The sequence below is a fragment of the Haliotis cracherodii genome, unplaced genomic scaffold (assembly GCF_022045235.1).
Source record: "Haliotis cracherodii isolate W230 unplaced genomic scaffold, xgHalCrac1.p SCAF_21, whole genome shotgun sequence".
NCBI lineage: Eukaryota > Metazoa > Mollusca > Gastropoda > Lepetellida > Haliotidae > Haliotis > Haliotis cracherodii.
Window position 1 is genome coordinate 12,807,130 of NW_027266277.1, and position 144,179 is coordinate 12,951,308.

A 144,179-nucleotide genomic window follows, 5' to 3' on the forward strand; every position below is an offset into this window, starting at 1 on the left:
CTAATAGATAACAGATGCAATATTTATTCCCAATAACAGTGTTCAGTTTCCACATGTTAATGTCACTGTGCTGACTTATAGTGGATTATGAGTAGATTGCTGTATATGCCGTCACGCACAAAACTAACACATAGCCATTTGTTAATCTTTTGTATAAACACTTTACCATGCATCCATTCTCCTACCACTGCCACGTTCGACTAACGGGATCGGGTGGTCAGGCTCGCTGACTTGGTTGGTGCTTGTCATCGTATCCCAGTTGCGTGGATCGATGCTCGTGATGTCCATCACTGGATTGTCTGGTCCAGACTCGATTATTTACAGACCGCCGCCGTCATATAGCTGAAATATTGCCGAGTTCGGCGTTAAACAACAAACAAACAAGCAAAACAAAAAAATCATCTATCCGCTCTTAATTAAATCTGTCACAACTGACGTCACTTACATGTATCTAATTATAACAGGATTCATTTGTATATGTCGATTTGTGTATGCCGCGACATACCAAAATACGTTAAAAGATGGTAGTTATTGTGGCTCGGAATCAGTATACTGTGTCTGAGTGGGGGTTTCATGTTAAACTGCGGCATGGTATCTCAATGGGCTAGCAGTTTAAAATAAATTTATCTCGTAAACGTTGTGCATGTAGAATAAAGAATGTTTTGGCGTTGTTTTACTTGTAATCTGACCCATCAGCTTCTTAAAACAATTAACCTGTAACACGTTACAGTTGAACACGGTAGTATCGAACTCTGATGTGTCGAATTTTCGGTTGAGTCGAAATTCGTTGATGCGGGACACTATTGATAGGACCAGTACGATCTGGATTAACGGAATATCACTGTAAGTCATTCGCACAGTACCTGATTCGATAAAGGCGACGAGGAACGATTTAAAATAACTACATACATGTAGATTAAATACCAGATCATATCTAGGTATATTTATTTGCAACACCAACATGACCCAGGAGCAATACACACACCCAGCGCACCAAGTGAGATTGTAAGGCGCTTCTATAAGTGACACTGTATCATTTACGGTAAACAGGCCCAAGTTTATAAATAAGCTAGACCATAAAGTTAAACAAAGCTATGATAGCAAATGGAATCAGAATATTATCGTTATAGAAGGTAGGTAGTATACACTGGAAAATGGAAGATGGCTGGAGTGTAGACGAATATGACGTTTCGATGACACTTGACCAGTGAGTGAGTGAGTTGGGTTTAACGCCACTTTTAACAGTATTCCAGTTATATCACGGCGTGTCTGCTTAATGTGGGAGAAAAGCCCGAAGTGATGCAGGTCTCAGACGTTTACCACTTCGATGAAACCAACGAGCACGGCTATGGTGCTGACAAACCTAGAAACATAATCGGAGCGAACCGGGATTCGAACCCACAATCATAGGTTTCTGGCGTGCCCAAGGGACGCAACTCTGCACAGCGAATCGCGGCGCCTTAGACGACTGGGCCACCCGTGCCCCCCTTGACCAGTGAAGTATATGACAACAGTGAGCTGGTTCACGTGCAGGGAACCGCGCAGGAAGCTGCAGTGGACGTAATACCTTGATAAGAGTCAGTGAGTAAGTGAGTGAGTGAGTGAGTTACGCCGCTTTTAGCAATATTCCCGCAATATCACGGCGGTAGACACCAGATATGGGCTTCACACATTGTACTCATGTCGGGATTCGAACCCGGGTCATGGGCTTGACGAGCGAACGCTTTAACCACAAGGCTACCCCACCGCCCCTGAAATATCCCTATAATATGCTTGGAGACTGTTCGGCTACTTCCGGGTTCTTTTTCGAGGACCTATTATGTGAATATGTATAATCTACTGTATGAACTCAATGATACCATTGGAGTGTTTGCACCTACTGATTTGAGTGTGCTAGGTCGAAGAATAGTGAGGTGAAATGACCGGAAGTAAGACCAATGGCCGGCACTTCCGGAACTGCCGGAAGTGGATGCCCTTCGGCTGGCTACCTGACCGCCCCACCTTGATAAGAAGCATCAACACGGGGCCAACGTCACTTTTGAATGTTGAATAAAATATTTGTGTTTCGAATGGGGAACTATTGTTTCAAAACGCCAATCGAAAAGACGTTGCAATCACGTGCACCCATATGCTACCGGTGACGTGCCAAAGTTAACCTAATTCTGTGTCACAAGACTCTGTCGATCTTTGTGCCTTTGTGTCTTCGGATCAAATGTAGACGCATAAAATGTCCCCCTCTCATTATTGTTAGGAAATGTCAAACATAAACGTTGGAATTCAAACTGAAATATTACTCAGTGCGGCGTTAAACAACAAACAAACAGTGTTTAGGCAACTGTTTTCATCCTAGTAACGTTTTCATAACGTTCGTAATTTTTTTATCAAATCTAATTTTGAAGTGTATAGTTTCATTTGCCCTGCACTTTATATTTACCAATAACTCGTTCATCCAGAAATTCAGTACTTCCGGATGAACGGGGCTTCACTGTAAATACCTTGACAGTTATTCACATGGAGTCCGTCCTTTCAAACGCTTGAATCGATTTGCCGTAGAAGATGATTTCTCATGTCAGAGGACCTCACGCACAGTCACTGTGTTCTTTAAATCTTTCTTGTGTTCATCCCCAACGGAGTGAAAAGTCTCAAATCAGCTGAAAATGACTGATTGCCTGTAACATATCTCAAAAGACCATGGAGTCTCGTTGATTCCTCGAGCTGGAGGACCACTCGTGTCATTCCGAGGCAAGCCGAATTGCTTCTTGTTGGTTACTGAAAGGTGCGAGCTATTAAATATGCCATCTTTAAGATTCCCTAGAAAATGTTATAATGTGATGCTTCTCTACAATAGCCATGGGAAACAAAATTGGACATCAAAAGTTAAAAACATGTTATACGTATGTGGATATTGGTTATATTTGGTTAGAGCAACAGGTAGATATGCCACGGCATTTCTTCTCCCGTTTGACACATACCTTAAAAGATCCAAAAAAGGCATGGTTCTTTGTCCAGTTCTAGAAAAGAAAATTACTACACTACATTTAAGACTTTAAGAACCTTATCTATTAAGTGTAAATTTACATAAGTTTAGAACTGCTCCTTCTCGATTTCGTTGTGGCTCACATGATCTATGTGTTGAAAACAGGCAGCTATAAAGGTATTGCAAGAGAACATAGACTTTGTAGGATTTGTAAAACTGATTGTATTGAAGATGAATATCACTTTTTATGTGTATGTCCAGTGTATAAAGATTTAAGAGCAAAATATCTAAATAACTATTTCTACCGCAAACCATACGGTAACACATTTTGTAAATTAATGACTTGTGATTGTACAGAAACTATTAGAAAATTATCAATGATTGTTTATCATGCTACGAAACTATGAAAATGTATGATTTGTAACACGACCGAGACAATGTACTTTGGCCTCATAAGTACTATGAATAAAAATTGATTGATAGAGTGAGTGGTGACTAATGCTGTCATTCGTGACCAACTCGTGTTATTCCGGGACAAGCCGAATAGCGACTCGTGCCCCTCTCATGGCCATTTTTGCGACCGGGTTCCGTCTTAGCGCAAACGGGCATACCTGAAACAATTGTCAACTCGTTGCGTAATGGTTCACATATATTTCCACATATATTATATATTTAAATTTAAAGCACATCTGCTTTTAGCAATATTCCAACAATATCACGGGGAGGGGTACCAGCTTCACAACTTGTACCCATGTTGGGAATCGAACCCGGGTCTTGGGCTTGACGAGCGAACGTTTTATCCACTAGACTACCCCACCGCCCTAAAAAACAAACAAACAATATATATTGCTGAGTGGAATATTGCTGAGTGCGGCGTTAAACAACAAACAAAACAAAAAAACTCGATACAATTATGTAAATAAAACAAATCACGAAAACCCAACTGAAGGAAAAGAACGTTAAGGGGGGATAACCCTTGACTCATACGTTCATGTGGTCTTTGTTGAACAACGGGGTCAGACAAACCATCACCCGAGCGTGTAATGACTAAGACAGATAGATGGAGTGTTGCGCGTCCCCGATGACCAGGATAACCCGATGACCCATCCAGCAGTCACCCTTTCACATTTAACGCATCTTATTCAAGGATTTCACAAGACAAGGTGGGATTTGGGCACATTGCGGCCGACTGGAAATGTCACATTATAAAGTTACGGAAAGGTTTGGAAAGTTCAGATAGTTGAAAAACATGGCTGTTGTCGTTTTTATTTAAAATTAAATGTTTTCAATCAGTAAAAACGTTCTGGTGTCGCTGTTACGTCCGGTCCATCACTGGATTGCCTGCTCAGGGTTCAATTGTTTACAGGTGGCCGTCGTTCGGCAGAGGGGGTCGGGTAGCCTAGTGGTTAAAGCGTTAGCACGTCACGCCAAAGACCCGGGTTCGAATCCCGACATGGGTACAATGTGTGGAGCTCATTTCTGGTGTCCCTCGCCGTGATATTGCTTGAATATTGCAAAAAGCGGCGTAAAACCACACTCACTCACTAGTATGGCAGGAGTACTGCGGCGGGGCGTCCGGAAACAAAAACTTACGTTTTAATGCAATTCGTGTGAGTGGCAGATGCTACAGGTAGGGCAGGACATGCTTACCCTTTTCGCGAGACCCGTGAAGATTCCGGGGTAGAATAGGTCTTCAGCAACCCATGCTTGTCGTAAAAGGCGACTAACGGGATCGAGTGGTCAGGCTCGCTGACTTCGTTGATGCATGTCATCAAAAACAATTGCGTGGATTGATGCTCATGATAGTAATCACTGGATTGTCTGGTCCAGACTCGATTATTTACAGACCGCCGTCATATAGCTGGAATATTGCTGAGTGCGGCGTTTAACAACCAACCAACCAACCCTTTTCGCGAAGACCTGGTGTCATCACTGGGTTTCATTGGTCCATTCATATATTTTTCACTGCAAGCTTGCCAATTACGCCCAATGGGATCTGTTTCGGCGGATAATCGAGACTGATTATTCTTAAGCCTTTATGACTTCTATTTACACTTGCACGTTTTATTTTTTTTATATGCCCATGCACACAAGAATAGCTAACATGTACTTCCGACGTTAAGAGAAAATCGAACAATGGACAAGTTCATGACCCTAATGAATTGATATGTTCTGTGTTTAGAAAATCCGCCTGGTTCATAGATTTGCTCATGTCCAACTATTGAAAGCACAATACCTAAAAGTTTTTTTTTTAAAATCCAAATTATTCTTATTTTATGTGCATATGTAGCTCTGATAAAACCTATCAAGAATTCCGTGGATTCCTGGTCAGGCTCGCTTGCTTAGTCATCGTACCCCGACGATCCGGGGTAGAATAGGTCTTCAGCAACTCATGCTTGCCATACAAGGCGACTTTGTTTGTCGTAAGAGGTGACTAACGGGATCGGGTGGTCAGGCTCGCTGACTTGGCTGATGCATGTCATCGTATCCCAATTGTGTGGATCGATGCTCATGATATCAATCACTGGATTGTCTGGTCCAGACTCAATTATTTACAGACCGCCGTCATATAGCTGGAATATTGCTGAGTGCGGCGTTAAACAACCAACCAACCAACCCTTTTCGCGAAGACCTGGTGTCAACACTGGGTTTCAGTGGTCCATTCATATATTTTTCACCGCAAGCTTGCCAATTACGCCCAATGGGATCTGTTTCGGCGGATAATCGAGACTGATTATTCTCAAGCCTTTATGACTTCTATTTACACTTGCACGTTTTATTTTTTTTATATGCCCATGCACACAAGAATAGCTAACATGTACTTCCGACGTTAAGAGAAAATCGAACAATGGACAAGTTCATGACCCTAATGAATTGATATGTTCTGTTTAGAAAATCCGCCTGGTTCATAGATTTGCTCATGTCCAACTATTGAAAGCACAATACCTGAAAGTTTTTTTTTTAAAATCCAAATTATTCTTATTTTATGTGCATATGTAGCTCTGATAAAACCTATCAAGAATTCCGTGGATTCCTGGTCAGGCTCGCTTGCTTAGTCATCGTACCCCGACGATCCGGGGTAGAATAGGTCTTCAGCAACTCATGCTTGCCATACAAGGCGACTTTGCTTGTCGAAAGAGGCGACAAACGGAATCGGGTGGCCAGGCTCGCTGACTTGGCTGATGCATGTCATCGATCCAAATTGCGTGGACCGATGCTCATGATATCAATCATTGGATTGTCTGGCCCAGACTCGATTATTTACAGACCGCCGTCATATAGCTGGAATATTGCTGAGTTAGGCGTTAAACAACAAACCAACCAACCAACCAACGTACCCCGACGGGGTGGATCGTTTCTTACAATATCGATCACTGGATTGTGTTGTTCAGACTCGATTATTTACAATCATATATTGTTGGGTATGATTTTTAAAAAATAAACATTGAGTGAGTGAGTTTTACGCCGCTTTTAGCAATATTCCAACAATATCACGGGGAGAGGTTCCAGCTTCTCACCTTGTACCCATGTTGGGAATCGAACCCAGGTCTTGGGCTTGACGAGCGAACGTTTTATCCACTAGACTACCCCAACCCCCTAAAAAACAAACAAACAATCATAAGTCCAACAACTTGGGCAAATGAGATGTTTTCTTTCAAAATCTGAAATATATATTAGTTCCCGTCATGGTGCATTCAGTGTGCATAAAAAAACTTTAATTTCTTTAATTTTTACAGATAAGGTTTTTTACCGATGTATTTTAGTCTTTTGTTTCACATTTTTTTTTAATAGAAATGTGCCGAGTTGAAAACACAGCAGATGAACGGTAGATGATTGAACACGACACATGTAATAAAACTTGAGTAAAAAAACAACTTTTAGCTAATATATATATTAACTAAATATAACCTTTTTTCAGCAAATCGAAGCACCTGATTTATAACCGAAAGAGCCAGCAAACCTAATTTACAGCGATCTTTTTATCCAACACATTACAAAAGACGATGATCAATTTCAAGTTTAAACCGCTATTACTGTAGTTACATCACCCTTAATATCTCAAGCCCAATAAAGGCACGCGAACTTGATTAAAATGTATTTCACAGCTTGCGCGAACAGAACCGAATACTTCCAACTGCTTGATAAACATCATTACGCGTGTCTCCAGTTAGGGTTCCGGGTATTTTTTTGTGTTCTATAAAGAAACATGGTTTTATCCGTCAGTATTAAAGGATCACGCCTGTCAACAAACACGATGTGAGGTGTCAAATGTTATTTAACATGAGAAACTAATTAGAGTCCCTCGATAAAAACTTTGACAAAATCAATCACACCTCAAAGGAGCGCTTTGACACGTCATTAGTTTTGGCATATTCGGCTGCATCGCGTTGAGATGCAGAAGTTCTCTGCTTCTAAGCTATTAATGCCTCTTATGAGAGTGAGTTATTTTTATGCTTCCGTGGTATTTTCATGACCCATCTAATTACTGATGTAATTAACTAGAATTTGCGATCTAACGGTACACTTGTATGTGTCGAGAACCCACGAGGACGTCTTCAGGTTCCTTCTCAAAAGTACACGTTCGGTTCTGCATATTCTTTTATTAAAATTATCGGGTTTTTTATTTGTTTTAGTCGCCGTTAATATTTTTATATGTTGAGGCATTGGATGAGTGAGTTGGGTTCAAGGTCGCTTTTGACAGTATTCCAGTTATATCACGGCGTGTCAGCTTAATGTGGGAGGAAAGCCTGAAGTGATGATGGTCTCAGACGTTTACCACTTTGGTGAAACCCACGAGCACGGGTATGGTGCTGATAAACCTAGAAACATAATCGGGGCGAGCCGGGATTCGAACCCACAGTGTACGAGTTGAAAGCGCTAGCCAATTAAAACTGTGTTCAATCTTACTCCACTTATTTAATTTATTATTACTATAATGTGCCTGAAAGTTTTACAGTGCTCTCTCTCTCTCTCTCTCTCTCTCTCTCTCTCTCTCTCTCTCTCTCTCTCTCTCTCTCTCTCTCTCTCTCTCTCTCTCTATGTTTATATTTTTTTTAAAGCGGGTGAACTCAACTCACTCACCGACACACTCATCTCAAAGCCAAACTCATTCCAAAATAAATGTCCTACTTTTAATCATGTCAACAACAGAGTTACGCAAGCAGTCCGAAACCGCAACACACATCTGCGCATGCGTATCTAGGGGTGATCAGTGTGTATACGAGCATAGATCACTCTCCGTGCTAAATGTCCACTAGCGATAGACTGGCGACTGGCAAACAGATCTATCTCGCCTCAAATCTCACGGGCTAGCGGTCACAACACACTGAAAGAGTCATCCTGCTGACGTTGCGAAATTGGCCGTAAGCAGAAGCATCAATTTAGTAAAAATAGATCCTGGATTTCAATCACAACACGATCCATGCAACAAGACAAAGTTCTAATTATTCATCCATTACTGACGTATTTGTGGGGCAACATTGCCAGATCGCTGAATGAGCAATAGGTTAAAACTGTCGGGTACTAGATAACGCTAGTTAAATGATGGGGATGTTTTATTCGGTGACCGATTCGTCTGCACTTAGGTTCGTCTAAAAAGTGCTTCAAACTTTGATTGTGTTGTTTTAAAAGTGATTTGGGTATTTTTCTTAGATTTGTGTTTTGTTTATATGTCTTTTATTGTTCACGTTTACTGAGCAAAAAAACATTCTAAATTAGGCTTCGTAATGTTGTGTTCTTTCAACCTTAGAAAAGACATTCCCTACGCATTAGCAAACATGAAAAAGTAATTTTCTAAGTTGTTTGCTAGTTCTGTTTAATGAGCTTAAAAACCCTCCGCTGAAACTATGTGGCCATATTGATTGAGTGTACAGAGAGGAGAGGGGGGGACTGTGGGGGGGGGGGGGGGGCAGGGGTGAAGGGATTTATTTCAAAATTTCTTTTAAAACTTAACTGACTATATTTCAGTAATTTCTGGATCACACTAAAAAATCCGTTGTTGGTCGTGACGCTCCTACGTGAAAATTTCTGAAATATAACGGTACTTCTTAACACTTGTCACGAGATAATTCCTCCGGGTTCGAATTTGTCTTCAACCAATGCTTGTCCTAAGAAGCGTCTAACGGGATCTGGTTATCCGACTTGCTGCATGTCATCGTATCCCAGTTGCGTCGATGCTCATGATGTCAATCACTGGATTGTCTGTTCCAGGATCGATTATTTACAGACCACCGTCATAAAGCTGGAATATTGCTGAGTGCGGCGTTAAACAACAAACAAACATTAGATATCCCGAATGATCAGCCAATATAAAAGTCATTTAAATCGCGCTCCTTAATATAATATGATACAAGAAATATATAACGGCGTTAGAACCGATCGACCCACATCTCTTGCGTAACAAATTCGCAATTGATTTTTGGTTTTGGAATAGTTTTCCTTTTGTAACCGTTAAGGTCATCAGTACCGGCAGTTGGGCCAACAAAGGGATTAAACAACGCAACACCAATAACAGTCAGTCTTTCTAGACAACGAAGGCTTTAATGATGAACGAACATCGCCTGGTAATGACATTGCATATGGTGCAATTGTTATCATTGAGTACACGTTTAATGACTGCTGAATGTTTTTGCATTGAAGTGCATTTCCTTCAGATTTTTCGAATATATTTTTTATTGTTGGTGTGTTTGATTGCAACAGTGTCCTAGTACTTGATCGATAAATAATGACGGCTAGAGGGTTCATGCCACCTGTTTTCAGTGAGTGAGTGAGTGAGTGAGAGTGGGTTTGACGCCGCTTTTGAAACTCGGGGTGTCCTCTTAACAGGGTAATGCAAGTGAAAGGCGATTACCACTTTGGTGAAACGCACAAGCACTGGTTTATTGATACTGACAAGAATCATAATCAGGGCTAAATGGGATTCGAACCAACGATCATAGGATCCTGGGACGTCTAAGGGGCATAACTCTCACAGTTTATAGGCGACTGGACCTCCTTTGTCGTTGTCGGGAAGTATTTGACTCGTAACAATGTAAAAGTACCCGACACCCTTTCAACATGTTATGGTATAATCACCACCCGTTATTACACGTCAAAGGCTACATATAATACAAAGTAACTAAGTGTGTTATGATTCATCACTCTTTAATACATGTTCAAACCTATTCGTCACTCAGTATGTCACGTTAAAGACTCGTTATTTCTTGTTAAAGTCTTCTTATGTCATGTTAAAGGAATCTCATTAAAATCAGATCTTAGTTCTCGCTACCGCTAAACAAAGATCTGAGGACACGCATTACGGGTCACGTCAGAATAAACTTTCAAAAGATCAATCACTAGAGCGTCGTTTACCAGAACGGGAAAGTGACAGTCGGAATGTGTTTTCTAAATAATACAGTCTCGAAAAGGTGAACACGAGGCATTCCGAACGACAGGTCGAATCTGTCAAAATCACAGTGTATCTTTCGCTATAATCGGATAAACATTTGAACGGAAGGGACCTTGCAGAGCTCGTAGGAAATACTGCCATAAAATCTCGGCCATCGCTTAGACATTCCAGCATGTTTTCTGTTTAATTTTTCATTTTGAATCGAGGACTTTGTCAAATCATTCTAAAGCGTAGTCTGTAATGGGTGTCGCCAGTTTGAAACTAGTGAAACTCAGTACCTGTGAAGATCCAGGGTGGAAAGGGTCTTCCGCAACCCATGCTTGTCGTAAGAGGCGACTAACACGATCGGATGGTCAGGCTCGCTGACTTGGTTGATGCATGTAATCGTATCCCAATTGCGTGGATCGATGCTCTTAATGTCAATCACTGGATTGTCTGGTCCAGACTCGATTATTTACAGACCGCCGACATAAAGCTGGAATATTGCTGAGTGCGGCGTTAAACAAAAAAAAACAAGCAAACAATAAAAGCTTGAATCAACATTTGTTTAGCCTCGACTAGGGCTGGGTGTGACAACACTCTCTCCAGTGCTGAAGGTGAGGTTGCGAGGATTTTCAGCCGATGACCAGCAGCTCTGCTTTGTACTCTTTCAGCCTCAAGAAGTGTGTTGCCATCCATTCCCTGATGCTATCCACGTAACTCATACAATTGTGTAGGCATTTCTGGTGGACAGACCACACTTTGAATTGACGGCCAGATATAGCTGTGTGTCAGATGGGAAAACGTCCGGACACCTCCCACCTCAAGTGACCATTATTGGTGATTGCGATAGAGTGTCTCTGATTTTCACCATTTTATCAGTGAAAAACGTGAAGAACTCAGTTTCATCCTGGTCATGTGATATGTTTTGAGGAGAATTGATTGTTTCTTCTTGAAAAGTAGGGTATTTGCAAACCCCAACAATTCCTTTTCAGTTGTTTTGTTTTTTTTATCGATGCATTGAAATGTTCAACCTTTGCCTTCTCAATCAATATGTTGACTTAATTCCTTAAGGCATGGTGCATCTGATGATGAACAGGGAGTTTTGTTCGGTGTATTTGTTTCTCTAAATGTCCCGATACTGCTCAGAATTTAGAATGTCTTCGTTATTCCATGCAGTCTGAGGACATACCGTAACACTTTGTCTTTTGATGGGAGCATGCATGTTCGAGGTATCTCTGAGGATAGAAGTGTATTCATCAACAGTCTGAGTTGCAGAGACTGCCTCTGATGGATCATGCTAGACAGCTATGTCAGCCTTGAACTGCTCAATGTTGATGTCCTTCCTCTTTCTACACGCCATGGTCTTTACAGATTCTGCTGGCTCAGCAATGTTCACAGAGAATGTTATGGCACAGCGATCCGAGATAACTGAGTGATCAAATTCAACATTATGTAGCTAGAGACCACCACTGCGTGATGTAACGAGATGAAGTGTATGTCCACCATCATGAGATATGTTGCACGAAGTTCTTAGTTTCAAGGAGTCTAAGCAATCTGAGGCCTTCTCGGTCTTGGCGATCGTCAACATGAATATTGAAATCTCCAAGGCTAATGACCTTAAATGCTCCAGCGCTCATCGTACAAACAAACAGTGTAATTGCCAGACTCGGTGAAAAGTACCCCAGACTGTTTTGTACACGTTGGTCGGTATATAACATACACTAGCTACTAAGTGAAAAGTTTACATGTAAGCCTCCATGTGAAACGTTTTCTGGTGGATGGAGAACTGTGCGCTCAATAGTTTCCGATAAAAACAGCACAGCAGTCTCCTCATTTCACTATCCTGAAAATGCTTATATCCTGTGGGTGTCATTCTCTTTATTGGGGCGGTCGGGTAGCCTAGTGGTTAAAGCGTTAGCTCGTCACGCCGAAGACCCGGGTTCGATTCCCGACATGGTACAATGTGTGAAGCCCATTTCTGGTGTCCCCCACCGTGATATTGCTGGAATATTGCTAAAAGCGGCGTAAAACCATACTCACTCACTCATTCTCTTTATTGCCAACATATTAATGTCCCCTTCACTGAGCCAAGTCTCACTGTTGTTTAACGCCGCACTCACCAATATTCCAGCTATATGACGGCTATTGTTGATGTAGAAGCATGAATCTGTCTTCCTCGGTGAAATCGTTTCTTGGTAAAAAATAATTTTCACAAGGAGACGGGAATCCGATGAATAACAATTGGGTTTTCCTCTTGATTATCATCGAATGCTAGCTTCAATTGATATACTCAACAAAAAAAGAAAGCATGCACTTGTAGAACTGGGTTCATATTTCCTGAACCCAAAACATTATCCAAAACACAACATTTCACCATGCACGTGGTAATCATGTGCACGTGTGCTGCACACGCTTGTACGATCCTGGGCTGAAACATTCGTGAACGCTTGTGTAATTGTTTTCAGGAAAGATTTGTGGATTGTTGAAGTGTGTGTATACTGAAAACAACAAAAAACGCACTTAACGTTGGCTGCAACTTACAGGAGAACTACACCGTGAAGATTAGGGTAATAGTATAGGTCCCCATATAGGTCCCCAACCAAAGCTTGTCGTAAGAGGCGACTAAATGGATCGGGTGGTCAGGCTCGCTGACTTGGCTGATTGTGCGTCATCGTACCCCAACTAAGCTTAGATCATTGCTCATAATATCAATCTCTGGGCTGTCAGGTCCAGACGTTTGCTACCACTCAGAGTGAAACTTCCCGCGAGGATTCGGCTAAATCCGAAACAACCAATACTTGTCGTGAGAGGTGACTAAATGGACCGGGTGGTCAGGTTCGCTGACTTGGTTGAAACGATGGTTGGATCGATGGTTATGACGTCAATCACTGGACTGTCCAGCTCGGTCTCGATTATTTACAGGCCGCCGTCATATCGCTGGAATATTGATGTGTGTGGCGTTCTGTGTTGTAATCATGTGGTGCCATGTTTGCGTATGTGATCTTTACAGGATGCATGAGTGACTGCTGGGTCGTGTATAATTATCCCAGTAATTTCTCCCGATTCCCGATTCCCGATTCCCGATTCCTGCATCTCGCCGTGGCATAAGACGACATTCGGTAGCCTTTAGTAGGGTTCGCGGGTTCGAATCCCACCGACACACGTTAATCAGTAGGAGTCTATAAAGTCAGTGATGAAACAAAGTCAGAAAAACAAAGAAGTCCTGCCATTGCCAAGTTTAGTCTTGGCTTCAAACAAAGAGAGACCGCCTCCGTGGTCTAGTGGTAGAGCGTCCGCCCGGAGAGCGGAAGGTCCGGGGTTTGATCCCCGACCGCGTCATACCAAAAGACGTTAAAAGATGGTACTTGCTGTTACCCTGTCTGGCGCTCGGCATTAAGGGGCTAAAACAAGGACTGGTCGGCTCGGAGTCTGTATACTGTGTCTGAGTGGGATATTCATGTTACTGGGGCATGGTATCTCAGTGAGCTAGCACTAAATCGGCATCAGTCCGGACTAGTACAAGCAAACACACACACGAACATGCCCGTCGCTATATAAGTGCAATAATCTTGGACGCGACGTTAAACCCTATTTCACCTCACCTCAAACAAAGAGCCCATGGCTGAAGTCAATTTTACACCTTTTCGGGAACAATGATCGGATACTCTCCATAACGAGACAACGTAGAAAGTAATTAATTCCGGAAACTGTTGGACTGACCATGATCAATCAAGGAATCAGACCAGCCTGGCACAAGGCAGTCACATTCGTCACTACTCGCCCCTTTCCGTACTCTGCTATTCGGCTTGTCCCGGAATAACACGAGTTGGTCACGAATGAAGGCAGTCAGGGACAGTCGAATGACTGGTCAGATTTATGAAGGTGCTCGACGTTTCGTCTCAATAATGAAGCGCCCATAAAATATGTTCCGACTGATTAACGTGTATCAGCGGGATTCGAACCCGCGAACCCTACCAAAGGCTACCGAATGAAGAGTTCTACCACGGCGAGATGCAGGACAGTTTGTAGAATAAACATGTCAATTTAGACTGACATCAATACTATAAGTTGAATGGGGACGAGCTGTGTAATTCAGCATGTTATTCTTTACACTGGACCCGTGAAGATTCCGGGGTAGAATAGGTCTTCATCAACCAATGCTTGCCGTAACAGGCGACTAACGGGATCGGGTGGTCAGGCTCGCTGACTTGGTTGATGCATGTCATCGATCCCAATTTCGTGGATCGATGCTCATGATATTAATCACTGGATTGTCTGAGCCAGACTCGATTATTTACAGACCGCCGTCATACCGCAAAGGCAGAATGCGACCACATACGGAAAACCTCAGAACACGTTCCTATAGGTAATAAAAGAGTGCGATTTGAAGTTAAATTGTAGAGAAAATAAAATGTACAAATGCATTAATTTCTTACACTATTATGTTTTATTTTTAAATGCTGACAGTACAAAATACGATTTTATTTGCGGCCCGCGTACCAGACTGCCGAGTCCCGAATACCCTCTAAGTAGACTTCCAACTCCCGAGTACCAAAAGGGGGTAAGCTGCTTCATAATAGGCCAATAAACTATATTTTATGAGCGCTTCAGTTATTATGCACTCGAACGCGAGAACGACAACAGACAGCAGAGATTGGTTCATATATGTATATATTCTACAAGAAAACATGAAGATATAACATATGGTGTGTGTATATGGTGTATGGCTCCATACAAATACTATATGAATTTGAAGTAACTTGAATACTTTGACAATATATGAACATTTAACAAAATATGTAGAGATATTGTAACTGTCAAAACCTGAATGAATTTTCTCCATTGGGTGCAGTTAGAAATGAAACTGCTTGAATTGTCACATCGTACTAAGAACGCACACCAGCATTCTGGGAGTAATCCGACTCACAAAAATGTCCAATACACAAGCAAATTGAGTGTAGACACAAATACATTTACACTGTGAGTCCTTTACGATGAGACAAGGCAAGAATGTTTGAATCGTTACTGAATGACCGTCTGAATCGACATATTGCTTCATCGACGTCATAGGCGGATCCAGAGGGGGTGGGTCTCGGGAAATACCTGTCGTTTCTGAGCTTCGTGGCAGCTACACCCAAAAGGGTGTACTGGAAGGCATATCTGTGTCATGCGTGGGTCTCTTTTTGTCAAAATCAAAATTCCCAAATCAACGTGGTGGAGAAATCATGCCATTTTAAAAAGCTGACATCTGATTGGCTCAAGAGCGTTTTCATTTTGATTGATAAAAGGTCACTCAGGGTTCACCCGGTGAGACTTTCCTCATATTGTAATGCAAAGCAAAGGGATCGTTTCGGGGTAAAAAAATCTGATTTCAAAGGGACTGCTAAAATGGTAATGTGACAGAAGCAGGGTGTACCAGATTTTATTAACTGAAAATTTACGTACACCATTCAACTCTTAAAATCCTGACACAAGTAACTCACAATAACTACTTTCTTAAAAATAATTTATTATTTTCATCAAAAATTCTTTTTTTTTAGTAAAAATATAGGTATTGTTATGGAGCCATAGGGCTCTGTAGCTCACCTGAACTATGAAGAAATAATGGTGATAAATATTATGTCGAATTGTAATTGAGCTAAAAACCATGAGTTGCTGCCTTTGCCAAAGATTGACAGTTAACAAAACAGCATACTGACACAACATTATCACATCATAACATCTCATAAGACAATGCAATTTGCATATTTGATCCAGTAGCAATATAGGAATATTTAAAACACCGTTTTTAACATAAATTTATTAATCTCCTGACTCATCTATCCTAAAATTAATCTGCCCCTTATACAGGTCCTTTGTTTTCATTTCAATCACTATTAAGAGTCAGATTATGATAGCACTGCATTCTGACTTATCGCACCTTCAGCCCCTGGTCAAAAGATGCCACGTGGTACATAAGAATCATACTTACTTTCACAGATTTGTAATATACAATAAAAATATATAATAGAACATATAACGACATCACCCAAAACGACATCAACATCAACATCAACATCAAAAGACTCCAGCCATCAATCAACTGTGACCAAGGCGTACCATCAACTCATCAAAGACCCCAATCGGCCATAATCCCGTTCTGAAAAGTGGCTCATAATTGTAATAAAAAAGTTGTTCATCCATAAATTCTTATCCTTACTTAATCACCCAAACTAAATGTGCCAAAGCAAACCTGTATATTCATTAGCATTAATTATTTTCATCAGAAATACTCAAGTTATCAAGTACCTTTGTGAAGCCTTGTTATGATCATGTGACCTTGACCTTCAATGCCATCCAATCACAAGTCAGAGATGTCTAACATCTGGCATATGGCTGAGAACTCAAATTTGAGAAAACACATAAGCCACTACCCTCACCCCTACAAGCAAACAAACAAATATTTCAAGGTAAGCTGAGAAAAGGCACACCTGTCACAACTAAGTACATTAAAACATATAATTTGATCTTGATAAATAGTTTCTTTTACGATAATTATAACAAAACACGAAAACTAAAATTGAAAATAAAATATCACAGGTCACACTCACTTAAAAATGAACACATCTGCATGATCATCCCAACATTATAACAATTTCATCAGAGGAATATGATTACCTTTAGCTTGTATAATGGGATCAAACTGAATTAAAAAGATATGACAGCAAAATAGAAATGGTGTTTTTGAATGTCTCTGCTAGACAGTTCATTTCTTGTTTTACACTTGATCTAGACTAACACATAGTCCCTGAAAATACATCATTTGGATAGAAACCAAGAACCACATATAAATTGAAAGGGAGCCCCATTGAGATGGGAGAATCAGATCCAAAACCTGTGAAGAATCTAGACTTGCTTTATTTGGAGCTGTAGCATTTCAGCAAGAGCTGGGCAAAAGGTAAAATAATACTGAGACAGACTACAGTACTCTAGTCAAACAATAATAGTACATTTCAAAACTACTTTACACACTGTTTTAAGAGCCCCACCCAAAGATGCGCTCCTTTAGCAACTACCAGACCAAACTGTAAGTAATTCTCACAAGCGCCCCATAGCATGAAAACATACAAGATAGTCCATAGTTTCTTGTGTATATCACTTCACACAAGAAACATCAGTGGCAAAAGGTCGTATATTCAGCCCGTGAATTGTGGCACCTACGATGATTGAGCTACACATGCACCAATACGGCCACAAAGGAATTATTGAAGCATAATCACGATAATCCCTACACAACAGGGACCTCGTACAGGCACGTCCATGATAGAAAAATATATCCTCAATACCATATGTGAAATACTATTTCAAGAGAAATTTCAACTCTTAGAAGCATTTACAACTTGATCAATGCTTGTTCTTTCTGGGGATTCCTGTTTAGAATTGGTCCCTGAAAGTAGCTACTTGGTGGACCGCGTTGTGAGGCTCCACTACTTGGTTGGGAGCATGTCAAAGGGTCACTATGGCACAGATCGTTGCTCAAAATATCAGTCACTAAATTGTCTTGTATAGACTAAATTATTTACAGGCCGATGCTATATGGCTAGAGTACTGCTGAGTGCAGAGTTAAATAAACAAACAAAATCACTGCTTATTCCCCATTAATACTGCAGTACAGCTTCAGGAGTTACCTCCCCTAGACAAGCACATATTTAAATATCACTGCTTTTGTTTTGTTTGTTTGTTGTTTAAAGCCATACTCAGCAATATTCCAGTGATATGACAGCGGTCTGTAAATAATTGAGTCTGGACAAGACAATCCAGTGATTAACATCAAGAGCACTGATCTACGTAGCTGGGATACGATGACATGTTTCAACGAGCCTGACCACCCAATCCCGTTAGTCGCTGCTTAGGACAAGCATAGTCACCTTTTACGGCAAGCATGGGTTGCTGAAGACCTATTCTATCCCGGATCTTCATGGGTCAATTCATCATTGAGCAACAAACAAAATCACTGCTTGTTCCCCATTAATGCTGGATTACAGCTTCAGGAGTTACCTCCCCTAGTGGAATCTTGACTACAATAACAAGTAATAGCATTCCTTGTTCCAAACTTCCGTAATCAAAGTTAATCAAAGTGTGTCAGTCTTATTTGACCCCCCAAATATATAACCATGTATGTTGTAGGCAGAGGGGATTTTGGGCCCCTCTATCTTCAAGATGCTGTATACACCCTTGCTTATTGGACTGGACCTGTGGGATGGAATAGGTCTACAGTAGTGAGTAAGTGAGATGGATTTAACGCCTCTCTTAACATTATTCCAGTTATATCATGGCGTGCCAGTTTAATGTGGGAGGAAAGCCCGAAGTGATGCAGGTCTCAGACGTTTACCACTTCGGTGAAACCCACGAGCACGGGAGGTCTACGGTAACCCATGCTTGACGTTAAAGGCGACTATGCTTGTCGTAAGAGGTGACTAACAGGATCAGGTGGACAGGCTCTCTAACCTTGGTTGATGCATGTCATCGTATCCCAATTGCATGGATCAATGCTCATTAAGTCAATCACTGGATTGTCTGGTCCAGACTCGATTATTGTTGAGTGCGCCGTTAAACAACAAACAAACAAATCATTGGACTGTTTTTGCAATGGCAGACCACAAGAAAGATCTAATTTCATCACAAACATTGTACACAAACATTCAAAATAAAATAATATGTCTATCCCACTAATGACATCTGTAACCTATATGCAAAACATGATACATCAATATAATAATACCTCGACCCTTTTCTTGGTTTGCAGATGTAGAAAAAAAACACTCTAAGTGAAAAATAAAATATAAAAAAAAGACACTTTGGTGGAACAAATATGTTTCAGACAAAAACGATTATTGTCATCGTTCTTCTGAAAATGTTACCGTGTGGGATATTCTGTAAGCTTGTCTCTCCTAATTGTCTCCTTGTTTTACCCATCGAAGCTTAACTTACTCTCTGCACAAATATTACTCTCTGCACAAATATTGTGGTGAACGTCTTTGGGCAGACACGACTTTGTGTGGTGACAGGTGAATTCAAGGTAACACCAACCCTAATTGTCATCATCTTGCAAACAATTGGCAATAATGCTCATTGGCATATCAATACAGAATATATAAACCAAACAAAAACATAAAGGATCATGAATATTTGGGGGATATTTTAATGAAATTGTGTGCTGTCTTCACTACAAAAATATCCCGAAAAGTATTCATGATCCCTAACTTTTTTCTTTTTTGTTCTGTTTTTATCTAAATATGTACCAGTCAAACCAACGACTAAACTGTCCAGTACAGGACTGCTACACTTGCAGTATAGAAGCAATGCAGTTTGTGTCCTGGGCAGATCCAGAGCCCCATCTATTGAAAACCAATGTAGTATGTCGTAGAAGGGCTGGGACGGGTAACTCGGGTACTCCGGTGGGTACTGAGAAGGACCTGGGTACCCACAGGACTACCCGGAGCCATGGTTAGTCAGGGGATATATGGTTTGAGGATAAAACGTATCTGGAACTCTATGGTTACACTACAAGTCACAAATGTTCGCAGTTCTTTCTAACTATGCACACATTCATTCTGACTTTTATGTGTTTGAATAAAGACAATACTTTAGTCAACTTTAGTGTCTGCATGACCAGATTATTTCACACTTGTATCTAAATACATTTTGCCAGGGCTACGGTCCCAATCAGACATTTTGTACCTCTATCTTGAGACCTACAGTGGGTACCCGGTAGTATCGGGTAATAGGGGGGGTGGGTACCCGGTAGGATCAGGTAATAGGGGGGTGGGTACCCGGTAGGATCAGGTAATAGGGGGGTGGGTACCCGGTAGGATCGGGTAATAGGGGGGTGGGTACCCGGTAGGATCAGGTAATTGGGGGGTGGGTACCCGGTAGGATCAGGTAATAGGGGGGGGGGGTGTGTACCCGGTAGGATCGGGTAAGAGGGGGGTGGGTACCCGGTAGGATCGGGTAATAGGGGGGTGGGTACCCGGTAGGATCAGGTAATAGGGGGGTGGGTACCCGGTAGGATCAGGTAATAGGGGGGTGGGTACCCGGTAGGATCGGGTAATAGGGGGGTGGGTACCCGGTAGGATCGGGTAAGAGGGGGGTGGGTACCCGGTAGGATCGGGTAAGAGGGGGTGGGTACCCGGTAGGATCGGGTAATAGGGGGGTGGGTACCCGGTAGGATCGGGTAATAGGGGGGTGGGTACCCGGTAGGATCGGGTAATAGGGGGGGGGGGGGTGGGTACCCGGTAGGATCGGGTAATAGGGGGGTGGGTACCCGGTAGGATCGTGTAATAGGGGGGTGGGTACCCGGTAGGATCGGGTAAGAGGGGGGTGGGTACCTTGGGAGTTAATTTGGACCCGTCCCAGCTCTTTGTTGTTGGCAGTAAAATTATGTGAGAGAGGATTTTGATATTTTCGACCCCTCCCTTTTGAAAATGCTGAATCAGCTCTTGTCTGTTATTCTCTTAATACAGACATGTAATACAGACAATACAAATGGCAACACTCATCACTACCAAAGTATATAAAAATTGTTATCACATTTTCCCTTCAATTGTAAAAACCCTCCTATCTACTATGGAATGATTTTGGACTTGTACCTGGAATGTAAAAGTTCATTTCACAGAAAACTAGATTTAACTCCACGAGGCCAAACAAGAGTCTGGTTTCAATGCTGCTGTTGTTATTCCAGGTGGGGAGACAAAATAGCAAATCAGTGATGCAGACTGACAGAAGTATGTCAGCCCAACTCAGTTTGTCTAATGTTAAAGGTGTCCTCGGGTCTAGTGCCTCCGTGGTCAAATGGATAGAACGTCTGCATGGAGGGCGTAAGGGTGGTGGTTTGATCAACGGCTGCATCATACCAAAATACATTAAAAGATGCTTGTAACCCTGCCCAACACTTGACCTTAAAGGGATAAAACAAGGACTGGCCAGCTCAGACTCTGTATATGGAATCTGAGTAGAGAATCCATGTTAAACTGCGGCATGTTATCTCAGTGGGCTAGCTCTTTAAAACATGTATAACTATGCATAAAAACAGAAAAAAATGTATAACTATAAATATTTTTGGTCCGCTGAAAAATGGTAGAAAGCTATGTTTTTTTAACATTTGTTGACGCTAATATGGTTCTTTTGTGTGGTTTCAACCGGTATGTTATTTACAAGGATTATCATTCCCACAAATATTTGGCTTTATGTGGAGCAAATCCTGTCTTGATGCTCTGGTGTCTTCCATCAAGCTCCTTGGACAGGTGTAAATGTTCTGTAGTTCTGTCATTCCACTAGTACCTATTCCTGTTGTTGTTGTTGTGTTGTTATTCCGCTAGTACCTATTCCTGTTGTTGTTGTTGTGTTGTTATTCCGCTAGTACCTGTTCCTGTTGTTGTGTTGTTATTCCGCTAGTACCTGTTCCTGTTGTTGTTGTAGTTCTGCTAGTACCTGTTCCTGTTGTTGTTGTGTTGTTGTTCCGCTAGTACCTGTTCCTGTTGTTGTGTTGTTGTTCCGCTAGTACCTGTTCCTGTTGTTGTGTTGTTCTGCTAGTACCTGTTCCTGTTGTTGTTGTTGTGTTGTTGTTCCACTAGTACCTGTTCCTCTTCTTGTTGTTGTGTTGTTGTTCCGCTAGTACCTGTTCCTGTTGTTGTGTTGTTGTTCTGCTAGTACCTGTTCCTGTTGTTGTTGTTGTGTTGTTGTTCCACTAGTACCTGTTCCTCTTCTTGTTGTTGTGTTGTTGTTCCGCTAGTACCTGTTCCTGTTGTTGTGTTGTTGTTCCACTAGTACCTGTTCCTGTTGTTGTGTTGTTGTTCTGCTAGTACCTGTTCCTGTTCCTGTTGTTGTGTTGTTGTTCCACTAGTACCTGTTCCTGTTGTTGTGTTGTTGTTCCACTAGTACCTGTTCCTGTTGTTGTGTTGTTGTTCTGCTAGTACCTGTTCCTGTTGTTGTTGTTGTGTTGTTGTTCCACTAGTACCTGTTCCTCTTCTTGTTGTTGTGTTGTTGTTCTGCTAGTACCTGTTCCTGTTGTTGTGTTGTTGTTCTGCTAGTACCTGTTCCTGTTGTTGTGTTGTTGTTCTGCTAGTACCTGTTCCTGTTGTTGTTGTTGTGTTGTTGTTCCACTAGTACCTGTTCCTCTTCTTGTTGTTGTGTTGTTGTTCCACTAGAACCTGTTCCTGTTCCTGTTGTTGTTGTTGTGTTGTTGTTCCGCTAGTACCTGTTCCTGTTGTTGTGTTGTTGTTCCGCTAGTACCTGTTCCTGTTGTTGTTGTTGTGTTGTTGTTCCGCTAGTACCTGTTCCTGTTGTTGTGTTGTTGTTCCGCTAGTACCTGTTCCTGTTGTTGTGTTGTTGTTCCGCTAGTACCTGTTCCTGTTGTTGTTGTTGTGTTGTTGTTCCACTAGTACCTGTTCCTCTTCTTGTTGTTGTGTTGTTGTTCCGCTAGTACCTGTTCCTGTTGTTGTTGTTTTGGTTGTGTTCGAAGAACATGAAGTCCTATTGGAACAGAGGAGAACAAATGAGAACATGATTATTAAAATTCTTTTGAAAATTATAATTAACTGTTCCTGAGAAATGTTCATGTTCAGTTTGCTAGCATCTTCCCAAGGCAAGGGAGTTAACCTTTGCCAAACTAGGCTAGAATTTTATAGCTCGATCGTAGCGCCACTTCTCATATCATTTGCATTTGCTTCAAACAAAATGGCCCAGCCCAGTGAACACGATCTGACCAATAATAAAGATCTATATAGTAACAAAACAGGTCTTACTTCGCAAAATGGATCAAATCAATTGAGCAGCTTGATTAAAAACAGGAAAGGATTTGGAAAATATCTGTTGACGAGTTGGCGGTACACATGCTTTGCAAATATTGCAATGGACGGAAATCTGCACAGCAGTTTATGAACCAGATGTCAATTCCGAAACTGATTGGAAAATGCATAGACTCATTAAGTCCAGTCAAAACATAACTCCAGCCTAGTTAGGCAAGGGTGGTAACTGGACTTTTATAGTCAGTTAATTCCCTTGCCTCAGGAAGATGGTTTGCTAGTTAGTACATAGTACTGACATGGATAACACACACCATAACTGACTGCCTGAGTCCTGTTTGGGATTTCTTAACAGCACTAGGGCCACATTCCACAAGGTTTTCTTAGCACTAAGGTGATCGTAACTTCCATACTTTTACATAGGCTTACGACAGTCGTAGCCCTAAGATCGCTCTGTGGAAGGGGCCTAGGCATAGATTGTAACTTTTATTAAACAGATGTTTTGAGCTGCGATCTGATAAGGACAGAGATTTGATGTCTTTCATGGATTCTGAAATTTCATTCCATTTTCTACCAGCCACCACTTCAAAAAACGGTAGCCAAACGACTTAAGTTTCCACATGGAGATATCCATCAATGGTATTGCTGTTTTTCCATATATTCCACATTAACTTTTCCATATATTTGTTCCATGCATTTTTATGTTGTTTAATGCCGCACAACAATATTCCAACTATTTGAAGGCGGTCTGAAAATAATCAAATCTGGACCAGATAATCAAGAGATTGATATTATGAGCAAGCAGTTGTGGTATGGCCACACTATGATGGCACACAATCAAACTCTTTCCCTGTGCATACAGGAGTTTATCTAGACCTAGTCAGAGGCCGATATTCAGCCCAAGTCTGCAGCAGATGTAATTAAAAACTCCTTAATTGGAACTATAAATTTCCAAAATCATGTAATACACTAATACCTAATTTCTGGCTTACGGGCAGGAACCTGTATTTCACTGTCAATAGCACCAATAAAGAGAAAGGGGTCATAATACTTAGTTTTATATTATTTCATTGAATGCAATCTTAAAATACAATGTTGAAGTACCTTTGAAAATTAAAATATCCCTCTTGTGGATAAAATAACTTTTGACCCAAACAGCATGCCAGGGACACTTAGTTTTAAATCCCCAGTATATGAACTACAAGCCAGGGACACTAAGTTTTAAATTCCTGGTATATGAACTGCATGCCAGGGACACTTAGTTTTAAATTCCTGGTATATGAACTGCATGCCAGGGACACTTAGTTTTAAATCCCTGGTATATGAACTGCATGCCAGGGACACTTAGTTTTAAATTCCTGGTATATGAACTGCATGCCAGGGACACCTAGTTTTAAATTCCTGGTATATGAACTGCATGCCAGGGGCACTTAGTTTTAAATCCCTGGTATATGAACTACAAGCCAGGGACACTTAGTTTTAAATCCCTGGTATATGAACTGCATGCCAGGGACACTTAGTTTTAAATTCCTGGTATATGAACTACAAGCCAGGGACACTTAGTTTTAAATCCCTGGTATATGAACTGCATGCCAGGGACACTTAGTTTTAAATCCCTGGTATATGAACTGCATGCCAGGGACACTTAGTTTTAAATTCCCGGTATATAAACTGCATACCAGGGACACTTAGTTTTAAATCCCTGGTATATGAACTGCATGCCAGGGATACCTTATTTTAAATCCCTGGTATATGAACTGCATGTCAGGGATACCTTATTTTAAATCCCTGGTATATGAACTGCATGTCAGGGACACCTTATTCTAAATCCCCAGAATATGAACTGCATGCCAGGGACACTAAGTTTTAAATTCCTGGTATATGAACTGCATGCCAGGGGCACTTAGTTTTAAATTCCCGGTATATGAACTACATGCCAAGGACACTAAGTTTTAAATTTCCAGTATATGAACTGCATGCCAGGGGCACTTAGTTTTAAATTCCCGGTATATGAACTGCATGCCAGGGACGCCTAGTTTTAAATTCCCGGTATATGAACTTACAATGAGGAACACTGCTCCCAGCATGACGGACTTCATCTTGACGTCCAGGTCCATGGGAACTGCACAACAGAAGAGACAGTGACATCACTACAAAATTCAAGGCCTTTTCAAGCCATAAGTTACTGCCATTTGCATATAATAAAATTTTCACTGTGTTCATTGTAATTACTGCCTTCTGAAAAGCTGAATTGGTCTCGTGGATTCATACAGTTTGCACATTGATTTTTTGAAAAAATCCATGGTCAATCCTTAAATGAAATTGTTATACACTTCAGGCCTTACGTTGTTACAGATTCTGGGATAATTGTCTGTTCTAGCATTGGAAGGGAGATAACTCTATGGTTACAATGAACAGATCTAGTTGTTACGAGGCCCACATTTCTGTATTAGTTATCATTATATATACAAAATGCAGTGACGGCAATACAATTCTGTCAAATCCTCCACAGCCTCAATGGACATGGGTGCATATGCTCTGTCCAAAGAATAGAAGCCAGGTGTCATAGAATACTTATGCAGGTTGACTTAACTAGGGTCCTTGTGGTGCATGTCAAGTTGATTGGAATCTAAAATCTCTCTTGTACTTAAGCACATGTTGAGTCAGACATATTGAAGTGTCACTGATGTCCTACATCTGTCTTGGTCATTGATGTCTCACACCAGGCATCTAATACTGTGATATGTTGTGACCGTTTCCTGCAAATGTACCCGTGTAGATTGTAGAATTTGGAATTTGGTAAGGTATTAAGTTGCCACTGTGCCAGCATTAATCAGAATAGGCGCCAAGCCTCTAAAACATGTAGAAGCCTGTCAACTTCTTATTTAAAATTATGACGCCCAGGCATCCAATAGAGGAAGTACACTAGTAATGACAGGAACTCACAGGAAATGCCGAAGTTGTCAGCATCAGTGTAGGCCTCTCGGAGGTATCCGCTCCACTGCTTAGAGATCTTGCCGACTTGATTCTCCTCATTGGCTGATGATACCTAAACAAGCAAACAGACCGGGGTAGAATAGGTCTTCAGCAACCCATGCTTGCTGTAAAAGCCGACTATGCTTGTTGTAAGAGGCGACTAAGGGGATTGGTTGGTCAGGCTCCTAATTGCATGGATCGATGTTCATGATATCAATCACTGGATTGTCTGGTCCAGACTCGATTATTTACAGACCACCGTCATATACCGGTAGCTGGAATATTGCTGAGTGTGGCGTAAAACAACAAACAAACAAACAAACAAATAAACAGTACACAGCCTTACCAAACAGACAAGTGTGTCCTATAAACAAGCATCAATTGAGACATTTATATTTGGAGTCCTGGAGACCACAAACATATATGGGAGTTGAAATTGTAGATGGAGTGTTACATAGCTATTTCTATCCTGGTTCAGAGTGTCAATGGTTCATTTTATTCAGTTCAACATTTACGGGACCTGTTCTTCCCTGCAATCTCCATGAAAGACAAGAAGGGGATACTTGAGCCTGTTCTCCCCTGCAATCTCCACGAGGGACAAGTACGGGATACTGGGGACCTATTCTCCCCTGCAATCTCCACGAGGGACAAGAACAGAATACTGGGGACCTATTCTCCCCTGCAATCTCCACGAGGGACAAGAACAGGATACCGTGGACTTATTCTCCACTGCAAATCTCCACAAGGGACGAGAACAGGACACCGTGGACCTATTCTCCACTGCAAATCTCCATGAGGGACAAGATCGGGATACTGGGGACCTATTCTCCACTGCAAATCTCCACGAGGGACGAGAACAGAATACTGGGGACCTATTCTCCACTGCAATCTCCACGAGGGACAAGATCGGGATACTGGGGACCTATTCTCCACTGCAAATCTCCACGAGGGACAAGATCGGGATACTGGGGACCTATTCTCCACTGCAAATCTCCACAAGGGACGAGAACAGAATACTGGGGACCTATTCTCCACTGCAAATCTCCATGAGGGACAAGATCGGGATACTGGGGACCTATTCTCCCCTGCAAATCTCCACAAGGGACGAGAACAGGATACCGTGGACCTATTCTCCCCTGCAAATCTCCACGAGGGACAAGATCGGGATACTGGGGACCTATTCTCCACTGCAAATCTCCATGAGGGACAAGAATGGGATACTGGGGACTTATTCTCCACTGCAAATCTCCACGAGGGACAAGATCGGGATACTGGGGACCTATTCTCCACTGCAAATCTCCATGAGGGACAAGAATGGGATACTGGGGACCTATTCTCCCCTGCAAATCTCCACGAGAGACAAGAACAGGATACCGTGGACTTATTCTCCCCTGCAATCTCCACGAGAGACAAGTACGGGACACTGAGGACTTATTCTCCCCTGCAATCTCCACGAGAGACAAGATCGGGATACTGGGGACTTATTCTCCCCTGCAATCTCCACGAGAGACAAGATCGGGATACTGGGGACTTATTCTCCCCTGCAATCTCCACGAGGGACAAGTACGGGATACTGGGGACCTATTCTCCACTGCAAATTTCCACGAGGGATGAGAACAGGATACCGTGGACTTATTCTCCCCTGCAAATCTCCACGAGGGACAAGAACAGGACACTGAGGGCTTAATCTCTGTACATTCACACATACCCAGAGTACAACACAAACTATCTGTCAAAACTCTTGGGATTATCCCTAGTATGTGGGCGCCAATATTTCACCAATTTGCCTATCTTCCTTACATCAGTGTGTACCACATTAAGACTGTGCCTGACCTACCACAAACTCCTGGTCTTGTGTACAGCAAGGACCTTGGATTATGCACCCAGGTCCAACAATGGTCAGGATCGTATCCATGTTCGAGTCCATGATGGCAAAGCGAGGCTCCATGCAGCTCTTCCTGTACAGAATAAGAGTGATCGAGTGAGTGAGTGAGTGAGTGAGTGAGTGAGTGAGTGAGTGAGTGAACGAGTGACCAAGTGAGTGAGTGAGAGACTGAGTGAGAGACTGAGTGAGAGACTGAGCGAGAGACTGAGCGAGAGACTGAGTGAGAGGCTGAGTGAGAGACTGAGTGAGAGACTGAGTGAGAGGCTGAGTGAGAGACTGAGTGAGAGGCTGAGTGAGAGACTGAGTGAGAGACTGAGTGAGAGACTGAGTGAGAGGCTGAGTGAGAGGCTGAGTGAGAGACTGAGTGAGAGACTGAGAGACTGAGTGAGAGACTGAGTGAGAGGCTGAGTGAGAGACTTAGTGAGAGACTGAGTGAGAGACTGAGTGAGAGACTGAGCGAGAGACTGAGCGAGAGGCTGAGTGAGAGACTGAGTGAGAGACTGAGTGAGAGACTGAGTGAGAGGATGAGTGAGAGACTGAGTGAGAGACTGAGTGAGAGACTGAGCGAGAGACTGAGTGAGAGACTGAGTAAGAGACTGAGTGAGAGACTGAGTGAGAGAATGAGTGAGAGACTGAGTGAGCGTGTAAAATGCTCAAAAAGTATGACAATCACAAAAACCAGCGACAGCATACTTTAGCTTTGTTTACATGTGTTAGCTCGGCGCCACAATGCACATGTGGAATGTTTCAAGTCACGTGATTAATTTAAAGCTAATTAATATAGAAATTTAACTATAAATCCTACATAAACTCGGGGGGTGTCAGCAAAATATGATATAGTCCTAAGACCATTCTCCACCTGCCTCCATACTACATGTACTAGATGACGAAACCCTTAGGTATAACAACACTTTGTAGCCCTTGAAACTACTCACATTTGTCTGACGTAACCAACCAGCTGTCCCACAGGGGCCTCGATACTGCAGAGGTGTGCACAACCGTCGGCATTTGCACAGCAGTTCCAGCCGGCGCAACACTTGAACTCACGCTGCACCCGGATCACTTCCTAACAACAGACGCAGAGCAGTACTCAACACACTGTCACAGACCTGTGTTTCCCAGATTTGCTGGGGGAGGGGTCTCGAAAATATCTGGACCTATGGGGGTGGGGGGTGGGGGAATGAAAAATTGACACAGTTCTATTTTGTCAAATGAAAAGGTTATAACTTTGAACCTTACTCAGGAACCAGTCAATTATTAACAGATGATGCGGGGGGAACAAATGTTACATGTATTTAAGGGGGTTCCATGAAAAAATGTTAGATGTAGTGGGGGCGGGACAATAAAATAAGGTAGAGTCCCAACCTCCATCCTTTAATGAATGATGAGTCCCTAAGTAGTGTGTCATGAATATTCTCTACAACCTAACCTGGTAAGCAACGTTCAGATTGGTCAGATGAAAGTTCATTCTGACGTGACCCATACTGGGATGTTCTCAGATCTTTGTTTAGCAGTAGTGAGAACTAAGATCTGATTTTAATGAGATTAGTTATTGCACATGATCATTCTACGCAAAGGCCTTACGGGTAATATATGCACATAAATATGACAGTGGTTTCTCTACTGAAATTTCTTACGATATGCATGCTTTAATAAAGTCAACTAATTTCAATTAACAACATGATACATTATATACACGCGCTGACTGTAAATAAGTCTATACTATCATCATTAAAAAAAGTCAACTGATTATAAAAAAATTATAAGTGTTATGATAAATAGTTGTGCATTTATTCGGTGGTGATGTTCTTATTTATTTGTATGTCGCTTCCCGAGGCAAGCTTGTCCACTAGCCTATATCAAAGCCTAGTTTCTACCCTTGCCACATCAAGGCCACTTTCCTTGGCTCTACCCTGGCGTGGTCACGAGCCCTTTGTAATGAAAACACGATATCCAATCAGCTCGCTGTACTTATCTCATATAGCTTCACAAAGATGGCGACTACAATAGGCGATGACCTAGTCGATAAGATAACGAAAACATTCGCGATTTCATCCCTGACACATAAACACAGGCAATAGTTGGGGGTTTAAAGACGAAAAAACATATTTGTGTAAATAAAGACAGGTAGCGGTAAATCACTTTCATATGAAGGTGTACCAGTCGCGGATGTTGATTTTGTGAAATGTTCTCTTATTAGACTATCGATATGTGCGATAGTCCATTCATATTTAGCACAGGAAAGTGGACTTGATGTGGCAAGGGTGGATACAAGACTTTGATAAAAAGGCTAGTGGACACTCTTGCCACAGGAAGATGTTTGTATATGTGTTTATCAATAAGCGGAGACCTTCTGCTGATATAACCCAAATTTCCTTCAGGATAATAAAGTGTTATCTTATCTTAATGTCCGTGATCACTAAAATCAATGCAAACAAAATTCATTTTGTTTTTAAATGTCTTCTGTTTGAAGCTCACCTGACTATTGTTGTCAGTGATGTGCATTGTGAAACCTCTCTGAGCCCCACAACACTGTCTGTTGCAGGCATCCGATTCTGAAACAGCAACCTCATGGTTAAATATATCTGATGTCTTCATGTATTTTATTTGACATTTTAACATCCTTGGGGAGAGCGCAAATGACAAAAGTGTCAGATGATTGCCAAGCAGTCAGCACCAATTTCTACACCTGGGTTGTATTTAGGCGTGCTCGTATTATAGACGGCTATATACGGTGTGTTGAAAATTCCTATCTTTTGCTTAGTTTTTACAAAATGAATTCCTCAGGTGGCGCAATCCATAATTTTCTTACTCGAAGGGGTCGGGTTTGAAGGGGATTGGCCCAAAGGGGTCGGGTCCGAGGGGTCGGGTTTGAAGGGGTCGGGTTTAAAAGGGTTGGGCCCGAAGGGGTTGGGTCCGAAGGGGTCGGGTTTGAAGGGATTGGGTTTGAAGGGGTTGGGTTTAAAGGGGTTGGGAACGAAGGGGTTGGGTTTAAAGGGGTTGGGCCCGAAGGGGTTGGGTCTGAAGGGGTCGGGTTTGAAGGGGTTGGGTTTGAAGGGGTTGGTTTAAAGAGGTTGGACCCGAAAGGGTCGGGTTTAAAGAGGTTGGGCCTGAAGGGGTTGGGTCTGAAGGGGTTGGGCCCAAAGGAGTTGGGCCCGAAGGGGTTGGGTTTGAAGAGGTCGGGTTTGAAGGGGTCGGGTCCGAAGGGGTCAGGTTTGAAGAGGTCGGGTTTGAAGAGGTCAGGTCCGAAGGGGTCAGCTTGAAAGGGTCAGGTTTGAAGGGCTTGGGTCCTGATCACTGTTATCCCAAAATTCACTTTAAAGTTAATGAAGCCTTTAAACTGTCCTCCGTTTCATAAAGATACCTGGCTGCGAACAGTGACATGTTAGTACCAGACGTCATCTTGTTTTCAAGCAGACGAGTCAATATTCATTGCATGACAAGTCAATACTGATCATGTAACGAGTCAGTATTCGAGGTCAGTGTCAGTCACATGATATGGGTGTCTACATTGAAATGTAGTGTTTCATCACATGGTACGGATTAACCAATGGAATTGCAAGATTCTAAATAGAGGTATAACAATCTACATTGATCTTAACTCACCTTCAGAAGCAAAATAGACCTGCTGACCCAAACTGTTCCGTATTACATACTTGTTAGCCGTCTCAAATCCAGTTATCACTGAAATGAAATACATTAAACTTCAGTTACTTAATCTTCAGGTTATTCATCAACATACTGCCACTTTTGCCTATTGTAATGATGGTGTTTTGCTATCTCATAGTAACTTTGTGAGAGTCCTGTACCACTTTCAACATCTACCCAAGGCAGGGAGCTAACTGTAAAGGTCCAGTTCCCACCATTGCTGAACAAGGCAGGAATTTCATAGCTCGATCGTAGCGCCACCAGTGGAGGTGGGATGGGTAACATGGGTACCCGGGTCGGGTGGGTACTGAGTAGGACCCGGATACCCTCAGGACTACCCGGACCCGTGGTTAGTCATGTGATATATAGTTTAATGACAAAAATTATCTAGATCTCTATGGTTACACCACAAGTCACTAATGTTCACATTTCTTTCTGACTATGCACACATTCCTTCTGATTTTTCATATGATTGAATAAAGATATAACTTAATTCAACTTCAGCATATGAATGACCAGATTGTTTAATACATGTATCTATAATATATATATAATATGTTTTGCCAGGGTCTATGCTAAAAATGATCCCAATCGGATATTTTGAGACATCTCCAGTGGGTACCCGGGTAGGGTCGGGTAATAGGGGCGTGGGTACCCGGGTAGGGTCGCATAATAGAGGTGTGGGTACCCGGGTAGGGTCGGGTAATAGGGGTCCCAGCCCTTGTCACCAGTGGCTATTACAAGTTGTGTCCCTTCTACGTCCCTCATATTGACCAATCAGATTCCACCTCTCATATATCACTTGCATTTGCTTCAAACAAAATTTGCTTCAAGACGATCTGATCGATAAACAAGATCTTTAATTCCCTTACCGTAAGTACTTAGATTAAAAAACATGAAAAGATATCTCTCACCACCTAGTTGATAATACACATGCTCTGCACATCCTGAAACTGACCGAAATCTGCAAGGCAGTCACCATGTTATTTATGAACCAGATATTGATTTCTTTTACTTGATTTTGGTTATGAATATTCATAGACACATTAGTGAAGGCTAAATTTAACTCCATAATTACAGCCTAGTTCGGCAAGGAAGCTGATTGGACTAGTTTTAGTCAGTTAACTCCCTTGCCTCGGCAAGATGTACCTTCAAGTGAAACCTGCTGAGAGGTTTTGCAGTTGACTTGTATAATAACCCTGTTAAAATGCTGATATTTGTCACAACTTATTTGACATGAAAATTCCATGGCGTGAATCGAACCTGCAGCCTCACATGTCATGTATAGTTTTGTAACCAACTGTTTTCCTACTGAGCTGCTGGGGCAGGTGATGAAAGGTTGTTCAATTTTACATGTCATGACTTCAGTTGTCAAATGCTGCAAGTGGTCTAACTCTCGCCTGCTGTCATTGAATTTATTTGATACCACAACTACTGTATTGTCTCCTGATAAGGCAATCTCACTAAAATCAAATCTTAGTTCTCGCTGCCGCTAAACAAAGATCTGAGGACATCCCATTACGGGTCACGTCAGAATGACCTTTCGCAAACTTTGACCGACCACTGAAATGACTAACAAGAAGTTGACACAAGCCAATTAGAAAGCAGCTTTCTCGAGATTTACGGCACTCGTTTCAACTGGCGACTTCCATTTCAGACTACGCTTGAAAAATATGTTGACACATTTCTCGATCAAAATTTTGAAAACTGAACAAACGAACATTCCAGAATGTCTAATAGATGGTTGAGATTGTATGGCAGTGCTTCCCACGTACTGTGCAATGCCTCCTCCATTCAAATGTTTATCCCACGGAAGCAAGAGATAGACGATAATTTTGACGGAATCAGTTGTACGGACCGTAACTGTCATCCTGAATACCCCGTGTTAATGTTTTCGAGGTTGCATGATTAGAAAACACATTTCGACTATCACTTTCCTGATCTGGTAAGCGACACTCTGATTGGTCGGATGAAAGGTTGTTCTGACGTGACCCGTAATGGGATGTCCTAAGACCTTGGCTTTGCGATAGCATGAACTAAGATCTGATTTTAATGAGATTGATGATAAGGTATCATAAAGGTTTTGGTTGAAAATCAAAAACCTCGAGCTAGTGAAAAGAAGTCGGCCTTGTGTGTGCAAACTCTTTAAAATGTCTTTAGTAGTTTAGAAGTGAGTGAGTTGGGTTTAACGCCGCCTTGAACAGTATTCCAGTAATATCAGTTTAATGTGGGAGGAACTGCTGCAGGTCTAAGACATTTTCCAGTTCGGTGAAACCCATGAGCACGGGTATGGTGCTGCCAAACCTAGAAACATAATTAGGGCAAACCGGGATTCGAACCCATGATCATAGGTTTCTGGCATGCCCAAGTGAAGCAACTCTGCACAGCCAACTGCAGCAACTTACACCACTGGGCTTACCGTGGCCCCTGGTTGTTTAAAAAGAAATAGAAACACTATTGCACTGACTCTCGAGGATCTCGATCTGCTGCTGAACCAAGAGCTGGTCCACCTGGGTGAGGTACTCCAGTCCGGGGGGACACCCTGGAATAGCTTCAGGCCGAGACATCCACTGCACGGGGGGCCTCTGACCTGGCATCACTGCAATAAGAAGGAGCTTGTTCTACTATAACTGAAATAGTGTTTCAATCATACCTCTCCCATGTCAGCTAAATGTGGTAGAAATGCTGTTTCAAGGTTAATACAGATATGGAACACTAAAATTCAAGGCCTTTTCAAGGCTTTCAACCTTCAGTTTCAAGGCTTTTTTAGTTGGGTTATTAGCCTTGGTCTGTCAATATTTATTTAAATACTGCATACTATATGTTAGTCATGAAGTCATCAGACCTAAAAGGCAGTATGAAAGTCACAAAGTTTCCAACAAGATTTATTTTCACAACCAACAAATAAAATAAATTAAGTCATGATGTTTAATACTTTATAAACAAGTGCAGGTCATCTTGTACAAATTCAAGGCTTTTTAAGCTATTTTGTTTTTTTCAAGGATTTTCTTGGTTGACATTAAAAATCAAGGCTTTTCAAGAATGACCCAAAAAAATCAAGGGTTTTCAAGCCTGTATGACTTTGTGTTCCTTTTTAATGATTGACCTTCAGTAGAAACAATCACAGAGCAGCATCCTTTCTCACACTGTAAAATATTGCAATATACAACCAACTTAAAGTTAAACAAAAAAAAAAACCTACTTGCTTGGGGTGGAGCGCCATACCCAGGCTGACCTCCGTATCCCGGTGGAGCGCCATACCCAGGCTGACCTCCATATCCAGGTGGAGCGCCATACCCAGGCTGACCTGGAGGCGGGCCATACCCGGGCTGACCTGGGGGTGGGCCATACCCGTAGCCGGGCTGTCCTGGGAGTGGGGCATACCCCTGGTTGGGGGTTGGTTGTCCTGGAGCACCTGAAATAATATTTGAAAACCGTGACTGGTGTTTGGAATTGGTCAATATTTCCACATTGGTAATCAGTGATCAATAACAGATTATTGATCCATCATGAATGAGAACAGATATATCCTGCAATATGAACATTTATACAAATAACAAATATATGACATACTAAGCAACACAAACACAACTGCTTAGAATATTTTTTAGAAACTCCTCACTCTGACATATCCCAGGTATATGATAGCAGCGTGTAAATAATCAAGTCTGGACCAGACAATCTAGTGATCAGTATTGAGAGGAACGATCCATTTGGTCACTTCCTATGACCAGCTTAGTTCAGTCGGCTGTATTCCGCAATGCATTGCAGAATATTTTGCAGAAATGCCCACATAGTGCAGAAATGTAACTATCTTGCAGAAAACAACTATTTGTGCAGAACATCTGCAGAATTTTGCATTTTTCTGTAACAGAATTCATCAAATAGACTGCAGCATGTTAACATCCGAGTGGAAAGCTGTGATTAAACGTGTAAAACTTACAAAGGTTTACTGAAACGAACAGTCATTATTTGAATTGTCCACAGTATCAATAAAATCATTTCCAAATAATTAGTTAAAGTGTTCATATGAAAAGATAAACATTTTTTACAAATATCTTTTAAACATTTGATGTCCTGATATATAGTTAAATGAAATCAAAATCCTGACTTCACTTTGCAAAGTTTACTTTTGTATTATTGCTTACCAAAAGTGCACGTCTGTATGTTTAAAGTAGTGATCGATACTTTCACTTCAATAAGCTATTCTAGACCTGGAAAAGTTTATCATAAATAAGCCTGCCACAAGTCAAGCAGGTGCAGATCTCTATAGTGTGAATCAACAGACATGACAACACATACCTTGAACTAAGTCACTCACCATTGTAAGCTCCTGGTTGCGGCTGCATGGAAATTGGGGGTGGCCGGTTCATTTTGTCTGAAAAACAGGAATCCTGAAAATTAGTGACTGGTCTATACCATATTTTTCTAATATAATGGATGGTGTAATTAAAAATATAATACCACTGTTGCAAGTCTTGAAGACTCAATGTGCTCATGAAGAAATATTTAGCAGTCACGTTCCGGAAAACAAATACTACCCTTATTTGAATCAATGTCGAACTTGTTGACTTGAAAATGCAAAAGAATATTTTTGTTAACAATTCTTGAATAGCAGAGTGAAACAGTTCCAAAACTTGGTGAACAGCTCTTGATGGAGGGACAATCCATGGGCAAACTGTGTTTATTTTATTTATTTATTTATTTATTTATTTATTTATTTATTTATTTATTTATTAGCATTTTGTTTCCTTTTTGAGGGATGGGATTTTTGTCAAAAAACATTTATTTATTTATTTATTTATTTATTTATTTATTTATTTATTTATTTATTTATTTATTAGCATTTCGTTTCGTTTTTGTGGGATGGGATTTTTGTCAAAAAACATAATTCATTCTGGGGAAGATGCTGGGAAATATAATTTGGCTTCAGGTTGTACAAAAAAGTACATGTCAACGTAGTGTGCTGGATATCCTGAAAAAAAATGCATTGTGGTCCCCCTAAGAATTATGGATGTTCCCCAACCCAACTCCTCCCAGTACCGGAATATTTGATGGTCAGAGCCTTTAAATCCTGGATTTGCTGACTCTACCTATGACGACACAACCTAATGAACAGCCTAGAGGGAAATAAATCGTGGTGATGTTATTAGATAAGAGCCAGTGAAGGAAGGAAACAGGATGACATAGTGACATGTATTAACCCTATGTTAGCTGAAGTATTTCCCATTTAGGACATTTTGCTGCCCTTAGGGCAGAATACTAAAAACGCCACTGAATACAATACAAGGGGAAAATGTGATGTAAATTATTTCTATTTTATGCAATAGTGTCTACATCAAGCCTTTTCAAAATCAAACATGTCATGTGATGATGTGGCATATGTTTAGGCCATTTCGTCATTGTTCATTCTTGCCATAAGAGGCAACTATGCTTGTTGAAAGATGCGACTAACGGGATCGGTTGGTCAAGCTTGCTGAATTGGTTGATGCTTGTCATCATAACCCAATTGCTTGGATCAATGCTCATGATGTCAATGTCTGGTTCATACTCGATTATTTAGAGACCGACCCGTGAAGATCCGGGGTAGAATAGCTCTTCAGCAACCCATGCATGCCATAAGAGGCAACTATGCTTGTCTTGAGAGGCGACTAACCGGAGAGGGTGGTCAGGCATATAGGACTGTCTTGTCCGGACTCGATTATTTACAGACTGCCGTCATATAGCTGGAATACTGCTGAGTGCAGCATAAACAACAAACAAACAAACAAAACTTCATTATTTGTTGAATCACGTCTCTGTCATTAAAATCAGATCTTAGTTCTCGCTGCCGCTAAACAAAGATCTGAGGACATCCCATTACAGGTCACGTCAGACCAACTTTTCGCGAACTCTGACCGTCCAGTGGAATTACTGACAAGAAGTCGACATTAGCCAATCATAAGGCAGCTTTCTCGTGCTTTACGGCACTAATTCAAATTGGCGACTACACTTCGAAACATATTTTGACAAATTCTCGCTTAAAAATTTGAAACCTGAACAAAAGAACATTCTGGAATGGCTAATATATGGTCTAGATTGTATAGATTCAGTGGTTAAGCCTGTAACTATTGTTCGGAATACCCCGTTTTAAAGTTTTCGAGGCTGCATAATTAGAAATCACATTCCGACTGTGACTTTCATGATCTGGAAAGCGACGCTTTGATTGGTCGGATGAAAGGTTGTTCTGACGTGACTCCTAATGGGATGTCCTCAGATCTTTGTTTAGCGGTAGCGAGAACTAAGATATGATTTTAATGAGATTGGCCCTACCATGATTTACATGTGGGGGAGTAAATGATAAAATTTACATACATCTTTTAGCAAACACCACACACAAAGAATATTTGTGATTAATCAGCGTATTTCAAATATGAATCAACTACATAAATGTGATGCTCACTTTGATATTCATAATCATATTAAGACAAATTGATCAGTATTAACCAATCCCTTGCATAACTGGTGTCAATCGTCTAAGGTGCCACAATCAACTTTGAAGAGTTGCGTCCCTTGGTCACACAAGAAACCTATGATTGTGGGTTCAAAAAAGGTCGACCCAATTATGTTTCTAGGTTTGTCAACACCATACCCGTACTCGTGGGTTTCACCAAAGTGGTAAACATCTGAGACCTGCATCACTTCCGGCTTTCCTCCCACATTAACCTGACAGACCGTGATATAACTGGAATATTGGTAAAAGCGGAGTTACCCTACAATACTACGACGTGACCCTACAATACTACGATGTCACCCTACAATACTATGATGTGACCCTACAATACTACAACGTGACCCTACAATACTATGAATTCATGCTACAATACTATGATGTGACCCTACAATACTATGAATTCACACTACAATACTATGACATGACCCTACAATACTATGAATTCACGCTACAATACTATGACATCATGCTACAATACTATGAATTCACACTACAACACTATGATGTCACACTACAATACTAGGAATTAACGCTACAATACTATGATGCGACCCTACAATAGTATGAATTCACGCTACAATACTATGACGTCACGCTACAACACTATGACGTGACCCAACAATACTACGACGTGACCCGACAATACTATGAATTCACGCTACAATACTATGACGTGACCCTACAATACTATGAATTCACGCTACAATACTACGACGTGACCCTACAATACTATGACATAAACCTACAATACTATGATGTGACCCTACAATACTATGATGTGACCTTACAATAATATGACGTGACCCTACAATACTACGGCATGACCCTACAATACTATGACATGACCCTACAATACTATGACATGACCCTACAATACAATGACATAACACTACAATACTATAACATGACCCTACAATACTATGATGTGACCCTACAATAATATGACGTGACCCTACAACACTATGACATAACCCTACAATACTATGACATAACCTTACAATACTATGACATAACCCTACAATACTATCACATAACCCTACAATACTATGACGTGACCCTACAATACTATGACATAACCCTACAATACTATGACGTGACCCTACAATACTATGACGTGACCCTACAATACTATGACGTGATCCTACAATATTATGAATTCACGCTACAATACTATGACGTCATGCTACAATACTAAGAATTCACGCTACAATACTATGACATGACCCTACAATACTACGATGTCACCCTACAATACTACGATGTCACCCTACAACACTATGATGTGACCTTACAATACTACAATGTCACCCTACAATACTATGATGTGACCTTACAATACTACGATGTGACCCTACAATACTACGATGTCACCCTACAATACTATGACATGACCCTACAATATTACGATGTCACCCTACAATACAATGACATCACACTGACAGGAGAGAGAGAGAAGGGAGGGACCAACAGAGTGAGGTAGCAAAGGAGGGAAGGAGAGAGAGAGGGAGGGAGAGAGTCAGGTTAACATGCTACCAGTGACTGTGACATCACGCACAGAATTCTAGATATATTGTGCACGGAATGACCTTTGATGTTGTTGTTTGTCATTCTTCATGGAAACAAATTGGGCCGTAGAAATAGACCACAATGGCCTTATGGTGTTTGCAACCAGAGAATATCAACTATACCATGCCTATACCTACTTACACTACGGAGCTCAGCACACACGCCCATGGTATGACAAGGAAGTAATCCTGATTTATTGTGTTGTGTTGTATGTGCTAACAGCCTTGAAACCATAATGCAAGGGCGGATCCAGTATTTTTAAAAGGGAAGGGTCCAAAATATCAAAATCCACTCTCAGTCAATTTCACTGCCTACAACATACATTTGGGTTTCATAAGAGGGATCCGGACCCTCTGGACCCCCTCTGGATCCACCTATGACAATGGCGGCTCAAATACATGTTTGTTTGTTTGTTTGTTTAATAACGCTCTCAGCAATATTCCAGCTATATGACAGTGATCTGTAAAATAATCGAGTGTGTACCAGACAATCCAGTGATTGACATTATGAGCATCGATCCACTCAATTGAGATACGATGACATGCATCAATAAAGTCAGTGAGTCTGACCACCAATCCTGTAAGTCGCCTCTTACAACAAGCACAGTCGCCTTTTATGGCAAGCATGGGCTGCTGAAGGCCTTTTCTACCCCGGATCTTCACGGGCCTCATGAACATGTACACATAATTCAGAATTAGAAATTGGCACTAGTCCTGTAGTCCTTGCCAAAGTACCCAATAGTTAAGGCATCATAAGGACTAGTAGACATTTGCCATTTCCAAAGGTTTTGCTATATGGTAACATTACAAAGTGAGTGAGAGTGAGTGAGTGAGTGAGTGAGTGAGTGAGTGAGTGAGTCGAGTTTAACACCACTTTGAACAGTATTCCTGTTATATCACGGCGTGTCAGTTTAATGTGTGAGGAAAGCCTGAAGTGATGCAAGTCTCAGATGTTTGCCACTTTGGTGAAACCCACAAGTACGGTTATGATGCTGACAAACCAAGATACCAATCAGGTTAAAATTGGATTCTGGTGGGACCAAGGGACACAACTCTGCCTAGGGAATTGTGGCGCCTTAGATGAGTGAGCCACCCATGCCCCCTGAGTGAAGAAGTGAATGATGGAAGGAGGATGAGAGGGAGGAAGGGAGGGAGGAATGAGAGGGTAATACCATTTTGGTAAAAACCTACAAGGGATGAGGTTTAGCCATACAAAGGATCATAATTCAATGGGATTCAAACCGACCATCAACATCTGTGGGTTTCAAGTCTGAAACTTAGCTTAGACCACTGGACCAACATACCCTTAATAAGAAGCAGGAATACAGAATATGTCTGGTAGAAAAGTCAACAAAACTTCTTGGGTTGCTTGTCAAACCAATAGTTATTTAGCATGTTCAAGTAACAAGAACATGCTTTGACAGATGCTTAAATAGTTCCAGGCACAAAAGTACCATCAATCAGGTCCTCCCAACAATATAAACATCCCGCCTACTTCATAATACTGATATCTCTGATGTACAATGTCTCCCAGTTTCACAAAAATTTCCATCAACCATAAACAGTCATGCCCCTTGATTAACTACACCTTAGATTCTTTTTTGCAATATTTAGTTTTGTTGACCTAGATTAAAATTCCAGTGTCTAAATTCACTCCTAAAAATAGCCTATCTACCTAACAACAAAAACAACAAAATACAATATAAAAACAAATTGTCTCTAATAAAACCCAGTGCACGACCTATGAAGATCAAGGGTAGAATATGTTTTCAGCAACCCATGCTTGCCGTAAAAGAGGACTAATGGGGTCGGGTGGTCAGGCTCGCTTTACAGAATGGCGTGATATAACTGGAATATTTCTGAGTGTGGCGTTAAACAACTAATAAACAAAAAAACATTCTACATACTGCTTACAGCTTTGACATGTATGAAAATTAATGTGAAAGGATTGGATAAGAGTGATTCACTTCATTCGTTTAAATACCTATTTTGAAATAATAGGAAATGAATCATGCACTGGGATAATATCTTTAAATATACTTGAAACGCAAAACCTTTTCTACATTTCGTAATATCTCACACAATAGCTTACAAGTTTCAGGATTGCGAAACAGTCCTGATCAAGAGATAAAGCTTCTGCATGACCAGATCCAGAAGGGATGCAGTGGTGTGAATAATACAATATTTTATTAAATCCAGCATACTGTATATTTAGTCGTGAGACCTTAAAAGCAGTATAACCATCACAAAGTTTCCAAACAAGATTAAATTTCGCCAAAAATTAATTAAGTCTGCCTAGTTTCTTTATGGTTTTTGGCACAAAAATCTATCACTGTGCCAAATCACACTTGTACATTGTACATCCTTGGTACATGTTTTTGTGTGTTTATCTCATTTATAAATTTAGGTCTTTTCAAGCTTTTTTTTGGTGATTTTCAAGGCTTTTCAGGGCTGACACTAAAACACAGTGGTGTATATAACACAAGCTGCCTGAGGCAGCTGTAGGCTTTTTACATCCACCACACATAGCAGGTACGCAGTCCATGGGTCCTTCAGCGCTCTAATCTACATTATCGACCAATATATCATAATGATATAGGCTAAACAAAGTGAATTTTGAGTAACTTGAATAATACTTGCTAAGACAGCCAAATGACAAAATCTAGGCCCTCTCAGCATACATATCAATATAACATTCTCATATCCTCACATATTTGCTGTGATAATGTTCCTAAACAATTTGAAAACTAAGTTGTCTTTTTCTAAAATAAAACATATCTCACCTCCAGGCTCACCAGTGGCTTTGCCATCAGCCATTTTGACAACAAAGATTGTAAGTTGTATAAATCCACAATAACGGACAATGCAGAATTGTCAGTCTCTACCTACACCCAACCTGCTAGGGTAGTGCTATGTGTCCGGACAATTGCTGTCGGATATTTCCTCTGTAACCTAAGCATGTACATTGCGCAATGTAAGCTGACGTAGTCATTGTGTCTGAGTTAGTCAGACGTGGTATCTCGCTTCCTATTGGGACTTTTGTTCATAATTTATTTACTCAAAGTTGAATCAATGCCCGAGGTGGACACATATCACAATACAACAGCCACAGTCCTGGTTTAATATTTCACAATATAACATACAGTCACTTCTTTCAACTACTATCTGCATAAAGGAAAAGCTACACAATCTGACCTAGATCTGAAGACTGAACCTAATTTACACTGTCAGTGGTGTCCATTTACAATCTACCACAACCTGGTCAGCCCATCTCAGAAGATAATACACAAAGTCCAGGTTTATTGACTGGCTTACATTGGTCAGAGTGTTGTATATAACATGTCTGATACACATACTCCCTCGCCTTCATTGTGAGTAATGTATATAGTCTATTATCAGTGTTCCTGTTGGCTTTTGAAACTGCCAGTCTTTGTGGACTGGCAACTCTAAAAATTACCATTCCCTCCTTAAAATTTGCCAGTCCCAACTTTCAACAAAATGTGTCAAAATTATTTGCTTTTAATTCTTTGATTTTCATGTTCAGTGCAAGGATGTCATCTCTAAAGTAACTTAGTTAGATCTATACGTCATTCACACAAACTACAGACGCAATTTTCTCTTTGTTTTTTAATATTTTGAGACGAAGTCGCTACAATAGGATGTTTAACCTAGAAATAGACAAGGGGAAACCCTGATGGTAACAGAGAAGCTGACTTTGTTCGAAAAATGTACTTATATGAATATCACCGATGTTTTGTTCAACAAGAAAGATTTATAAGTACTTTATATGCCTGTCCACAGGGACTGGCAGTCACATGAATTACCGGTCCATGCCTAATTTTACCGGTAAAAACCTGGTAATTACCGGTAAACAGGAACACTGATCATAATTGTTTTGTTATTATAAAATAAGCTAACATTAACTTCTTGTTTCTGTTAGTATAATTGTTGGATAACAATTTTAAATGTGCTGCAAAATCAGATTTACCATATTTACCGTATGAAGCGCCCTCAGCGACCATACTGATAAGTGCCCTCAAACAAATTCTAGACCAATCTGTTAATAATCGCTATAATCTCAACTTGAAGGACTAAAATTTACATTACCTTATACTCTTTTGTTTATAATACAATGAGTGAGTGAGTTAGGTTTAACACCACTTTTAACAGTGTTACACTGATGTCACGGCGTGTCAGTTTTATGTTGGAGGAAAGTCCAAAGTGATGCTAGTTTCAGATGTTTACCACGAAACCCACGAGCACAGGAAGAGGGCTGACAAACTGAGAAAGATAATCCAGGCGATCAGGAATTTGAACCCACAATTATATGTTTCTGGTACGTCCAAGGGACACAACTTAGGACAGCGAATTGTGGCACCTTAGACGATTGGGACACCTATGCCCCTGTGTATACTACAGGATACAGTTGGGCAGAAGGGGTATGGTCTCGTAACGATTAACGAAAACATTTCAGTTTCATCGATGTTCGAAATAGGTTTGTTCACTACTGCTTGATCTCTGAAAACATACCGTATTTGACATAATAAGCGCCCAAGGCACTCTCAAAATTAGAAATAGGGGGCTCTTATTAAAATATTATTTTTGTGAAGAAAAAAAAAGTTGAAAGATCATCAATGTTTGAAATAAGTTTGTTCACTACTGCTTGATCTCTGAACACATACCGGATTTGACATAATAAGCGCCCAGGGCGCTCTCAAATTTAGAAATAGGGGGCTCTTATTAGAATATTATTTTGGTGAAAATAAAGAGTTAAAAGATCGTAATTTTCATGGTTTATGCTGACAGCCTGAAATGTTTATATACGACAGATATATTTTTCCAGGATTAAATTGCCCATAATTAAGGGTGCATATAACACACAAGTGCGTATTATACACAAATAAATAAGTCTTGTGTACATTGATCTATCAGAAGGGGTGCTAATTGAGATTGTTCACAAGCCAATATATTAGAAAATATCGTGGTGGGCGCTTATTACAGGGAGTGTTTATTACGTTGAATACAGTATTCAAGTTGTGAATGGTTTCAATAAGCAACCTCCTTGTCAATTATCTAAGTACCCGTGCGCATATTATGGAGAGTATGGTAGCTGTGACCTGTGGCATAGTTCCCAGGACAGATCAATGTTCGTGTTTACACATCGGACTAGTTCAGCTCGTTGATGGCAGATTGGGAGGCATGATAGTGATATGGTATTGTAATTACAACATAGCAGATACTCTAGTAGCTTAAGCTGTACGACTATCTATGTCAGTTGTGCTATGAATGCTCTAACACTACAAAGAGTTTCTTTTGAAATGTAGCTCAGTAAATCATAAGTGTCTCTGTTTGTGTGTTTGTTTGTTTGTTGTTTAACGATGCACTCAGCAATATACCAGCTGAAGATCTATTCTATTCCGGATCTTCACAGGTGGAATCATAAGTGCATAAACTGGGTTCAGCACCTTTATGAAAAGTATTTTTCTTATACAGGAGAGTGAGTTAGTGAGTGAATTAAAGTGACTAAACAGGGTTCAAATCAACTTTTTAGCAATACTTCAGCTACCGTAATCGACGTAATAAGCGCCCAGGGCACTCTCAAAATTAGAAAGGGGGCTCTTACTAGAATATTATTTTGGTGAGAAAAAAACAGAGTTGAAAGATACATTTCGTGGTTTATGCCGACAGCCTGAAATGTTTATGTACGGCAGATATATTTTTCTGAAATTGAATTGCCCATAATTAAGGGTGCATATGACACACAAGTGTGTATTGTACGCGAATTAATAAGTCTTGTGTACATTGATCAATCGGAAGGGTGCTAATTGGGATTGTTCACTAGCCAATATATTAGCAAATACCGCCGTGGGCGCTTATTAGATCGGGGCGCTTATTACGTCGAATACGGTATATCAAAGCAGGGGACACAAGAAAAGGTGTGTCGGGAATGAAATGAATAAGGGAATGAATGCGACGAGCGAACATATGAACCACAGGACTACCCACCAACCCTTTTGGAATAAAAATGCTTATCAGCTCTACGAAGTCCTTGATGAAGGGAAGCCTAACTGTGAACATTGACATACTTCTGAAGTTGATTCTTCGCTTGTCTTTCATGGCGGTCATTATAACATACTAGCATGCATAGTTTATCCGATTTGTTTAAAAAGTGATACGTCATACTGTCAAAACGACTGAGGTAAAATATTGGTTGATTGGTTGTTTGGATTGTTGATTAACGCCGCAATCAGCAATATTCCAGCTATATGACGGCGGTCTGCAAATAATCAAGTCTGGACCAGACAATCTAGTGATTCATATCACGAGCATCGATCCAAGCAATTGGGATACGATGACACGCATCAACCAAGTCAGCAAGCCTTACCCCCCGATCCTGTTAGTCGCCTCCTATGACAAGCATAGTCGCCCTGAAACTATGGAAAATCTAGACTTGTTTCGTTTAGGGCTACAACACTGCAGCAGAGCTACAGATAAGCTGTGTATTTGCCTAAAATACCCCCCAAAACAATTCAAAACTCAATTATTTTCAATTAACTTCCATACAGAAACGCATGCATTAGATGAAAAACTTGCGTAATTACCCAATGAAGCTTTTTCAACATGCATACAATTGAACTAATTTCCGAAACACAATTACGAGCTAATTTACTTTCCGAGTCAAGCCAAAATTTAAAATCTAAAACATTTTACATCTAAAACATTTTTATTTTTTTTTGAAATCTCAAAATGCTTACTCATTTTGGGAAAAAAAACAAAAGAGTGATGAATAGATGAGTGAAAATATATCAGTTACCCAATGAAAAATGGAATACCCCAATTAAAATAGAAACCTTTGAGTAAAAACTCCATTGCTCCAAAAGTTATCTGGAGCTCTGACTGTAGTATGGGCAGGGTAGAAGGCACAATAATATGGTTCAGGGACTGTAAGTCAGACTAAACTGCCATGAACATCATGGTATAGTTGTCACCCACAAGTACACACTATTACTCTTTCCAGAATTATACCAGCTTAGCAGACTGATGTTAATTTTGAACACTGAATTGGTCTTCATCCTACATTCAGGCACTGACAAATTAAAGTAAAAGCATCATCACAAGAAATCCAAACTTACAATTTTCCGTGCAGTTGAAAATAATTTCCTTTTGCTGTGACCTATGTCCAAAATAAGTGCTATGCCTTGTTCACATCAACACTAAACATCCGCCAGTCATAAAACAATGACATACATTGATAGGTGTATTATCGCGGTGACAAACACCACCGTTGACAGACATAACGGAAAGAGGACATATTATTGATATCCATCATGCATTAGAAATGCGGCTCCGCAGATCAATACTCAGTATTCTGGTGGCCTGACATTAATACTAGGGCTGGCTAACAAGATCGATGATAAAAATGATCGTGGATGGGAAGAAATATTAACGATTATCAATTTAAAATTATTGTCATAGATGAACTTACATAAACTACTGTGACGAAATAAAGTTCAGATTTACCCAAACAGACTTGTTATTGTCAATAATGTTAATTGTCGAGAACGGAAAGCAATTGTTTTTGTTTTATGTCAAATGTCCACAAAGTAATCTATGCATAACTGTGTCAGTGCTTGCCAGTGGCGTGAAATATGTTGATTTCTTTTGGGACTCTTGCATATTTGCTTAAAGTTACTTCTCCGATACATATCAATAATTGATGTGGATATTTAGTTACTCATTATCGATCTCTATAATCTATATCCAGCCAGTCAGGCCTTATTTATACGACTTCATACTAGGACAGTAGCATAGTAGGAAATAATGATCATGTGCTCAGTGCATTTACCATGACAACAAGCAGTGGCGGATCCAGGGATTTGAGAAAGTAGAGGATTACATAATATCCAAGTCACAAAGTAACATAAAGTCTGAACGTTTATACACTTTACTTTCATTTATCTGACATAGTCATGAAAGGGGTGTTACTTGAAAGGGGTGTTACATGAAAGGGGTGTTACATGAAAGGTGGGTAACTTGAAAGGTGTGTTACATGAAAGGTGTGTTACGTGAAAGGGGTGTTACATGAAAGGGGTGTTACATGAAAGGAGTGTTACATGAAAGGGGTGTTACATGAAAGCTGTGTTACATGAAAGGGGTGTTACTTGAAAGGGGTGTTATATGAAAGGGGTGTTACATGAAAGGGGTGTTACTTGAAAGGGTTGTTACTTGAAAGGGGTGTCACATGAAAGGGGTGTTATATGAAAGGGGTGTTACATGAAAGGTGTGTTACATGAAAGGGGTGTTACATGAAAGGTGTGTTACATGAAAGGTGTGTTACATCAAAGGTGTGTTACATCAAAGGGGTGTTACATGAAAGGGTTGTTACGTGAAAGCTGTGTTACATGAAAGGGGTGTTACATGAAAGGTGTGTTACATGAAAGGGGTGTTACATGAAAGGGGTGTCACATGAAAGGGGTGTTACATGAAAGGGGTGTTACATGAAAGGTGGGTAACTTGAAAGGTGTGTTACGTGAAAGGTGCGTTACGTGAAAGGGGTGTTACATGAAAGGTGTGTTACATGAAAGGTGTGTTACATGAAAGGTGTTGAAAGGTGTGTTACATGAAAGGTGTGTTACATGAAAGGGGTGTTACATGAAAGGGGTGTTACGTGAAAGGGGTGTTACGTGAAAGGGGTGTTACATGAAAGGGGTGTTACATGAAAGGGGTGTTACATGAAAGGGGTGTTACGTGAAAGGGGTGTTACATGAAAGGGGTGTTACGTGAAAGGGGTGTTACGTGAAAGGGGTGTTACATGAAAGGGGTGTTACATGAAAGGGGTGTTACGTGAAAGGGGTGTTACATGAAAGGTGTGTTACGTGAAAGGGGTGTTACATGAAAGGGGTGTTACATGAAAGGTGTGTTACGTGAAAGGGGTGTTACATGAAAGGTGGGTAACTTGAAAGGGGTGTTACGTGAAAGGGGTGTTACATGAAAGGGGTGTTACATGAAAGGGGTGTTACGTGAAAGGGGTGTTATATGAAAGGGGTGTTACGTGAAAGGTGTGTTACGTGAAAGGGGTGTTACATGAAAGGGGTGTTACATGAAAGGGGTGTTACATGAAAGGGGTGTTACATGAAAGGTGTGTTACATGAAAGGTGTGTTACATGAAAGGGGTGTTACATGAAAGGGGTGTTACATGAAAGGGGTGTTACGTGAAAGGGGTGTTACGTGAAAGGGGTGTTACGTGAAAGGGGTGTTACGTGAAAGGGGTGTTACGTGAAAGGGGTGTTATATGAAAGGGGTGTTACATGAAAGGTGTGTTACATGAAAGGGGTGTTACATGAAAGGGGTGTTACATGAAAGGGGTGTTACATGAAAGGGGTGTTACATGAAAGGGGTGTTACATGAAAGGTGTGTTACATGAAAGGTGTGTTACATGAGAGCTGTGTTACATGAAAGGGGTGTTACGTGAAAGGGGTGTTACGTGAAAGGGGTGTTACATGAAAGGGGTGTTACATGAAAGGGGTGTTACATGAAAGCTGTGTTACATGAAAGGGGTGTTACGTGAAAGGGGTGTTACGTGAAAGGGGTGTTACATGAAAGCTGTGTTACATGAAAGGGGTGTTACGTGAAAGGGGTGTTACATGAAAGGGGTGTTACATGAAAGGTGGGTAACTTGAAAGGTGTGTTACATGAAAGGTGTGTTACATGAAAGCTGTGTTACATGAAAGGTGTGTTACATGAAAGGTGTGTTACGTGAAAGGGGTGTTACGTGAAAGGGGTGTTACACGAAAGGGGTGTTACATGAAAGGTGTGTTACATGAAAGGGGTGTTACGTGAAAGGGGTGTTACATGAAAGGTGTGTTACATGAAAGGTGTGTTACATGAAAGGTGTGTTACATGAAAGGTATGTTACATGAAAGGTGTGTTACATGAAAGCTGTGTTACGTGAAAGGGGTGTTACGTGAAAGGGGTGTTACGTGAAAGGGGTGTTACATGAAAGCTGTGTTACATGAAAGGGGTGTTACGTGAAAGGGGTGTTACATGAAAGGTGGGTAACTTGAAAGGTGTGTTACATGAAAGGTGTGTTACATGAAAGGGGTGTTACGTGAAAGGGGTGTTACATGAAAGGGGTGTTACATGAAAGGGGTGTTACATGAAAGGGGTGTTATATGAAAGGGGTGTTACTTGAAAGGGTTGTTACATGAAAGGTGGGTAACTTGAAAGGTGTGTTACATGAAAGGGGTGTTACATGAAAGCTGTGTTACATGAAAGGGGTGTTACATGAAAGGGGTGTTACATGAAAGGTGTGTTACTTGAAAGGGGTGTTACATGAAAGGGGTGTTACATGAAAGGTGTGTTATATGAAAGGGGTGTTACTTGAAAGGGGTGTTACATGAAAGGGGTGTTACATGAAAGGGGTGTTACATGAAAGGGGTGTTATATGAAAGCTGTGTTACATGAAAGGGGTGTTACGTGAAAGGTGTGTTACATGAAAGGTGTGTTACATGAAAGGTGTGTTACATGAAAGGTGTGTTACATGAAAGCTGTTTTACGTGAAAGGGGTGTTACGTGAAAGGGGTGTTACGTGAAAGGGGTGTTACATGAAAGCTGTGTTACATGAAAGGGGTGTTACGTGAAAGGGGTGTTACATGAAAGGTGGGTAACTTGAAAGGTGTGTTACATGAAAGGTGTGTTACATGAAAGGGGTGTTACGTGAAAGGGGTGTTACATGAAAGGGGTGTTACATAAAAGAGGTGTTATATGAAAGGGGTGTTACTTGAAAGGGTTGTTACATGAAAGGTGGGTAACTTGAAAGGTGTGTTACATGAAAGGTGTGTTACATGAAAGGGGTGTTACGTGAAAGGGGTGTTACATGAAAGCTGTGTTACATGAAAGGGGTGTTACATGAAAGGTGTGTTACTTGAAAGGGGTGTTACATGAAAGGGGTGTTACATGAAAGGTGTGTTACTTGAAAGGGGTGTTACGTGAAAGGGGTGTTACATGAAAGGGGTGTTACGTGAAAGGGGTGTTACATGAAAGGAGGGTAACTTGAAAGGGGTGTTACGTGAAAGGGGTGTTACATGAAAGGGGTGTTACGTGAAAGGGGTGTTACATGAAAGGGGTGTTACATGAAAGGGGTGTTACATGAAAGGGGTGTTACGTGAAAGGGGTGTTACGTGAAAGGGGTGTTACATGAAAGGGGTGTTACTTGAAAGGGTTGTTACTTGAAAGGGGTGTCACATGAAAGGGGTGTTATATGAAAGGGGTGTTACATGAAAGGGGTGTTACATGAAAGCTGTGTTACATGAAAGGGGTGTTACGTGAAAGGGGTGTTACATGAAAGGTGTGTTACATGAAAGGTGTGTTACATGAAAGGTGTGTTACATGAAAGCTGTTTTACGTGAAAGGGGTGTTACGTGAAAGGGGTGTTACGTGAAAGGGGTGTTACATGAAAGCTGTGTTACATGAAAGGGGTGTTACGTGAAAGGGGTGTTACATGAAAGGTGGGTAACTTGAAAGGTGTGTTACATGAAAGGTGTGTTACATGAAAGGGGTGTTACGTGAAAGGGGTGTTACATGAAAGGGGTGTTACATGAAAGAGGTGTTATATGAAAGGGGTGTTACTTGAAAGGGTTGTTACATGAAAGGTGGGTAACTTGAAAGGTGTGTTACATGAAAGGTGTGTTACATGAAAGGGGTGTTACGTGAAAGGGGTGTTACATGAAAGCTGTGTTACATGAAAGGGGTGTTACTTGAAAGGGGTGTTACATGAAAGGGGTGTTACATGAAAGGTGTGTTACTTGAAAGGGGTGTTACGTGAAAGGGGTGTTACATGAAAGGGGTGTTACGTGAAAGGGGTGTTACATGAAAGGAGGGTAACTTGAAAGGGGTGTTACGTGAAAGGGGTGTTACATGAAAGGGGTGTTACGTGAAAGGGGTGTTACGTGAAAGGGGTGTTACATGAAAGGGGTGTTACATGAAAGGGGTGTTACATGAAAGGGGTGTTACGTGAAAGGGGTGTTACGTGAAAGGGGTGTTACATGAAAGGGGTGTTACATGAAAGGGGTGTTACATGAAAGGGGTGTTACATGAAAGGGGTGTTACGTGAAAGGGGTGTTACGTGAAAGGGGTGTTACGTGAAAGGGGTGTTACATGAAAGGGGTGTTACATGAAAGGGGTGTTACGTGAAAGGGGTGTTACGTGAAAGGGGTGTTACATGAAAGGGGTGTTACATGAAAGGGGTGTTACGTGAAAGGGGTGTTATATGAAAGGGGTGTTACATGAAAGGGGTGTTACTTGAAAGGGGTGTTACATGAAAGGGGTGTTACATGAAAGGTGTGTTACATGAAAGGGGTGTTACAAGAAAGGGGTGTTACATGAAAGGGGTGTTACATGAAAGGGTTGTTACGTGAAAGCTGTGTTACATGAAAGGGGTGTTACATGAAAGGGGTGTTACATGAAAGCTGTGTTACATGAAAGCTGTGTTACATGAAAGGGGTGTTATATGAAAGGGGTGTTACATGAAAGGGGTGTTACGTGAAATCCAAATTTACTACCCGGGTACCCAGCCCTCTATTTCCCAACTCTACCCGGGTACCCATTGTAGGTCTCAGGAGATGTCTCAAAATGTCCGATTGGGAACATTTTTAGCATAGCCCTGGCAAAAAGTATTTAGATACATGTATTAAACAATCTGGTTATTTATACACTAAAGTTGAATTATGTTACATCTTTATTCAACCATATGAAAAACCAGAAGGAATGGGTGCATAGTCAGTAAGAAATGCGAACATTAGTGTCTTGTAGTGCAACCATAGAGTTCAAGATAATTTTTTAATAAACAATATATCACGTGACTAACCATGGGTCCAGGGAGTCCTGTTGGTACCCAGGTCCTACTCAGTACCCATCCGACCCAGGTACCCGAGTTACCCATCCCAGGCTAGTGTGTTACAGTAAAGGTGTGTTACCTGTTGGTTCCCAAGTTGAAATGCCAAGGTTTAACACAAACATTGGAATGTACAGAACGCAATTGTGAATCAGCAAATAACTACCGCTACACAAGGTCAATGAATAATTATAAAAATAAATTTATATTGAAACACACAAGGTTAGGTTTACAACCATAAGTGGCAATACAATGGGTCATTATGCAACAGCAGCAATAAATAACAGGCCAAGTTAGTTAACTCACAAATGTCCAGAATTTGACAGTTGAATGTCTTGAATGAAGTAAGTGTTCCATTCTCAAATCAAGGAAACAGTGTTGGAAGCAGACAGAAAAGACAAAATGTTTCCGAAATGGTTTCCCATCCACACTGTGAAAATTAAAAAGACAAATGTCAATTCGCCCTCGTCTCCAAGCCTTCTAGGAACTGTTACCTCACGAAGCATCTCAAACAAGGGAATTCATCCTTTGTTAATTGAATCAACAAGCTCCTCACAGCGAACCTCTCTATACTGAGGTCCAAAGCGCTGGGTGGAGTTTGGACTTTATTACCCACGTGGTGAAGATACAGGTGGTAAGGTACTAAATCCATACATCACACGTGTGCCATACAAGGTTGACATCGTTTTATTGTTTTTGATTGGATAACCGTGACCTCTGTCACACTGGAACTACTTTTTTCATTCATAAAAATCACGAGACGTCATTCGCTTCCTCAACTACAAAGTAGAACTAAAGGAATTTCACGAAAGCGAGAGACATTTACACACACTTTATTAAACCAAACAAGATCGTCACATGCATTAAATTTGCTTTATATTCTATATTAGTTATGCATAGAGCTACTGCAGATATTAAATAATTGAGCCATGCATATCCATTTGCAATGTCTTACGCTCGGTCAGATACCATAGAAAGTCCACTTGTTATGTGAAAATGGTATCTAACGAGAATCAGTGTAGTATTCTCTTTATACACATCTAAGGGAAGTCATTCTATTTTACCAGCTGCAGTAGGACTGCCACTAAATAAAAACCTAACCACAACAGCTAAGGACATTTGAGTGTTTGATTGGCTGCCACTAACTACCATCCACCTTATGTAAATATCATTACTTTAAACAATGTACCAAATACACAATATGTCATGTTGGATTTAGTGCAATAGTTCTAAAATGAAAAAAGGCACATGGTCTGTACTTTGCCTGTAACCATAGTAACCCTACATCCTGAGCTATCTCAACAATGAAGCTACCAATTTTCTGTGTTGATTGGTGCTTACAGTCACAGAACCACATACCTGAAACCAAGTGCTAGCATTACAAGAGATTCATGTTACACAACACAGTTCACCCTTTGAGCAAATGATCAATTAATCCCGAACACATAGTCAAGACTTACATAACAATCACATGCACTAATAGGCTGCACTCAGCAATATTCCAGCTATATATTAGAAAATGGTTAACATCAAGAACCGGATATCTCTCATCCTTAGTTCCAAATAGAGTGCCGGATGCACGTGATTATTATTTGAGAAACTGCTGACAGATTCAAAACATAAAGTGTAAAACAAATAATTACCGTATTCGACGTAATAAGCGCCTGTGGCGTTCTCAAAAGTAGAAATAGGGGGCTCTTAATAGAATATTTTTTTGGTGAAAAAAACATTATTGAAAGCCTGGCAGTCTGAAATGTTTATGTACGACAGATATATTTTTCCAGAATTTAATTGCCCATAAATAAGGGTACATATAACACATGTGTGCGTATTATACCGAACAAATAAGTCTTGTGTACATTGATCAATCGGAAGGGATGCAAATTGGGCTTGTTCACTAGCCAATATATCAGCAAATATCGCTGTGGGCGCTTATTAGAGCGGGGCGCTTATTACGTCGAATACAGTATGCCAAATCATTTATTCCAGATACAGCTAATATTTGGAACTCACTACCTATTGAATACACCAATGCCAGTAGCTTAGGAAGTTTTAATTTTTTTATTAAAAGCAATGATAAGGATGGTATATACTTTGATGTAAATTATCGATCAAGACTCTGCCAGGTTACACACTCCCGTATCAGGCTTTGCTGTAGTGATCTTAACGCCGACAAATTTGCCAGATTTATATCCGACAGCCCGAAATATTGATGTGGCTATCATACATAAGATGCACTTCATTTCTTTCTTACATGTCCCTTAAACATTTAAGGCAAAATATGTATTATTTCGTAAAAGACTATGATTTAAATTCAATTTTAAATGGTAATTCACATTTTACCACCATAACAAATCTTGAAATTTTGAAATCAGTGCACAGTTTTATTCTATCTTCTTGACGATTTAGAGACTTTGTCAGAGTTTATATTTATGTATTTATTTATATATGAATATATATATATATTTTTTTTTTAAAGCAATGTTGGCTTTCCAATATAATACTACAATGTTGTGCTGGGTGTAAACAATAACATAGCTGTAGTTACGAAATAAACTCGAGTAATATAACACTTATTATTAAACACAATAATTATCAAGTAACTTTAATTTCAATTATATAATATATGCTATTTCTCATGTCATTTTCAATACATTGTTATTTGTCGATATATCATGTTTGGGATAGGCATTCAGATAAGCAAAATTTGCTTGTTTACCAATGCCTCCACTTTATGGAAGTAAATATGTTTATATCATAAAAAAATCATGTCTGGACTATGAACAATGATCCATGCCATCGGAGTACACTCACATGCCATTAATGAAGTCACTGATTAGTGAAACAAACATGATAAATCAGATACAAATTTGAAGGTTGTACATTGAGTTCCATACCTGTGTCATAGCAACCGATTTGGGACAACCTTTGTCTGAAGGAACAAAGGCTACTTACCCTGTAGCCATGACATGTATATGCCTTCAATCATTTAATTGCCTTTATTAAGATGCTAATCCTCATTGTATTGTACATTGACAGTCTGCCATCCCCAACTAGCTGTGCAGCTATGTCACTGATTAATGACCATTGTTAATGTGTTGTTATAATTTTGTCGCATTCCTTCTGACTTTGATATGTTTGAACAGAGACCATAAAATATATTGGTTTGAATAAAGATTCAGCTTCAGTCAACTCCAATGTATGCATGACCAGATTGCTTTATACGTGTACATTAGGGCTGCAACGAATACACTATGAGGCGATTATGATTCATATCATGAATATAGGGTAACGAATACGAATATTAATTTATAAAAATAACAAGTCAGCAGTTGATGTATTATTTGTTAAATTCTGTGCAACAATAACAACATGGATGGTTAACTATCAACATAGTATACATTTATATACTGGACTTATCCAGGTACTAGTATCTGCTCAAATGCAACAATGACCAGTGACCACCACAACACTGTCAAATTAAATATAATATGAGTCTTATCTTTGAAGAAATCTATGCATATAATATGTTCATATTGATATTTTTAGGTACAGGGTATGCACATGATGGCATATTCATAAATATTCTATTCTAGTGGCCACGAATAATGAATTACTTACTTTGGAGATTTAACGTGCGCTTTCCGACTGATGCGTATTTCGCACACGGGCCCGGCCAGGCCATTTAATGTGTTTCCGAAAGGGGCAAAAGTGGTGTGTGCAACCCAAGAGGGGGCTTTAGGGGTTGCTTATATAGAATTTGGGAATTTTGAGATTTGGAATAGATACCGATGGGATTAGGGAGGAGAACTAAGGGAGCTGGGTATGGCGGATGTTTGTTTGTTTATGTAATTTTGATTTGGTAGATTATAGTGTTTTTAGATGCGTTTTATTAGTTCCGTTTTGATTAAGAATACGCCTAAGGCCTTGAAGTTTTCTAATTCATTTTGTGGGTTTAGTATTGCTTCTAGAGTGAGAGCTTTGTTTAGATTGAGGGTGGTTTGTAATGCGGTTCGATGTGTTAGGTAGTGTGTGCAGTGGATGAGTGCGTGTTCTGGGGTTTCTGGTTGTTTGCAGTGTGGGCAGTTACCTGTAGTATGTTTTTTTAAAAAAATTATGTGGTTATTTAGGTTGGTGTGTCCTGTTTGGAGTTTAGTGATTACTCTGTCGATTTTTTTTGATGGATGGAGAATTTTTGGTTTGGTTAGTGGTTTGCTGAGTACTTTTTTGATTTGGCTATTTGAGTTTATTGAATGAGGGACATTGTACAGAATATATATAGTAGGTGAGGATTGACAGTAGACAATTAACAGTAACAACAATAGTTGCATACAATACATGAGTCGGATAACATGAGTAAGTGTTGACAACAGAAGGATAATACTGTCACAACACGATGGACAGAACACATGGGTGGAAGCCAATGGGACATGAAGCTAATTAAACAGGATAAGTGATTATTGCTTAATGAGTTCATAGTAGGCGGATGGGATGAAATAGCCTTGATCTCTGTTGATTGATGGCCTGTGACAGCGAATAGTAACTTGAAGTGTAACAATGTGGTTATGGTGAATTTTTGTCATTGGACAATATATCACATGATATCGACTAACCACAGGTCTGGGTAGTCCTGTGGGTACCCAGCTCCTTCTCAGTACCCACCCGACCTGAGTATTTCAGTTACCCATCCCAACCCAAGTATCTAAATACCATTTGCCTGGGCTCCACTAAAACAATACCCAAGTTGACATTTTGTACCTAAATCTTGAGACTTGCAACGGGTACCCGGGTAGAATCAGGTATAAGGGTCAGGTACCTGGGTTTTAAATTTCAAATCGTCCCATCTCTAGATGCTTGGTACCCGTGACCCCTACTGGCCCACATATAAGGGACACAACTCTGGTTGAACAAGAATATGAAAAAAAATCTCGCTTTCATCATGACTAGTAAATTATAAGGAATTCATGTTTCTATATTTTAGTAATTACAGACTGAATAAGATTTCTAAACACATCAGCCAATTGTACTGACAAAGTAAAATTATTATTCCCTAGAGGCCTAATTACTATAAGTAGACATTTGGACCTACAATCTGCTTAGCATCATGAAACACGTATCTCTTAACGGGAAGACCTTAACAGCCCTATGAAAAAGTGTTGTATATCAAATACTACATTGAATGCATCTATTAATTTTTTATTACCTTACAGACGCTCGAAACTTCAAATTCACGCGCCTAACCAGCTCAGAGATACCAAGTGTAAACAGACGCTGGAACAGCACCAGCTCGCTCGTTTCCGAGTTTTTCAGAGTGACAGTAGTGACAAGCGAACGTGCAACAGTCAAGCCGTCGTCGAAGCAAATATATTAAACACAATCAAACTGCATGAGGCATATAAGTTAGAGACACACACTCATCTACCTGGTACTTGGTAACGTTGGAAGGCAAGACCCGCTTTTTTTTCACCCAGTTGATCGTGACTACATTTGGCTTCACTCTCAAGTTCGATAACTCGTGCAAATTGTTGGCGAAACTGTTTGTTGGAAACCAGTTTAATATTCAACCGTTTCTTGTTCGATTCCCGATTTAGGGTTTAGTCCAACTTTTCACCCCCATCACATGAACGTCCTTTAGGGTAAAATAAAATTCGATATTTGCGACGTGCTTTTTAAAAAAAAACAAAAAAACTCCTCAGTTCTGCAAATGATAACCGGAGATAAAAACATATTTGAGATAGGAAAAAATCTATTTTTGTTCCAGATTTGTTGAGTGAGTGAGTGAGTATGGTTTTAAGCCGCAATATTCCAGCAATATCACGGCGGGGGACACCAGAAATGGGCTTCACACACTGTACCCATGTCGGGAATCGATCGAACCATGGTCCTCGGCGTGACGAGCGCTTTAACCACAAGGCTACCCGACCGCCCCTCCTGATTTGTTGACCTTGAAATACATGCCTAACTAGACAGAACAATATTATTAAATTTTGTAAACATTCAAATATCATCAATCTGTTATGGACTTTTATGGGAAAGAACTTACTCGACCTTCCCTCTAAAAAGTAAACTCGACCAATATATGACGTCATCAAGTTGCGAGCGCATATTCGAATCTCCAGAAGTGACGTCATGACAATGTTTTGTCCACTCTCCTAACCAGAGTTCCATGCGGCCGGCAGCCAGCCAGCATAGTGTTATGCTGAGTCACCACTGCGCCGGAGTGTGTGTTTTGTCGTGAATTCTACCATAAATTTGGAAATTTCTCGATTCTGATTGGTCAATCAGATGCTATTAAATCACAATAAACCCCCTCTGATTGAAACAGCTGGTTTGACGGCCGCATCACCGCGGAAGCTAATATTCATAGTATAGTACTATTTTCAGTCATTGTCAGTAGGCATATTCAAATAAATATCTACAATTACAGGTTACAAAATGCACAGATGCGGTTACTACAATATTCAAAGGATGTGTGGCAATACATTTCGTGCAGAACAACACGACAGAAATCAACAAAGGGAATGTATTTACGTTTCGGAGACAACAGAGAGCTTGGAATTTTGGCGCTTTTCTATAACGACTGTGACTTCATATTGTTTGCGTCACAATGAGTGATATGACGTCATAATGGTGACGCGCAAATGTAGAGCGAAAGCCTTGCAAAGCTTGCTTTGTTTTCTTTATAGGGATTCCCACCTCATGTTAGCTTACCAAGTTGCTGTGCTTATAAGCTTTCAATGCCTGTAATATGTTCGAGTGAAGTATAACGGTGTAAAGAAACTGCTTGAGTATATACAGCACCATATTTTGTTCGGTGATTCCGTAATTCAGATCGATAACCCACTCAAAACACTGATCTCAACCCATGCCGCTTCACTCGGTATATTTGCTAACACCAAAGAGTTCGCGTTTTATTTAGTCATGGTAGAATGGAGATAAACATATAGCTAGGTTACCTGTAGATTTAACCGCTCTCAATTAAACATTTGAAACCTCACGCTGCGCGTTCGGTTCCAAATTCAATTTAGCGGGATTAATCTACAGGTAACCTAGCTCTACATTGAAAACACGGTATGTTTATCTCCTAATTCTCTTTGTAGATTTCTATTATGCTTTCTTCGCGAAATGGATTGCCACACATCCTTTGAATATTGTAGTAACCGCAACTTTTCATTTTGTAACCTGTTATTATAGATATCATGATTTAAATATGCCTACCGATCCAAGCGTCGATCCACGCAATTGGGATCGCTGACATGCATCAACCAAGAGAGCGAGTCTGACCACCTGATCCCGTTAGTCGCCTCTTACGACAAGCATAGTTGCCTTGCACGGCAAGCATGGGTTGCTGAAGACTATTCTACCCCGGATCTTCACGGGTCCACAAGAATAACTAACTACGTTTATACCTAGCTTTTAGAAAATGTAATAGTAGAACCTAAGGAGACCCAGGAAGTTTGGAGCGATTACTTGTCTTTACCTCCAGATTTCGACTTTGAAAAAATCCATAAAGCAAACTATTATTCTGCTATTGAAACTAAACTACTTTTCTTTTATGTACGCTTCTTTCATTAACATAAGGGCCGGTGGCGTAGCCTAGCTAGTGGTTAAAGAGTTTGCTCGTCACGCTGAAGACCCGCGTTCGATTCCCCACATGGGTACAATGTGTGAAGCCCATTTCTGGTGTCCCCCGCCGTGATATTGCTGGAATATTGCTCAAAGCGGGCGTAAACCCATACTCACTCATAAAATAGTAACAACTAATTCACTTTTAGCGAAAATTAAGGTAACTGATGATGATTATTGTACCTTTTGTGGTCACGTTACTTAAAAACATATGATCATTTATTTATAGATTGTATTTTTGTACAGAAATTATGGAAGCAAGTTAGTAAATGGCTAAATAGTAAAAACCTGTTGAATTTACAGTTAAGCATTTCATTTTTGGTGACCCCACCTCCAAAATAACAACGTATGCATTCCTGTTAGTTAAATATTCTATCTTCACCAGTAGAATTAGAAAAAAAGCCTCCCCAGGTTCGAGGAATTTATTCAGTCATTACAGCAGAAATGTAAAGATGAGTATTACGTGGCATGGAAGTCGGGTCAACTCACCAAACAGGATGTCAAGTGGCAGAACACAACGTTCTGCAATTCTGTGTAAAATATAAACCCTTACTGTCCACCTAGAGTAAATATTTAGTTATTATACACATGTTTGTGTAATAACCTGTAATCAATGTTATACTGAATAAAAGCGTAAAAAGAAGAAGAAAAAAGTTCTTGTCCCATAGATGTGGCTGAGGTGCGCAGATAATCGAAGGGGCGCAACGATCGCATCCAAAACACTGAGTTCAGCGCAACCTTGTGGCCTTATGTGATATGACATTGAACAGTTTTCAATGCCTTTGTACATCGACAACTATTGAGCTCCAAAAATTCATATTTGTATCTATGATATTAAATTAGATATATCGACTTTATTAGGTACAATAAATTGACTAGAAATCTACCTGTGCGGTTTTTGTTTTGTTTTTTGTTTTGTTTTTTTTAAGAGTGTATATTGTAATAAAACGGGTCTTACCCCACTAAGTGCATCAAATCACTTGAAAAGATTTGCAAAATATCTGTCGACGTCCAGTTGACGGTACACATTCTTTGCAAATCCTGCAATCGAGAGACATCTCCACGCTGAAACCCATGTTTACGAACCGGATGTCTAGTTCGTAACGCGACTTTGATTGGTTGATTGGTTGGTTGTTTAACGCCGCACTCAGCAATATTCAAGCTATATGACGGCGGTCTGTAAATAATCGAGTCTGGACCAGACAATCCAGTGATTGATATCATGAACATCGTTCCACACAGTTGGGATACGATGACGTGCATCAACCAAGTCAGCGAGCCTGACCACCCGATCCCGTTATTCGCATTTTACAACAAGCATAGTCGCAAGCTGCTGAAGGTTGCTGAAGACCTATTCTACCCCGGAACTTCACGGGTCGGCATATTCAGAGATGGGCAACGTCAACGTCATAGGCATCGTAAAGGCGGGACAGCTTCACAGCATTATCAGAGGTGGGGCAACTCTAGCAATATCACGTCGGGGGACACCAGAAATGGGCTTCACACATTATACCCATGTCGGGAATCGAAGTCGCGTCTTCGGCGTGACGAGCGAGCTCTTTAACCACTAGGCTACCCGACCGCCCCTGGGAAACTTAACTGTTGAGGAGCTACAAGAAAGACGTATTTGGACCCCCGTGTAGTGGAAGTACTCACCCTGCATGCCCTTGATTATGTTTCTGGATTTCTTCACCATGCCCATGCTTGTGGGGTTCACAATAGCAGTAAACGTCTGAGGCCTTCATCACTGAGTCGGTGGTGTCGAACATGTGTTTATAGTTAACCCAATCTTCTGTATTAGACCAGATTTACTGTCGCTGTCAATATAAATAATTATTTAAAACCGGTTGAACATCTTAAAATCGTAACGATTCGAGGAATTCAAAATCAATATTTGAAATTAGAATCATTCAATTATTTTTCGACATACCTTACCTTAGTTAGGTGAGGTGAGATGAAATTGGATTTAACGTCGCGTCCAAGATTATTGCACTTATATAGCGACGTGCATGCATATGTGTGGCTCCTTGTACTAGCCCGGACTAAGGACTAAGGACATGCCGCAGATTAACGTGAATACCCCCCGAGCCGACCCCTTAATGCCGAACACCAGACAGGGTAACAACAAGTACAATCTTTTACGTCTTTTTGTATGACGCGGCCGGGGATCGAACCCCGGACCCTTCGCTCTGCAGGCGGACGCTCTACCACTAGACCACGGAGGCGGTCTTACCTTAGTTAAAGGTCGTGGGGTGTAAATGAACGTTAAGCTCGTAAATAACATATATTAATCGTTGTTGGTTGAAACCTTAGCTGTTTACACCAGTAAGTATATACTCTGCAAAAAACAAACAAAAAAACAAACAAAAACGCAAAGGTGATCTGACATGTATATCTTACATATCATATAAATACATTACAGGTGGAAATCGATTGTTCAAAATTGACGCAGATCGATGCAGGTTCCATATTAGATTTTCCATCTTCCTGAGGCAAGGGAGATAACTGACTATAAAAGTCCAGTTTCCACCCTTGACGAACTAGGCTTGAACTTTTCGAGTTACAGTTTAGCTGGACCAACGAATCTGTGCATAGTCCAATCAAAATGGCGTAACGAAATCGACATGCAGATTTGCAAAGGATGCATGTACCGTCAACTAGGCGTCGACAGATATTTTGCAAATCTTTTCATGTTTTCAATCAAGGTGCTCACATGATTTGAGGTAAGACCCGTTCTATTACAATATAGATCTTGATCATCGATCATATCGTCTTTACTGGACGCTGCCATTTTGTTTGAAGCAAATACAAGTGATATGATAGGTGGAATCTGATTGGTCAGTGGGAGGACATAGAAGGGACATAACTCGTAATAGCCACTTGTGGCGCTACGATCGAGCCTGGAAATTCCAGCCTAGTTCGACAAGGGTGGAAACTGAGCTTTTATAGTCAAGTTAACTCCCTTGCCTCGGAAAGAAGTAGATTTTCAAGATGAAGGTCATCTCTTCTTAATATCTTGTATGGCCACCATTAGAGTCCGAAGCTGACTTGCATTGTCGTCCCATGGAAGCAATCAGATCCAGAATTGTGGCCTGGGGAATGTTCACCCACTCTGCCTGCAGTGCTTCTGCCAAATGTCGGAGGTTGTGTGGTTGTTGCTGCCGTGCTCGCAGTTGTTGATCCAGTACATCCCTTAAATGTTTGATTGTGTTTAACTCTAGTGACCATGAGGGCCATCGCAGGACTTGGATGTTGTGATTCCTGAAAAACGTGTTCAAAGCCCAACAAGTGATGTTGCACGTGCATGTCATGTTGGTGTCTTCAGGTGCCAGGTTCTCACGTGGTTGTGTTTTACTGCGATTTTCCCATCTTTTCATCAAAGTTGTGCAGTTCCTCATTCTTTCCACACAAATCTTTCCCAATCCATGCAGAAATGACCTGTTCATTTTTTGTATTAATTTTGTATGGATGTCGGCATCACTCTGTCAGATACTTACGATTGTTTCAAGCAAACTGTAAATAGTAAATAATAAATATAGTCGACAAACATATTTCTAAAATTTTCAAACTTACATCTAAGTTACTATTTTCATCTCTCCGTGCGATCGTGTAATTCAAATCAAATGACATCTCCGCATTTATCACCTCAATATTTATGCTCGGACACGATGTCTACAATATATGCATGAGAAATCTTTGTCAGAGGTCGTAACCTTGCGCGATATGCCAACGATGTTCCATACTTTAAACAAAGGTTGCGATTTCCTGCTTAAAACGTTCAAAATAGCACAATTTAACCAAAGACTAAATCTAGAATATCATACACGAGGACGGTATCCATTGCTGAAATTTGATTTGGCTGCCTTAGGTCACGTGCTTGATTTTGACTAATCACGACCCTTATATCATATTACGGTAAAATCGTCATTACAAACCAATTTATATTAAATAAAATCGCATGTTACAACTACGAAAATACTCCTGGCGAGGTTACTGTAATATTATTGATATACCGTTGAGTTTTTTAACCGTACCAAATATCGAATGAATCTTCGCGCATGTTATTTACATAAAGCTTCAAAAACGGAGGTATTTTCTCATATAACTGAGTGGAAAGTCACAATTATCGGGAAATACGCGATGATAGATCGTACTTAAAATCATTACATCTTAACATCATTTTCCGTTTACAATGAAATGAAAATAAGAAATAAGAATAAGAATAAGAATAAGAAAATTATGAAATCTTAAAATTGCCGAAAATCGCCATCATTTTCACTTCCTTGGTGCTTAACCTAGACGTTATGAATGTGTTAGCTCAAAATTTTATAAAAACAAACTTAATAATAAAGTTATAAATGCATTATTTAAATAATGAGGTGAACAATACTTTGATAATTATAAACAGTAGGATTAGACCTTTCAAATGGTGTATGACATGTAGTAGCAAAGATGTTTACAAGCTGGTGATGCCCTTGATAAATGTAGACTTCATCTATCACCACAGTCTCTGGGAACTCGGCGTGATAGCAGTAAACGCTTCTGGGTGACCGGTTGTGTTTTGTAATTTATATTGCCAGAGTATGTCTCCCTGCTTCAGCTTGAATGTTTGGGCCTACAGTTCTTCCTCTGGGCATACAGGTTTTTTTTAAATGTGCTGGCACTTAGGGCTCTCAGTTCACTGTGCTGAGCTTCAGTCACTATATGAGTGAGTTGGGTTTAACGCCGCTTTTAACAGTATTCCAGTTATATCGCGGCGTGTCAGCTTAATGTGGGAGGAAAGCCCGAAGTGATGCAGGTCTCAGACGTTTACCACTTCGGTGAAACCCACGAGGAAGGGTATGGTGCTGACAAACCTAGAAACATAATTGGGGCGAACCGGGATTCGAACCCACAATCATAGGTTTCTGGCGTGTCCACGGGACGCAACTCTGCACAGCGAATCGCGGCGCCTTAGTCGACTGAGCCACCCGTGCCCCCAGTCACTAAATGATACTTAAGTAGTATAATAAAGTCATATCCTATGTGCGATTTGATAACATCAAGACAGACCCGTTTGCTATGATGGGATATGGCAAGGTTGCATGCTGCACATCGTTTTATTTAGTTGGTGTTTTGTTTATCAAGGACCAAGACTGAATTATTTGGTTACGACATTAATTTGGTGATGTATTAATGCCACGATTTACATCATTTGACACGGAAATGGCAAAGAACCGATATTTGGGGGTTATTTTTTAGATAAATAATAAAAGGATTTAGAAAAAAGACATAAACTGACAGCCAAAAGAAACTTTACCTGAGTTTAAATCACCTTAGTTTAAACACAACAAAACAAAGATGCATGAGGTAAATTGTATTGAAAAGATCAAAATCTCAACGAAATCAATATTTAAAACAACATTCATACAACATCCGATATTGGCATGACAGTTGCCCGAATTGAGGTGGGGTAACCAAAACAAGCTTTCAACATAATGGACAAAGGGCACACGCGTCAGGTGTTGTTGGGTGCAAGGAAGTTCTGTACGATTCGGGCTGTATGGGGTCAAGCCTCGTGCTGACAAAGGACACCGCGTGGCAGCTGTTGTAGGAATGATAGGACAATCGGACGAAGAAAGTCATCCATGTAACGCCGAGCTGTCAAATTTCCTTAAACGATTACCAACGGTGTCCCTGCTGCCCACAAATTCTACTCCACACTATAACATAACATAACGTAACATAACATAACATAACATAACATAACAGCCCCTGCATCATACGGTACGACCTAATGAACGCAACATGCCGCCGTTCGTTCTCCCCTTCGGCGGTAAACACGCTGTCAGCTCTGAACAGATAGAACCGGCAATCATCAGTGAAGACCACCCTCTGTAAGGTATGTAAGCCCTGATTCCTTGAGCCCTGTGTCGCCTTGCCACTTTCCGTCGACTATAACCATGTGACCTTAGGCATTCGTCGCTGATGACATTACTGTCAGGAATCGATTCCGGAGATGCAAAGTACGCAAGTGCCGGTCTTCATTGGGCGTAGTTACCCTTTTTCTACCTGTTCTTGGCATGTCTGATGTCTGCCCTGTCAGTCTGTTACGTTGCATCATATTAGTTACAGCAGCACGGGAGCAACCAAACGTTCTAGCACTGTGGGCATGGGTGGCTCCCATCTGTATCATACCCAGGGCCAGCTCGCGTTGTTCGGGTGTCAGTCGTGGCATTTCCGTTTCTGTTTTGTGAGTTAGTGTTAGTGTGAGTGTCTGTCATGCCGTCGGTATCATTTATATACCCTCGTTGCACGTGTAGTTTCGGCTGCCCAAGTGACATGTTTTTCACCTTTTCGCATTTTCTACACACAAAAAGTGCCGTGGACTTTTATCACTTTCTGCATGGAGCATTGTTGTATTTGGACGATGTGTTTTGCGTGGAATTAAATTGAATTCTTAATTTATTTTTTGGCAATTTCATTTTTAAAGTGGTAAAGTTTCACTTTATTGGTATTGTAAATTGAAAATGTTATCACCGCAGTGGAAATAGTTTTCTGTATTTTCATTTTAGTTTTTGACATTTTCGCTTTTGTTTTTGACATTTTCGTTTTTGTTTATGACATTTTCATTTTAGTTTTTGACCTTTTCGTTTTTGTTTTTGACCTTTTCGTTTTAGTTTTGGACATTTTCGCTTCCCTTTTCATCGATTCAATATCTTCTTTATGCATGATTTATCACATGTTTGTATGACAAATCGTGTTAATTTGCAAAAGGTTACGATAACAGTAAGTGAAATATTAAAATATTGAAAAACAGACTCCATGACCTTTATGGGCCACCGTACAAACTGGCTTTTCGTACGCAAGCATACATGCTATACAAGACTGCTGAGGTGAGGTGAGGTGAAATTGGATTTAACGTCGCATCCAAGATTATTGCACTTACATAGCGACGTGCATGCACATGTGTGTGTGTGTGTGTGTGTGTGTGTGTGTGTGTGTGTGTGTGTGTGTGTGTCTGCTTGTACTAGTCCGGACTGATGGCGATTTATTGTGCTAGCTCACTGAGATGATGCCATGCCGCAGTTTAACATGAATACCCCACTCAGACACAGTATACTGACTCCGATCCGACCAGTCCTTGTTTTAGCCCCTTAATGCCGAGCGTCAGGCAGGGCAACAACAAGTACCATCGTTTAACGTCTTTTGCACTCTAAATCTATGTGTTCTAATATAGAACACTGGACGCGTCCATACATTCTACCACAAAATTCGAACGTTCTAATTCGGGCGGCACGTGTTCTATTGCTGAACGCCTGTGATCTGTTGTAGAACGCGTGTGTTCTCTCCTGGGAGAAGTCCATGCACATTAGCAGAGCCAATTTTCTGAATATTGCAATCCAAATTGAACGTGTGACTATTTGAAAGTTTCCGTTTATTTGAATGATGTTCAAATAAAATGAATATATATTTCAGGTTCTATATGAAACGTTTGAAAGCGCGAAGCGGGCTACATGTAACAAATCTCTGAACATCTAAACTTGGGATACGAGGGCATGATCAGCATGTATCGACAATGCATCGAAATCAATAGAGAATAGGGCAAGTATATATAATGAACAAAAATAACTGAACCTTCACAGGACATGTTTTGGGCTATTTTATGTGAAATATTTTAGAGAAACATTCTTGCCGTTTCTTTTACAGGTTGCATTGCAGATAATCAGTACCATCCATGGAAATCATTGCACACGGCACACGTCTACGCAAAGGAGGAAAAGAAACAAGAATTTGCAGATCAATCAAGAAGGTACTTGTGTCTATTTTGCTCTAGTCTTTATCCAAGTAAGTGATAACTTGTTAGTCAAATGATATTTTTTACCAAAACATTTGCAACCTGTTAATAATGAAACAAATGTCACGGTAATCTTGCGTTTACTAAAGAACATTTATTAGAATGTCATATGTGATATGTTCGAGTTTGATAAATATATGACTATGACAAAAAATGTTTGGTGTAGTAGGCTGTTGCAGAGTCATATTTGACATGAAGTTTCCTGAACCAGCGATGGTTATGTCGCTGTTACGAACATCGTCCTTGGGGATATTTACCCACAAGAAACATCTGCGAAGTACATGCGCTTCGTGAAAGACTTGAAACTTACGTATGGAAATATGCTTCAATTTGCTACGCGACAATTTGTACTGTTTCATGAAGAACTCTGACTGATATATTTAAGTGACTTGAATATCTATGACCACGACAAATAAAGATAATAAAGAATTCATGGTTGCAGTTCAGAATTTCTTTCGTGTAATTTTATGCCAGAAAATATGCATGGGTGAGTGGTTCAAATTCTTGCGCCTTGAAAAAACATCGCGTAAATTGTATTCGACACACACGATGAGTTGTCATTTCAGTACTGTGGAAGTACGTGTCTGAGAATGTGTAGTGTTCTGAATCTCGCTCCAGAACACTTTACAGACGTTCTAAAAGTGTTACAACGTCAGAACACGTTGTGTTTATAGAACACTCCTGTTCTGGGTCGAGAACATCGACGTTCAAAATATTTTTAGATCACATGGACGCGTTCTAAAAGTGATGATTCCATGTGTTCTGTTTAGTGTTTAGAAGAACACTTGGATTTAGAGTGTGGTATGACGCGGTCAGGGATCGAACCCTGGATCATCCACTCTCCGGGCGGACGGTCTACAACTAGACCACGGAGGCGGTCTCAAGACTGTTGAAATATTACCAGTTTGTGGGTGTGTATTCAGGGATGAAAAGATCGAATCGTGCCCTCCTGTTTAGAAAGCTCTTATACACAGGATTCTTCGGTTGTTTGTTGTTTACGCCGCACTCAGCAATATTCCACCTATATGACGGCGGTCTGTAAATAATCGAGTCTGGACCAGAAATTCAAGTGATTGACATCATGAGCATCTATCCACGCAATTGGGATACGATAACATGCATCAACCAAGTCAGCGAGCCTCACCACCCGTTCCCGTTAGTCGCTGCTCACGACAAACAACATACACCTTTTACGGCAAGCATGGGTTGCTGAAGACCTTGCTGAAAAGTTGCCAACGTCGCGGAGACGATTGGCTAGCCGCCTGTTAATCTTTGACCTGCTCTTTTCCACCTTACGTGGGTCGCGTGCGTAGTGACAGTATCGACGTTAAAGGATGCCAGAAAAACAGACATGGGTGTCAGGTAGGTGTGCCTGGATCCGCATGATCATTGCTCCATATCGAGGAGGAGCTGGCTGGTCTTAGTGGAGTCCAAGTCGTTCAGGCGCCGCGTTGCCGCCACCTGGGCATCTATTACCCTTTCCACCGTCGTTCCACCGCAGACCGCCCCTCGCCAACCACAAGATCGTTTTGTGGGGTACCAGCTCCGGGCGCTGTGGAGATAGCTGTTGCCTTGCCCTCGCCATGAAGCTTGAGCCCACCGTTCAGACTGGAACAAATGTACTGTAGTGTAGCATTTGGCAGTTATTAGTTATGTTTTAGTTACTGTTAACTAACGTGAATAATTGTTTCACAGGAAGACGTATATATAGCATTCTCACTTCCACCTGCCGTGTTGCTGGATGAGATGTGGTGGTACCCCATTGATAGCTGCTGTTGTTGCTGCTCCGATTCGGAAAGAGTGGGAAGAATAACTTTCAGTACCGACTGAGCTGAGGGCCAAGGCCTGTTTGACGACAGCTTGGAACCCTACCTGGTTAGCGGTGAATGATCAAAGTGGATAAATGGGGCGGGGCCAGGTGGGCGCAGTTTAAGTGTGCCTTAAAGGGGAAGTGTACACGCAAAAATCACTTTCTTTCTTTTTCGAAACAAAACGCAATTTTAGAATTAGTTAGTATCTGTGTTTGAAAATATACACTCCTTTTTTTTACAGTGAAAGTAGGAAGCTCACAATAGTGTGAAAGTGATATGCCGTTATGAGGCCTTCGTTTTACGAGCGAAATAGGCCTGAGTTATCCCCCTTAGATTATGACGTAATTGGTGCCAATTCAACTGGGTCCCTGTCTATTCTCAACGCAAAAGATATCAAGGACCAGTTTGCGGTAAAACAACATGGTCTACGACACACTCCGACGCAGTGGTGACTAAGCATAACACAATTCTGGCTGGCATCTGAGATGCTAGAATCACAAAACTGTACCTACACCACGTGAAGCGGCTCTAACAAAGCATGATGACGTCAGATTGATTTACCTGGTGTCGCTTCTATACCCACTGAACTGCCGTACCCGCGTTGGTCGCCTTTGGAGTGTGGGAGGTGGATAGTAGTTTTCCCCAGTCCACCTGATATACTTACATTAGTGACGGAGCAACCTGGCTGTGACATCTTAGTTTGAACTTGTTCACTTACCCTAAAGAAGCCAAAGAATGCTACACAATAAACAGCTCTAAAGAGGCATACCTCGTATGACGCGGAACAACCTGCGTGAGATTGTTGATGACCACCTTCAACAGATCCAGAGTAATAGGTTTCCTTGTGTCCTGGCGCCCTCTTGACTTGTACATACCTGTTATTAGTTTAGTAACCAGGAAATGATTGGTACAGTCTTCCATACCCTTAAATTTATGGTTGGCGGATATACCCGCGATATATGTTTTTAATGTGTTGGGAGAATGGTTGGTGACTGACAAATGAGCAATAAAAATTACGACCTGATCCAGGGGGGGGGGGGGGGCTGGTCACGTTTCCGGAAGCTGATGCACCGATCTGAACCGCTGCAGCGCGTTGATGCCTGTCTTGTAGGCCGACCAGGTATTTTCAGATAGGGACTAATGTAGTAGCCTATCTAATTCTCGCTTTAGATCTGCCATATGTTGTGTGGGACCGGCTTTGGCTCTGCTTCTGGTGCTGCTGTCCGGATCATGAGACCTATCTTGACAAAGCATCCGTCTGTACTGATTTTCTCCATATAGGTAACGCTTGTGGTTGCAAATAGGTGCATAGTTGCTAGTTGCTATAGTTGCGGACCTTGGGCACGCCAGAAACCTATGGGGTTCGAATCCCGGTTCACCTCGATGATGTTTCTAGGTTTGTCAGCACCATACCCGTTCTCGTGGATCTCGTTCTGGTGTCCCATGGGTCTCGTTCCTGTGTTCCCCGTCGTGAGATTGCTGGAATATTGCTGAAAACGGCGTAAAATCAAACTCACTCCTTGAAAGTAAAAAGCCACTTGCAGTCCTTCTGCCTTTTCTGAGTACCCAAATATATGGATTCAATGTTCTTGTATTGATACAAACACCTTGCCAAGACTTACAGAGAATCAGATAAATGAGGTTTTAGGACGACTCTCACTTTTTGTCAAATTAAAGAAGATATCTCCAAAAATGGCATTGATGTTTCAGTGGGAAACTTTCATGAATTATTTTCATGAAGTGACCTTTCTTTTGCAGTACTGGGGCACGGGTGGCCCAGTCGTCTAAGACAACACAATTTGCTGGAAAGGCACAAATCGCCATGTTTAGCTTCTCAATTTAGAAGTTCTGAAAAGCGAAAAACTAACGTGCCTAAATTGTTTCAGATGCATTTGACAACTAAGTTAAATTTGTCTTCATGTTTTGGGTAACGAATATAGATCTATATTGTCTTTACCGTCGGTCGGTTGACATTAAGAATCTGTTATCCCTCCTCTATATTATTGGACTGTAAACAATCATCTAAATGTAACTTGATCAAAGAAGTTGATCCTACCGTTGAAAACAGCACTCCTTACAACATGTACAATATGTCGGTGGAAAAAAGGTGAAGGCTCAGAGCCCCTGAGCAAGTTATTTAATTTGAAGTCAAAATTCTTCTACCCTATTTATTCAGATTAGTTCTTGACTAGGTTCCGTCTACACTGCGCTTAGCGTTGTAGTATGATTATTTTACGCGCGTTTACACGCTCAACCAATCAGGAAGGTCTCGAGCACGTGGCGCGAGATCGCGAAAGTGCGAGAGTCTATACCATTGCATGATAAAGGGTTTCGCGGTTATTGTTGACTATTTGACAAATACACAAGCTCTTACAAGCAGCCGACATGCCTCCGAAAAAGCGAAACCCAGAGGGTGAGGGCAAAGTACAGGTAAAGAAACGCAAGAAGAAGAAGAACAACGAGGATTCTGACGATTCCGACAGCGACCACGGGGCTGGAAATGGAGCGACACCGTTGAACAATGAACCTGAGGATGACATCGATATCGTAAGAAAACATTAAATATCCACCTTTCAATCCATCACATATGTTTTGATTGGTTGGACTCGGGTTGTATTCCGTAATGTGTCGATCTCATATTATAAATGGTAATTTGACCAAATGTAATGCAGTATGTTTGAATGACGTCTGCTTTGTTACAAGGAAACAATGGGTTAGAATCAATAATAAAACACGATGGTGAACGAGACGGTATAGTTTATGAAATTTCTGTCATACAGGGATTGGTGCTGTAGTCGTTAATAAAAGCAGATCGTGAAGCGAGTTCCCCCCGTTTAGGGGTGACATTCAGACACAACTGGGGATAGTGTTATTGATTTTATATGAGTTGAGCTGGGCACTGGTGATCTATGCTGGCTCTAGCTTACATGGCAGCTGACGGGCTGATACTGTAAATTTCCACCAACTTTGCACCTATTTGAACCTGCCAGGACACTGTATTAATCATAGGCGATCAGTGGTGTTAGTTGATTTGATCGATGTCTTATGCTGATTGTTTTAATGCTTAATCCTACAAAGAGCAAGGACAAATAACACAATGAATTAGAGACGACAAGTTGACCTGTGATAGCCTATGGGATGTTAACAGGATATATATATGTTTTTCATTAAGGAAGTGTTATTCCACTGATGTAAACAATGCAGTTGAACAAAATGTACTTAAAATTCAGCTATTTTTATTTTGTTTCCGAACTGAATTTGCTGATGTGACATTTTGTTGTATTTTTAATTTTGCATCTGAGTATGGTGGTTTATTTTTTTAATTCTTTTGTTTAAAAAAAACATGGTAGCTTCTGGTGTATACACAAACACATGTTAGCATGGTTATTATAATAGGGATTTGTACTGCATTAACTTGAACAGTGATAAAGTTACTGGACTTTTATGGTCAGTTAACTCTCTTGCCTCGGGAACATGGTCAATGAAGGCAAGAAAGTATTTCAAATTGTCCGTGTAACGTTTAAATATGGCTGGCGAAGGGCATAGATATCTGCTAACATGGCTAATAAATCTAAAACAAATGTCACATGGTGTCAGAGATTAAAGGTTTGAGTTTCCAGGGATTCATCTAGGATACTTTGTTGTTGAATTGCCATTTTTTTATTTCTTTCCAGACAGACAGATATCCATCTGCATTTCATTTGTACTTTATTATTGATGGCCACAGATATCAGGTGTACAATTATAGAGAAGCAGAGTTCCAGATAACATTTTGAGCAATTGATTTTTTTTACTCAAGGGTTTTGATTTTAATTTGGCTATTACATTTTTCGTTGGGTAACCAATATTTTTTCACTCATCTATTTATCACTCTATTGTTTTTTTCCCAAAGTTAGTGAACATTTTAAGATCTAAATAATTAAATAATTTTTTCGATGTATATACTGTTCTAAATATATAGGCTTGACTCGGAAAGTAAATTAGCTCTTAATTGTGTCCTTTGTACGCATGCTGAAAAAACTTCATTGGGTATTTAGAGTGCTGTTTTTATACATTTATTTCATTTAATGCCTGCGTTTCTGTACACAAGTTAATGGAATGTAATTGGGTTTTGAATATTTTGGGGGACCCCAGTGTATTTTACACAAATACGCTGCTTATCTGTAGCTCTGGAGAAGTCATGTTACTCTTTTTACGCTTTTAAGTTGTTAGTGGATGAACCCTGTGATATCTGTTACAGACTCTGGAGGGCTCCATGCTGAGTGGGGAAGTGTTGTTTAGTGGTGGTACCAACTGGGACTTGATCGGGAGGAGCCAACTACCTAAAGGAGGTGAGAAACAGGCAAACGTCTCTGCCATGGGGTATCAGTCTCTGCTTTGGCCCTTAGGTCATTGGTGTCTTATTCCACATAGCAGTCTTAGCGCTTATGTTTTCAGGTTTGTCAGCACCATTATCATTATTCATATGCGTGAACATATTGCTTTTATAGTTTTAACTGGCAACACTCTTCCTTTGTCAATAACACACCCCAAAATAATTGTCTAAGACAGATATTTTTCAACCATGTTTACACACAACATCGTTTATAATGTTTAACATGCTACTTTCCCATAAAAAACATATGCCAGGCACATTTTTACATTAGTCTGTGACCAGTAAAGATCCGGGGTAGAATAGGTCTTCAGCAAGCCATACTCACCGTAAAAGGCGACTATGTTTGTCGCAAGAGGCGGCAAACGGGATCAGGTGGTTAGACTCGCTGACTTGGTTGATGCATGTCATCGTATCCTAATTGCGTGGATCGATGTTCATGATGTCGATCCCTGGATTGTCTGGTCAAGACTGGATTATTTATAGACCGCTGTCATATAGCTGGAATATTGCTGAGTGCGGCGGTAAACAACAAACAAACAAAATTACACTAGTCTGTATCCAAGTTTAATGTTAACCATATGATTGGTCACCAAGACACAACTTAACAAACGACACTGCTACAAAGTCCTGCGTACTGCGCAATGAAATTTGGGGCTGTCAGGTAGCCTAATGGTTAAAGTGTTCGCTCGTCACCACGTAGACCCAGGTTCGATTCCTGACATGGGTACAATGTGTGAAGCCCATTTCTGGTATGATAATGCTGGAATATTGTTGAAAGCGGCGTAAAATCAAACTCAGTCCCTTACTCCATGAAAGTAAAAAGCCACTTGCAGTCCTTGTGCCTTTTCTGAGCACCCCAATACATGGATTCAATGTTCTTGTATTGATACAAACGCCTTGCCAAGACTTACAGAGAATCAGATAAACCAGGCTTTAGGATGATTGTCAAGTTTTGTCAAAAAGAAGATATCTCCAAAAATGGCATTGATGTTTCAGAGGGAAACTTTCATGAATTATTTTCATGAAGTGACCTTTCTTTTGCAGTTCGAGGGCACGGGTGGCCCAGTCGTCTAAGGCAACGTAATTCGCTGTGCAGTGTTGTGTCTATTAGGCATGCCAGAAACCTATGATAGTGGGTTCGAATCCCAGTTCACCCTGATTATGTTTCTAGGTTTGTCAGCACCATTCCTGTGCTTGTGGGTTTCACCGAAGTGGTAAACGTCTGAGACTTGCATCACTTCGGGCTTTCCTCCCAAATTAAGCTGACACGTCGTGATATACCTGGATTACTGTATAAAGCGGCGTTTCACTCACTCACTCACTCACTCCAGTATACTACCACAATTCTATTGCATTAGTTGACAACTGTCTTGATACTATTGCAGTAGTGTAAATAGCCACAATAGTTAACCCATATTTTTTTTGGTCCTCACTTTTTATTATACCCCCGACCCTTTAGGTCGGGGGTATATAGTTATTCCAAGGTTCCGTCCGTCCGAAAACTTTGTCCGCACAATTTCTCTTAAACTATTCAGTGGATTCATGTCAAACTTAGTACATATAATCTGTGTCATATGGAGGGGTGCAATGAAAAGAAAAGAAATGTTTTTATTAATTTTCCATTTTTTTCATGAATTTTTCAAACTCTAGACCTATCCATTATTTAATTTGAAACTACTGACGAGGTCACTAGGCGGGTCGGGGGTATTTGTGAGCCACGCTCACTTTTGCCCTTGTTCTATATGTTTTATGAATCCTGAGAGTTTGAAATATTTTTTTATGTTTCAGTAAAGAACCGAGGAGGGCCAAATCTATGGGGTCCTCATCGTATTGCGGGACTGAAGGATGTCCGAATACGGACCGTCGTGTCCGGGTGCACGGGGTGTCACTGTGTCGTCATCACCACCGAAGGACAAGTCTACACATGGGGTCAGTTTCAGATATCAGAAAAACCTGTTTGTGCGTTAATACAATGTAGTTTTTTAGGGAGTAAATGTGATGTTCACTCGCTCAACTGAAGTAGTTTGCCGCAGAATGAAATCTTTCATATGAGCAGTACAGTGTTGTGTATGTTATTTATGACAGTGAGTGAAATAGTCTCAAACTATTGCTTGCCAGGTGGGCTAGCTCGCTTGAAGTTACTAACCTGTTTCAAACTTCACTAGCCATGGAAACTGCATTGACAATTATGGAAGTAATTTTTGTTTCTGACCTGTTTATTCCTGTTTCTCCCGTAAGATGTGGTCCGGGGTTCCATCCCCAGAAAAAGGAATCTGTACTTAACTGTGGAAGTGACCCGTGAAAATCCGGGGTAGTTTAGGTCTTCAGCAACCCATGCTTGCCTTAAACGGAGACTGTGCTTGTCGTAAGAGGCGACTAACAGGATAAGTGGTCAAGCTCGCTGACTTTGTTGATGCTCGTGATTATTTACAGACCGCCGTCATACAGGTGGAATATTGCTGTGTTAAACAACAAACAAACCAAACTAAGTTAAATTTGATCACTTTCTAAATGGCATTGGTAGGCATGTTTTGGAAGTAAGTCACCTCAGCGTTGGTGGACAATAAGTTCTTCTTTTATTTTTAGGTTTTTACTTTTGTGATTTGACCATAAACTCAAATTACTCAAAATGCATATTTGGCTAGAGATGTCAACTTTTCTTATCCTCTGAAATTGGCGGTCTGTAGAAAGTGGACCTCAGAATAATGGTGCCTTATTGTTTTCAGATCATAAACTTTTCAGTTCTTTTCAGATGTCCACATTTTTATGCTGAAATTATTTAATATCAACCCTGAGAGCAATGTTTGATAATTGGATGCTTTTGCTATATTCGTCCAGACGCTTATTTTGAAATCTAAAGTTATTTTGATTTGAAGACCTTGGTTCATGTTGTAAGTTTTGAATGCAATTATGCACCCATGGTATTACGATGTAGCATGCTTACTCATCAAGATATGTGACTACTCAAGGTTTACTAGTTGAGCACCATCCCTGTCCAGCTATCAAAAAAATATTTCTTGAACATGTTGAAAATATTTACTTTTTCATTGAAGGTCAGAAGGCGGCCTTTGCCACGCAAATCTGCAATTAAATGTTTTATTTTTCAGGGAATCTGACACCCAACTTCAAGCAAATGTACTAAATATTCTCTCTCAAGATGGTAACAAAATATAGGTAGAAACTATCTTTTTCAAATTTAGAATTAATTTTGAAATTGTGTGAAATTCCATCTGCATCATGCTTTGTTGCTAAAATGTTCTCTGATAAAAGTAGATTTACATTCTTTATTGAGTACTTAGCAATAACACTTAATTACTGAGACTAAAGAAGACATAAGAATGAAAGTCTTCAGTTTGGTGTATTTGCAGTTGCAAGGATAGCATCTTGAATATTGTTCAATTCTGTTTGGATTGCAGTCAGAAATATTTGAAACGTTACAGATATTCCAGGCCCCCATTCTACTAAGTGATCTTAGCGCTAAGGTGATGGTAACTCTCATTCATTAACCGCTTTCAACACTGCAGGCCGGTGTACTGGCCAAGAAGCCTTGAATCCCCTTACACCACGGTCGGTAGACCAGCCAAGCCATAGTCACATCCAAATAGTATATAATTTTATGAACCTACTTGTCATATCATTCATTTATTAAATCTTTCTTGTCATATCATTCATTTATTAAATCTTTCACATATCACAATGTCTTATAAACATGATAAATTGAAATGGAATACATATTTCATTTTTTATCCCTATATTACAAAATTATTCACTCTTTTCCGTAATGTTATTGAAAATAAAATTCTCGGACACACTCTTTGACAATGGGTCCACATAAAACATGTCAAAGAGAAAAATAAAGCCGTTTCAAGCAAATCTTTAAATATATTAAAGTTATAAATGAAATCAGCAAAAATATATCTAAAAGTTGTCAAACCAGCACTCAAGTTTTCTCCATCTTTTCATGCGATCGTGTGTAATGGAAGTCAAATGACATCTCGGCTTTCGTCACCACGATTTCTCAGCTCAGACACGATATTTATCATGTTTAATGCCAAAATATATGCATGAAAAATCATGTCACAGCTCATAACCTAGCATGATACATCCACAAAGTTCCATATTTTTTATATAGATCGCGATTTCCTGCTCAGAATAACAGGATCTAACAATAACCTTTCGTCAAAATCTGAAATTCATCATACAAGAGGACGGTAATTTCGGTATTGCTGTAATTTCATTGGCTGCCTCAGGTCAAATGCTCAAATTTGACCAATAACGAATCAGATTTCAACAAGAAAGCGCAATCAGAAGCCAATTTTTATCCAAAAAAATAGTATTTTACAGCTACGAAAAGACTCTAGGCGAGGTTACTGTTGTGTAGATGAAAAAATAAGCTTTGTTATGGTGTGTGACATGGCAGTCTTTGACACACGTTATTCATATGAAGCTTCGAAAAACGAAGGTATTTCTTCATGTTACTGAGCGGGCAGCCGCTGTTATTGTGAAAATGATGACAGATATTATTCATATTTCTTTTTAAAATAATTTTCCGGTTACCTAAACTATGAAAATAAAAAAGAAATAGGTAAATGGATTTTATGAAATCTTATTTTTGATGAAAATTGGTCCTTAATCTGGACGTTATCAATGTGTTAGCTTTGATTATTTTTTTATTTACAACAAACTTAATTAAGTTTTTAATGTATTATTTAAATAATGTGATAACTTTTATATGTTAAAACAGTAGTATAATAGTATAATATGTAGTAGCAAAGATGTTTTACGAGCAGATATTTTCCTTGATGAATGTTGGCTTCATCTATCACACAAGAGTCTCTGGCAGCATTAAAATGGGTTGTACAGTGAGTTTAGTAAGCTATCAACTAATGTTACTCTATAAGATTTTTGTTAACATGCCATTAAATAGAGGAGACCCCTAAAGTTTCCACACAATTCCCTATCAGGAAACAAGCATGTTACTTTTCCTGTCATCTGTCAAGCAGCGTTTTTAGTACCTAATGTGTCATGTGGATCACATTCAAGTTTTTCATTTTAGAATTCCGAGATGTTTAGACATGGTGAGACTGAATAGAAATAATGGTAGCCTGAGAAACATTTTGTCCTTGTGAGAATTGTTTGTGCATTTTCTCCAGCTCGGCATAATAAGTGCCCAGAGCGCTCTCAAAATTAGAAATAGGGGGCCTGTTATTAGAATATTATTTTGGTGAAAACCAACAGAGTTGAAAGATCGTAAATTTTGGGGGCTTATGCGGACAGCCTGAAATGTTTATAACCGACAGATATATTTTCCAGAATTTTATTTCCCACGATTAAGGATGCATATAACACACGTATTATACACGAATAAATAAGTCTTGTGTACATTGATCAATCGGAAGGGGTGCTAATTGGGTTTGTTCACTCGCCAATATATTAGCAAATATCGCCATGGGCACTAATTACGTTGAATACAGTAATTGTACATCATCACATGCTTTCAGTCAGACTGTCGATGAAAGGATTCGTGCTACTCACAAGGTTTTAAAATAAATTCATCCTCCCTGGTCATATCATACCAGTTATGACACAAAATACAAACTTAGTTCCAAGAACGCTTTTTTCACCAGGCACATTAGTTTATGGAGGGACCCATGAAGATTCCGGGGTAGAATAAGTCTCCACCAACCCATGCTTGCTGTAAAGGGCGACTATGCTTGTTGTAAGAGGCGACTATGCTTGTCGTAAGAGGCGACTATGCTTGTTGTAAGAGGCGACTATGCTTGTCGTAAGAGGCGACTATGCTTGTCGCAAGAGGCGACTATGCTTGTCGTAAGAGGTGACTATGCTTGTTGTAAGAGGCGACTATGCTTGTCGTAAGAGGCGACTATGCTTGTCGCAAGAGGCGACTATGCTTGTCGTTAGAGGCGACTAACGGGATTGAGTGGTCACACTCGCTGACTTGGTTGAGCATGTTATCGTATCCCAATTGTGTGCATCGATGCTCATGATGTCAATCACCGGATTGTCTGGTCCAGACTTGATTATTTACAGACCATCGTCATAAAGCTGGAATATTGCTGAGTGCGGTGTTAAACAACAAACAAAGTTGATGGAGGTTTAATGACACCTTAATGTAGGTTTTAATGGCAAGTTAATTGAGGTTTAGTGACATGTGAATGGAACATTTTGATGACATATTAAAGGTGTAGTGACAAATAAATGGACGTTTAATGACAAGTTAGTGGATGTTTAATGACACGTTGTTTTACCTTATCCTGACTACACCTTATTGCTTATCTCACCTCATTTCCAAAAGATATTAGAAACTTCCCAAAAATTGTTCCCAGAACAGAAAAAAACACACACCAGAATGCATCCCTGACACATTACTTTGCACAGTCTCTGACTTTCACACTACAATCTACATTCACGCAACCAGGCTAATAACTTTCAGTAGACCTTCCAGGGTTAGAAACTAACAGTTTTTGTCCACTAGTCCTTATAATAATAACATATAGCAAAACCCTTAAAATGGGCCAATTTCTACTAGTCCTTAGGATACCTTTACTATTGGGCAGTTTGGTAAGGACTATAGGACGAGTGCCATTTTCTAATGCTACCTTCAATGACGACATGCAGAGTAAGTAAAGGAGGTTCAGTGACATGTTAATTTAGGTTAAATGACATGGTAAAGGAGGTTCAGTGAAACATTGAGATTTAGTGACATGTTAATGCATCAGTTAAGTTGATACAAAAGGGTCCAGATGATTGTTTTACAAATGGTGTTGGTCAGTATACAAGATGCACAATGCAAAATTAAAATAGATGACTTTATGGCCAGGGTTGATTTGATGTAAAAATACGAACCACCAGATTTCCAAAATAAACAATTTGAAATCATGTTTTCTTTTGCAAAATTAAGAACAGGCTCATCCTTAAAAGTCAGGGTATTTTTTAAATCTTTGTGAAAATTTATTTTTTTGTGTTTCAGGTCGTAATGAGAAGGGTCAGCTGGGGACCGGGGACGCAGTGAGGCGGGACGTCCCCACAATTGTGGAGTGTCTTAGGGACATTAACATCATTTCAGCAGCTGTGGGGAAGAATCACACATTATTTCTGACAGGTGGGCCCCGTAGTATGCATGACAGTCGATAGTTTCAACAGTTGCAATTAGTTATAAGTGATTGTTGTAGGAGGCGACTAACGGGATCGGGTGGTCAGACTCGCTGACTTGGTTGATGCATGTCATTGATCCCAATTGCGTGGATCGATGCTCATGATATAGATCACTGGATTGTCTGGCCCAGACTCAGTTATTTACAGACCACCGTCATATAGCTGGAATATTGCTGGTTGCGGCATTTAACAACAAACAAACAAGTTATAAGTGAAACTTCTGCATCAGAAAACTGATCCAATCCAATAGTCCAAGAGTCGCCCCTACTGTACATTCAAACCCACAGGTGCCTTGTGACTTTTACCAAATTGTTACGAATTTACAACAAAAGTACAATTTCCTCCTTAATTCCATCTTCCCGAGGCAAGAGAGGTAACTTACTGTAAAAGTCCAGTTTCCATATTGCTGAGAACAACAAAACATACAAACAAACAATGTAATTTCTGTTGGCAGACAAGGGTCGAGTCTTTGCCTGTGGGGACAACAAGATGGGTCAGCTTGGCCTCGGCCATCAGAGTCCCTCCGTTCCCAGTCCCACTAGGGTAAGTCTTGGTCAGTGTGGGGTTCAGTTTGGTAGTAAATTCATCTTGGGACATTCACATCTGTTGAGGAGTGGGTAGGGAATAGAGAGCACAGGTGGCTTTGTCAGGGGCACTGCAATGTTCTGTGTAGAGTTGCGTCCCTTGGTCAAGCCAGAACCCTGATTGTGGGTTCAAATCCCAGTTTTCCCCGAATATGTTTGTAGGTTTGTCAGCACCATACCTGTACTTGTGGGTTTCATCAGAGTGGTAAATGTCTGCATCACTTCAGGCTTTCCTCCCACATTTGGCTGATGCAATGGAGACTTGCAAAGCTGCGTTATCCTGAACTCAAGCAATCACTCAGTATTTCTTCACTTGTTATCAAGTGGTTAGCTTTTTACATCCATGCATTTGGGTTTTTGTTTTTTCTTTATTGATTTTTTTTTTATTGCATCAAAACAAATGGAATACCCCAGTGTATCAATTGACAAACTCTGCTTCCCCTGGTAGTGTATTATTCAGTTTTGGATTATATTACTTTTAGGAACAAGTATCTGTATATACCCAAATCTGGACGAGATAATCTAAAGTACTCACGGAAATGAAAAAAAACTGTTTTTCTTAATTTAAAAATCGACACAAAGTGTTACGTAGCTGTAAATACGAAATAACAAAACAACTCGAAAAGTACTAGACTGGATTTGCTAGTTTGATCTCAGTGAACAATACAAAATGTTCTTTACAGGAGGTAATTTGTCGGCACTTTCAACATTCAAAAATAAAACTTAGTCCAAATTGACATAGCAGAAACAGACTATAGGCATTATGCACCTGTTCTCACCTGTCGTCAAGGTGTCATAGGTCACCTTGATCTACTTACACCTGGTTATGCCCTGTTTCACAATAGTCTGTTTTATTCACATTTTTACACACTTTTACATGTAAAAAGGCATAAAAACATTTGATACGCTGTATTTGTGCAACGGCCCAATTAGTACTAATTTAGTTGTTAGAAAATATGCATATTTTGAATATTAACTGCATTTATTTAAGATCTGAGGTCGAAAAAACAGGGTTTTTTTCATTTCCGTGAGTACTTGAGTGATTCCCATCATGAACATCTACACATTTGGGACGTGTTATTAACATTCAATAATCAAACAGTCTGTCTTCTAGTAGTCAAAAAGCCCCAAGACTCTTTACATCATTGTCAGTAGATGTTAGTGTTTCTCTATGGAGGTTTAGAGCTTAACACTAACCTGCTAAGCCCAGGGCTAGTACAAATTCCTGCGGGCGAGAACAAATTTCCTTATCTCGCCATTGTTACAACCTGATGATGGCATTTTATCCTAACCCGGGCAAGTAAAGCTTTTGAGTTTAGTCTAACCCTGATATAGACTATTATTGCTTGAGCTGTCAAGATCGAACAGACTTTTACTAGATGTGGGCATCAGACGAGTAGCTAAACCATGCCTGGTTGAGATATGATTATTTACAGACCATGATTTACTTGAATATCGCTGACTGGTGTGTCAAACTACAGACAATATCATTGTTTAATATTGTTGTTGCAGATCCAGTTCAAAGGTCCTCCAATCAGGAAGGTGGCGTGTGGAGCGGAGTTCAGCATGATATCAGATATCAATGGAAACCTCTACTCCTTCGGATGTCCAGAGTACGGGCAGCTGGGTGGGTAGATTTAAACACTACTGTCATCTGGCATTGGTTTAAATTAGGGCAGGGACGAGTCCAAATTTACTACCGTACCCGGGTACCCACTGTAGGTCTCAAGAGATAGGTACAAATGTCCCATAAGGAGGGGGCACCGGTGGCCCAGTCGTCTAAGGCGCCGCGTTTTGCTGTGCAGAGTTGTGTCCCTGGACACGCCAGAAACCTATGATTGTGGGTTCGAATCCCGAATCTAGGTTTGTCAGCACCATACTCGTGCTCGTGGGTTTCACTGAAGTGGTAAACGTCTGAGACCTGCATCACTTCGGGCTTTCCTCTCACATTAAGCTGACACGCTTTGATATAACTGGAATACTGTTAAAAGCGGCATTAAACCCAACTCACTCTCAGTTCTAGGTTTGTCAGCACCATACCCGTGCTCAAGGGTTTCACCGAAGTGGTAAACGTCTGAGACCTGCATCACTTCGGGCTTTCCTCCCGCATTAAGATGACACGCCGCGATATAACTGGAATACTGTTAAAAGTGGCGTAAACCCAACTCACTCACTTACTCCGATTAGGAATTATTTTACTAAAGCTAACAATCTGGTCATGCAGACACTGAATTTGACTCAGGTTACATCTTTATTCAACCAGATGAAAAATCAGAAGGAATGGGTGCACAGTCAGAAAGAAATGCGAACATTAGTGACTTGTAGTGGATCTATAGAGTTCTAGATATTTTTGTCATTAAACAATATATCACTTGACTAACCATGGGTCCGCGTTGTCCTGTGGATACCCGGGTCCTACTCAGTACCCACCCGAGCCGGGCACCACAGTTACCCGTCCCAGCCCTAGTTTAAATATATGCGAGTTCTGGAAATTTGTGGTAATAAATTGTAGGGGACCGAGGCATCAAAATAGTGTGCAAGAGTGATCATTGTACCACCTCTGGAATTAAAATAAATTGTCTAGCTGCCATCAGGACCCACAGACTTTAGAAGCTGCAGGCTCTGACTAAACCGATCATTTAAACAACTGCAGTTTATTATGACAAATAAATTTAAACGTAAATTTACTGCAGGCCTTAAGGACCCATACAAATTTGAAGCTACGAGCCCAACATGAGATCTGCCTGCCAGAGGCCAACAGGCAAACGCTTCTTTCAAACACTGCCACCAACAAATATAATAATTTTGTGTTTGTTGTATAAATGCAACCCGTCAAGGTCCGGGGTAGAATAGGTCTTTAGCAACCCATGCTTGCCATAATAGGTGACTATGCTTGTCGTAAGAGGTGACAAACGGGATTGGGTGGTCATGCTCGCTGACTTGGTTGATGCATGTCATCGTATCCCAATTGCGTAGATCGATGTTCATGATATAAATCACTGGGTTGTCTGGTCCAGACTCGATTATTTACAGACCGCCGTCATATAGCTGGAATATTGTTGAGTGTGGCGTTAAACAACAAACAAAGCCAGCTGTATACATGCACATTATGGAAAGGGATTTTCTTGTTTGAATTAACAATCAGCGTTGAGTTAAAAATGTTACATGGACTGCTTACTTACGTCCATTCTTAAGATATCGCGGGCAGCTAACTGTAAATCTTCATGTGGGAAGTTTGCAACAGCACAAAAAGATGCCATATTCATCATGCTCTGAAATTTGTTATGTCCTCTCCTTCTAGGTCATAATTCAGATGGTAAATTTTTCGTCACAAGTAACAAATTGTCATTCAAGTGTGAGCTGGTACCTAGAAAAGTGGTCGTGTTCATCGAGAAGACACGAGACGGCCATGTTGTTCCTGTATCAGATGTAGATGTACGAGACATCGCCTGCGGAGTCAATCATGCGGTAGGTTGCTGGCACAGATACTTCTGCCTTGTTATAGTTGCTGACCTTCTTCGAAGTCCAGAGGATAGAGCTTCTGGCCGGAGAGCAGAAGGTCGTCAGATTCAATCCCCATTGGGGTGGTGGGGTAGCCTAGTGGTTAAAGCATCCGCGCGGCATTCTGTAGACCTCTGTTCGATTCCTGATACGGGTACAAAGTGTGAAGCCCATTTCTGGTTTCTCCCCGCTGTGATATTGTTGGAATATCGCTAAGAGTGGTGTAAAACTCACTCACTCACTCACTCACTCACTCACTCACTCACTCACTCACTCACTCATCCGCGGAGATCCGGGGTAGAATAGGTCTTCAGCAACCCATGCTTGCCATAAAAGGCCTCTATGCTTGTCGTAAAGGGCAACTAACGGGATCTAGTGGTCAGGCTCGGTGACTTGGTTGATGCATGCCATCGGTCCCAATTGCGTGGATAAATGCTCATGTTGTCAATCACTGGATTGTCTGGTCCAGACTCGATTAATTACAGACAGCTGTCATATGGAATATTGCTGAGTGAGGAGTTAAACAACAAACCAAAACTGCTCGCTCGTTCACTCACTCACTCACTCACTCACTCACTCACTCACTCACTCAAGAGTAGGGTATCCATGTTCCTTGTTAAACTGCGACACTGCGGCATGGTTTCTCTAGCACTATCAAACCGGCATTAGTCAAGAATAGTCCAAGCTGCTTCTGTGGCAGAGAGATTAGTGATGTCATGTCATGTGTTCTGGTTAACCAATGAGGTCCAATAGTCTACAGATCATGGTGTCACAATTTCATTGTTGCGATATCTCCCGTGTAAGTCCCTTTTGAATGCATCCTTGAAGATCCAGGTAGAATAGGTCTTAAGCAACCCATGCTTGCCGTAAAAGGCGACTATGCTTGCCGTAAAAGGCGACTAACGGGTGGTCAGGCTCACTGACTTGGTTGATGCATGTCATCGTATCCCAATTGCGTGGATCAATTCTCATGATATTATTCACCTGATTGTCTGGTCCAGACTCGATTATTTACAGACCACCGTCATATAGCTGGAATATTGTTGAGTGCGGCGTTAAACAACAAACCAACCAACGTGCCTGTATGTAGTTTGTATATCATGATGTATTGTTTTATGACATTCCCGGTCTTTTGTTGACAGTTAGTCCTCGATACAAGGAAAAGAATATTCACATGGGGTTTTGGAGGATATGGGAGGTTAGGTCATGCGGAACCGAAGGATGATCTGGTACCAAGACTTCTGAAATTCTTTGAAGGTCCCAACAGGGGCGCGTCACAAATTTACGCAGGGTCAACATACAGCATGGCAGTCAGTGAACTAGGTATGTACAGGACAGAGGTTCTAGGTTTGGGTGAACGCCAGTAGCACAGTTGGAAATGTGGTCTGGTCCAAGTTCGCCCCTATAATGTTTCTAGGTTTGTCGGCACCATACCCGTACTCGGTTATTTTGAGTGAGGGGTGGTCGGGCAGCCTAGTGGTTAAAGCATTCGCTCGTCACGCCGAAGACCCCGGTTTGCTTCCCGACATGGGTACAATGTGTGAAGATCATTTCTGGTGTCCCCTGCAGTGATATTGCTGGAATATTGCTAAAAGCGGCGTAAAACCATACTCACTCACTCGCTATTTTGAGTGATTGACTGACTCTCATACAATACTTAATCCCTCAGAAGCGTTGCTGCCTACTGTCACATGTTTCCTGTTTGTGAAGACACCTCAAATAGGACCGCCTCCGTTGTCTTGTGTAGAGCGGAAGGTCCAGGGTTTGATCCCCGTCCTCGTCTAAAGACGTTAAAGAGATGGTACTTGTTGTTACCCTTACTCTCCACATTAAGGGCCTTAAACAAGGTCTGGTTGGCCCGGAGTCCGTATACTGTGGCTGAGTGGGGTGTTCATGTAATACTGCGGCATGGTATCACAGTGGGCTAGCACTATAATATCAGCATTTGTCTGAACTAGTGCATGCACGCCACGATATAAGTGCAATAGTCTTGGAAGCGACATTAAATCCCCAGGATTCAAATATGTGAATTTATTGCAGCAGTATGTTCACAAGATGTTCACTTGACATCATTTTCAGTAAATTTTAGCTGCAGTTGCAGGGTTGCAGCAAACTATGCTTGTCTAAAGAAGCAACTAGCAGGATCAGGTGGTCAGGCTTGCTGACTTGGTTGATGCATGTCGTCGTATCCCAATTGCATAGATTGATACTCATGATGTCAATTACTGGATTGTCTGTTCCAGACTTGATTATTTACATACCGCTGCATATAGCTGGAATATTGCTGAGCGCGGCTTTAAACAACACAACAACACAAAAATATTGAATGCCAGTTAATACCACAGGCTGAAACTGCTGAATGTTCACAGCCAGAGTCTATTTTTGCAGGTGCACTGTATTTATGGGGCCAGACGAAGACAACAGGAGAGGCAGCAATGTATCCTAAACTTGTACACGATCTGACAGGGTGGAAAATACGCAGTGTGGGCTGTTGGTAAGTCTGTGTTATGCTTCTTTGATCTTAACTCTGGGGTTTCCGATATAAACTAGGTCCCTATTCTGGTTGTACGAGGCATCCAAATGTATTGGTGGGTCAGACGGTTATGACTTATTTGATAGGGTGTCATGGTACCCCAACGGCGCGGATCGATGATTTCTGTGTCAATCAAGGGATTGGCTGGTCCATACTTATTTACAAACCGCCATCATAGCTGGAATTTGATGGGTCTGGCGTTAGGCAGCACGCAAATATATCTTTAATCTTAGCTTGGCCCTGAGAAAGGTGTTTCTATTTGATATAGTTTTCAAACAAACATCCCTTCTTTGCATAAAAGGAAAAAATGATTTTGTAATGCATCCATTATTTGGGTGAAACAAATCCGGTAGATTAGCACTAAGCCGATAGTTCTAGTTTAAGCTGTGTAATGTATGACCGATAGTCATTGAATGCAATCTCCAATGGTACCAAAATACTTCCATATGTAAACATCTTGCGTTAATCAGTGAGGAATCAATGAGGCAATGATCAAAGCAGCCAAAGAGAGGTTGCTATGATCCTATTTATGACAGCATCATCGTCCAAATGCAGCTGGTGTTACAAAGAGGAACATCACCCAATCACCACACTGCTTTGTTAACATATCCGTGAATGGCTGAAAACGATTTATGGAAGTAGGTCGACATTTGTGCATCCATAAAGGATCACATATAAGTTTAAAACTGGAATACTATTTACCATGTGTTTACTAATGTCTATATTCTTTATTCAGTAATCGCAGTATAGTGCTGTCTGCAGATGAGAGTGTCATTAGCTGGGGCCCAAGTCCAACCTTTGGTGAACTCGTAAGTAATAGCTAAGCTGGTACAGTTAGTCCATTATGAACTGTTATGTATGCCGCTTTTCGCAGTATTCCAGCAACATCACAGCGGGCTTCACTCATACTACATAGTACCCGGGTACAATAGGTCTTCAGCAACCCATGCTTGCTGTAAAAGGCGACTGTGCTTGTAGTAAGAGGCGACTAATGGGATCAGATGGTCAGGCTTGCTGACTTGGTTGAAGCGTGCCATTGATCCCAATTGCATGAATCGATGCTCGTGATATTAAACAACAAACAAACAAAACATAAAACCCTGTCGCCCTTTATCAGAGAAGTTGATCAGTTATTAATGGACTCCTGGTTTTCTGATTTCACCAGATATGTCTACGTGTTTCTTGGGTGTCACCAGACACATAAGTTTTTGCTCTGCCCCCACTTGTACTGACCCATGCAGAAATACTCCACAAAGTCCTGTAAACCTCAGTGGTTTTAAACAAAGGTAACCGCTTCAGTGGTCTAGTGGTAGAGCGTTCGCCCGGAGAGCGGAAGGTCCGGGGTTTGATTGGCCTTGAAGGGGATAAAACAAGGACTGGTGGGCTCGGAGTCAGTATACTGTGTCTGAGTTGGGTATTGATGTTAAACTGCGGCATGGTATCTCAGTGGGCTGGCACTATAAATCGGCATTAGTCCAGACTAGTACAAACAGCCACACACACACATACACGTGCATGCAAGTCGCTATATAAGTGCAGTAATCTTGGATGCGACGTTAAACCCCATTTCACCTCACCTTAATCAAAGGTGGTATATCAAACATGTGTTTTCCAGGGTTACGGTGAGAACAAGATGAGATCCTCGACTACACCTCAGGAAGTCAAGCTTTTGGACGGTGTTCACGTCCACGCCATTGCCTGTGGCTACGCACACTCAATCGTCATTGCAAGATGTGACACGGAAGAAGATCAGAAAAGAATTGAGAGATTCCCCACGTATACACCTTGACCTGTTTACTCTGTGAGCAGAGAGTTGCCGACATTGCAGAATTTCATAAGAACCAGGGTGCCGTTGTACTAAGCGATCTTAGTGCTGAGGTGATCATAACTCCCATACCTTAACATAGATTTACGACAGCCATAGCACTTAGGTTGTTTTGTACAACGGCACCCACTTCTGCAGAAGATGTCCCAGACAGGCTAAATTCTCCACTCAGAACTACTCATGGCAACAGAACAAATTTCAAGCATGTGTAATAATTTGTACTATACTTAGTAGTATATGGCAACCATTTTTATGATCTTGTATTTTTAGGAAACTTTGTTAATATTTTTAACAAGTTTTGAAATACTTACTTTGAAAAATCTAAGTATGATTATACAAATTTGAACATGTTTTTGCATCCACTGACAATGAAATATTTCTGAGCTGTCCCTCAAAACGAAATGTTTCGAAGTGTCAGCAGTAGGTGTTATTGCATTATCAATTTGATGACTTCATTCCAAAATGGTTCACGTTCTACCAGTGACTGTGAGGCAACATGTATCAATAGCCTTGTCTTTAAGGTTGTGAAGAAACATCTTCACTAAAATAACGTTCGAAAGAACAAATCAACAATTGCGTGAGGGTTGGGCCAAAACAAAATACATGTGTTTCTTATAACCTGACGACCCACAAGAACTTGTGACACTTGATTGTTATCAATCCTGTTTGTTATTTGAAACTTGACCAGCCTCTCTCAAGAACTGGTGATGTGGTTAATTTGAAACTGAACCAGCCTCTCTCGAGAACTGGTGGTGGTGTGGTCTAGACTAGTGGTGGTTAATGCATTGGATGGTCGCACCCAAGACCAAGAACCAGTTCTCGACGTGGGCACATTCTTGGTGTGAATGACTGTGATAATGCTAAAAGTGACACCATACTTAAAGTCTCAACATGATGCCTGGCTCGATTTAACAGTATAAAACTTGCACCAGTGCAACCTATTTTTGATAAATGCAATTAGTATGTAGGTCGACATAAATACTTACCATTACTTGACCACACAACTTTGATCTTTGAACACACTCAATACCTCTAGGCTTTATTCTCAGTACAAGTATTTATTTATCAGTAATCCCTGTGTCATGTGTAATTCATGACACGGTCATCAGAGATCTGAGATCGTCTTATTTAGACAAGTGTATGCATCCGTTTCAACTTTAATAAAATTATGGGACCAGGGTGCAACCTGGTTTTGTCTGGGGCAACCGGCATTTCATGTCAACATGCACCTGGTGCAGGTTAAATCAGTTCCTTTCATCGAGTGCAGTAATGGTATGTTACATGAAACACAAGTATTTATTTTTTTCCGGTTCCTGTTTCCAAGGAACTTTTCCACAGCCATGAGAATGAAACGATCCTTGTGAAACTGGATCTTTTCTTTAAGCAATATTCTCCCATTCTCCCACTTTGCAATGTCCCTTAATGTATTTTGAATAGTTGTGCCAGGATACCTTGAGACATGAAGTAGTTACAAATTCACAATCCCTGAGACTTCACAAGTTCAGTAACTCTCTGCAGTCCTAGTTCCTGGAATTACAAATACCGCATTTGACGTAATAAGCGCCCGGTGCACTCTCAAAACTAGAAATAGGGGTATCTTATTAGAATATTATTTTGGTGGAAAAAAACAGTTGAAAGATCATAAATTTCGTTGTTTATGCTGACAGCCTGAAATGTATTAGCAAATATCAACGTAGGCGCAGAGCGGGGCGCTCATTACGTTGAATATGGTATCTGTTCAAGGTCTTGTGGAGATTTTTATTTCGGACCTATGGCACAATAAATGTTAGGTCAGCCTTTTTGACTCTTAGTATTTGGAGTACGAGAAATATGAACATTATGACGGCGAACATCCAAATCTAATGCAGATATAATGTGCGAGCTATCGAAATAACATTCACAGTGATAAAGACTAGTCCATTAGCCCATGATGTGAAAATCCAGAGACTACTTTGTCTGTTTTTAAACATTCTAGTTATTTTACACAACTACTTGTCTGATAGGAGCTGTGTACTCGCTAGATTTAACCAATGGTGTCTACCTCTCATTGGCCCTCGCTAAAGTTGGGGTGAGTGTTTGGATAGGATACACAAATCAGTCCCTGTGCGAGATGGATTTCCCTTGTTTTTAACTCTGTACAGATACTGTTGCAATAAATCAAATATATTCAATATTTTAAAACTAGTGCACCTAAGTGAAGCGGGTTATGTACTCATTGCTGTGCTATGTAGATGGTCATTGTCCATTAGTGTCAGCCATTTGATTCATTGTAAATACCATCTGCATTCATAATGTATTCATTGTCTGCTTCCTGGCTAGTTTCACAGTCATGCTGGATTACGATCATCACGGTGGAAAATAATTTCCAAAACTTGACCCCACTTCAGACAACTGTTTGTTTGAGCCATTAGAAACTGACACGACACCATTCCTGTGTTTGTTCTGAACCAAACTTTGGGTGAATGAAAATAAACAAAAATTATAAGGTCTCCTTCAATATATAAGATTACATATCTGATGGGGAATAGCGTGGCCAGTTGTCCGTTGGTCCGAGACCAGCAAAAATCTTAAGTGGCTTGTTTTCTTCCCCAAGCTGGTAAATACAGCGGTCATTTTATTTGTAAGAAGTGTTTCTTTTTCTCAAAAATGATATGAAACTTGGGACATTTCTATTTAAGGATGCAAGAAATTAAAGTTGTCCTCATTCTGCTGATGTGAAGTTTTCTTCACTTGCGTGTTAATGAACTCATCAGAAAGTTTGGAATCAAGTTAAAAGAATAGAGAACCTGTCTGTCATCTCTTGGCCTCCTTTTGTAAATGAACTTTTTGGAGGTCTCATTTTTGTTTGAGTGTTGATCGTTTCCATGGTGATGGGTAATCAGATTTGAATGTGACTCTAGTTACCAGAAGCCTTTGGTGTTGTATTTACGAGGCATATTATGTTACATTGTCATTACTTGTTAGTTATCATTTTCAGCAATTTGGTCCAAAAGTGATTCACTTAGAACATTGTATCATGTCATACTTGTGTAAAGGGCATTCAAAAAAATCAAATAAACTGAATGTATATGAAGCCATATGGATTTTACATAATGTTTCTGAACAGTGCTCTTCTTTCTCAAGGGGAGGCAGGTTCATACCATCACTTAAAAACCTCTATGCTGGTCCTTACCAATGAACCTTACTATTCTTTCTATAGGCAGTAAGGGGGCGGTCGGGTAGCCTAATGGTTAAAGCGGTTACTTGTCACGCTGAAGACACGGGTTCGATTCCCGAGATGGGTACCATGTGTGAAGCCCATTTCTGGTGTCCTCCGCCTTGATATTGCTGGAATATTGCTAAAAACTGCGTAAAACCATACTCACTCATGATAGGCAGTAAGACCTTGTATGAGGTTTTACTTTTTTCTAGTAAGACCTGGTATGAGGTTTTCCTTTTTCCTTGTAAGACTGGGAATGAGGTTTTGCTATTTCCTAGTGAGACATTGTCACCGCAATGAGGTTTTTCTAGTAAGATGAAGTTTGGTGTTTCAGATGTCAAATGTTCTAAAATTGAAGACAAGAAATTTGTATGAGGGCGGTCGGGTAGCCTAGTGGTTAAAGCGGTTACTTGTCACGCTGAAGACACGGGTTCCATTCCCAACATGGGTACAATGTGTGAAGTCAATTTCTGGTGTCCCCTGCCTTGATATTGCTGAAATATTGCTTAAAGCAGCGTAAAACCACACTCACTCACTCTAATGGATTACGGGAATCGAAATCCAGAACCTTCTGATAAGTAGTCGGACCATTAGACAACAGACCTGGTTGAAGATAGGTGGTTCTGTAGAAGGTACCATGTTTAGTGTAATTCCTGGCCAGATATATTTTATACACTCATATTAAACTTTATACATTATATTAAACAAGCATCAATAAATGTTGTTTTGATGGTATACAGGTCAGAGGAAACACTTCTCAGTCGCTGAAAATATAAACCCATCAACCACAACATGGATGCAAAGTGACACCCAATACTTGTGTGTCTATTTCCCACTCTTCTCTTTTTCTTATGTTTCTCTCCCCCCTCCTCTCTTCCTCTCTCGGGGAAACAGGTGGCCCAGTCGTCTAAGGCGCCGTGATTCGCTGTGCAGAGTTGCGTCCCTTGGGCACGCCAGAAACCTATGATTGTGGGTTGGAATCCCGGTTCGCCCCGATTATGTTTCTAGGTTTGTCAGCACCATACCCATGCTAGTGGGTTTCACCGAAGTGGTCAACGTCTGAGACCTGCATCACTTCGGGCTTTCCTCCCACATTAAGCTGACACGTAGCGATATAACTGGAATACTGTTAAAAGCGGCGTAAAACCCAACTCACTCACTCACTCTCAGTCTCTCTCCTACAGACACACATTCCTGAAACATTAAGCTTGTTAAAGGTGGAGAGGTTCCTTGACTCTGTGCTGCTTTTGTTAGGATGGAACTGAAATGCTGACCAAAGAGGCATTGAGTGTCTTGATCTGACATGCCTATAGAAACTCTTGTTTGGCATTGGTAGCTTATAACATAACACCCTGTGAAATAATTTGAATGGACATTTTCTTATGTAAGGTTGATTGTCATTTTTTGTGCAAGTCATAAGTCTTATGTAAACCTCTCATTTGACTGGGCAGCTCTAAATGTCCTCCTGTCATGTTACGTGTTCCAGAGTTATCTGAGTTATTGGGCCTGACACAACTCTAAATGTGATTCTGTCCCCTGTAACAATGAAATGGTACCAGAAGTAACCTTATAGGACTTGAAATAAAACTCAATTGGGCCCTGAGTCTTTCACGGTAATTTTCTTTTGTTGGAAAATCTTAAAGAGTATTATGTTTGGACTTAAGCCATAAGTTGCAGACCTGCAGTGACATTGTCCTTATGTAGAGGTTCTGATATGGTCAATGATGTAGTTATTGGTACTTGTAGGCATGAAGCGGAGAACCCAGTGGGTGCGAGGATGCATGTTATCCTAGTGATATTGTAGTGCCTTGATCAGGAGAAACCTCAATTGTCTTGACATCTCGGTGCGATCTCAGATCTTGAATTCTTTTCAATACCTCTCCATCTTAAAGTAAAAGAACACAAGGTCTCATAACACTTGTCTTTGAATCCCGATACTTCAAAGCCATCATTCAACCTCCTCCTTGGTGTTGTGAGTGAGTGAGTATGGTTTTACGCCGCTTTTAGCAATATTCCAGCAATATCACGGTGGGGGACACCAGAAATGGGCTTCACATATTGTGCCCATGTCGGGAATCGAACCCGTGTCTCTTGGTGTTGTGGTTAAAACATCAGCCTGAAGAGCAGAAGGTCTGTGGTTCGATCCCCGGCTGTGTCATACCAAAACATTAGAAGGTGGTACTTGTTACCCTTCCTGTTGCTTGGCGGGGGCACGGGTGGCCCAGTCATTTAAGGCGCCACGAGTCGCTGTGCAGAGTTGTGTCCCTTTGACACAACAGAAACATGATTGTGGGTTCGAATCCCGGTTTGCCCCGATTGTTTCTAGGTTTGTCAGCACAATACCCGTGCTCGTGGGTTTCACCGAAGTGGCAAACGTCTGAGACCAGCATGACTTCGGGCTTTCCTCCCACATTAAGCTGACACGCCGTGATATAACTAGAATACTGTTAAGAGCGGCGTTAAACCCAACTCAATCTTGGGATAAGTACAGTTTGCCTCGGAGTATCATGTGGGACTATAAAACTGGTATTGGGCTGAACTAGTACAAAAATGACCAGGTGTATATAATATCCACAGCACCTAGAGCTGACATTATTCTCCATTTGGAACTGTCAGTGTATGTTGATATTTGAGATATCGACATCAGATATGCTTCTCCGAATGCCTGCTTGTGTGTACCAAGAATTTAGAAAACCTGTGCTGAAATTGAGACCTTGGGAAGTTGTATTTTCTGAATGAAGTTTATCTTGAATATTAATAACTTGAATGATATTGAGAGTTTAAGATAAATTTCAACTTAGTTAATTCAATTTTTAAGATAATAAAAGATGGTATGGCCTGAATGCACTAATGTAGTGTACACATTTGGAGGAAAAGGTCTGATTGTCCTGAGATTTGGATATATCTGACCAGGCTAGGAACTTTGCAAAATATTGCAGTATCTTATTTTTATGATGCATGCTGATATCAAGATATGCAAAACTTATTATAGCAGTTCAATTTAATCTGCTCCCATTTCAATACAACATTCTCAGTGTCCACCAGCCAGACAAACTAGATCATACTCAGTGACGTCTGAGCTTCTTCTACTATTCGGGTGGTCAGGCTCGCTGACTTGGTTGATGCATGTCATTGTATCCCAATTTTGTAGATCGATGCTCATGATGTCAGTCACTGGATTGTGTGATTCAGATTTGATTATTAACAGACCACCGTCATATGGCTTGAAAAATGTTGGTGCAATGTTAAACAAAAACTGTTCATATGTATGAACAATGATGAATGTAGGTAGTTATCGTTGATATTCAATATTCAAATTTTGTCATATCAGGGCAAGACAATGTCAATTTTGGTGTCCTTTTGAGTCAAGTGTAGAGTAGGCATAGATACAGGATTTGCACTAACGGTCGTCTGTGTACCTAATGTTATTGATATTCTAAGGGCTGGTAGAAATAGCCTTTCAAGCTGAAGTATAATACAGGTGTAACTTCACTAGTCAGGTGAGCTACAGTGCATTTTGAGTTGGTATTTTGATACTCACCTTTCCAGTGAATTAGACCCCTACTGCAATGTTCATGACAATTACAGGATGGTTAGGTCTTCAGCAACCCATGCTTGCCATAAAAGGCGACTATGCTTGTAAGAGGCGCGCAACGGGACCAGGTGGTCAGGCTCGCTGACTTGGTTTGACGCATGTCATCGATCCCAATTGCGTGGATCGATGCTCATGATATTTATCTCTGGATTGTCTGGTCCAGACTCGATTATTTACAGACCGCCGTCATATAGCTGGAATAATGCTGAGTGTGTTAAACAACACAAAGGAACTCTGAATTCAATAAGATATATTTGTTGTCCATAATAGCTGTGAAATAACATAGAATTGTATGTCCTCGTATATTTTTGTTGCAAAGTGGTGAATTGACAATGCATCATTAAGCAATATTCTTATTCATTCATACTTAATTCTTGCCACATGGAGCCTGAAGGGAGATAACCCAGATTTTGTAATGTTCTCTATCTTAGGAAATATATCATGTTGCACCTGCTGGAAACCCCTACCTCTCCCTTGGGTAACAAGTGTCTTTTGATAATAAACATTGATAATTATTATATCTACTTTAAGGGGAAGATCAACCATTACATGTGATTAATACGTCGGCAGGGGGCACAGGTAGCCAAGTTTAAGGAGCAGAGTTATGTCCCTTAGGTGTGCCAGAGTCAGCTAATCGTAGGTTGCAATCAGAGATTCACACTGATTATGATTCTCTGTTAATCAGCACCTTACCTGTGCTTGTGGGTTTCACCAGAGTGGTAAAACTCTAAGACTTCTACCACTTTGGGCTTTCCCACAACAAATGCTGACACGCCATGATATGACTGGTATACTGTTTAAAGTGGTGTTGGGCCTATGGGTAGCCTAGTGGTTAGGAGTTGGGATAATTACTGGCTGCAGTCTGTGGGTTTGATGGTCACTGTGGCTGCAGTCTGTGGGTTTGATGGTCACTGTGGCTGCAGTCTGTGGGTATTGTGGTCACTGTGGCTGCAGTCTGTGGGTTTGGTTGTCACTGTGGCTGCAGTCTGTGGGTTTGATGGTCACTATGGCTGAAGTCTGTGGGTTTGGTGGTCACTGTGGCTGCAGTCTGTGGATTTGTTGGTCACTGTGGCTGCAGTCTGTGGGTTTGATGGTCACTGTGGCTGAAGTCTGTGGGTTTGGTGGTCACTGTGGCTGCAGTCTGTGGATTTGGTGGTCACTGCGGCTGCAGTCTGTGGATTTAAATGGTGGTCACAATGCCTGCAAAGCCTTTCACCAGCCTCTTCCCTATTCAAGGGAGTTAACCAACTATAAAAGTCCAATTTCCACCCGTGCTGAACTTGGCCTGAATTTTGGAGTTATATTTTGGCTGGACTAACAAATCTGTGCAATATCCAATCAAAATTATGTCACGAAATTGACATCCTGATCTTAAGATGCCATGCAGTTTTCAATTGACTGCAGGATTTGCAAAGCATGTTTCCCCGCAACTTGGCTTCAACAGACACTTTACAAATCTTATAATGTTTTTACAAGGTGTTTTTTGATGGACTTTGTGAAGTAAGACCCTTATATTACAATTTGGATCTCGATTATCAGATCGTCCTGCCTGGTCACCACCATTTTGTTTGAAGCAAATGCAAGCGATATCAGATGTGGAATCTGATTGGTCAATAGAAGGGATATAACTCGAAATAGCCAATGGTGGCCCTACGATCAAGCCCAGAAGTTCCAGCCTAGTTCGGCTAGGGTGTAAACTGGACTTTTACAGTCAGTTAACTCCCTTGCCTTGGGAAGATGGTCACCCTGTTGGTGCAACAGTGAGACTGCACAGTTAATTGTGGAACTTGTAAATCCTGCACAACTCTGCCTCATGACTGAATCATACCTCAGACTTTTTATGTTAACAATCTATGGAAGTGCAGGGTAACTTGGTGCCTGATTTTCATTGTATCTGCACAAAGCCGTTTTGTTTTATAAATCTTTGACAAGATGTGTTAAGGATCCTATTTGCAGGAGTTTCCACTCAATAGTAGAATAGGTTTTCAGGAACCCATGCATACCATAAAAGGTGACTATGCTTGTTGTAAAAGGCGACTAATGGGATCGGGTTGTCAGGGCTCGCTGACTTGGTTGATGCATGTCATCGATCCCAATTACGTGGATCGATGCTCATGATGTCAATCACTGGATTGTCTGGTCCAGACTCGATTATTTACAGACCGCTGTCATATAGCTGGAACATTGCTGAGTGCGGCGTTAAACAACAAACCAACCAACCAACCAATATTTGTGAACGTGTTGTCTACTACAGTAGAACGTGCGAGCGGCTGTTGTACCTAATTGTTGTATAGTTAGTCATATTTGGGACCAAACATACAAATTGTAGAGTAGAGTATTGTGAGTATTCCAAGGTACAGTTTATTTTGATCATTTTATGTGGTCAGTGTAAAAGGTTTTGTAGCTGAAAGTGTTTGTCAGCGATCAAAATTAATTGTTCATTGAACTTGAAAATGAATATCAGACTTACAGATGTATATACGTTGTATTTCAGGTTGTTGTTACTGTTGAAGTCATTTCACAAAGAATATTTTAGTTTGAAGTAGAAGTTAAAATCTGAGATTTTGATTCTGTAGAAATGTGTAATTTTGTAATCATGTTCAACGGAAAAGTCGGAATGTACTCTCCAAGAGTTATCTGATGTATCTTGGAACATGTTTTGATTCTTGGATGAAATTGTTAGAAATTACGAGGCTGTAATTCTCTTTGTCAGTTTCAGTTGAACTGTAACCCATGTCGCTAATTATGTCCAGACCTAAATATATATGAACAAATCTGGAGCCAAGTCAGCATTTAACTCAAGTTTGATTAGGGACAGTTAGAGTGACCTTCCTTGAAATCAAAGTGAAACTTGATGTCTTAAAACATGAGTTTAACAAATGTTTGACTGGACATTCTTGTATCATTACCAAAATAGAAAACAGTCTTCAAGACATTGGTCATTAAATATTAATTGATCTGAAACCCTGCTTAAAAAATGGTTATTTCTATGACCTTTCATTGATTCATATTTACGTATGGAGTCTTTAAAAAAATATTTATAAGGTTACACCAAATTAATCAGTCATGATTTCTGTAAGGTCACAATGAAAAATAACTGTTCTGAGAGTCATTATTTTGTGATCCATATTAATTTAGGACTGGACTAATTTGGAAAGCCAACATTTCATTTCTCGTCTCATTCTGATCTTGGTGCAGCTAAATGGTACCGTGGATGGTATGTCCACATACTATAACCATACTGCCAGTCTATTTCACACTTCAAAATCCCGTTCCATTTCCATGGCAACTGCAGATGATCGTCCAATGACCATGTTGCGCACACAGAAGAATCCATTGAGTTTGGCAAGCTACTCCACCTCGCCGATGTCATGTTGGACATAATCGTATTTTCTAGAATTCATAGATTTGCAAAAGCGTTATGCATGTTGAAATTCAAATTCTTTTTGTGATGTTTTATATTAACCCTGTGTTTGTGACCAGTTCAATGTCTGATGAAAAACTTAATGCATGCCTACCCCTAGAGAAACTAACTTCTGAAAATGTGGAATTCCTGAGTTTAGTCTTTGTGGGGCACTGTACTTGGACTTTCTAGGGGTGAAGGGGCGGTCGGGTAGCCTAGTGGTTAAATCGTTAGCTCGTCGATATTGCTGGAATATTGCTAAAAGCAGCGTAAAACAATACTCACTCACTACTAGGGGCGAAACGAGACATCGGTGTAGCATGAGTTTTCATGTGCCGATGTACGATACATTTTTTACTGACTCGCTACAAGACGATTTTTATTGTCGCTACAAGACTATACACTTGCTAAAATAAATTATTTACTTCTCATGTAATGACCTCAAAGCACTTTTGTCAGTCAAATACTGCAAAATGTGTTGTAATTAGCGTTTTAAGTTCACTACTAAAAGTAGCCACTACGAACATGCGTGTACAGCTAGTCTTTCCCTTTGAACCTACTCTGAAATATTTTTCGTCAAGAAGTTCCCATGAGATTTGAGGAAAATATACATATCGAACTATATAGTGATACGTATCGTGACCTTCCTGTATCGTTTCACCCCAAGGACTTGCACTGCCCACAAAGACAAAACAGTCTCCCCCAAAACTTTCCTTAAGACTTTTGAACTGGTCCCTCAGAGGATCCAGTTCAACATGCTAAATTGCCAGGAAACTTGGCCACTAGGTCAGAAGTAAGTTTATATTTGATTGTTTATCATCCCGTGGTGTATAATTTCTACTGTTGTCAAGTTACCTCACTTGTACACATTGGATATTTCTTGACTATTAGCAGTTGTATCATCTGCATTGTCTGAACAACTTTGTTATGTGTTCTGTTCATGTCAACATAGATTTCCGTGTCCGAGGCCAGATCTGATATGTGAATACAAATCATATCGGCACGTTGTCTCATTTTGTAATTGTTTGAACTTGATCTAACCCATTAAAGCATATGACCAATTTGTAATGCAATAAAATAAAAGTAATCGTGCAATACTACAGGATGTTTGTTGTGGGAAGTTGGTGACCAAACTAGTCTGGTCCAGATTTGAGTGAATGTTGGTTGGAGTCGATGACATGCATCAAACCAAGTCAGCGAGCCTGACCACCCGATGTCGCCTTTTACGACAAGCTGAAGACCTATTCTACCCCGCAATCTTCACGGGTCTGAGTGAATGTGGGGGTTATGCATACTCACACAATAGGCACATTTTTTACTTTTATTTTTTTGTGTCATTATTTCAGATAATACATAAATAATAAACAATTTCTTTAATCAGAACATAACACTTATTTTTATCCTTGCAGTACACAAAGCACCACATACTGTCATTTATACTGAACAAAATAAGTAAGAGATCATGAGTAGGTTTGGGTAGACAAAACCTGGGTTTGCCCTGACGCAGAAAACCTGAGTAGAAAACATGCAATATAATTTCTCCATGGCGTCAGTCATGACGAAAATCATTCACTGTCAAAATCAATTAGTTGCACTATACTGATGGAACATATCCCTTGAGACTTAAATGCGAGGGGCGGTCGGGTAACCTAGTGGTTAAAGAGTTCACTTGTCACGCCGAAGACCCGGGTACATTGTGTAAGGCCTGTTTCTGGTGTCCCCCACTGTGATATTGCTCGAATATTGCTAAAAGCGGTGTAAAACCATACTCACTCACTCACTCACTTAAATACGACCAATATCAGCTTTGTCAAATGTTGGAAACTTAATATCTAAAATTGAAACAGTCCTAATGGCAAGCTCTTGGTTGCAGCCAATCAGAATTAAGTTTCAATAGTTGATCAGCGGGGTGGTTTTATTTTTTCTATCAGTCACTGTCAAGAATGGGTTACACCACATATTGGCAAGTCATCGTCGTATTAAGGCCTGAAAGACACCTTATTTTAAACAAGGCGGCAGTCATACAGTTGTTGATTCGACGGCAGTATCAGCAATCTGATACAGGTACCAGAGATTAATCAAATGAAACACGACCACAATTACAATAAAAGGGGGGCTTTTCGGGAAAGATTGCTCAAGAAAAAACATGTGGTTGGTTTTTGACAGTAGTGAGTGAGTGAGTGAGTTGGGTTTAACGCCGCTTTAACAGTATTCCAGTTATATCACGGCATGTCAGCTTAATGTGGGAGGAAAGCCCGAAGTGATGCGAGTCTCAGATGTTTACCACTTCGGTGAAACAAACGGTGCTGACAAACCTAGAAACATAATTGGGGCGAACTGGGTTCGAACCCACAATCATAGTAGGTTTCTGGCGTGCCCATGGGACACAACTCTGCACAGCGAATCGCGGCGCCTTAGACGACTGGGCCACCCGTGCCCCCGTTTTTGAAAGTAAGAAACAGTATATGCATTATAGTACATTTAAGTCAATTGTAGTATTCGTCATTGTTTAAGATATTGTTTTGTGGTTAACATAACAGCACAAGTAAAGACGTTGTTGGTACTTTATTGAGTACAGTACCAAGTCTTGCGAGTCCCATCATGATGTAAAGATCTATAATATTATATAGCAGTTGTCTTATCAGTCTATATCAATCTGTTATCTAACAAACATAGGACATTAAGAATAAAATATATTAGCAACTGCGTAGACAGTAGATAAATACTTAAAACATGATTTTAACAGCTTGATTAGAAAAACAAGATAATGATTTATAGATTAAAATCAAATTCATTACGAAATTGAACATCATTACTATTTTGTTAAAATGAACCGCTTCGAAAGACAAATGACTCCCTGCAGTACAGGAGTCATAATGACCCACAGTTTTCAGAGGCTAGGGCAAACCCTGGTCAAGATTTGAGCACACAATTTCATATTCCACATAAAAAAATATTTCATGATCCCTAACTTCTTTGGCTCAGTATCGACTTAAACAAGTCCTTGTGATATATATTTTATGTATATCGATGACACTTTGCACATTGTAATAAGAGACAGTCGTGAGAGAAAAGATACGTTTCATTTCCAAAGCTTCCAGTAAATTACCACATGCTGAACAGAGTACTTGGTATCCATCCCACGACTTCATTGGTGAGGCGTTGAACATTTGAAAATCGGTTTGTGGCACAGGGAGATAACTCAAGCTTGAGGAGTGTCTGTAGCACTTAGTATTTCTTTCCACAAATATGTACAAGTTCACAAATTTAATCACAGCTCACATCACTTCCATAGCTTTGTGGTACTGCTTCCCCGTAGTCTGAAACATACAACAGAAAATGCTTTTTCTCATAGAAGGTCTTCAGCAATCCATGCTTGATTTAAGAGGCTGGTTGGCTGGTTGGTTGTTTAATGCCTCACTCAGCAATATTCCAGCTATATGACGTTGGTCTGTAAATGATCGAGTCTGGACCCGACAATCCAGTGATTGATATCATGAGCATCGATCAACGCAATTGGGATCGATGACATGCTTCAACCAAGTCAGCGAGCCTGACCACCCAATTCCGTTAGTCGCCTCTTAAGACAAGCACAGTCGCATTTTACGACAAGCATGGGTTGCTGAAGACCTATTCTACCCCAGATCTTCATGGGTCCTTGACGTACGAGGCAACTCTGCTTGTCGTGAGAGGCGACTAACGGGATCGGGTGGTCAGGCTCGCTGACTTGGTTGATGCATGTCATTGTATCCAAATTGATTAAATTGATGCTCATGATATCAATCACTCGATTGTCTGGTGCAGACTCGATCATTTACAGACCGCCGTCTTATAGCTGGAATATTGCTGAGTGCGGCCTTAAACAACAAACAAAAATCTTACAAGTAGAATACTGGAAATTTAATGGTCACTGATATTTGGACAAGTTGTCAACAGAGCTTGATGGGTATAAGGTGTGATGTACCCTGTGTGTCAGCCATTGTACCCAAGTCATATTCACGCACAGGGTACATCACACCATATGCCCCGAGGTATTATCTGACAAGAAATTAATTCATACTGGATTACAAAGATGTGGGTTATTTTCATTCAGGTTAAGAAAATTACAGTTAAACATACAGTACAAAACGAAATATGTGAATCGATATTGCAGTAAATTGTAATATGAAAGTCAGTTTTTGAGTTTAAAAAAACTGAAAAAAAGTTTTAAAAAAGTCTTCCTACCCTTTACTCTTTGAGGTTTTCTTTGGTTTGTCGGACTGTGAGAGGGAGCTGTCTGTCACCATCTGGTCATCCAGGTCTGACTGCTGGGTGCTCTTCAGCGTCTTCTTGATGTTGGCCACCTGTTACAGTAGTGAGAGGTGATGGGGGTGAAATGGATTTTAATGTTGCGCCCAAGATTACACATCTCCCCGAGGCAAAAGAGTTAACTGACTATAAAAGTCCAGTTTCCATTACAGGTGGAAATCGATTGTTCAAAATTGATGCAGATTGATGTCATTGCTCCAGGTTTCATATTAGATTTTCCATCTTCCTGAGGCAAGGGAGTTAACTGACTATAAAAGTCCAGTTTCCACCCTTGCCGAAAAATAGGCTGAATTATTGAGTCATAGTTTGGCTGGACTAACGAGTCTATGCATAATCCAATCAAAATCCATAACAGCTGGGATTGGAACTTAGACCTTAGTTCCTTCTAGCTAAGGGAGGCAACTCTGCACAGGGACATATGACCCCCCATGAACCTACTGGTGTGGTGAAATTTGGTTTAAGGTCGCGGCCAAGATTATTGCACTTATGTAGTAATGTGCATGTGCGCGTGTGTGGCTGCTTGTACTAGTCCGGACTGATGACGATTTATAATGCTAGCCCACTGAGATACCATGCCACAGTTTAACATGAATACCCCACTCAGACACAGTAGATTGACTCCGAGCCGACCAGTCCTTGTTTTAGCCCCTTAATGCCGAGGGCCAGACAGGGTAACAACAAAAACCATCTTTTAACGTCTTTTGGCATTACGTGGCCGGGGTTCGAACCCGAGACCTTCCGCTCTCCGGGCGGACGGACACTGTACCTCTAGACCACGCAGGCAGTCCATGAACTTACTGCTCTGACAAGGTAGGTATCCTGAGTCAGCTATGAACAAAATATAATTGGATGTGATTGGATGAGTGAGTGAGTGAGTAAAGATTTAACGGCACATCGGCAGTATTTCATCCATATCATGACGAGTGTGATTGGATGATTTTGTGTAAGATTTTTATGTTTTTGAAATGTACATCCAACCAGTAATTAAAACTAACCATGTTTTTCTATATCTAGTGCTGGCTTTTTCAACATAATGACTTATGCTGAATGTGACCACAGATATTTTCGCGCAATTGACATTTGGTGCGGAACTGGCGATGGTGTTTTCAGCTTCCTGTACTTGGAAAAGGAGCTGACTAAGCTAGCCATTGTATTTGTTATCATTGCTGCTGTAAGGCCAGACTGTGCTCACATGTCTAGGTAATAGCTGTTTAATGCTTAGTTATTTAAAAAAGAAATATAACGTTACAATAGAAGTCTATGGGAAAACATTTGGTTGTGTGTAACCTGTAGCGCAGGAAGTGCAAGGGGACATAACTCTTCCTCACCTCTGTTTCAATCTCTGCCTTGATCTTGTTGTTCTTCTCCTTGTTGGCGTTGGCCTTGGAGATCTGGTCTTCTATACCCTTCAGAACTGTTTCACAGCCATTGCACCTGGAACACACCCAACACTTAGGGGCAACACGGTTTGGTCCTTATTTGTTTGTTGTTTAATGTTATACAGCAATTATCCAGCTATATGACGGCGGTCTATAAATAACTAGAAAAGTGTTTGAATGTGTAGGACACCAGGAACACAGGATGAAACAATCTGTATTTTTGTATTTTATTCGACTTATATAAGTCTGGAGTGCAATCAACAGACCCAACTGACAATAACATGCACACAGAGACACAATGGGCTCAGCCGTCCGTAATCCGCCTCCTCTCTCTCGACCGTTATCCAAAGCTTACTGCCCCACCATGTCACACAATTACATCACAATCTGATAGAACCTATATGCATGCACAACATAGAGTGTAACGAATGCAAGGATACCAACGACACTCAAGCGTCAAAAGAAACCGGAAGTGATGCTGTATGGAATGTGAAGGGAGATAACTCTGTAATTGCATAAGGCTAAAAAATTAATAGTCTTGGTTCTCAGGCACTGCCCGCATCATCATAAAGTCTGTCTAACATTTCCATTTTCCAAATTCTTTTTGAAAATCTATAAATATTCTACGCCTCGAACACACGACCCCGGCAATTAATTGCTACAATACTTAAGAACAACATGATTTCTCCGAATTTATTGTAAACAAAATTTGGTTACATACCAGCTTGAACACAAAAAAAACACCGCCCTATACAATTATTTCAAAAGCCATTGCCTGAGAACCAATTCGATTATTTTTTAAGCCTAACATATAGGCCACTAGAAAATACTGCCAGAAATAAAATGATACACATGTAACAGCAAAAACTGGAGCAGTCCCTCACAAAAAAACCACCGGGATCATCAAGTTGTGGATCCTGTCAAACTCGTAGAGTACAAAATAGATGTACATAAAATACCAACCAGTCTTGCAGTACGGTGATGATCTCTGGGACTGCATCGGAGCGTATGTCTCGACCAATTGCGTAGTCCACTTCCAGCTGTTGATTCCGTTGGTCCAGCTTGCCATGGATGATGTCAGCGTAAATGACCTCAATGATCAGATCCTGGATGACACATAAAGGCTGCATCACACAGGCGACATAACTCCACAAACACAGGTTTGAAAACTCTAATCTATTTTCACAACAAACATGTGTTCTAACAAACGTTATATTTGGGATAACACTTTCTTAGTAAAGTACAGATTCTCGTACTTTTTGAGGTTGAGTCCCGTCCGGGATTCGAACCCACATTTGCCAGAGTGAGGCACCTAATTGCCAGCACACAAAGTCAGCGATCTAACCCACTCAGCCACCGAGGCTTCCACAAAAATGAAAGTCCGACAACTGGTAGTCTAGATCACATACTTTGAGTACCCCTCTGACAAGTGTGCTGGCAATTAGGTGCCTGACTCTGGCAAGTGTGGGTTCGAACCCCGGACGGGACTCAACTCAAAAAAGTATGAGAATCTGTACTTTACAATGAAATTGTTATCCAAAATATAACATTTGATACATTTTACTTAGTTCCTCTTAAATTCTGTCAAATGCTGACGCCATTTTGTAGCAGACGTCAAAACGTCAAATGATATCAACGCAGTAACTACCAACATATATTTGACAAACATTCACACGTCAAAACTGAGATTGAAAACCTTGAGATGTTGGCCAAAATATTGGTAAGTGTTGAGACTGATTCTATTTGCCGTTAATAGTACAAACTTCACAAACAAGTTTCAAAACTGTTTGGGTAATGTCACGCACATACTTATGTTTGTAAACATAAATCGCGATGTTCGAACGTTGATTGAAACCATCCTATGGGTTTCAAATCTTCATTCCACAATTTGTGACATCAGCCGCAAGTCAGATCCCCCATCCAGTCTAGTCAAATTCGGTTGAGTACACTGAGATCAGCTAATAATCAGGATAACAGTCAAAATAATAACAATTAAATATACTGAAAATTGATGCTTGGACCCAGGTTCGGGTTAGTAAGAGGAAAACGTTTTGGCACAGACAGATTCCATAATTCTATATTGGAAAAGCTTATTAGTTAATCATCCAAGTATGGAGCCTGACCATCTGGACCCTGTTCCACAAAGCGACCTTAGCACTGCGATTGTCGTAAGCCCATGTTAAAGTATGGGAGTTACGATCGTCTTAGCGCTAAGATCGCTTTATGGAACGGGACCCTCATCCATTAAGTCGCCTCTTACGACCAGAAGAGTTACTGGTTACTTCTAACCCAGACTCCCCATGCGGTTCATGACCATGGCATATGGTGTCATTGCTATCTTGATGTATGAAGGCCCTAGAGATCACTTACCTCAAGTGTTCGAACATTCTGTATTTCTAACTCTTCTAACAGGATTGAATAGGGAATGCACTGCAATGTAAAAGGATGAACTGTGATTCAGTGTATTCCATTTTGACAAATTGACAGTTTTATGACATAGGGTGTAAATTAGGGCTGTTACGATTCACTTTGTATTCGGTGAATCGAACTGTATCCATCCATGAATTGAATTCGTTATTCGGGACCAATAGAATCGAATATTCATGAATATGCAGTCATGATCATTTATGTACCCTGTATCTAAAAAATATCCATAAGAACAAATTATATGCATAGATTTCTTGAAAGACAACACTCTTATAACATTTAATTTGACAGTAATGTGGTCACTGGTCATTGTTGCATTTGAGCAGATACTAGTACCTGGATAAGTGGAGTATATAAATGTAAAATATGTTAATAATTAACAAACCATGTCAAATAATTTGTGTTGCTTTTGTTTCACTGAATATAACAAATAATACATCAACTGCTGACTTGTTATTGTATTTGTGAATTAATATTCGTATTCGTAGTCTATATTCGAGATACGAATCGCATTCGCCTCATAGTGTATTTGTTGCAGCCCTAGTGTAAATATATTACTCAAAAGAAGCTAAAGATCTCCCTCTGGCCGTGACAGAGTAGCTATAGTCATATGAAAGAATCGGGTGTTCTTTAACTTCTTTTGAGTAGTATATATATATACCTCTATGGTGAAACCTATACAAGCTTCATTTGAAATAAGGGCTGTAAGAAACACTTTGCAGTCAGTTAGTTTGAATGTTGTTTCCACCACACCCAGCTATATTCTAGCCTTATCACGGTGGACTGCCATTCTGCGATAGGAAAACCACAGATTAACAGCATGAATAACAGAGGTTGGGAAATACTCTGTCCTGGATACCCATGAGAGACAAGCATAGGGTGCTCGGGACCTACTCTGTGTCAGATACCCAAGGAAAGACAAGCATGGGGTGCTGGGGACCTACTCTGGCCCAGATACCTATGGAGAGACAAGCATAGGGTGCTGGGGACCTACCCCCTGTCCCAGATACCCATGAGAGACAGGCATTGGGTGCTGGGGACCTACTCTGGCCCAGATACCTATGGAGAGACAAGCAGCTGGTGCTGGGGACCTACCCCCTGTCCCAGATACCCATGAGAGACAGGCATTGGGTGCTGGGGACCTACTCTGGCCCAGATACCCATGAGAGACAAGCATAGGGTGCTGGGGACCTACTCTGGCCCAGATACACATGGAGAGACAAGCATAGGGTGCTGGGGACCTACACTGGCCCAGATACCCATGAGAGACAAGCATAGGGTGCTGGGGACCTACCCCCTGTCCCAGATACCCATGAGAGACAAGCATAGGGTGCTGGGGACCTACTCTGTCCCAGATACCCATGGAGAGACAAGCATAGGGTGCTGGGAACCTACTCTGTCCCAGATACCCATGGACAGACAAGCATAGAGTGCTGGGGACCTAATCTGTCCCAGATACCCATGGAGAGACAAGCATGGGGTGCTGGGGACCTACTCTGTCCCAGAAACCCATGGAGTGACAAGCATGGGGTGCTGGGGACCTACTCTGTTCCAGATACCCATGGAGAGACAAGCATAGGGTGCTGGGGACCTACTCTGTCCCAGATACCCATGGAGAGACAAGCATAGGGTGCTGGGGACCTACTCTGTTCCAGATACCCATGGAGAGACAAGCATAGGGTGCTGGGGACCTACTCTGTCCCAGATACCCATGGAGAGACAAGCATGGGGTCCTGGGGACCTATTCTGTCCCAGATACCCATGGAGAGACAAGCATAGGGTGCTGGGGACCTAATCTGTCCCATACACCCATGGAAAGACAAGCACGGGGTGCTGGGGACCTACTCTGTCCCAGATACCCATGGAGAGACAAGCATGGGGTGCTGGGGACCTACTCTGTCCCAGATACCCATGGAGAGACAAGCATAGGGTGCTGGGGACCTACTCTGTCCCAGATACCCATGGAAAGACAAGCATAGGGTGCTGGGGACCTACTCTGTCCCAGATACCCATGGAGAGACAAGCATAGGGTGCTGGGGACCTACTCTGTCCCAGATACCCATGGAGAGACAAGCATAGGGTGCTGGGGACCTACTCTGTCCCAGATACCCATGGAAAGACAAGCATGGGGTCCTAGGGACCTAATCTGTTCCAGAATCATACAGAACTATTATGATTGTTTCTGTCTTGTAAAGTCAGATAATGACACTTATCAAAAGGCAATGGATCAAGATGCTTAATGACATAAACAGACTATGATTAATGCACAATGAATCACAACAGTTGAAAAAATTCAGCAAGTTTTCCATTATGTTATTAGCGTCCCATTATTACTTATGTAGTGGCCGTGAAAATTCATTACTGGTTACTTACTTTGGTTTTTGTGGCTAATGAAACAATTGTTAAATGTCTCAGTTTTGTTAACTGTCCCGCCGTCAACTCTGGGAGCATTGCCACATTGGCTGGAACAAAGCAGGGAAAGAATTACTATGAGTGAAGTTTGGCAATTATGAAGACGGAACTTATGTTGGTTTGTTTGTTGTTTAACGCACTCAGCAATATTTCAGCTATATGACGACTGTTTGGACCAGACAAGCCAGTGATTGACATCATGAGCATTGATCTACGCAGTTGGGATACGATGACATGCATCAACCAAGTCAGCGAGCCTGACCACAGAATCCCGTTAGTCACCTCTTATGACAAGCAAGGGTTGCTTAAGACCAATTCTAACCCGGATCTTCACGGGGGTCCAAGCATGGGTTGTTGAAGACCAATTCTAACCTGGATCTTCACGGGGGTCCAAGCATGGGTTGCTGAAGACCAATTCTAACCCGGAACTTCACAGGTGAGAACTAATGTCCACAAGAAAAAAGGCTTCCACATCTTAATTAGGACCACAACTAAGTCCTTAAAATAATAGGAAGAATTTGGAGGTAATTTACAAATCAACCCACTGAAGCTCAACAAAATGTGGGAAGTAATCAAAATATTTTTTAAGTTGTTGTCCTATTCACAAAGATTAGTGTACAATCAAAAAGTGATTCTATCATGTAAGGTAGGATCATCATTGCTTGGTTTATGGAGAAAAAAACCCATATAAATCCAAAGTGTTTGGAGATTTTCTCAGAAAGAATTATTTCCATTCTCAAATCGATCTGCTTTGCAGGATTAAGTTAACAGAACTGAAATAAGTTAACAGAAAAAACAACTGATCGTTGATCATGTTAATGATGTCAGTCAAAATCAAATCTTGGGTGTGCCAATATGTAAATAAATAAAAAAGCTAGTGTCTGAATACAAACCTTTGTATTCTCTGTAAGTTCCATATGCAAATAGATTCAAGACCTGGAAATATGGAGCATGTGGCCCTGTTGACAGCTGGAAATACAAAGAAGATGGTATAAGTTAAAATAAATAATTGCAAGTGTTTCCATGGCATTTAATTGGCTAACCAAGCTTTTTTTGGTTGTTTATTTTCATAAAGTAAACAAAACAGGCCCCACCCACTAATGGACTCTTGTTTCCTGATTTGCTGATAATAGTTGGGGCGGGGCTTTGTGAGTCAACAATTAGATAAGCAGTCTGCAAAGTTTTTATTGTTGACGTAATTTTTATGTTTGTGTTTATTGCGTCATATAGGTAAAAACCAGAGCTCGATGTAATTCCATTGAAAAATGGAACCTTGCATGTATAGCTATGTGCCAAGTGCACGTCAAAATCATTCAAATTTTCATTATTTGTTGAATCATGTCTCTGTCAGCCCTACCACAATCTCAATAAAATCAGATCTTGGTTCTCACTACCACTAAACAAAGATCTGAGGACATCCCTTTATGAGTCACACCAGAACAACCTTTCGTGAACTTTGACCAACCAGTAGAATGACTGACAACATTAGCCAATCAGAAGGCAGCTTTCTCGTGCTTTATGACACTAGTTTCAAAGTGGCGACTACGCTTCGAAACATATTTTGACAAATTCTCGAGTGAATATTTGAAAATTGAACAAAAGAACATTCTGGAATGGCTAATAGATTACCTAGATTGTATAGATTCAGTCCTAAAGACCGTAACTGTCGTTTGGGATACCCCATATAAAATTTTCAAAGTTGCATCATTAGGAAACACATTCCGACTATCGCTTTGATGATCTGGTAAGCGATGCTCTGATTGGTCGGATGAGAGGTCGTTCTGACGTGACCCATAATGGGATGTCCTCAGAACTAAAATCTCATTTTAATGAGATTTGATTTGTGTCTAACCATACACAATGTTACATGTCCATAAAACATTGCTACTGAACACATTCAATACCTAGAACATGTAGAAACATAGGATACTACATTAATAACACTAGTGTTTTGTGTAACTTGTCACGGTATTTTTTTTTGGGGGGGGGGGGGGGCCTTTTATGGCAAGCATGGGTTGCTGAAGACTACCCCGGATCTTCACGGGTCGCCAATCTGGTATAACAATTCATGCTCAACACCTCACTCCGCAATATTCCAGCTATATGACGGTGTAAAGAATCGAGTCTAGGCCAGACAGTCCAGTGATTGATATCGTGGGCAACGATCCACGCCATCGGGGTACGATGACAGCGATCAACATGGTCACTATGTCACAAGTCTGACCACCCTACTCATAAAGTCATCTCTTACGGCTAGCATAGATTATTGGGGACCAATTCTAACCCAGGATCCTCACAGAGCCATTCTGCATAGATAATGTGCAATACCTGAGACAAGTGCTGGACTAGACAATCCAGGGATTGACATTATGAGCATTGATCCAAGCAGTTGGGATACGATGACATGCATCAACCAAGTCACTGAGTCTGACCACTCGATCCTATTAGTTGTCTCTTACAACAAGCATAGTCGCCTTTTACGGCAAGCATGGGTCGATGAAGACCTATTTTACCTCAGATCTTCACAGTAGTATCATATTGTGGCATATGGTTATATGTAGGGATATAAATGAATTTATCAAATTATTTGTGTTTTTTTCAAATAATTTTTATACATGTTTAAACTTTTCAAGTTCTTTGTCTGCTGTTGGACCTATCCTACCCCAGATCTTCACGAGACAAATCACAATCAGGGCAACAGTCATAATCATATGATTTTGGCACTCCGGAACACTACTCTGCACAGCCTCAGTAAGCTACACAGCCTTAGTAAGTTACACAGCCGATGAATCCCTACCTCCTGTATGTTAGGCATGTCCAGTAATTCGCCGAACACGTACACGCCCTGAGCATCTAGCACCTGCTTGATGAGGCTCACTGCCGCTGCCCCTTTAGCCGTCTTGGCAAGAAGTACAAACTGTTCTAGGGGATTAGCTGCTGTCTTCTCGGTGGCCATGATTAGATGTGAGTCAGATCTGAATGAAAGGCAGTTATTATCATTATAACACCAGCAATAAACATTTCTGGGATCCCCAAAATCAAATACTACAGCAGAATAGGTAGTTGATCAGCATGTTATGGAGGGCCTATGCTTAAATTTCAAACTTAACGCATATCCTTGTTGGAATAAGACGAAAAGAGTCGAGTACATGGTAAGCTTGGGGTTGTCGACATCCTGTCCCTTTAAGGATGGAAAGGGTTGTTTGATCGGCAAGGGGTACCCAATTAAGGAACATGAAGGGCTGGCGGAATTAAACTGACTCATGTATTACTACATTGTACTGGGTTCACTCTTTAGCTATATAACGTATATCAGGCAAATAGACTCAAAGTTTATTTCACTGATGTATAAAATAGTTGGTTTGTTGGTTGGTTTGTTGTTTAACACCGCACTCAGCAATATTCCAGCTATATGACGATGGTCTGTAAAAAGTTGAGTCTGGACCAGACAATCCAGTGATTGATATCATGAGCATCGATCCACGCAATTGGGATCGATGACATGCATCAACCAAGTCAGCGAGCCTGACCATCCGATCCCGTTAGTCGCCTCTTACGACAAGCATAGTCGACTCTTACGGCAAGCATGGGTTGCTGAAGACCTATTCTACCCCGGAGATGTATAAAATAGGACATAAATACATAAATAAAACGATGGAGCGATATAACAACTGTTGGTTTGTATAATCGGAACGGAGAGCATAAGCCTAAGGACCGAAAAGAGATGCTTGGTCTCATAAGGGATCTGAGGGTTAAAGGGGCACTGATCTAACGCAATTCCCCGGGACTGGTTGTTGCCTTTGTTATTGTTTTTTCCCAGTGAGTACCCGGATGTATAGCAGAAATCTAGACTAGTTCGCGACCTCTGCTGCGCCATTCGTAAGCGCATTAGTCACTTTTATGGGTTGTAATAAGGGCGTATGGTCACATTGATCAACAAAATGAAATACAGTTTTCGAGATAATAGGTAATGTAGGTATCTTTGTGAGTAGCACCGGTAATGGTGACGAAGTTTTGATAAGTCACTTGCTTGGTAATTTTGCGATTTTCGTTTACACTATTTTGACTTGCAACACAAAGTATATATTTCACCTGAGCATATGCTTTTTTTATAGTGTGTATATTTTTTTACTGTCAAATGTGTAACAAATATATTAAACGTCTAAATATTCAGTTATTTTACAAAGTGACAGAAAAACATTTCCATCTGTATTATTATGACAACGAATTCCAAACATTTTGATGTTTAATGTCATCACCAAGAGACTGAAAATGTTACGTTGAAAAGTACATTTCTAAGTTGTTTGGCTTTTAATCCTACATAATAATCTGTTGTGATGTTTGTAGGCCCTTTTGATCGTCTTGATCAATCTGGACAGATTTTTTAGCCAAAATGACTGAAATATTTACACATTCTATAAATTGCCCGAGAGAATCACATTTTAGAAATTGACGGTAATATATACACGCTTACAAAGGAAAAGACCTGTGACAACGTCTATCGCGCATTGAAGAATTTCCCAACCAAGACGTAGAGAAACAAGAACGAATCGGTTCAAATGAAGGAAAAAATGCAGATATCATAATTACAACCTACCAAATTTATGCGTTTAAGTTTTAGGCAGCTTCCTTGTTCGAGGAATGTATCCGTGAATATCCACACAAAGGAACAATATCCCACTCGTCTGCAGCTGTACAAAGAAACTTATTGGATGTCACGTGTCTCAGTAACAATCAAATATTTTAAACGATATATATCGTTTCGGGATATTATAACCCGTGTTCGTTTCTCAACTGATCGCTTGGATTGTTTCAGGTGTTTTACATAGGTGTCAAGTCTCAATGGTCGTGACAAGTATTTTCATAACGTCCACGGTTCCTTGAAATTCCATTGAGTGATAGATAACAATGATCAATCAATCAACGTATTATGAGTTAACCCTTTGAACAAAGTATGTTGTTTATACATCGGCACTTCTCGCCATGATATGAGTGTATTCCCTTTGTTTTAGTAAACCTAGACATGTAAACACTCACTCTTGACATATCCACTGCGCAAGATAACAGTGATTAATCAATCAACGTATTTTCTGTTAATCCTTTGATGACTAGGAACGATCCGTTGATTTACAAAAATAAGTAAATCAACTGATCATTCATCTCTTGCTGGGCTGCCACGTGCATATTACATGACACACATTTCACCTCACTTCAAACCTGGATTTAGATTGAATAATTACCCCAGACACAATAAATGCCAAATGGGAACCTTTGTCAGGTAATCTAAGTGGCGCTACCACTAATTGTACCTGTAATAAATTCATTAACTGAGCATCAAGTGAATGACGACAAATACACAAGTGTAGGGTTATTATACGAGAAAACGTGGATGACAACAAGGGAGTAGTAATCGTATTATCGACGCAAGCCGAAATTGCTTTCACAGCATAGATACTTTTTTTTAGTATTAAACTATAACCATCTGGGGTATTTCCAAATGACATCCGATGAGCTCCCTTGTTCTTTTTGTCTGTTTGTTTAGGCTGAAGAAATTAATTAACATGCGCCCTTTGTCGAAATCTTTATAGATCACAGTTAACCAATCAGTGTTCAAAAATGCGTAAAACAAATATTGCCTCCAGCCTCCAAGTTTATTTAGCTGTCCTTGCAGACGGTACCCCAGTCTCTGGTCACGCTCAGTTGCGTTGCGTATCATCCGGGTACTCACGGGGGAAAAACAATAACAAAGGCAACAACCAGTCCGTTAGATCAGTGCCCCTTTAATGGTTTACTATCGACAAGATCGAAGAGACACGCGAGATTAGCGAAGGGAGAGCCACAGCCGGAGCCAATTAGATGTCCCCGAAAAACTCCTCTTTCTACATAATTCCACCTTTTTTCATGTCACCGACTCCAGTTTCAGTATGATTTTTATAATCGAAACTGACGTCTTGAGTGTGAAAGAAAGTTGCTGTTCGTCAAACGTAAGCCAAAATTTGCATATCTCAAACATATTTCAGTGTTTTAAGATAGAAAACTGTTCACCCTACTCATATTCTAAAGACACTGGCCACTGTTCACATCAGTAAATATGACGTTGGAAAACGTCGCCCAACACTTACCAGCTAACAAAATATCTATTTCCTTCAACTTCGTGATTTCAACTTAATATTTCAGAGTTGCCTCCCTTGAAATATGCGCCCTCTGTCGGGCAAACAACTCCTCATTTATCAAATTGAATGCCCACAAGAAAATTTACGCTCAGTAAATGAATGATAATTATTGGATGACATGAAACTTTTTAAAGACAACAACTTCTTAATTGTTTGTAACAATAGCGCTTTAATGCTACATGTCCCTTCGCCTGGTAAAGTATACCATGAAATAGGTGAAACCTGAAAAACGATGGCAGTATTTGTGTCAGATTTTATCGTCGGATATTATAATACTGTAGGCCAAATTATGTGGATATTTACAATGACAATTTACACATGGTGTATTGGCAACCGAAATATTCCATTAAATTGTACATGTTTAAAGCCATTGATATTTCTAGATCTGTGGTGCGCTTTGCAAAGTGAAGATTAAGACCATTATGCCCTATGCTTATCAGCAGACCGCTCCCTTTAGATTCAGAAATTTCAGTTTCTTGCTTATGATAATGGTATTTGGGTAATGAAATACTAAATGATTGAAGCTGTTGGCGTTTTTGTTTTTTTAATTCTCCTTTTTATTCACAGTTCAGCGTTAGAACTAAACTGAAAAGCTATACTAGCCCGGGTAAAGATAAAATGCTCTTCTAATGTTAAAACAATGGGGAAATTGGGAATTTGTACTAGCCCGCAGGAATAACCAATAGCCCCAGGATAGCGGACTAGTGTTAACTTCTAACCCTGCAGTTGTAGCAGAAATACACTTGCAGTCTGTAAAGTAAAAATACAGAATTTCACTTTTCTTAGTAAAATATTCACTTAATATTTTAGTGTGCATCAAAGTGTATAAGTATGGATTTACGCCGCTGTTAGTAATAGTCCAAAAATATCACGCAAGGAATCGAACCCGGGTCTTCTGTGTGAGGAGCGAACGCTTTAACCACTTGGCTACCCCACCGCCCCCTATAACCATTAGAACAATCGCACGATGACGATACTCCACTACAGCAAAGGTACAGAGGATTGTTAATTTGTTGTTTAAAACCACACGCGGCTATATTTTAGGTATGTGGCGGCGGCTACAATTATGGTACATCGTGTGTGGCATTTAATGTATCTCCTCTTATATATGACATCACTGTTTCCGAATTTATTAAAACCTTCTTCAATCAAAGGTAACAATAAAGAGCTTTGAAGTCACTTTCAAATATGCAGCATATCCGTTTTTATCGCCGTCCACGACACAAACACAACCACTGTGGATTGTGAGAAACCCATATATGCTCTTTTGTCATTATACGCATAAGTCAAACATCCATATATGCTCTTTTTACATTATCAACATAAGTCAAACATCCATATATGCTCTTTTGTCATTATAAAAATACGTCAACGTCCGTATATGCTCTTTTGTCATTATAAAAATACGTCAAACGTCCATATATACACTTTTGTCATTATAAAAATACGTCAAACGTCCATATATGCTCTTTTGTCATTATAAAAATACGTCAAACGTCCATATATGCTCTTTTGTCATTATAAAAATAAGTCAAACATCCATTACATGTACTCTAAAATTCCAATTTGGGTTTTTTGTAGAGCTAAAGTATTACTCCACATACAAATGTTACTAGTAACTGGGTTTCGATGTAAACCACACAAGCGCCTATAAAACCTTGACACACTACTCCCACATTAAAGGGGAAGTGTACACGCAAAAATCACTTTCTTTCTTTTTCTAAACAAAACGCAATTTTAGAATTAGTTAGTATCTGTGTTTGAAAATATACACTCATTTTTTTCACAGTGAAAGTAGGAAGCTCACAATAGTACGAAAGTGATATGCCGTTATGAGGCCTTCGTTTTACGAGCAAAATAGGCCTGAGTTATCCCCCTTAGATTATGACGTAATTGGTGCCAATTCAACTGGGTCCCTGTCTATTCTCAACGCAAAAGATATCAAGGACCAGTTTGCGGTAAAACAACATGGTCTACGACACACTCCGGCGCAGTGGTGACTCAGCATAACACAATTCTGGCTGGCATCTGAGATGCTAGAATCACAAAACTATACCTACACCACGTGAAGCGGCTCTAACAAAGCATGATGACGTCATAATGTTTATCAATTGGCACCAATGACGTCATATTGCAAGGGACATAAGCCATGGTGTTTTTGTTATGGAAATAGAACACTTGGTAAATGTGAAAAATATAAATCGTTTTAGTGCAAAAAATATGTTAATTAAATATGATGTTTTTATATTTTTGTCTATGACACTTCTATGTTAACACTTTTAATGTGGAAAAAGTACAAGAAAAAAAGGTTCATTTCCGTGTGAACTTACCCTTTAAGCTGACACGCCGTAATATAACTGGAATAATGTTAAAAGCGGCGTCAAACCCAACTCACTCACTCTCCCCTGATTGTGGGAGTCCATTAGTTTGTGCTTGTTTACATAAACCACGAACAAAGCGCATCACACGGTAATGAACAGCATTTATACATGAACATTTTTAATCTCAATGTTCAGTTACAAGCAAACCTAAATAATTATAGAATCAACAATTTCCAACTTAATATCTCCACATAAAAATAATACATTAGTTCCAACCACCGAAGGACCTCTAAACTGCAGTATTTTTTACTTAGCACTATTTATAGTCATTTTGTTCGAAATACACCAGTTATGTAGACAACGGAGCATAATATTGAGCTCGTTGATCCATTTAGTCACCTCTTATAATCAACATAGGCTGACCTATTTTAAACCAGGAATCCCCACTGGACACAAACACAAGTAATAATGTATATCTATCGTAAAGAAATATAAACATATCGCAAGTAATACTATATTAGTATGTAATCCTCTAAATACAAAACAATAATTTATTTCCGTCGTCCCTGCAGATATTGTGTGTAAAATTCAAGAGTAGATTATTTATTTACTGTAACGCTGTGTGCTATAACCCGTGAGTGAATAGAGATTAGTGATTTTACGTGCTCATCAGAAGAATCGAAATATAAGAAACGAGATATCACATACAATTTAGGAGGTGAGGTGAGGTGAAATTGGGTTTAACGTCGCGTCCAAGATTATTGCACTTATATAGCGACGTGCATGCACGTGTATGTGTGGCTGCTTGTACTAGACCGGACTGATGCCGATTTATAGTGCTAGCTCACTGAGATACCATGCCGCAGTTTAACATGAATACCCCACTCAGACACAGTATACTGACTCCGTGCCGACCAGTCCTTGCTTTAGCCCCTTAATGCCGAGCGCCAGACAGGGTAACAACAAGTACCATCTTTTAACGTCTTTTTGTATGACGCGGCCCGGGATCGAACCTCGGACCTTCCGCTCTCCGGGCGGACGCTCTACCACAAGACCACGGAGGCGGTACAATTTAGGAATGTTTAACTTTGCTTTGAAGCAGGAAAGTTTAAAACTTTTCATGAACGTACCTAGTACTAGTAAAGAGCAACCAAACACACGTTTGCGCATGTATTTGTCGTCGTCACTTCCGGTACCTTCAGACAAAACTCTTGGCTTTTAAAGGTACGAGTGAGTGAGTGAGTTTGGTTTTACCCCGCTTTTAGCAATATTCCAGCAATATCACGGCGGGGGACACAGAAATGGGCTTCACACATTGTACCCATGTCGGGAATCGAACCCGGGTCTTCGGCGTGACGAGTGAACGCTTTAACCAGAGACCATATAATAATATCTATTATATGGTCTCTGCTTTAACCACTAGGCTACCCGACCACCCCTTTAAAGGTACAAGGCTTATACAAGTTGAGTTTGATTTGTTGGAAATGCAATCAGAACTATAGTCCTGGTCACTTGAAACAGAATCACGAAATAACGTTTTTATTAATAAACGAAGATGTGCTGCATGTGCGCTCATACTTATAAAGTGAAAAGAAGCCATTCCGCCGCTAAGGAATATTACTTTCAGTAATGACAAAAAAAACAAAGTGCGTTTTGCTAGTGATAAATGCCATCGCTGAGTCTTGATCACGTGGTTACTATTCGGGTCAGCTTCAACAGTCAGGAGTGAGTGAGTTGGGTGTAATGCCGCTTTTAACACTATTCCAGTTATATCGCGGCGTGTTAGCTTAATGTGGGAGGAAAGCCCGATGTGATGCAGGTCTTAGACGTTTACCACTTCGGTGAAACCCACGAGTACAGGTATGGTGCTGACAAACCTAGAAACATACTCGGGGCGAACCGGGATTCGAACCCACAATCATAGGTTCTTGCGTGCCCAAGGGACGTAACTCTGCACAGCGAATCGAGGCGCCTTAGACGACTGGGCCACCCGTGCCCCCTCAGAAGTCAGGAGACAATATTTAGGCTATATCTAGCAGTGTGTGCAGTGTACGTACATTGCCAGCACGAACTGAAAGAAATATCCGTGCAGTTGTTGTATATAAAGCCCTTTTGACCAAGTTCACTGCTAAATATAACCGCACGCAGTCACATGACTGCTGATTCTTGTAACCACGTGATCAAAACTCAATGATGATGTTTATCGCCAGTAAAGTGGATATTGCTTGAAAAGCGAACTTTGCATTTTTTGTCATTACTGTAAGTGATATTCTAAATCGGCGGAATGGCTTGTTTACACTTTACAAATATCAGAACACATGCGGCCATATTCGTTGATTAATCATCGCGATATTTCGAAATGTTTGTTGAAATGTAATCAATATTCGCGAGTTCGCTGTAAGTACCGAGCTATCCTCTTTACCGAGGGAGCGGTCTTGTAGCCTGTCTTGTAGTGGTTAAAGCGTTCGCTCGTCACGCCGAAGACCCGGGTTCGATTCCCGACATGGTTACAATGTGTGAAGCCCATTTCTTGTGTCCCCCGCCGTGATTTTGCTTGAATATTGCTAAAAGCGGCGTAAAACTATACTCACGTTACCGAGCAATCAAACTTTCATAGTGTTCATACTTATTACGTCATCTATGACGCATATTCAGAGCAAGGAAAAATCAAATATTCACTTTTTGTTTTAATGGAATGTACAAGTTTCACAAACACACGTTTATAAAATGTAAAACAGTGCTGTGTTTTTCAATTGTGTTGTTGATGTGTTAGCCATTGAAGCCTGGGTAAAATCATTGCAGCTCTACACAGGTGAAACGTGTAAATGGCTCGTTGAAAGAATTTTAGAATTCCACCGAAACAAATAACATTTCTTTAACAGATGGTTCCGTTGTCTTTGACCGTTGTCTAACTGACTGAATTGTTAGTGAAACACCACATATGGCAATGACGGAACTTCTTATTCCCCTATCATTTATCTTGATGACAGAACAATTTCATGAAAAAGGTGTGTCGCCAGCTGGATTCGATTCGAACACGCGAAGTCTGCACCGAAGGCTCACGAATGTAGTCTTCTGCCTTGGCCTCGCGCCTCGGACTCAACTAACCATTTCAACGATTAGGCACCAACTCCTCGTGCTCTAACCTATACATAATTCCAACAGAGTGAGTGAGTGAGTGGTTTAACGCCGCTTTTACCAGTTTTCCATTTATTTCATGGCGTGTCAGCTTAATGTGGGAGGAAAGCCCGAAGTGATGCAGGTCTCAGACGTTTACCACTTCGGTGAAACCCACGAGCACGGGTATGGTGCTGACAAACCTAGAAACATAATCGGGGCGAAACGGGATTCGAGCCCACAATCATATGTTTCTGGCGTGCCCAAGGGACGCAACTCTGCACAGCGAATCACGGCGCCGTAGACGACTGGACTTCCCCTCGATCTCCGCATATCCTTCCGAGAATCAGAATTCCCCTAAAAATCCCAAAACTGGATGATGGCTTTTCAGGGTGGATGCACAACTTATGTTTGTAGCGGGTGGCTACTGAACTGTTGGTTTAAAGTGGAAGTGTACACGCAAAAATCACTTTCTTTCTTTTTCTAAACAAAACGCAATTTTAGAATTAGTTAGTATCTGTGTTTGAAAATAATTTTTTTCACAGTTAAAGTAGGAAGCTCACAATAGTGTGAAAATGATATGCCGTTATGAGGCCTTCGTTTTTCGAGCTAAACAGGCCTGAGTTATCCCCCTTAGATTATGACGTAATTGGTGCCAATGTAACTGGGTCCCTGTCTATTCTCAACGCAAAAGATATCAAGTACCAGTTTGCGATAAAACGACATGGCCTACGACACACTCCGGCGCAGTGGTGACTCAGCATAACACTATGCTGGCTGGCATCTGAGACGCTAGAAACACACCTACCTACACCACGTGAAGCGGCTCTAACAAAGCATGATGACGTCATAATGTTTATCAATGGGCACCAATGACGTCATATTGCAAGGGGCATAAGCCATGGTGTTTTTTGTTATGGAAATAGAACACTTGGTAAATGTGAAAAATATAAATCGTTTTAATGCAAAAATATGTTAATTAATTGTGATATTTTTATATTTTTGTCTATGACACTACTAGGTTAACACTTTTAATGTGGAAAAAGTACAAGAAAAATATGTTCATTTCCGTATAAACTTAAAGGGCAAGTTCACACGGAAATGAACCATTTTTTCTTGTACTTTTTCCACATTAAAAGTGTTAACATAGAAGTGTCATAGACAAAAATATAAAAACATCATATTTAATTAACATATTTTTGGCACTAAACCGATTCATATTTTTCACATTTACCAAGTGTTCTATTTCCATAACAAAAACACCATGGCTTATGCCCCTTGCAATATGACGTCATTGGTGCCAATTGATAAACATTATGACGTCATCATGCTTTGTTAGAGCCGCTTCACGTGGGGTAGGTACAGTTTTGTGATTCTAGCATCTCAGATGCCAGCCAGAATTGTGTTATGCTGAGACACCACTGCGCCGGAGTGTGTCGTAGACCATGTTGTTTTACCGCAAACTGGTCCTTGATATCTTTTGCGTTGAGAATAGACAGGGACCCAGTTGAATTGGCACCAATTACGTCATAATCTAAGGGGGATAACTCAGGCCTATTTCGCTCGTAAAACGAAGGCCTCATAACGGCATATCACTTTCACACTATTGTGAGCTTCCTACTTTCACTGTGAAAAAAAATGAGTGTATATTTTCAAACACAGATACTAACTAATTCTAAAATTGCGTTTTGTTTAGAAAAAGAAAGAAAGTGATTTTTGCGTGTACACTTCCCCTTTAAGATAATGAATAACTGACAACGAAATTCCATTCCTGCAAACAATGGCCTGGTCAAACTATAAAATGACATAACAGATGTGTTTTAAGTGTACTTAAACCATGGCTCTTTTGTCCAACTAACTAAATTGTTAGGTAAACATCACTTGGCAATGACGGGACTTCTTTTTTCCCCTGTCATTTAACTTGATGATAAAACAATTTCATGAAAATTCTTTGTCGCCAGCGGGATTTGAACCCGCGAGGTCCGCACGGAAGGTTAACTTCTGCCACGGCGACATGGGAACAAATAGTATGAAATTAACAACTAAATATTTACTTACATCAGGACTTATTGCTTATCCGTTTATGAGCTGCGATATATGTTTTATGAAATTTTTATACAGTATGTTTAGTCTATGCATATTACCTATTGGTAGGTACTTGTGATTTGGTACGAAACGAACAGACATACAGAAATTACTATTATCTTGATCAGGGCTCTGTTTGCTCATAATAGGCCCATCAACATGGGCAAATAAAATTTAGATGATTGATAAATATGCTTGAGTTGGTCCAAAATGAATGGCATACTGGCCCCGGGACATGCATTTCATAACCCAAATCGGCAAAGTGGGAGTTGCACGTGCGAAAGGCTCGGGGAACACATTTCACGTGTTTCACGCAGGGCCGACTCACACAGTGTTATCACAGTTGGGCACAGAGTTCCTGAATATCTTCGAAAATACCTTTTACAAAACAATGTTTAAGAAGCATTTTAGGTGCTATAAATGTTAGAATGGTTTAAGTATGTTAGACGTCTCGGACCCAGTGTCTAATCGTTGAAATGCGTAATTAATTAACCATTTCAACAATTAGACACTGGGTCCTCGTGGTCGAACCTATACATTTTCCCAAGAAATAAGTCGCACTCTCTCAAACAAGGACAATTTGGTTCATATTTCCATCTACTCCCTGAGTGAGTGAGACTTTCCTCCCACATCAGTTGGAATACTCTTGAAAGCGGTGTTAAACCCAACTCACTCACTCACTACATGCGAGTAAGCGAACATTAATGTGGCTGTTGTATATAGTAAATACTGCTGTAAGTTAGACTGACATCGAAATAACCAGAAGACCATGCAGCACCTCAGAACGAGAAGTGAACTCAGGGATGAAAAGCGCAATGCTCGGCAGTGTTCGGGGGTAATCGGCCAAAAGATCAACCTTCCATTGTGGTCACGTGATGTGAAATTGACCAGGTGAAAGATCAAACCTCTTCATCGGTGTTTCAAATCCTCGAATGCGGTATTGTCCCGCCATTGCTCTATGTAAACCTCGTCTTGTGATGTTCGGAACGCTTGATTTACCTGTAATTTCTCACCTATAGTGTTTGGGCACATCACTTTCCATCCGTTCGCGCATCAGTTGGAATTGATTGTTGCCCCCAAATAAAGACAAGATAAACCCGAATAAGAGAAGCGATCAATCTGGTTTTATTCATTCTAAATTGCAATCTTCGTCCTCGCAAGTGTTCATAGCGTCCTAAGCACCGTGGGATTGGACAGTTTATCTGACCGTTAATAGAATTAGCTGAAGTAACACTTTCAATATATGTTCCGTGATTGGTAATCTGCCCATATTTCACAAAGTCTTACCGAAACAAAGGCTGAGGGTTATCGCAGTATAGATATTCGCTTACCTAAATTTACAGGAACTTTTTTTTTCAAAAATAGATAAATGTTTTTAAACTGCCGGGCAAGCGAAAGTATACACCCATGTTTGATGGTGGCTAAAATGAAACAAACGTGAAAAGATTTTTTCGATGGGCGTGTATGTTTCGGACCTTAAGTTTGCAGTGTTTCGGCGACTGTTTTCGGCCATTAGTTTGCCCGACTGTATATGTTAAATCATAAAATTAAGCCGGAATGTGACTGTTGTCAATTTTGTTAAAACAAATATTATTTTGGTTGTCTTTCTTGGTCTATATGCCGAAAAAGGAATTTTAACTGAATTAAAACTAATAATTAATAGCATAGGAATATTGGATATTATGTGGAAAATGACGATGAAGATTGTTAGTGTTGTTTATATGCTGTAAAGTAAAATCATAAGTGGATCAAAGTAAAAATAAACTACTATCCAGATATACAATCTTATATCTTTTTACTAATCATTTAAGGTAGGTGACTTTTTAAACAAACAAAAAAACCTTCTCGCCCTATAAACTCTTTATCAATACCAATTTGCTTTTATTCAGCCACGGGCCACGACTATTGGCATATGTTCGAGCATATTATGCCAAATATGTGTTGTATATAACACAAAATATTAAATCAAGTGAAATAAATTAAGGAAATACGCGAAGAGAAATATCAAAGGGAAGTAACTGTTGTTGGTGTGGATGTGGCGAATTCTGAAGCTTGACAACGGTGCGGACAGGTTGGTGAATTGACCACAGAGAATGCTCAGTGGACACTACATCTTCCGCTTGACCAACACCAGTGTCCACCATCTGTTCTGACCTGTCCAGCTAGAACATTGATTTCCTGGCTTTTTCATAAAATTTCGCAGCCGATTTATTTTCCAGATTGACAATTTTAGCCCAAAGGCACACCTGGCTCACCTGACGAGACGGGGTGAAATTCTAGCACCTTGATATATCCTTGTTATATAGCAGTGTATGTCCTATATCCTAATGGTCAAGATGACCTGCAGTGACCTGCAAATATCGTCAGCTAGCATCACAATCAATCCTAAGAGTATTACAAATTTCCAATCGCATTCATATTACGACTGGGAGATCATTGTGAGAATTAGACCCCTAGAACTTAGACTCAATAAACGTGGTTCCAAAATATATAAACACGACACGGTTGACATTTATCTATATATTTTATTATAATGAAATATCTTGATGTGCAGCGGTAAGCAGTCTCTCAAACAGACCCTGTCATAGTTTGTTAAGATACACTGCCGGGCAAAGGAAAGATACACACGTTTGATGCTGCCTAAATTGAAACAAGCAAAAAATGGTGATTCGATGGTGATGTATTTCATACAAGTACATGTATCATACAATGAATATCTCACAAAATGTCAACCTTGTAACGTTTTCATAACAATTGTGATTGTTTGGTCAAATTAAAGCTTCAGGTGTATACTTGCTTTTGTCCGGCAGTGTAGATTGTTTCAGTACCTCATAATGAAGAGATTTTCTCGGCTCCCTTCAGTAATATATTATAAGACAGTTTCACAAGTGATATATTACTGGAGCACATGTTGGCTTTCGTGTTGCTGACTTAAATTTTAATTAATTGAATTAATTTTAATTAAAATGGAGCTAAATTTGGCGAAATCAACACCTTTGTTAACCAGAAACACAGGTTAGAGTTATAATAGGCCAAGCGTCATAGTCCAGGCCATCTGGTATAAGGGATCTTTTTAACCGTTATAATTGTAATGTTATTTCTGTAATATATTATTCTAAAGAAGTTAAAGAGCCCTATTTTTCAAATGACTAAAGTTAATCTGTCATGCCATAAAGTTAAAGACCATCTGATTTTTTCATATGACACTAGTTAATCTGTCATGGCATGACAGATTAACTAATAGTAGTCATGTATAAAAAAGGTGTTCTGTAACTTCTTTTGAGTAGCATATTTTATTGAACAGTGTTTATTCTTGCTCTTATATAAAAAAAAGGTCGTTACTTCCACCCAGTTTTAACTTTTGATCGTGAAGTTAAAGCAAGCATGAAATTAATGCCTAAAACGGAGTGTTTAGCGTTCCTATTAATAAAATGACACATTTTGGTCTAGACATGTTGGAGTGTCTTGGCAGGGCTACTCGCAATAAGCACGTGACTTCAAGGGTCATCTTTCTCATTAAGTTGGTCACGCACAACTTTCACGATTTTCACAATTCAGCAAATCAATTACGTTGCTCCCGACACATATACAACCGAGGGTTACGATCCACACAGATAAAGGCAATCGTTTTCTTGAACTATGTTCAAAATATTTTATGACGTTTTTTTGTTTGCTGATCACTTTCAAAATGATCAAAAACATGTTGACTGGCGAGAATGATCTTAGGGGACATGACACGCTAAGAATGAGATCTGAACGGACACTTAACACAAAACACCTCCCCGAGGACCCAGAACACTGATCTGGTACTGATGAGCGTTCCAGCTACAAAGACACTCTCGTTGGGAAAACAGTCAGTGGATGATTAATCGTTTTTTGTAAAACATGACAGTGTCTCTCGACAGTGTTGCTTTTTTGTCGATAGTGATTTAGATCGATTTTCTTGTTAAATACATCTGAGAATTGCGGCTGTACTTGGAAGTGTTGAGACGGTGAGGAGGAGGGTTGATTTATTCTGACAAAGTTGGTGCGACTGGGCGGAGTAGGTAGATTTAGGAGACACGAAGGGGTGGTTTATAGGTGCGTCGACATGCCACCATCACCTCAAGATCTTCCTCTTTGTCAACTTTACATTTTTTCTTCTTAAGTCAATATTCTTGATTGATCCCATTTTGCCAATATATGTTTAAAAAACATATGTTGCTTCACCCAGCAGATAAATTCTTAATGTGATATCGCATCTAGGAAATAGAGGTTGAACAAAAAAATAGATGATATTTGAATTTTCATGTCAGTTAACCTATCATCGAATAACCTGACAATTTCCCAAAGGTGATATGTTAAGATAAATACACAATAGATGATACGTGTACAGTTTTGGACATATAAATCAGCTTTAAATGGACAATAATAATGAAATTAGACTATATGAAAAAACAACCGCATTATATTACTGCTAGTATTATCAAATGTTATTTGCACGTGGTTACCATTTCTGTAAGTAATTAGGATATCTATTTCTTATAATTACACTATTCTTTCGACTTAGCATATAAATCATACATACTTCATAAATCATTCAACGGAGTACTTCTTTAATACTTGATAAATAATTTTTTTTTAAATCGCAAACAGTAATACATGTATGTGATAGTGTTATTGCATATCTTCTTGAATCCCAAACAGAATCCAAAAAAGGCAATGTCACATCCAATGTAATCATAATTATCTATCACATTCAATACAATCATGGAATTGACATTCACTTAAAGATCACATATCATCATCACAAGTTTCATTTTACACACACTAAATAGCCTGCCAAAGTTAATATTATCACGAATGACGCATGAACACTTTTTAGGTCAGAAGATGAGATGCCAATGTTCTAGTCATTACCATTTCTTAGATTATTTCAATGATCCTACTGAAAAGCACAGTGTCGTTAAGGAAGAATGAAAAAGGTTTCGGCATAAAGCGTTTTACTCGAGTGAAATACCGGTTTAATATTTTGACATCAGGTGAAGTGAAACGAACTGTAACGTCGCGTTCAAGATTATTGCTCATATATGTCAGACACAGTATACTGACTCCGAGCCGATAGGTCCTTGTATTCCTTTAATGCCGAGAGCCAGGCAGGGAAACATGAAGTACCATCTTTCAACGTCTTTCAACGAATCGAACCACCGAGTTGTAAGCTGAGATGCAGTGATATATTTCTCATTCACTCACTAACTCACTCAATCACTACTACGTCTACTACGTCTACTACTACTACTTCTACAACTACTACTACTATCACTTCTGCTACTACTACTACTTCTTCAACTTCTACTACTACTACTACTTCTACAACAACAACTACTACTACTACTACTACTACTACCGCTACTACTACTTCTACAACTACTACTTCTACTACTACTACTTCTACAACAACTACTACTACCGCTACTACTACTACTACTCCTTCTACTACTACTTCTACTACTACTTCTACTAATACTACTACAACTTCTACTTCTACTACCAATACCATTACTTCTACTAGTACAACTTCTACTACTAATACCACTACTTCTACATCTACTACTACTACTACTACTACTACTACTACTACTACTACTACTTCTACTACTTCTACAACAACAACAACAACAACATCTACTACTACAACCACTACTTTCTACAACTATAATAATAGTTCAAGTTGATTTGCAGACTTGGAGTGGAGACAACAGCCTGAGATACATGTATCCTGCGGTGAAGAGTTTCATAACTTTGCAAAAGGATCGGAAACCAAATGACAACTTCTACTACTACTGCTACTACTGCTACTACTACTACTACTACTACTACTACTTCTACTACTGCTACTACTACTACAACCACTACTACTACAACTACTACTACTACTGCTACTTCTACAACTACTACTACTGCTACTTCTACAACTACTACTACTACTACTTCTACTGCTACCACTACTACTTCTACTTCTACTACTTCTACTACTACTTCTTCTACAACTACTGTTCTTTCTGTTACGTATTAAGTCATTTTCATTTTGTTAATTCATTCCTCTCGTTATCGGATTATGAAATCAGAGTTAAGTCAAAGGACCTCAAACTGGAGGTACCATATATCAAGATATTCAATGGGTCCTAATACGGTAATTCTTAACGAAATGGTGATGCTAATTTCAATTGTTGTCGGTATCCTTTGATATGCCATTGACATATGTAGTGTTTCGGTAAAGGGGGATTATGGATTTATGCATAAAGAAAAAACGCAAATCTAAGCCCAAAAACATCAAGGGAACAGCGCCATAATACACGCATCAAATATGTTTGCTGAATTGTCACGTTATTGCAAAAGTCAGCCCACAAGAATGTCCAACAATGAAAACCGTTATTGATTCCCCTTGCTTGATGTGGCCATGTCGGATGGTTCATTTGGTTTACAAATGAATCGTGAAAGAAGCTAAACCGAGATCTTATCCGTAAATATTTACCAAGAATCAAACAGCCATTACGGACTGAGAGACGGACAGGTAGGAGACGCGCCCGAGCCGCCATTCATACAGAACAACGACTTTGATTGGTCAAACAATGTATCCGAATGTCCTTGAACAGCGTCTTTTCATTGGTCCAACAAAAGCCGTTATCCTCTACATCGGCTGTTGGTTGGTTCAACAATAGCTATTAGTTCCAGTGTCGGGCTGGATGAGCTCGTAAGCACAGGTTAAACTCGCAAAGCGTGTGATCAGATATGTATTATTCATTATGCATTCATTGTACTGATGGACGGGCGTTTGCTTGACTTGAGGAAGGGCATGGTATGGCTTCTTGAAGAAATGCATGTACCGTGTAGGTACCCTGGTTATGATGGCCATGGTGTTATTATAATAGAAACAGTTCCTGTACACAAAGTGAATTATTGACCTGTACATTGTCATTCTATAGACAGTCAGAAAGTGCGTGTTTTCTGTCAGGCGAAACATTAAACTTGAAAATTGATGATTCTCCAGTTGTTTGAAGATCAGGTTTCAGAGCGAGAATGTGTTTTTCTTTTTTTCGGAAAATGCATTCTTGTAAATGTGCCTTGTAGCTACAGCAACGTCAGTGTGGAACTGCGCCGTGAAGTAAAATAATATATACAATTTGAGCTTATTCTATTCTAGCTTAGACAACAATTTTACTCAATGATGCTTTTTTATACACTATAAAGGAATAATGTCATAATACAAGAATTGTTTCATATACAGCAAAAATAAAATGAAAATAATAATAACGTAATTTTGCAAAAATTGTTTCATGCACAAAATAACCTTATTGGCATCGGTATTTTATATTTGAGTATTGCTTGATGTCTTTCAAATTATTTTATTTAAGTGATTATCACTTTTTCAGCAGATGCTGTTTCATATCTTCAGAAATAATGTTCATCTGTTATCTGAATGCACACATTTTATGATATGCATTCACGCCTTAGTTACATTTAATCAGGCTTGCTGACTTGGTTGATACATGTCATCGATCCCAATTGCGTGGATCGATGCTCTTGATGTCGATCACTGGGTTGTCTAGTGCAGGCTCGATTATTTTACAGAGCGCCATCATATAGCTGGGATATTGCTGAGTGCGGCGTTAAAAAACAAACAAACAAACAAAAGTTACATTTAATCAGAAATAATGATCATTTGTCATATGCATTATTTAACACGGATCAGCATACATGGCTTCATATTATCAGAAAGAATTTGTACACGTCCAATAACGTTGGTGAGGCAACGCTTGCATCAGCTGTTTGAAACAACAGATGACGCGGACAACGACAACTATAACCATGGTTATGGTGTACTCATAGTGTACTCATGGTGTACTTATCGGCCTGTGTGGGAGTGGCGGGTTCTGCCGGTAGGGCAGGACATGCAGGCCCTTTTCGCGAACACCCGGTGTCACCACTATAATTATGATTCCGAATGGAATCCGTTTCGGCGGATATTGGATTTGATTTTGGATTTTGATTTCTATATTTCCACGATGATCATGTGACAAATATTTTAACTTCACCTCATCATTTCAAATACAACCAAACAACTACATATCCAAACACATCCATAGTGAATACAAGTATACACACACTATTGATCTTTTAGATTCTGTGCACACTTTTAGAGAGGTTTGGTTGGTTGGTTTGTTGTTTAACGTCGCACTCAGCAATATTCCAGCTATATGACGGCGGTCTGTAAATAATCGAGTCTGGACCAGACAATCCAGTTATTAATTTCATGAGCTTCGATCCAAGCAATTGGGATCGATGACATGCATCAACTAAGTCAGCGAGTCTGACCACCCGATTCCGTTAGTCGCCTTTTACGGCAAGCATGGGTTGCTGAAGATCCCTTCTACCCCGGATCTTCACGGGTCTTTAGAGAGGTCTACTTACTGAGCACAGGAAGTGAGTGAGGTTTTACGCCGCTTATAGAAATATTCCAGCAAAATCACTGCGGGGGACACCAGAAATGGGCTTCACACATTGTACCCATGTGGGGAATCGAAGCTAGGCTTAACGCGTGGCGAGCGACCACTTGAACCACAAGGCCATTCCGACGCCCGTTGGATACAAGGAGAGTATATAACGAATAGTGTGAAGCTACCATTCCTTCGTCAGTTTAGTATCAGTAAAGCAAACACAACGTTGATATAGCTCTCCAGAACAAGCCAGCTGTTTACAAAACGTGAGTATCAAAGTAGTCCTACTACAATATTCAAACACAACTGTACCCGGAAGTATTACTACACAGCATACATGTTCAACTGTTCAACAAGGACTTAATTAAACCTGGCTTCTGTGATAATCTGGGACATACATGTTCCTTCGAGATAAACTGTAGGGCAAAAATGTACACTTGAAAATAGATTTGACACAAAAAATTACAAACATTATCAAAAACGTTACTCGGCTAAAAAGACGCTGAATTAATTCACAGGTAAGGCCTAAAATACAGCCTTATAAGTGCATCACCATCGAATAACAATTTCTTATTTATTTCATGTTTAGCTACCTTCACACATGGGTGTATATTTTCTTTTGCCCGCGGTCGGGTAGCCTAGTGGTTAAAGCGTTCGCTCGTCACGCCGAAGGTCCAGGTTCGATTCCCCACATGGTACAATGTGTGAAGCGCATTTCTGACTCACTCACAGTATTTAGTTACTATGAACCGGAGAATGCTGGGTTTGTTTGTTTGTTTGTATCACACTCAACAATAGTTCAGTAATGTGACGGGATTTATAAATAATCGAATATGGACCAGCAAACCAGAGATTGATATCATGAAGTCGGGGTTTCGATGACATGCAATCAACCAAGCCACCTAGTCTGACCACACGGTCCATTTAGACTTCGCTAACGACCAGCATAGGTTGACTAACATCTAGTCTCTGAAATGAAAATATGTTGTTAAACTATCTTATAATGTAATAAAAAAAGGAGCCCAGAGCCACTCTTCGTTTCCTGAAGCTGCAGCAATCTATATTATGTTTATTATGTACATATGAAAGAACACCCCCCCCCCCCCCCCCCCAACACCCCTTCTCGGTCGTATGGTTGTACTTCCAACAACTAATCACATTTGTCTGATTGTCCTCTGTGTCTGCTCCAAAACATACACTTATTTGCACTGAAAGGAGGTTCCAATCAACTTTATTTTTTATAACAATTCACTTTTGAAGACATGAAGCGTGTCTAGCGAACAATTTCTATTTTTTCTAACACGAGACAAAAATACAGTTGAACAGTTTGAAAAAAGATAATTCCAAGACATCCAGCCACATTCACCCCCACACCCATCCACACCCTCTCCCCCAATATGAAATGGTTGGTCCCTAACGGGGTTTCATCGCAGACAGCCAGGCAGGTATTGTAGTGACGTCGTACTTAAATGCACAGCCTTAAAATACAAGCAAAAAAGTTAAACATATGTAAGCACATGCATCACTCCTTATTGAATTATGTATGTGTTTGCACAACAAATATCAGACCCGTGAAGATCCGGGATGTTTAACGCCGCACTCAGCAATATTCCAGCTATATGACGGCGGTCTGTAAATAATCGAGTCTGGACCAGACAATCCAGTGGTTGACATCATGAGCATCGATCCACGCAATTGGGATCAATGACTTGTATCAACCAAGTCAGCGAGTCTGATTGAATGTAACTAAGGTGTGAATGCATATCATAAAATGTGTGCATTCAGATAACAGATGAGCATTATTTCTGATGATATGAAACAGCATTTGCTGAAAAAGTGATAATCACTTAAATAAAATAATTTGAAAGGCCAATAAGGTTATATTGTACATGAAACAATTTTGGGGATACGATGACATGCATCAGCGAACCTGACCAACCGATCCCGTCAGTCTCCTCTTACGACAAGCATAGTCGCCTTTTACAGCAAGCATGGGTTGCTGAAGACCAATTTTACCCCGGATCTTCACGGGTATTCTGTCATGCTATGATTATAGAACGACACATGTATATTGGAGACGTACGTTTCTCAAATTGCATTGTGTCCAAACCATTTGCCTTTACATTAAAATATGTTTCATCACATAATCACATTTATCGTGAAGTGTGGAAAACACACGTTAAAGACACAAACAGACGGACAAAAGAAAGCATACGCCATGTTTGATGGTGGCTAAAATTGAAACAAGAAACCCGGAAATGGTTATTCGATGGTGATGTGTTTGATACGGATATGATAGTTATGTTTTGGACTTTACCTTTGCAGTGTTTCAGCAACTGTTTTCAGCGTTATATTTTCTCCCTTACGTTTGCGCTATTTCAGCAACTGTTTTCAGCGTTATATTTTCTCCCTTACGTTTGCGCTATTTCAGCAACTGTTTTCAGTGTTGTATTTTCGCCCTTACGTTTGCGCTATTTTAGCAACTGTTTTCGGCGTTGTATTTTCGCCCTTACGTTTGCGCTATTTTAGCAACTGTTTTCAGCGTTGTATTTTCGCCCTTACGTTTGCGCTATTTCAGCAACTGTTTTCGGCGTTGTATTTTCGCCCATACGTTTGCGGTATTTCGGAAACTGCTTTCACCCTAGTAACGTTTTGAGAAAGTTTGTATCTTTATTAGACTGTCATACAGACCCTGAAAAAACATATTCAATACAGCCCATGCAAGTCTAGATTACTGAAGTCTCAGGATGAAAGGTGTCCTCGGGCACCATTTTATTGTATTTTATTAAGATAATTTAACAAATGTTGTTTTTTTTGGGTTTTTTTGTGAAATATGTTTATTTCAGAGACAAGATGTTAGTCTATAACTTGTTGGTCAAATTCATTTTTGAGTGTTACTTTCCTTTGCACGGCAGTTAATAACATCAGGCTTGAAATTGATATTTCATTCAAACATCGTGTGTGATGTTCTTTATAGATATTGTACTTGTATCAGCCTATTTAGCAAACACCCCCAGGATATGATATCAAGTTCTCCCTGGACATACCGTGGTACATCAAACATGTACAAGAACGAGCCAATGTCGCGAGCGGGGCACGAGAAATATTCCCACGAGGCAATCTCGCGACCGCTACAGCACGTGTTCGACTGGCCAATACTGGACGCTTGACCGGTCACGTGAAACACAGGTATAACTCCGGACTTGGGAGGGGTTAGGACGGGGCAGGGCAGTGTGGTCAACCTGAGACGGACAGAGCGTCCAGCTTGTATTGATAGCCTCACAATAGCACCTGACCATTCTGTCTGTGGTTATTAGATCAACTGGTGGTTCTAGAAAACGGCTCTGATCTCAAGGGAATCGGCTTGCTTGTGCAATACGCCTCAGCAGGCGAAACAAGAATTCAACATGACTGGAGTAAAATCAGAGAGGGTAAGTTTCTAGTTTATTTTTTATGTAGTGTAAGCGATGTTTATCTTTAATTATAAATTTATTAATTAAATGAAGAAAGTTTAAAAGTATAAAAATAAGAATCTTGTATATTTTTTTTGCGAATGAAATTATGGGTTTGTTAAAATAATTTATTTTTACATTTCGATAATGAATACATTTTATATTAAAGAGTATTCTTTTAAAATTGATAATGTTTTTTTGGTATGTAACATAGGTATATGCATAACCATGACTACTTCTGTGTCGATGTTGTCCCGTGTTGAGCGTATGAATACTGTGATGGTTTATAATAGTGGGGTATTTACGTGAATTGATGAAAATCACTTTATTGTGTAAACTGTTCCCTACAACTGTTACACGAATGACGTCATTTCATTATCCCCATGTTCGCAAAATCCGTTATTAACACGTCATCTGTGGAAATATGATTAAAATGTGTTTTAACAATTACATGAACTGAATTCCTGTGTACCTTTCAGTAGAGATAATAAAATATTAATAATAATTATTTTATGATATCTGCTATCAGCGACCTGCATAATGTCTGGTTATTATAGTACGACATAGATATTGAAGCAGTTAGATGTACATTTTTAAAATTATGTTTAATATTCAAAGGGATGATAATTTGCATGCATATTTGGATGAACAAAGTTTGTATATTACATTTAATGAAAAACTGATTGATGTGACGCAAAACGACTGTGCATAACTGTCGACAGTCGGTGAATTTACCTGCCACTAATGATTTATACACCTGCAAACAGGTGCGAAGTCAGGTATGACGTCATCCTGTCCGCCATGATGACGTAATTGTTTGAACAATCAACATCCATATCTGTAAAGATACCTTAATGCAGCTGATTATACACAGCCAACATTTTATTGAATTAATCACATGTAATCGGTTGTTGGGCAAATATGTATTGAGTGAATCAAGAAGAGGGATTAAGAAAAGAGGGTAAGCATTTTATGAGAGGTAGTGTAGTCATGTGTGAATTAGCGAGGCGAGGAAGATATGGCGTATTTTGTGATGAAATACATATTTATCTCAAAATCTGAAATCCATATTTCACTTGAGTCAAATAACACCTTATGTCGGAACTACTCTCTGATTACATCACTGGTGCTGTGTTTTCCAGGCTACGTAAGAAAAAACATAATAAATATGACAGTTGTCTTCTTTTTAAGTAAACAGACTATAACATTTTCACTCGTAGCCACAGCGACTATAAAAATATATATTTTGTCATTTTACTGGATGAAAATGTTAATTGACAATAATCCCAAGACATCTTCTTCGCCTTACAGAGTGCTGATGTAATAATTTATGTGATATTTCTTTATTTCTCGAAACAAAGAAATAGCAACACTCAAGGTTATACGTGATATATCGATTTCCTGATTTCAATATAGAAATGGCATTTTCGGAATGAGTTTCAAAATCAGTGCACAAATGAGAATTAACGAATACTTGCAAAAGAATTGTCGCTTTTCATTTATATAAGTATGATTAGGAAATAGTTTTATTTAAGATTATTAAAATTTTAAGATTTGATTATTGAATTACAGTTAAAAATGTTTTCAGACCTTGGTCAATGTGAAAGGGACATTAACAGTACATTCTGATAGGGCGCGCAAAAAGAAAAGGCTTTGATAAATTCATTTACTCAATATATTTCAATCTCGACGAGCCTCTTTAGTTCTTAGCTGGTTACGTAACACAGAGCATGGCTCGACATATTTACATTGGTTGGTGGTCATGCACATGAATGACTTAATGCCACTCTAAAGAGACAGACAGTCAGACAGTCAGACAGACAGACAGTGTATTGACATCACGCCTAACATATGTACAGTGTCCCGGGGGTGGGGGTGGGGGGGTGGGGGGTGGTGGGGGGGGGGGGGGGGGGGGGGGGGGTCCGGATAAGACTAGGTCCCCAGCAACCTGTGGGACGTGAGAGCCGACTACACGGGCGCGTGGGTCAGACTCGATGATTGGGTTGATGCATGTCATCGTATCCCAATTACGTAGATCGATGCTCGTGATATCAATCAGTGTCGATTATTAACAGACCGCCGTCATATAGCTTGAGTGCGGTGTTAAATTAAACAAGGAAACCAACCAACCAACAAACAAACAAATATATGTCTGAAAGCCTTAACCAGTACTGACGTGTTCACTTTCCTATATACACGGACACCTTACTCCGAATTTATTCGAAGTGAGTGAGTTGAGTTTTACACCGCTCTTAGCAATATTTCACCAATACCACGGCAGAGGAGAGCCGAAATGGGCTTCACACATTGTACCCATGTTGGGAATCACATTTTTTTCGAAGAATTATATTTCGGATTGTTTTACTCCAACTTCTGCAGTCCGGATGAACGGGTTTTTCGCTCTTCTTGATGGGTAAGGAAAGAAAAAGGGCTTCACAATTTTCTCTTTCGAACTAGAGCCTTCGGCGTGACGAGTGAATGCTTTAACCATTATGCTACTCCATCCCTCATTTCAAAAGATGAACATGTTTATTTCATAAATGTGTATGTACAACTATGGGTTTAAATGTGTATTGGCGCATTGCAATTCATGAATATTCATGCACGATGTTGCATCTTTTAATCTTGATCAACTCGGTGGTCCAGTGTAGCGTTATGAACTCGACAGACTCCTTGTAAGGTTACATATTGACATCCCACTCATCTCTAGGTCTTCAGCAACCCATGCGTGCCGTAAGGGGCGACTATGCTTGTCGTAAGAGGCGACTATAACGGGATTGGGTGGCCAGGCCCGCTGACTTGGTTGATGCATGTCATCGTGTCTCAATTACCTAGATCCATGCTCATGATGTCAATCACTGGATTGTATGGTCCGGACTCGATTATTTACATATTGCTGAGTGCGGCATTACACAAAAATCCCAAACAAACTGTCTAGACTGGCTCGCTATCCGCCGCTAAAGTTCGCAAGCCCTCTATTGCAGGCAATCCTGTCTACACTTATGTCGAACTGCGGATAGTTCGATATGTGTTCGATAATTCACGAGATTTCGAGGTGACAAAGAGTCAATGTGAAATCGCTTGTTTCGCTGTTAAGGAATTGCTAAACAATCCTATTAGTACATCCAGTTGTCCTTTATATAGGATATACCCTGACTAATGGCATACAATGTACACTACCTGACAAAAGAAAGTATACAATCATGTTTGGAAGTAGCCAAATTTGAATGTATTTGATACGGGGATCATAGTCGATATTACAAGCTCCATATCAATGGGTATCTCACAACAGGTCAAATATTGACGCGGCGTTAAACAACAACCAAATAAATAAACAAACAAACACAACAGGTCAGTCTGATAACGTGTAATAACGTTTCTAACACATGTTGTTCAAATCCAGTTTTAAAATGTAAACTTTATTCTGCCCGCAGTTTACGCGATAATTAAAAGTATGGCAAGTTTAAAAAAAGTACCCCACTATTGATTAGAAATTTTCCCAATAATATTTAAAAAATACTGAATAAATCCATAGGGGTGCGCAGTTCTTTTAATTTATGTATTTTTTATGTTTGCTTTCAGAAACTTATCTACTTGGTTTTTTATTAAAATAATTCGGTGTTTCGCCGCAAATAATATTTAAACTAATTTATTTCATTATGATATATTTTATTGCACAGGAAGTATACCACCTCGAACGTCTTTCTCACGACATAAAACCGCTCGCACTCATGATCCCCATAATTAGCCCAACCTAAACTGTTTCTCAAGTCAACGATACCATCAATTCCATTTTCCGCTGTACTGCTCCTGGTCTGTTGAGAATTAGAGGCGTTATCCAAACTAAATTACAATGCCGAGGTATTTACAATGCTATCAAACGAGCGCCGCCGAATGAATGTCGGAATTGTTCCGTGATTAGTAATTAATCGTCATCAATCGGCTGTTAACGGCTAAGCCGAGCTACGTGTGGGGCGGGGCTCACCCCAGCGTAGGGGTGACGCGAGTATAGAAATGGGAGGGGGCGCCTGTAGGGAGCTGTGTTTTGGTGCCTGAATGCATTGATTGAAAAAGGGTGAATTCCAATCATTTGGGATTTTACACGGTGAATGTCCCCTATACATGGATAGTCTTTAATTATTGTATTAATCGGGCTGCGATCAACAAGTGCTTCCTCAGCCTAACACCTAGTTAAGGAAAACGTACAGAAAGGCTGTAGAGATGCTGATTAGTTGACAGTTCAACCAGAAGTAACCCCTCCTACTGCATCCCGACCCGTGATGATCCGGGATAAAATAGGTCTTCATCAACCCATGCTTGTCGTAAAAGGCGACTATGTGTGTCGTAAAAGGCGACTATGCTTGTCGTAAGAGGCGACTAACGGGATCTGGTGGTCAGGCTCGCTGACTTGGTTGATGCATGTCATCGATCCCAATTGCGTGGATAGATGCTCATAATATCAATCGCTGGATTGTCTGGTCCATACACGATTATTTACAGACCGCCGTCATATAGCTAAAATACTGCTGAGTGCGTCGTTAAACAACAAATTAACAAACAAACAAACCCGTATCGCATACATCAACCATCGAAACACCATTTCGTTTGATTTCATTTTTGGCCACCTTCACACATTGGTGTAAACATACTTTTGCCATGCAGTTTATGTTATTATAGCGGATATCGAAACTTGTTAAGGATAGTTGAAGTCTTTAAATAGTGTATCTGGTTGTGAAATACCTTTAGATATCAAATGTCTATCATTCTTGGCTTATATACTGAGGAACAAAAGAAACTATTCCTCTCAGCTGATTTTATCATATGTTTGATTTTCAATTTGAAATATTTTAAGTTAGCGATATTTCATAAAAGATATAACAATGCTGGTGCTTAGTTCGTACCCAAAGAATACTTCTACATGGTTTTATTGGTAAAATATTATTTGGTTTAAAACTTTTAAAATTTCAAAACAAATTCGCATCATAAACAACTCAACTGCTGATGGGTATCTTACACATCTTATTTTTGCCCCCCCCCCCCCCCCCCCCCCCCTCCCCCCAACAACAACAACAACAACAAACATAACAAAACAACAAAAACAACAACCAAAAAACAAAACCCTGTCGAGGCTGGAATGGGAGGGCTAAGACATGGCCTACGTGGCTACTGGCGCTTCCATCCTCGATTATCCAGTGTATTTTATCTCCATTCTGTTACATGTACTCTCGACCCATTCACCACCATAGCTTTGTTTTGCAAGCAATGTCACCACCTCCATCGTAACTATCTCTTTTTTTGGCACAGAAAGTCTCTCGCCCAGTAGAACGATTTCATTGGATGCCTATTTTATCGTCGTGCGAAACGAATCGGTCACAAAACGAATCTATGGTGGCGGATGGGTCACGGGTATATATTATAATAGATTAGAGAGAAAAAAATTCACTGTACCATGGAGGATAAATTGTGACTTTGTTCGAAATATCTCTCTGTTACCCCTGCAGTGAATGGGTACCCGGTAGGATGAAATGGTAGCATTGTAGCATCGCACATTATTATTATTATTATTATTATTATCATTATTTTTATTGTTGTTGTTGTTGTTGTTGTTGTTGTTGTTGTTGTTGTTGTTATTATTATTATTATTATTATTATTATTATTATTATTATTATTATTATCCCGGCTCTGTTTCAGCGCCGTCAAAAGCCACTGATGGAGAGGAAGCGCCGGGCGAGGATAAACAGAAGTCTTGAACAACTCAAAGACGTCATCGTCGACAACAACGGTGGCATTGTGAGTCGTCATTTTTACCCAGAGAATAACACTATCGGAACGAAACACTGTTAGGATTTAGTACAGTGTGTATAAGGCCAATAATTCGAGAGAACCATTTAAAACAGTATATTTCCCTGTCAGATGATTTTATGATGTGCTCAAATCACAATACCTTGTTACTAAATTTATTTACCTCCTCTTTTAAAAAAATGAAAAAACACGCCAAGTGTATTTTCATATGTAATGCATTGTTAGTTTTGAACACTATGTGTGAGGAACACAAACCAATAGGCAATAATTATGACTTTGAAAAAAAATAATATTGGAAATATAAATTTGATGCCTCAAAGTTTTTCTGTTCAAAATCAATGACTCTGCTTTCTTTTCAGTTGCCCCGACTTGATAAAGCTCGCATACTGGAACTAACGGTGGATTATCTCCAGGCCAAGACACTCAATGGCCAGATAAGTACGTATGACATACAGCTTATGTCAATTGGGGACCACGGGGTCCTAGTTTAAGGCCCTGGGGTTTGCTGTTCAGAGTTGGGTCCCTTTGACCCGTGAGACTAAGTGAGTTGGTTTAACTGAGACACCATGCCTCAGCTTAACACGGGACCCCACTCAGACACAGTATACAGGCTCCGAACTGACTTGTCCTCGTTTTATCCCCGCAATACAGAGTTTCTGGTCCAGATTCGATTATTTACAGACCGCTGTCATATAGCTGGAATATTGCTGTGTGCGGCGTTAAACAACAAACAAACAAACAAACAACATATATGTGTGTCATCGCAACAACACAGTGCACGTTGAATAACGTCTTCCTCTTTTCAGGTGCTGGCGATGAACGTTTCAAGGCTGGGTACCTACGATGTGTGAATGAGGTGACCTCATTCCTTCACGACAAGGTCGAGGACACAAGGTTGACTCAAATTATCCAGCATCTCTTCACCCTCACTGCAAATATCAAAAGCAAGGTCAAGGCCATGAAGACTCCTGTCTCAAGCACGTCTCAAGGAGATGCCGCACCATCCACATCAGGTTCGGGGGCCTCGATGGTGACCGAGACCTCAGCAACAAAATCCATATACGCTAGTCCTTCACAGCCATTAGGGATCCAGATGGTTGATGGTATTAGACCGAATCTTGCACATCAAAAACCCACATCGATTATGACGAAGAAGGGTACATATGCTTCAGCGTCACTATTGTCTAGCGCCTCTTCCTCATCATCGATGCCCTCCTCCTCCCCCTCCTCCTCCTCCTCATCATCTTCATCATTATCGTCATCATTATCATCATCCATTAAGACAGATGCAGTTCATCAATCTACAGTAGCTTTCATTAAAGGTATGACGTTGCCAGATGCATTATCAAAGGGCAAGGTCAAAGTTCAAGGTCATTACATGACACTCATCAAACCGCCATCTTCTTGCCTCACGACGTCAGTAGACACACATTCTACTCAAACTACACAGCAATCATTTCATAAAACGCAGTTTTTTAACTGGCGGAGGAAGCAAGAGCACCCATCTAAAGGAGTTTCATCACTGTTGCCAAACAGGATGGTAAGCACGGACGTCGTAAGGGCGAGTCGTGGCGCCTGCAGCAGGGAGGGTGTAGAAGAAAAACACCCTGCTTCTAGAACAAGGCGATATGGGTCTGTATGCTCGGCATATTCCGGACAATCCTCCACTGATTCCGACATGTCCGCAGACGACGAAGACGTCATCATGACAGAAACGTCGCCTGGTCATCAAGGATCAAATGTGCCGAATAAGCTTGACATGGACCGTGACATCAACTACGGCATTTCTGACTCTGACGACGACTTGTCCTTAGAGTCAGAGGTATTCATAATGGACTCTGAAGATGAGGCATCCTCTGGTAACGATGTGCCTGGTAATAACGGTGGCATTTCCACCTCGTGCTCGAACGCACAGCAACGTGTTTTCGTGCGTGATGTCGCGGAAGACAGACCGGAGACCTCAAGGTCACCAGTTTGGCGGCCATGGTGACACGTCAGAGACGTAACATATGTTTATGTATTCGAGTGAGTGAGTTGGGTTTAACTCCGTTTTTAACAGTATTCCAGTTATATCACGGCGTGTCAGATTGATGTGGGAGGAAAGCCCGAAGTGATGCAGGTCTCAGACGCTCACCACTTTGGTGAAACCCACGAGCACGGGTATGCTGCTGAC

At 40.4% G+C, this 144,179-nt stretch overlaps 3 protein-coding genes across 19 annotated transcripts; 1 reads left to right on the forward strand and 2 right to left on the reverse strand.

Moving 5' to 3' along the window:
• Window positions 1–20,295: 20,295 nt before the first annotated feature.
• On the reverse strand, window positions 20,296–58,073 carry LOC139470847 (phospholipid scramblase 2-like). 17 transcript variants are annotated; one of them, XR_011653793.1, is made up of 16 exons: window positions 42,479–42,604; window positions 35,959–36,015; window positions 34,840–35,052; window positions 34,105–34,236; window positions 31,596–31,673; window positions 30,468–30,544; window positions 28,925–29,055; window positions 27,942–28,062; window positions 26,075–26,177; window positions 25,192–25,250; window positions 22,582–22,856; window positions 22,266–22,493; window positions 22,003–22,119; window positions 21,854–21,894; window positions 21,783–21,821; window positions 20,296–21,665 (listed from the first exon to the last, which is right to left on the reverse strand). XR_011653793.1 is itself a non-coding variant. In XM_071253161.1 (11 exons), exons 1-11 carry the CDS (start codon window positions 42,510–42,512, stop codon window positions 22,803–22,805), a joined length of 1,059 nt encoding a protein of 352 aa, XP_071109262.1. In that variant the 5' UTR covers window positions 42,513–42,604; the 3' UTR covers window positions 22,543–22,802. The 17 variants fall into 17 exon arrangements, 1 of the variants encoding a protein (XP_071109262.1); XR_011653786.1 differs by having other exon boundaries at window positions 21,783–21,894; XR_011653798.1 differs by lacking the exon at window positions 20,296–21,665 and having other exon boundaries at window positions 21,679–21,894; window positions 22,582–22,727; window positions 22,810–22,856.
• A 14,092-nt stretch (window positions 58,074–72,165) lies between these two features.
• Window positions 72,166–90,688, forward strand: LOC139470826 (protein RCC2-like). The gene is made up of 11 exons (XM_071253134.1): window positions 72,166–72,408; window positions 74,102–74,192; window positions 76,025–76,165; window positions 81,228–81,359; window positions 81,867–81,955; window positions 83,509–83,623; window positions 85,298–85,464; window positions 86,640–86,820; window positions 87,886–87,991; window positions 88,767–88,839; window positions 89,646–90,688. The coding sequence occupies exons 1-11, from the start codon at window positions 72,247–72,249 to the stop codon at window positions 89,817–89,819; spliced, it is 1,431 nt and encodes a 476-aa protein (XP_071109235.1). The 5' UTR covers window positions 72,166–72,246; the 3' UTR covers window positions 89,820–90,688.
• Window positions 90,689–102,924: 12,236 nt separating this feature from the next.
• On the reverse strand, window positions 102,925–116,762 carry LOC139470819 (COP9 signalosome complex subunit 7b-like). The gene is made up of 9 exons (XM_071253115.1): window positions 116,701–116,762; window positions 113,376–113,553; window positions 111,472–111,547; window positions 110,540–110,628; window positions 108,110–108,169; window positions 106,703–106,845; window positions 105,689–105,794; window positions 104,277–104,395; window positions 102,925–103,372 (listed from the first exon to the last, which is right to left on the reverse strand). The coding sequence occupies exons 2-9, from the start codon at window positions 113,532–113,534 to the stop codon at window positions 103,336–103,338; spliced, it is 789 nt and encodes a 262-aa protein (XP_071109216.1). The 5' UTR covers window positions 113,535–113,553; window positions 116,701–116,762; the 3' UTR covers window positions 102,925–103,335.
• Between the last annotated feature and the right edge of the window lie 27,417 nt (window positions 116,763–144,179).

What these genes read in the sequence shown, in the direction of transcription:
- LOC139470847 (XM_071253161.1), bottom strand. Translation starts at nt 42,512, where the DNA reads ATGGCTGATGGCAAAGCCACTGGTGAGCCTGGAG. An exon ending in GGTCTATTTTGCTTCTGAAG is followed by an intron (nt 30,545 to 31,595) that starts GTGAGTTAAGAT and finishes TTGCTGTTTCAG; the next exon opens with AATCGGATGCCTGCAACAGA. An exon ending in TGACAACTTCGGCATTTCCT is followed by an intron (nt 25,251 to 26,074) that starts GTGAGTTCCTGT and finishes TCTGTTGTGCAG; the next exon opens with TTCCCATGGACCTGGACGTC.
- LOC139470826 (XM_071253134.1), top strand. Translation starts at nt 72,247, where the DNA reads ATGCCTCCGAAAAAGCGAAACCCAGAGGGTGAGGGCAAAGTACAGGTA. An exon ending in CCGTTCCCAGTCCCACTAGG is followed by an intron (nt 81,956 to 83,508) that starts GTAAGTCTTGGT and finishes TTGTTGTTGCAG; the next exon opens with ATCCAGTTCAAAGGTCCTCC. An exon ending in TCCAGAGTACGGGCAGCTGG is followed by an intron (nt 83,624 to 85,297) that starts GTGGGTAGATTT and finishes CTCTCCTTCTAG; the next exon opens with GTCATAATTCAGATGGTAAA.
- LOC139470819 (XM_071253115.1), bottom strand. Translation starts at nt 113,534, where the DNA reads ATGGCCACCGAGAAGACAGCAGCTAATCCCCTAGAACAGTTTGTACTT. An exon ending in ACATGCCTAACATACAGGAG is followed by an intron (nt 111,548 to 113,375) that starts GTAGGGATTCAT and finishes TTGTATTTCCAG; the next exon opens with CTGTCAACAGGGCCACATGC. An exon ending in CATTAGCCACAAAAACCAAA is followed by an intron (nt 108,170 to 110,539) that starts GTAAGTAACCAG and finishes TTTACATTGCAG; the next exon opens with TGCATTCCCTATTCAATCCT.